The sequence below is a fragment of the Choloepus didactylus genome, chromosome 10 (assembly GCF_015220235.1).
Source record: "Choloepus didactylus isolate mChoDid1 chromosome 10, mChoDid1.pri, whole genome shotgun sequence".
NCBI lineage: Eukaryota > Metazoa > Chordata > Mammalia > Pilosa > Megalonychidae > Choloepus > Choloepus didactylus.
This window is the reverse complement of record NC_051316.1, coordinates 82,289,735-82,396,638: the sequence shown is the minus strand read 5'-3', so window position 1 is coordinate 82,396,638 and position 106,904 is coordinate 82,289,735. Positions and strand designations below refer to the sequence as shown.

The 106,904-nt window shown below is 45.4% G+C and overlaps 1 protein-coding gene, 1 long non-coding RNA gene and 4 pseudogenes across 2 annotated transcripts; 1 reads left to right on the top strand and 5 right to left on the bottom strand.

The window, feature by feature from the left end:
- Positions 1 to 6,399: 6,399 nt before the first annotated feature.
- LOC119545254 lies at positions 6,400 to 27,513 on the bottom strand (annotated as a pseudogene).
- A 13,594-nt stretch (positions 27,514 to 41,107) lies between these two features.
- LOC119504879 lies at positions 41,108 to 43,744 on the bottom strand. Its single transcript, XR_005210644.1, has 3 exons — positions 43,387 to 43,744; positions 42,656 to 43,233; positions 41,108 to 41,371 (listed from the first exon to the last, which is right to left on the bottom strand). It is a non-coding gene; the product is annotated as an uncharacterized LOC119504879 (long non-coding RNA).
- Positions 43,745 to 50,896: 7,152 nt separating this feature from the next.
- Positions 50,897 to 58,089, bottom strand: SPINK4 (serine peptidase inhibitor Kazal type 4). Its single transcript, XM_037798278.1, has 4 exons — positions 57,948 to 58,089; positions 54,012 to 54,052; positions 52,478 to 52,590; positions 50,897 to 51,029 (listed from the first exon to the last, which is right to left on the bottom strand). The coding sequence occupies exons 1-4, from the start codon at positions 58,006 to 58,008 to the stop codon at positions 50,984 to 50,986; spliced, it is 261 nt and encodes an 86-aa protein (XP_037654206.1). The 5' UTR covers positions 58,009 to 58,089; the 3' UTR covers positions 50,897 to 50,983.
- Positions 58,090 to 69,266: 11,177 nt separating this feature from the next.
- On the top strand, positions 69,267 to 69,764 carry LOC119545253 (annotated as a pseudogene).
- A 7,698-nt stretch (positions 69,765 to 77,462) lies between these two features.
- Positions 77,463 to 79,118, bottom strand: LOC119545252 (annotated as a pseudogene).
- A 438-nt stretch (positions 79,119 to 79,556) lies between these two features.
- On the bottom strand, positions 79,557 to 84,501 carry LOC119545251 (annotated as a pseudogene).
- Positions 84,502 to 106,904: the final 22,403 nt, after the last annotated feature.

The following is a 106,904-nucleotide window of genomic DNA, read 5'->3' as shown; positions in this document are numbered from 1 at the left end:
TCAAATGGGAGAGTTAACACGGGGACATGCCTGAGAGCTGGAGGAAACAATGCAGGCTGTGAACTGATTGACCTAAGACCAACTCTATTGCTACCAGATTCCTTTTTAATGGAGTTCCCCAAATCTTCCTATTTGACGGAGCTACTTTCATGGAGGGTTTCTGTTGCTTGCCCCTGTGAGTCTCCTGACCCACAAATCTGATTGTGCGTTGTTGTCACAATTTTTCATTTAGCACCGTTGACAGTTGTTTCCCACTTTGTGCTGCTGTGTTTGGGCATGAAAGCTTACGCTTTCTTGAAATACAAAATGAAAAGATCATGGCATATACTTGTTGATATCTCTCACGAGCTTATGCCGTCATCGTCAGATGCAGTCGAATGAGAGAAACTGGGAAGTGAAAGATGAGAATCACAAACTACATTCTTGATGTGCTGGATCAAGCAGAGGTGGGCAAATTACCACTCTCAGGTCCAATCTGCACTGCTGCTTGCTTTTCTAAATAATGTTTATTTTGGAACAACTATCACTCATTTTGTTTGTTTGTTTGTTTGTTTTTCATGCTCTATGGCTGCTTTTCTGCCACAATGACAGAACTGAGTCACCATGATAGAGACAGCATGGCCCAGAAAGTCTAAAATACTGCCTCTCTTGGGCTTTACAGGAAAAGTTTACAGATCCATGGCAGATGGTATATATACTGATATGCACACAGATGTGCAGAAATCCATAAATGTGTAAGGTAGAAAGCACTAGGAAATATGCAATAAAGCATGAAGTGGTCACTTGAAATCCATATGCAGCGTTACCACACTGCCCCTGTATTAACCCACATGAGCAAACTTGGTTCCTAGGGAAACCCATGGATTTCCACTTGGAATTAGGTTGAGTGCAAGGATGATTGAGCAATCCTTGGGTGCAGTCCTGTATTAACTGGACAAACCAGCAAGGGGCCCTGGAGGCCTTATAAAAGGCAAATATCTCTGTCTACCTGGTCATCAGAGATTCTGCTCCTTAGATGTCTGGACATGTGGCTCAGGTGGGAGAAAGACCTGAATGAAATGGAACGGCCCCCAAGCGGTGGATACCCCTGCCTTGAGAATTCATAGGGGCAAGTTTCCTCTTGTGGGGCTTATGCAGGCATTTGCTCCAAGGGAGACCAGCCTTTAGAAAGTGAAGGAGTGGAGCGTCCCCTCTAGTGAGGACAGAAAAAGAAGGGATCCTTGGCACACAGGAAGGCCATTACTGGAGACAAGTTAGGGTTCCTGATTTTCTTGGTGGGGGTGATGATTGGGAGGGGTCATGTAAGCTTGGGAAACACAGAGTTTGGGGTGGGGATGGGCAGAGCAGGACGTTCCAGAGGATGAAATGGACACACCACCAAGGGTGGTGGGGAAAATCCCAAGTTCAGGAGAGATTGTATGGGGTCAGTGGCTCTGCCAGCTGAGCCGTCCTCTGGGGGGAGGGGGGGACTTACAGGGGTATCTGTGGGAGCATGGCAGGAATCACAGGCCTATGAAGAGTAGTTCCAAGGGCCAGGACCTGGGGATCTGGGATTGGAGGCTGGGAGTCACTAGAGGAAATCAGGCACCTGGCAGTGGGGCCATGGTGTGCTGCTCCTCCATCTGGAGCCTGTGTGATCAACTCTCCACCAGACCTGCAGACCAGGGTTCTCTCTTCCTCTTCACCCATAGGCAGTAGCTCCAGGCAGATCCGGGTTTCCAAGGAGGCCAGGGACAAGCAGCAGAGAAGCCAGGATGGATCTCCTTGCAGTCTCCGCAGAGCAAATGGAGACCTTGGAGGGAAGCAGAAAGGAAGATCATGCCGAGTTAAAAGGAGAGGAGAGGACAAGACTGACCCCACCAGAGCAGGATGCCACTCCCGAGGAGACAGGTCTCTGGTCTGGATGCTACGGCTGCAACCGGGATCGGGTGCGGGAGGAGAGTGGCTCGCTAAGCACTCAGGTGCCGGACGGCAGTGCCAGGATGCAGGCGTTGGCCCTGGGGAGATGCCACAGAGGAAGAAGCATCCAGGGCTTGGCACAGGTTTTCACTGGAGCCAGGGAGTGGGCAGCAGAGTTACCCGGGATGAAGAGTTGGGGGTGTCGGGGGGCGAGGCGGGAGGGGAGGGGAGGGGTGGTGAAGTTGCAAAGGAAACCCGTGGGTCCTTGGGCTGTCCCAGTGACACCTGTAGCTACTTCTCCAGCCACAGGTTCTGAAGACACCACCCAGCGCCTCAGAGATCCGAGAACCAAGCCCAGAGCGTCGCTGAAGACCACCCGCAGGGGGCGCGACGCGCAGCCTGGGAAAGCCGGGCCCGCCGCCCCCAAGCGCGGCAGACCGGTGTCACCAGAATCCCGCGGGCCTTTCCCCACCTGGTCCCCGGGCTCTTCACCCGCCTGGGCGCGTGGACGTGACCCTGGGCAGGCTGCGGGCGCCGAGGGGCGCTTTCCTGCGAGTGTCCGCCAGAGGCGCCCAGGAGCCCTCCACGTCGCGGCGCGCCTGGCTCTCCTGGCACGTGTCGCCCGTGGGGTCGGGGGTGCCCGGGGCTGTGGCGGTGCTGGGTGCCCTGCTGGCTGCGCAGACCTGACGCGTGCCCCGCGCCCCCTCCCAGGCCTCCTGCTCCGGGCTCGCCCGTCTGACCTGGAGACAGACCGCGCTGGGCGCTCCCCAAGCCCAGTCAGGGCCGCGGGCAGCAGCTGCGGACAAGGCCCCGGGCCTCCCCCTGCAGGCCAGAAATCCGGGAGTCGGCGACATTGCCCCTCTGCGGACACGTGCGCTCCTTCTGTTTCAGCTCAGGACATCGGGGCTGTGTGTCCAGGAGACAAGCCCAAGGACGGGCATCCACAGGCGGATCCCTCCATTCTCTGGGGCTCGAGTTAGCCGGCACTTTGGTCGGTTGGATTCTCTTCACCTACGGATTTTTTTTCCTGTTTCATCTAAAAACAAACTTTATAGGTATCTTTCTTGCCTCCTCTTGCACTGCACAGAAAAGTTGTCATTTTCTGGAGGCTTTACTTCAGACTGTGGTTCCTCGAGGTGTAGGTTTAGAGACCTACCTGAGATGAAGCCTGGAAGTCATGGGTCTAAACTGTGTGCATTGGGTGTTGTCCTAGGTGTTCTGGTGATGAAATTAAAGAGGTACGTTCTTTGATTTATGGGCAACAGTAATTTCATTAAACTTTATCCTTTACTTCCATGACTTTATGAAGTTCCTTGCATACATTCAGATACATGGTACAATCTTTTGATTCATTTATTGACTTATTTCTGCTTTTTTTTAAGCCTACTTTTTCTATTTATGAGTTTTAGAGGCTACTTGATGTATAAACATTGCACACAATTGAAGTTTTGGCATGACTACAATCTCACAAATGTCTACTCACCCATGGAACCACCCACCCAGTCACCATATAGAGAATTTCCCTCATGCCCCTTTACAGTCAGTAATCCCAATCCATCCACAAACACGGAACACCCCTCATCATTCAAAGGACACCATTGCAGTGATAGTGAACTTTATAATCACATAGTCTCTAGTAGCTCTGCTTGGTAGTAAAGTTTTCTATTTCAATGCACGTGACTCTTTGTGTCTTTATTCAATAATACATGATAATAAATGAACTCTATAATGCCGCATTTTTTTCTCATGTCCAACTCTAATTTTAGCACAGACACATATTCTCTTCTTTACTTTCTAAACCTGCTTAAACACAGTCTTCCAGTGTTACCAATGGGAAGAGCTGATCTGAGAGGTTAACTGAGCGGCTAATGGTTATGGGAATAAGGGAAATGGAGTTTAATCAGGAATTGTTCAAGTCCAAAACATGTGCTTCTTCATTGTTGATTGAGTAACAAATTAATGAATGAACAGGAAAGCATTGATGGAGGGGATCACATGGTTCCTTCCACTTTGATGGTAGAGCCTCACACAAGGTCAGTTTGTAGGACATTTCCTAGAGTGTACTATAAGAAATTTCCACTGCAATTCCTAAGGTGCAGGATAAGTTAGGTGATACAGTTAGTAAATTAGGTACCTAGAACTGAATAGATGCTAAAGTCAACTTACGCCAGAGGAGGTAGTAGAGTTTATAAAAGCAGGGACAATTAGCCAGAGATTTCTTTGATATGAGAATTTTTTACTGATCTTTTGAAAATGTCTTAATCAAAATGTATTAAAAAACTCACAGGCAAATACACAAATCACACACTTTACAGTATTTACAAAATTGTTTCCAGTACAGGATTTTTTCTTTTTCTATTTCTCCTGAAATAGGAAATTAACTGACTGTCTTGTGGAGGAATGATGGGTCCTCTTTTTAGATTGAGTATCTCTTCATCACCATGTTATGTCCTATTCACACCAACCCCTTTTTCCCACTTCACTTACGCTTTTACACATGCATCTTCCTCATTTCCCTTCCTCCTCTTCAGTGGAGGGAATATCCACTCAGATCTTTCCGTGACTTCACACTTTTCCTCCCTGCCCCCCAATGCACCCCCCACCACAAATAACTATTGAAGGAAACTGATCACTTCTTAGAATGAAGGCTAGCTTGGAAACTCTTGGGATTTAGAACATTTTCTTTAGAAATATATTGAATTGTGTTTGGATTTGTGAGCGAATATTGGTTTTGTTAAAGAGAAGTGTGGAAAAACTGGCCTGCCTCTTCTCTCTCAGATCAAGCTGTGAGGAGACAGAGAGGTATTTTTTTTTTCACTTGGGATATTGGACTTGATTAAGACTGTATTTCCAGGAACAATCAGAGCCAGAAGTTTACCTGTGGAAGATGGGAAGGAATTGCTCACACCCAGACAGGTGAAGATCAAAGATGCTCTGTCAGGGACACAGGGTGGGAACAGTGTCCTGAGTAGCTGAAGAGGAAGCTCAATCCAGCAATTAACGTCCACCAAGTCCCTAATATTTGCGTTCGTTTTCTATCACTGTGTGAGAAATTACCACTAACTTTAAATCAACACACATTTATTGCCTCAGTTTCTGTGGTCAGAGTCCAGCAGAGGGTGGCCAGTTCTCTGCTCAGGGTCTCACAGAGCTGAAATCAACGTGCTGGCTGCCTGCGAGCTGATCTGGAGGCTTTACTAGGGAAACACCCACTTCCAAGCTCCTTCTCTAAGGCTATTGTCAGGGACATTTCTCTGTGATAATATGACTGAAATCCTCCTTGTCTTGCTAGTTGTCCACTAAAAACTGCTCTCAGCTCCTAGAGGTCACCCTCAGGTAATTACCACATGGTCCTCTCTATAGGACCTCTAATTTTTCAAATCTCTGACTTCAGGAAGGATCCAGTCCCCTTTACTGGCTCTCCTGATTAGGTCAAGCCCACCCCAGATAATCTCCAATTTGATGAACTCAGAGTCAATTGATTAGGCACCTACTCATGCTAGTGATATCCCATCCAATCACAGGTCCTCATGCACACATAGGTGGGGCACGAACAAGGATGAAACACCAGGGGATGGAAATCATGGGGTCATATTATTATTCTGCCCCTGAAAGTGTTTATAACAAAAACACCTTGCCAGGCCCAAAGGTGAATGCCAGAACAATCGGGAAAGAGTTTTGGGAATTAAGAATAAATAGGAAACACAGATGTTGGACAAACAAGTTGTTAGAAAAAAATCAATAATAAAATGAGGAGGCTAAGCAGAAAAATGTCCTGATGACAGACAGTCTGATGAGTCTTCCTTAGGAGTTCAGTGAAGAAGCACTGAGGGCTGTATTCAGACACATGACTGGGAGGGCAGGGACAGGATGCAACCAAGGCTGGCTGAGATCATTTGAGTTATTAGGCTAAGTGGAAGGTGCAAAGCCAGGTGTGCTTGACAGTGGAATGGGGAGCCACATATTTGGAATAACTTTATCACCTCTGCCCCCCTGTAAATTCCACCAGGGCAAGGCTGTGTGTGAGTCTCCACTCTCCCCAGGACCTGCCACAGCACAGTCTTTAGTCTGCACAGATTAAAGCCTCAGCAAGTAACTGTTAAATGAAAAATGGTATGTGCAATAGGGTACTGAGAAATTATTTCTGCTCCAGTTGCTTCATCCTTCGGCCAAAATATCACATCTAGACTCTCACAGAGGAGCGGTGTGTTACCTTAACACGTTTCTTCATTTTTCTCCTTGTTCTGTTAGCATAAATGAAAGGATGTATCATCTATTTGAAAGGTCAATGTCCTCTCCCTTTCCAACAATGGCATATGCCTAATCAGGCTTTCCTCCTTTCTTCCTCCAATCTCTCTTATTGTCCTGGCCCTCTTTAGTTCACTTGAAGCATAACGATTCCCATTCTCCGGGCAGCAGGCGGCCCTGAGCTATTGGGAAAAGCAATTCCAAGTCTTTTGGAGTCTTCAGGTGGATAAACCGTTCGTGCAGCGAGCGGCGTCAGGCACAGCGCCCTCTTGCGGTGAGTAACTGACCCTCGTTTCCGCTCGTCCCCGTCTCACCACTCAGGACCCTCCAAGTAGCTCCACCGTCGTGCCCGGCTCTGCCCCGTCCCGCCAGGCCGTCGCCCCCGCCATCTCTCCAGCTGGCTCCAGAGAACATCTTATCTCCACTGTACGGTGGAACCATTGTAAAGACGCCGCGCCCTTGGGAGCTTTGTGCAGGCGCAGCCATTGCAGCGGCCTGATCGCCTGAGGCCGCGCTCCGGGCAGCCGCCATATTGGCCTCCGGTGGCAACAGGATCCTGGACAGCGCCAGAGAACAGGCACCACAGTAGGATTCCGGGAACCCCAAAGAGGCTTCATGTTCTACCGAGATGGCTGTGCTCGAGCACGGGGGCAGCGCCAGGTGAGGGCCACACCGGGTCGGGGATGGTTTGGCGGACGGAGCTAGTCTAATAGGGGGTCGGGAATTGGGTTGCTGTGGTCTGTGAAAATCAGTGGTTTGGGAAACGGTGGGGTCGATGCTGGTGGATCTTTGGAAGCCTAGTGTTTGTGGAGTAATGTGGAGTAATGTTGGGGGAATCTGGGTGGTCAGTGAGCGCTACAGATTTAGGAAATCAGTATTTAGAGAGATCTGTAGAGAAAGCGATGGGAGGTTGTGACAGTCACTGAGAGGTCAGGATTTGGAAGAATGGGGGCTTTGCAGTTTGTCAGAGATTGGGGAAGTGTGTGGTGGTGGATGATTTGGGATGCCTGGGAGTCAGCGATTATGGGGGCCTGCAATGGTTGGAGGCTGGATTGTCAAGGATGGGCAGTGTTGAGGGCTCTGGGTTTGGTAATTGGAAGTATCTGTGGGGATCAGAGATGGAGGCCTGGAGGTCAGTGAAGGTGATGTTTGTGGAAGTCTGGCTAGCAGTGTTTTTGAGAGTAGTTAGTATACTATTGATATCAATCAAAAGTGGTGGGTTCTCTGCCTGATGTGCTCAAATGACCAATTCCTGAGACACTAGGGCTTTGAAGAGAGAAAGAGTTTACTGTTAGGTCAGCTGAGCATCAGCATAAAAACCTGTCTCCCCAAACTGTGGTAATTCTGATGGTTTTATAATATCAAAAGACGGACAGGTTTAGGCTAATGAGGACAATGGCTCGAGAGGACGAAGCTAGAGATGATTTGGAATTGGGGTGGGTTAGTCCTGGGTGGGCTGACTCAAGGCCTTTCCTTAATAAACATTAGGGTCTATCTTTAGTGATCATGAGGCTCTAAAGTTGAAAAACAGGGTAAGGGGGTGTAAGTAAGGGTCAGTCACAAGGTTTTTACAATCACAAGATAAATGCTATATAGTTATACAATAATTATAAAAGGTAAAGACAGCTGGATTATGATTCATTAATTTCAGGTATTTCCCTATGGCTATTCTTATATTCTAGAAATTAAAGAGAAATTTATATGTAATGATTCGGTAATAATAATAATTTTTTAAATCCTAACTTACTGGTTACACTATGATAGGTAATAGGGACATCTGGGTGTTAGTGTGGAGACGATGGTTGGTGGAGTTTGTGGGGAGTCAATGTCGAGCTATCCCTTCAGCTTACATACATTACTCTAAACTTCCCCTTTCCACCACACTCACATACCATTCAGCACTGTTAATTATTCTCACAATAATGTGCTACCATCACCTCTGTCCATTTCCAAAAGTTTAAGTTCACCCTAGTTAAACATTCCGCAGATGTTAAGTAACTGCTCCCCATTCTGTAGCCTCATTCTATATCCTCATAACCTATATTCTATATTTTATGTCTATGACTTTATATATTATAATTAGTTCATATCAATGAGATCATAAAATATTTGTCCTTTTGTGGCTGACTTCTTTCACTTAACATAATGTCCTCAAGGTGCATCCATGTTGTCACCTGCTTCAGGACTTCATTCCTTCTGACGACTGAATAATATTCCATCATATATATACCACATTTGGTTTATCCATTCATCTGCTGATGGACACTTGGGTTGTTTCCGTCTTTTTGCAATTATGAATATTGCTGCTATGAACATCAGTGTGCAAATGTCAGCCCACGTCTCTGCTTTCAGATCTTCCAGTTATATCCGGAGTAGTGGGATTGCGAGGTCATAAGGCACCTCTATACTTAGCTTCTCAGAAACCTCCAAATGTCCTCCACAGCAGCTGTACCATTTTACACCAGGAATGAATACGTGTTCCAATTTCTCCACATCCTCTCCAACACTTATAGTTGCTTGTTTGTTTAGTGGCCATTCTAGTGGGTGTGAGATGATACCTCATTGTGGTTTTGATTTGCATTTCCCTAATAGCTAGTGAACCTGAGCATCTTTTCATGTGCTTCTTAGCAGTCTGTATTTCCTCTTTTGGAATAATGCCTATTTATTTCCTTTGCCCATTTTTAAATTGTGTTGTTTTCCTTTTTATTGTTGAGTTGTAAGGTTTTTTTAATATATGCTGGATATCAAACCCTTATCAGATATGTGGGTTCCAAATATTTTCTCCCATTGAGTCTGTTGCCTTTTCACCCTTTTGACAAAGTCCTTTGAAGCACTGAAGTATTCAATTTTGAGGAGTTCCCATTTATCTATTTTTTCTTTCTTCCCTTGTATTTTGGGTGTCAAGTCTAAGAAATTTCCACCTATCACTAAATCTTGAAAATGTTCCCTATATTTTCTTCTAGCAGTTATATGGTTCTGGTTCTTATATTTACATCTTTGATCCATACTGAGTTAATTTTTGTATAGCGTGTGAGATAGGGGTCATCTTTCATTCTTTCGGTATTGGATATCTAGTTCTCCCAACACCATTTATTTAAGGACTGTTTTGTCCCAATTGAATGGGCTTCGGAGCCTTATCAATAAACAATTGACCAACGATCTGAAGGTCTATTTCTGAGGTCTCAATTCAATTCCATTGATCAATATGTCTATCTTTATGCCAGTACCATGCAGCTTTGACCACTGTGGCTTTGTAATATGCTTTAAAGCCAGGAAGCCTGAAACCTTGCTTAATTCTTATTTTTCAAGATGTTTTTAGACATTCGAAGCCCCATATCCTTCCAAATGAATTTGATAATTAGCTTCCCAATATCTGAAAAGTAGTCTGTTGGAATTTGGATTTGGTATTACATTGAACCTGTAGATCAATTTCTGTAGAACTGACGTCTTAATGACATTTAGCCTTCCAATACATGAACATGGAATATCTATCCATTTATTCAGGTCCTTTTTTTTTCTTTTAGCAATGTTTTGTAATTTTATGTGTACATGTCCTTTACATCCTTGGTTAGGTTTATTCATAGATATTTGATTCTTGTAGTTGGTTTCATAAATATTTTTTTATTACCTCCTCTGATAGCTCATTACTGGTATATAGAAACATCATTGATTTTTGCATGTTGATCTTGTATCTCACAAGTTTGCTGAACTCACTATTAGCTTGCGTAACTTTGCTGTCTTTTCTTTTATTTTTTGGATTTTCTAAATATAGGATCATATCATCTGCAAATGGCAACAGTTTTACTTCTTCCTTTCCAATTTGCATGCCTTTTATTTGTTTTTCTTACCTAATTGCTCTCGCTAGAACTTCTAGCACTATCTTGAATGCCAGCAGTGAGAGTTGGCATTCTTGTCTTGTTTCCAATCTTAGAAGGAAAGCTTTCAGGCTTTCACCATTGAGTATGATGTTAGTTTGGATTTCTCATACATGCCCTTTATCATGTTGAAGAGGCTTCCTTCTGTTCCTACCTTTGGAAGTGTTTTTATCATGAAAGGATGCTGAAGTTTCTCAAATGCCTTTTCTGCATGAATCGAGCTGATCATCTGTTTTTTCCCTTTGAATTTGTTAATGTGGTGTATTATGTTAATTGATTTTCTTGCATCGAACCACCCTTGCATACCTGGAATAAAGCCCACTTGGACATGGTGTATAATTCTATTAATATACTGTTGGATTCTATTTGCAAGTAATTTGGTGAGGAATTTTGCCTTCACTGCATCCCATAAGTTTTGATACGTTGTGTTGTTATTTTCAGTCATCTCAAGATATTTACTGATTTCTCTTGAAATTTCTTCTTTGACCAACTGATTGTTTAAAAGTGTTGTTTAACCTTCATATATTTGTGTATTTACCGGTTCTCCATTTGTTATTGATTTCTCACTTCATTCCATTATGATCAGAGAAAGTACTTTGTATACTTTCAGTCTTATAAAATTCATTGAGACCTGTTTTGTGCTCCAGCATATTGTCTATCTTTGAGAATGTTCCAAGAGCACTTGAGATGAATGCGTGTCCTGCTGTTTTGGGATGCAGTGTTCTATATAGTCTGTTATGTCTAGTTCATATATCATATTATTTAGTTTCTCTCTTTCTTTTTTCCATCCATGGTGGGAGCCCCAGGCCCAGGGCCTTCTCTAGGGGCCTTGAAGACTGTGCACAGAGCAGCTTGTGTGACCTAGGTCAGTTAAGCTTTGACCTACTCTCCTTGTAAAATCAGGCCTCCAGTGCTAAATGTCATCTATAGCTTACCTCCCTCCTGAAACCACCTCCTTCCCTGAAACTCCCTGAGATACTATTATCTACAAGATAACCTATAATTCTCCCCTCTTCCCTGTTGACTATAATCCGTCCCTCACTATGTTCACAAGACCTCAGCTCCCGCACTTATGCTCTCATACCCATTGGAATGTCTTGGTCCTAACCCTTATAAATCACTCCATGGCACCCCTGCTTTTGCGGAGTGTCTTCACGTTGATCTCGGAACCTGCCACCATTCAGAGCAGCTCCTGAATCCAGGGCAATGTGACTGACTTCCATTTCCTTCATAAGTAACCCTGAATAAAAGCTCATGTCTCAGAATGTACCTGGCATCTTCTTTAGTTCTTCAGCTTCCAAAGTCCCTTGGCGCCGTGACATCCACTGTTCAGTTGTTCTATCCATTGGAGAGAATGGTATGTTGAAGTGTCCCACTATTATGGTCAAGTCATCTATTACTCCCTTCAGTTTTACCACTATTTGCCTCATGTACTTTGGGGCATCTTGATTAAGAGCGTATGTGCCGGTTTGAATGTATTATGTCCCGTAGAAAAAGCCATATTCTTTGATGCGATCTTGTGGGGCAGACGTTTTAGTGCTGATTAGATTGGAATCCTTTGAGTATTTCTGTGGAGATGTGCCCCACCCAACTGTGGGTGATGACTGACTGGATAATTTCCATGGAGGTGTCACCCCACCCATTCAGAGTGGGTCTAAATTAAATCACTGGAGCCGTATAAATGAGCTGACAAACAGAAGGAACTCAGTGCAGCTGAGAGTGACATTCTGAAGAGAAGCTACAGCCAAGAGGGACACTTTGAAGAACACACAGGAACTGAGAAAGGAGCTGCAGATGAGACACAGTTTGAATACGGCTGTTGAAAGCAGACTTTTACTCTGGAGGAGCTAAGAGAGAAAAAATGCCCCAAGAGCAACTAAGAGTGACATTTTTGAGGAACTGCAGCCTAGAGAGGAACGTCCTGGGAGAAAGCCATTTTGAAACCAGAACTTGGAGCAGTCACCAGCCACGTGCCTTCCCAGCTAACAGAGGTTTTCTGGACACCTTTGGCCACCCTCCAGTGAAGGTACCCAATTTTTGACGTGTTACCTTGGACACTTGATGGCCTTAAGACTGTAACTGTGTAACCAAATAAACCCTTTTAAAAGCCGAACCATTTCTGGTGTTCTGCATGCCAGCAGCATTAGTAAACTAGAACAGCATAGATATTTATGGTTGTTATTATTTCTCCTTGAATTGCCCCTTTTGTTATTATATAGTGTCCTTCGTTATCTCTAAGAACATTTTTGCATTCAAAGTCTATTTTGTCTGATATTACTATAACTACCCCAGCTTTCTTTTGGCTACTACTTGCTTGGAATATCTTTTCCCTTCCTTTCACTTTCAACCTATTTGCATCTTTGGTTCTAAGATGACTGAGTCTCTTGTAAACAGCATATTGAGGGATCATATTTTTTAATCCATTTTGCCTCTCTGTGCCTTTTGATTGAGGAGCTTAATCCATTACCATTCAAACTTATTACTGTAAAGGCAGTTCTTCCTTCAACCGTCTTTCCTTGTGGTTTTTATTTGTCAGATCTATTTTTTTCTCTCTCTTGTTTTATTCTTTAATTACCCTCAATAATGTTCTTCAGTTCTGTACACTCCTCCATACCTCTCTCTTCTGTCTGTTCTTTTCATCTGGCAGCACTCTCTGTAGTAGTTGTCATAGGGCTAGTCTCTTATTAATGACCTCTCTCAGCTTCTGTTTATCTGTGAATATTTCAAATTCTCCCTCATTTTTGAAAAATGGCTTTGCTGGGTAGAGAATTCTTGACTGGCAGTTTTTTATCTTTCAATATGGTAAATATATTGTACCACTGCCTTCTGGCCTCCCTGATGTCAGCACTTATTCTTATTTTTCTTCCCTTGTGTATGGTGAATTGCCTTTCTCTTGCTGCTTTCAGAATTTTCTCCTTCTCTTTGGCATTTCACAGCCTAATTACTATGTGTTTTGGAGTGGGTCTATTTGGATTTATTCTGGTTGGATCTGCATATTTATATTATTTGTAAGGGTTGGGAAATATTCAGCCATTATTTCTTTGAATATACTTTCTGATGCTTTTCCTTCCCCTTCTCCTTCTGGGACACTCATGATGTGTATATTTGTGTGCTTTGTGAGTTTCCCTGAAACTCTGCACAAATTTTTCCATTTTTTTCTTCATTGATTCTTTTGTCTGTTTAAATTCTGGTAATCTGTCTTCTAGCCCACTGATTCTTTTTTCTGCTTCTTCAAATCTGCTGTTGTATGTCTCCAGTATATTTTAAATTCCGTCTGGAGTGTCTTTTATTTCCATGATGTCTGTTGTTTTCTATGTATTCTTTCAAATTCTTCTTTATGATCTTCTAGTGGCTTCTTAATGTCCTTTATCTCCATATACACATTTTTCTTCATTTCTTTGAATTGGTTTATATTTGTTTGCACATCTTTTATTAGTTGTTCCACATTGTGTATCTCCTCCATCTTCTCGATCCGTTACTTTGGGAAATTTCTTGTGGAATTTTAGCATGCCTTGTCATTTTTTGCTGATATCTGGTCACCTGATTGCCTCATGGGTCTATTCTGAAGGTCAATTTTTCTCTCTTGCCTAGGGTGTAGTTGTTGCCTGGGTTTGTTTCAGGGCACTACATTGACAGTTGTGTCGTCAATATTTTGCACCCAAAACAGGATGAGGTAACTGTGCAGAGAGTGTAGACCAACTCCAGTGGGCCTGGGGTAGGGCCTGGAGAGGCTCTGAAAAGCCCTACATTCATCTGCACTTCCCGGGCTGCCCAGCAGATGGTGATATTCAGTGACTTAATCATCCTCAGAAACTACTTCCTGGAGCCCCAGCAGCATCTGTTTGGGTGGGGCTGAAACTGTGGGGTTCCTGTGCTCTCACTTGGCTGGTCAAACTGGCTGAATGTGTGGCTGTGTCCCCTGCTTTACTTATGGTAGAGAATTCCCCCAGTTTTCCATTCTGTAGTCATCCTCTAGGCGAGGATTGGGCCTCCAGCTGCTGTTTTCCTTCAGGGTGGGTGATGGGCACCAGGACCCAGGGCTGGAATCACGGTCTCTGTCCATATTTTCTCAGGCTGTTCATCCCTCAGTGACCTGGGCCTTGAGATTTCTTCCTCTGTCCCCTGGTTCTGCAAACAGTTGATTTGGGTAGTTTATGCCTGGCTACTTGCTGCTTTTAGGGAAGATTTTGTGGTCCCCTCTCTGATCCTCCATTTTGGAAGCTTTTCCAGCTGCCCTTTTTTCTTCTGCCCTCCCCCACAGCTTAAGTCCTTCTTTGGGTCCCTGCGGGCTTGGGTCTCAGTGTCTGAGCATAGGTGGGGATCTGTCTCACTTCTGTGAGAGATTTTATCATTTGTGTCTCTGTTAGGTGATGGAAAGGATCCTGGCTGCTGCCTCTGGGACTGAGCTGTGTGTGAATGAGTGAAGGGGTGGGGAGAGGACCAGTTGGTCAGCGATGTGAGTTTTTTCACCTGATATTTTTCTTTTTCTTCAATTCAGTGTTTGTGGGACCCTTCTCCAGTCTATTTCTTCCTCCAGTTCTCAACAAGTGAGAATTGTCCTTTTTTTCACTGAATCGCTGGAGAGAGGTTTTTTCCTGTTTACGTCACCATCTTGATGATGTCACCCCAATTCATTAAGTTTTATTGCAGTGTTACTAACTGCAGTCTTTGGTATCAAACATCTGCCATCTCTGTAGACACATTGAGATTCTTGTAAAGGTGGCATTAGGAAGTTTATAGCTTTGCAGTGGTCTTTTAAAAAATCACCCAGGCCTCCCATGTCCTCTTGTAAAATTGCCAAGAAGGTACACTGCCCCACACCTTTGTAGGGAACCCATTGCTGGCTGGACAGTCTCACACTCCCCTGTGGGCCAGTGCTTTTGTGCTCAATGGTCGGTTGTGTGTCATCAAGGGAAAGCAAAAGTCGTGTCAAAATAGATCCATATGATAGTCTGTTTTAACCTAGTGTTATTTGTGATTTTCATTTATGAGAAAGAAAATACTCTTTATAAATAAATTTTAAACCCCAGATTTCCTAATTCTTTGCTTTCTCAAATATTTTGCATTTGGTTTATTTGAAGAGGATCTTTATTCTCCAAGGAGCACAGTTAAAAATTTTTGCAATTACGACCATGTGTTTCTATAGACCAAGAATTTTCTTAGAACTGACTGGATGGGCTTTTGTCCTACAAAATGTGTAATAATTAGGATGCTAAATTTGGTAGATTGCCGCAGTCATTCATAAACTCCATTGAAAATGTTTGCAGCATCAAAAGACTCATTGATCTCACTGACTGACTTTGTAATAAGTAGCTGCTATACACTTCCACTATAAAAATCAATTTCTACTTAAAAAGTGTCATTTTTTATGTGGTGGATTTCTGGATAAGATTTCCTGTTAAAAAGAGATACACTGCAAAAAAATTTTGAATACTAAAATATTGAAAGTGGCCAGTTCTGATGGAAAATAACAAACTCTTCAAAAGCAACATATATAGAAATAATCTGACTGATCAGTGTCTATCACTTATGACTTGGATAAGAAACATTGAAGTCCAGGTTTCTATCTGACATATCAGAAGAGAAAGCTAGCATTTGCAAGGAAATTTATTTGATCCTGAATCTCCCTCTAGAGAAATTGTATCACTGACACTGTTCTAGCCTTTGGAGCTGATCAAAGCACATCCACTCCTAATTACAGGAATAAACGTCTTCCTGAAGGCAGCATTTTCGTGAGTAAAGACCAGGGCCACCGTTGTGACACCACCTCCTTTCTCAGTTTCCCACTGGTGTGGACTTCAAGCTTTTAAAATTCAAGCTGCATGGATAAAACACAAAAATATCACACACCCCTCCTGAGATGCGATTATGTTCCCTACCCCTCAAGCTTCATTGCATTAGAAGACCTCTATATCCTCCTTTTAGGCCAGTTCCCTTTGGGGGACTCAGGACCCAGCTCTCAATGGATATACATGTCCCCATAACACAGGACCATACTTTTTGTGTTAACTTTGGATATTCTTTGCAAGTTTGTTGCTGTTGCTATGTGTAAAATATGATATTCTAAAGCTTTGAATAAAGATTGTAGATTCAATAAAATGTGTCATCCTGCCTGGGATAGGAAAGCAGTGTTTCTCCATGTGCTAAGACTGAAGGCGCCATGCTTCTGATGAAAGCTGAAGAAATCAGAGGGTCTAATGAGAAATGGTTTAGGAAAAGGGTAATGTTTAGTGTCGGGCTAGTAGAGGATGAAGAAAGTCATATATGGTCAAGCCTTTTATAATAACTCTTCTTGCGGGCAGTGGTTTCCTGAGCCATTCTTATCCTAAAGCCTTCCAAGGGTGTGGGATTGTTTTCTCCACCACTCCTAAGATCAGTTTAAATTGAGTCTTTGAGAGAGTGGATTTTTCTCAGGTTTACCATATGCATTGTCTACCTCCATCCTCCCATCCCCCGAGTCTGCTGCATGTCACCACTCTCTCCACTTAAGTTTCTGCTTTCCTTTGAGTTTTTTTTTTTTTGTTTTTTTTTGTTTTTTTTTGTTTTTTTTTGGTTCTCACCCCTCTGGTCATTGCTCTGCTTCCGTTGTTCCTTACACATGATTCTCTTTGAGTTCTCTCTTAGAGTCCTCTGAAGATGCTGTGTGTAGGTTTCCTGCCAGAGATTCAAACAGATAAGATTTCAGGGAGCAAGAGGGATGCTTCCTAGTTTCTTTCCTCTAGTGGTCCCTTTTCCTGGGGCTGTTAGATTCTGCTCTCTCCGTGGCTAAGGCAGAGTGAAGAGGTCTGCTTCTGCTTCCTCACTCTGGGGCGATGCAGTGAAGATCATGAAATGGTGTTGAGAGATCTTTTTTTTTTTTCCTGCATGTCTTTATGTTATTACTTATCCACCCATACACTGGATACAGGAGGTGCAGGCCCAAGACTTTTTTTCCTAAAGTTTTCTTAAAGTCACATTTGCACAAAGGCATTAAAATGTAAGATTTCTACAGATTCAGTTGTTACAATACTATTAATATGATAGTTTTTTGTGGGTTTTTTTTTTCAATTAAGAACAGGTTAATTTAGATGACTATACTCTTAAGATAAATAAGTTTGCAATTTAGGTAGATAAGATTTTAGAAGGCTCTTTATCTAAAAACAGAAAACTAAATTAAACAAAAAGAACAAAATAGTTATAGCACTGAAAGTGGTTCTTGGAATATATAATCATCCTAACACAAAATGAAGTGTATGTCTTTAGGACTGGTTTGTTGCTTTCTCATTTAACTAATTCTCATTCTCCCATTATCACAGAAGTACACTGAAAGGTGTTGGAGACCTGCTGCACTGCGATTAACATCCTGAACTGACATAATGAGCCACAGAAGAATGCAATGTAGAATTCTATCTAAAATATAAATAAATATCTTGGTTTTTGAATCATAATACAAATGCATATGTGCCTTTTCCTATCATAAGACCCTATATTTTATGGATATCATTATTTATTATTATTATTTTCATGCATGTCTTTATTTTATTACTCATGTATTCATACACTGGATAAAGGGGGTGTCGGTCCCAAGGAATTTACAATCACATGTTCACAAGATAAAAGCTTTATAGTTACACCATCATTATCAACAGTCAAGGCTACTGGATTACAGTTCAACATTATCAGGTATGTCCTTCTGGCTACTCTAATACATGAGAAGCTAAAAAGACAAATCTATATTAAGATTCAGTAGTCATAATCATTTGTGAAATCCTAACTTCTCCAGTACAACTCCTCTCTCTCATTTGGTCATTCTCTCAATCTTCAGGGATATCTGGGCAATGACCATTCTAACTTCTTTGTGCTGAAAAGGGGTGTCGACATTATGGGGTAGAGGAATGAAACTTGTTGATATTTTTGGAGAGACTGGTACCTCTGGGATTCAGGGCTTATCTGGCATAGGAACAATCTGGAGTCTTCAAGTTTCTGAAAAAATAAATTTAATAAGTAAAACTTTTACACTTTCAGGTTTTAAGTAAAACCTTAGAGTCTTAGATAGAGGCCACGGTATTCTTTAGGGTTTTCAGATATACTGTTGGTTGGGGCTTGGCATACTGTGGTAAACTGCAACATCTGGCTGAAGCTTGCATAAGGGAAACATCTAGAATGACCTCTCGACTCTATTTGAAATCTTTTAGCCACTGAAACTTTATTTTGTTACATTTCTTTTCCTCCTTTTTGTCAAGAAGGCACTTTGAATCCCACAATGCCAGGGCCGGGCTCATCCCTGGGAGTCATGTCCCATGGAGTGGGGGAGAGTATAGTGAGTTTATTTGCAGAGTTTGGCTTAGAGAAAGGCCACATTTGAGTAACAAAGGAGGTCAAGAGAGGTCTTTTAAAAGTTTTTTTTGACATATGCTTTTTCCCTCTAGGCACAGCTACATTGGCCTATATTTCTCAAATCCCTGTGGAACCAGGTCAGTAAAGGTTTCCATCTACAAACTGCATCAAGTTGAAACTGCCATTTCTGGAAACAACCGCTTTCTGATCCTTCTAACAAAAGAGTCGCTTGTACAAGGACAAATGATGAAGACCATGTTGGCTTCCTCACACAGGGGCCCCTGCCTGGAAAGAAAGACATCAGCAGCTTTACACTTTCCTCTACCTGGGGTGGACTCAATCCAAGGTTTGCTCTCCTTTTCTTCTGGAATTTCTACCCCTCCCTGGCCCCCATCTACCCTAAAGGTGGCATTCAAGAGATTTAAAAGAGGAAAGCATGTGCTAATGGGGTTTATTTCTAATTCTGAAAACTAATTCTTTAAATCCAGTGTCTTACTCTTTAGTGAATGATGGGATAATCTAACACCTTGCTCTTTGCTTTATCACGTAAGGGTCTCATGAATATGTTTTTTACTCATGAAATTAAGTTTTATTTAAAAAGGTAAAACTATACATCCTCTTAAAAATGAGAATTCAAGTCTTAACATTAAGCAATGCTAAGTAATGTGTTGTAATATTACGAAGATTTTACAGCAGTAATTAAATACCATTGTAAAAATGTCACAGAATTTAAATCACAACTTCGATCCTCAATGATTCAAGCATTTGATCCCACACAATGAGGACTGGTCAGCTTTAAAATTCCCCTGATGTGCCCTTGAATCCTTCATTATGACCATGCATCCTTCAGGTGGCTCGGTGGGATAGCTGGCTGATGCGGCAACTCCACAGTGGTTGTTCCACTCTCTGGCCATCTTTACATCGCCCTCCATGCCCCAGTTTTCACTCCAGCTGTCCTTGATGCAACAGTATTTACTGTAATCTAAATCTGCTCCTCCAAAGCCATAGTTGACCAGCAGAACACCATGATCCAGGTCTTTGCTGCTGCAGCCCAGCTCAAAATAAGTGCTGATGAGCAGAACTGGAAGCAGTCATGGCTTACGTCGATAGCAACAGAGCTGGGTCTACAGTTGCCACTGCCTTCATAGGTGCTTTCAACCGTGGGGGAATGTCCATGAAGCCAGTGTCATTGGCAGCAAAATATTCGGTCTTGTAGCATCAAGTCATGTCCTTTCCAATACATGGATAGGATTTCTCTAAATTGAGGCTTCTGTTATCCTGGACATACTGGGAAGCATTGTCCATTAGGCCACCATTGCAGCCTTTATTGCCCTCAGCCTGAGTGCTGTCCACCAGGTTCTGCTCACTGAGTGAAACCAGTTTTCCAGTTTTCTGGAACATCTGTCCTTCATGGGAACTGGTTGCACTGAAAGCCCATCAAGAACCTCACTGAACCTGATCCTTCAAAGGAGTCATGTAGCCTTTGTTACGCCAGTCCACAGATTTGGGGACCTCAGAGGGAGGCTCATAGAACATTTTCCCCTTCTTGTGTTCCTGGTTTTGAAATCCATTCATCACCTCTCTGAATTCTTCATTGGTCATGTCCACAAAGGCATTCATTCTATTGTGAAAGGATGTTGCCAGAGGCTGTGTTCCAGTTTGTTCAGTTCAATCATTTCATAGTATTCTGCTACACTGCTCTCCTCCAACCTTCCTCATTCATTCTATATATAGTCTCTGGTGCATTGCCCTCCATCGGTGCCATTGTGCTTATAAACTCTAATAAAGTTTTGGAGCAGCTGAGGCTATTCTGAAACAAGGGGGAATCAGAAAGAGCAGAAGGTTCAGGTTTCAAATCCTGCTGTGGCTGTGGTCGGCATAGGCACACTCCACGCACATGGGGTCAAGGTGTCTCTAAGGCCTGTAGTCTTTCTCATGAATTTTTTTTCAATTTTTAAAATATTTTTATTACTCCAGAAAAGAAAGAAAGACACAAAAAAGGAAATTCATATCCCTAACCACCCCCACTCCATGATTAATTCATAGTATTGGTATACTACATTTGTTACTGTTGATGGAAGAATGTTAAAATACTACTAACTGTAGTATATAGTTTGCAATAGATATATATTTTTCCTATATGCCTCTGTATTATTAACTTCTAGTTATCATGTCATGTGTTCATTCTAGTTCACGAGAGAGATTTCTAGTATATGTACAGTTAATCACAGACATTATCCACCATAAGATTCACTGTTTTATACATTCCCATCTTTTAAGTTCCAACTTTCCTTCTGGTGATATATGTGACTCTGAGCTTACCCTTTCCACCATCTTCACACATGATTCAGCACTGTTAGTTATTCTCACAACATGCTACCATCACCTCTGCCCATTTCCAAACATTTAAGTTCAACCTAGTTGAACATTGTGCTCATAATAAGCAACCCCTCCCCATTCTTTAGACTCATTCTACATCCCTGTAACTTATATTTCATGTCTATGAGTTTACATATTATGATTAGTTCATATCAGTGAGGCCCTGCAATATTAGTCCTTATGTGTCTGTCTTATCTCACTCAATATAGTGCCCTCAAGATTTCTTCATCAACCCATTTTTTAAAAGATGGTTTTGTTCACACACCATACATTCCATCCTAAGTAAACAAACCTTGGTTACCTGTATAGTCACATATTTGTGTATTCAGCACCATTGCCACTATCTATAGAAGGACATCTCTGTTTCTTCTACAAAGAAGGAGGAAGAGTCAAAGAAGGCAGAGAAACAAGAGAGAAAGGAAAAAGAAAGAGAGAGAGAAAAAAAAAGACAGCTAGAAAGCAACAAAAGGAAAGATAGCATTAACCTAAAGTAGAATAAAGAGTCAGACAACATCACCAATGCCAGGAGTCCCGTACCCTTCCCCTACCACCCCCCCCATATGCATTTAGCTTTGGTATATTGCCTTTCTTATATTAAAGGAAGCATAATAGAATGTTTCTGTTAATTATAGTCTCTAGTTTGCACTGATTGTATTTTCCCCACAATCCCACCCTATTTTTAACTGACATTCATTTGTTCTACTTCATGTAAAAACATATTTGTATGTTTTATCACAATTGTTGAACACCCTAGGTTTACCTGAGCTATAGACTCCCAGTATTTATCTTTCATCCTTTGTTCTGATGTCCCACATGGTCCTATCCTTCCTCTTTCAACCATACTCAGTCATCGTTGTTCAGTGTACTTACATTGCTGTGCTATTATCTCCCAAAGTTGTTTTCCAAACCTCTCACTCCTGTTTTTTCCTTTCTGTCTGCAGTGCTTCAATTAGTGTTTCCTGTAGAGCAGGTATCTTGTTCACAAACTCTGTCCTTGTTTGTCAGAGAATATTTTAAGCTCTCCCTCATATTTGAAGGACACTTTTGCCAGATACAGGATTCTTGGTTGGCGGTTTTTCTCTTTCAGTATCTTAAATATATCACCCTACTTCCTTCTTCCCTCCATGGTTTCAGCTGAGAAATCCACACATAGTCTTATCAAGCTTCCTTTGTATGTGATGGATCACTTTTCTCTTGCTGCTTTCAGGATTCTCTCTTTATCTTTGACATTTTGTAATCTGATTATTAAGTGTCCTTGTGTAGGCCCATTCAGATCTCTTTTGTTTGGGGTACACTGCACTTCTTGGATCCGTAATTTTATGTCTTTCATAAGAGATGGGAAATTTTCATTGATTATTTCCTCTATTATTGCTTCTGCCCCTTTTCCCTTCTCTTCCACTTCTGGGACATCAATGACATGTACATTCCTGCTTTTCATTTTGTCCTTAAGTTCCCGGAGATGTTGCTCATATTTTTCCATTCTTTTCTCTATCTGTTCTTTTTTGTGTAGGCTTTCAGGTGCCTGAGTGATATCTTCTGCCTCTTGAGATCTGCTGTTGTATATCTCCATTGTGTCTTTCAACTCTTGTGTTGTGCCCTTCTTTCTGTAGATTCTGCCAGTTGATTTTTCGAACTTTCAATTTCTACCTTATGTATGCCCAGTGTTTTCATTATATACTTCATCTCTTTTGCCATATCTTCCCTAAACTTTTTGAATTGATTTATTATTAGTTGTTTAAATTCCTGTATCTCAGTTGAAGTGTAAGTTTGTTCCTTTGGCTGGCCATAACTTCGTTTTTCTTAGTGTAGGTTGTAGTTTTCTGTTGTCTAGGCATCTGGTTTCCTTGGTTACCCCTATCAGGTTTTCCCTGACCAGAATGAACTCAGGTCCCAGAAGACATATTCAGTATCCGGTTTCCCTGAGTTTCTTAGAAGATTGGTACATTCTGTGAGGCCTCAAGTCACTATGCTTTTCTGCCCAGCAGGTGACTCCTGTCAGCCTGTAGGTCCAGACTGGTGTAAGGAGGTGTGGCCCGTGGCTGTTTTCCCCCAGGCTCTGGGGTCTGGTTCTGAATGGAAGGTGGATAGTAGAGCTGGGCACCACCTTTTTCCTCTTAGAGAAGATAGAGCCCCTAGAGAGATGTCATTAGCATTTGAATGGACTCTCTCTGCCTGTGCTATCTCCACCCTTGTCTGGCTCAGAGCGCCGGAAACTGAAAATGGCTGAGGCTTTCTCCACTGAGCCGAAACAGGGACTGAAAGCCCCTTTTAGAGTCAGTCCATGGCCACCCTCCAGCTCTCCAAGGTCAGTCGTCATCCAAAGCCTCTGTCTGCTTATTGGGGATTCATAGCTTGTATCGAGCAGTCCATGTTTGTTAATTAAAACCCCAGATGGAGCTTAGCTGAGCTGTATTCGCTTGCTCAGAGAGTGCTCCTCTCTAGCTCTGTGAGGCTTTGCAGCTTGGGCCATGGTGGGGGGTGGGAAGCGGGCTCCCAGCTTGGATCTGCAGTTTTTACTTACAGATTTTATGCTGCAATCTTGGGTATTCCACCCAATTCAGGTTGGTGTATGATGAGTGGATGGTCATGTTTGTCCCCCCGCAGTTATTCCAGATTATTTACTAGTTGTTCCTGGTTGTTTATTAGTTGTTCCAGGGGGACTAACTAGCTTCCACTCCTCTTCATGCCACCATCTTAGAGCCTCCTCCTCTCATGAATTTTAATAGACATAAATAGAAACTTCAGGTATAGCCTTCATAAGGGAATGATTTAGTAGAGCAGCATAACTGATTTTGTTCTCACTGTTCCACAGTGCCAGATTTTGGGATTATTCAGAGGGAGACAGAGGAATATCTAAGTGCATTTGTTACCTCACCATCTCAATGACATTGGGTTCATTCCTTCATATTAGCAAAAGTGACATAGTTATATATTATCTTGCATCTTTTTAATTGCTAGTGAAGATGTCATTTTTCTCACCTCTTTCTTGAAGGTCTACAACCTACATTTTATCTGAACATTTATATTTGCATAAACTCTGTGTATATTTGGGTAATAATCTCATATTAGCTGTTTTTCACAACTTTCCCCATTCTATTTTTTCAATATCTTATGCATTCTTTTATATTTTCTGTTCATAATATCACAGAATGATAGCTCCTAGCAGTGCAGTTGGCAAGTATTTATGGATTGAATATATGTTGAGTTAGAACTTGCAGGGAATTTGAGGCCACCTAGACCAGGAACCCAACAATCACACCTAGAAAATGAGGCTCAGAGCAGTTCAGTGGCTTATCGAAGGTCATAGCTGGTAAATCCAGACCATTCAACTGGAGCTCAGTATGTTCAGTCAAGTTCTGATCACTACATCAAACTGCCTCAAAGTGTAGAGCAGAGTTTCTCAACCTCAGCACTAATGACATTTTGGGCCAGAAAATTATTTGTTGTATGGGACTATCCTGTACATTATAGGATGTGCCTGTAACCTCCAAGGACCATAGCAAACCACTCCAGTTGTAACAACGAAAAATGTCTCCAGATATTGACCACTACTCCTCTCAGGCAGCTGGAGGACATGAACAAACCCACCAGTTATCCTATTCTATCTCTGCAGTGCCAGGATATGGTTGCCAAGAGCCCCCATCCCATCATGATATGTCTGAGTCAGCCCTTCTTCCACATGGCTGCCAGATGGGCTGGACAGGGAGGCAGGGAGGGTTCAGGGAAGAGGTGTTGGGAAGCTGGAGCGGTGGCTGCTGACAGAGCTCAGGAGTTGGGCTCACTTGCAGCCAAGGCTTCTGGCTGACATGGAGGGAACACTTCAGACCTCAGGAGAACAACACAGGGAGAGCAGAGCCTGCCTTCCCAAGATAACAGCCATTAAGCCCTGGTGAGAGAGATCAGCACCACAAACAGCTCCAAGGGTGATTCTCAGACTACAGATTGAAAATAGGAGTCCTTTCAAGGAGCCAAAATTTGGATCTCAATACCCTTTCTCCTGCTCATCCCCTCTACCAGGAATCATCTGCTCTTAATGTCAGTGTTTGATATACTTAATCCTAAAATAACCCCTACCAAAATATTATGAGACTACTATAATGATTCTAATGTTACACATCTGAGAGCATATTCAGAGGTTCCCTTGCCCAGTGTTACACAGCTAGAAAATTGCAGGATTCAGCATTGGGCTGAAGACACTGGCCTCAAAGTCCTTCTCTTCCCTCATTGCTTTGCTTAGGCAAAGTTTAAGTATCACCTCCTCTACAAAGAATTCCAGAGACTGGTTCTTCCCAAATAGAACTGGCCATTCCCTCATCTCCCCTGCCCCCACCATATCTCATACATTCTTCATACCGTCATAGCTTCTGTAATGCTTTATTGCATTTGTTTGCACATTTCCCCTCCTGTCCTGGAGAGTCCCTAGATGTTAGGTCATGTTAGTTATCCCTGGTTAGTAACATGGTGTCTGACATACATTAGGCACTTAATAAATGTTGAGTTGTTGTGATTCAGAGGAGCTACAATGATCAATAATGATGACAGAGTTCTGTGGCCAAATCCATTGTAGGTGGATCACTGAGAAAAGAGAGTTCTCAAATTCCTGATTCTGAACTATTTTCTTCAAACTTGAATATTAAAACCAAAATGAATCTATGGAAAACACAGGTTCCTGACTCTTAGTATTATTTTCTGGGTTGTTCACACTGCTGTTAGGACAACAAATGAAAATGAAAAAGTGAAAATTACTGGGAAATCTAACAGATTCAGTTTATTGAATTTTCTTAAGGAGAAAAAAATAAAGCCCCATAGGGCATATTACTCTCTGAGTATCTTTATAAGGCAGGAAGGTCAAACGCTGGGGAGTGTCTGACTCATCTTTGGGGTTGGATGCAATTCTCAAAGTCAGGTCAAGTTTCACTCTAGTCAAAGGAAAACAGAGTCTCCTGGTTCACAGAGAAACGGATGTTTTTCTTTACCAGGTTCTTGGCCCCTGTGTTGGCTTGTGCTCGGCTGTGTCATCCATACAAAGCCAGGTCTGTCTGAAGGAGTGCCTGTTTCTAAGCTTCATGAAGGCACTCAAAGGGCCAGCTGTAACCCTGCAGCCCTGATCAGCCTCTGCAGAATTTGGACGACAGTTTACTGTTCCAAGTGTGATGTGAATATAGGAATCCTTTCAGCAAGTAAATGCTTTTTAAGCAAATATCAATACTGAGATCTCAAGAATTTGGGGTTTGGTGTTGCAAGATCACACCAGGTGGAGAGAATGAGCTAAAAAGAGAAGTGAAGGTTAGGAAGGGAAAAGCCTGGTGAAATGAATCACTAAGCAGGGCTGGATATTTTTGCATAGAGCTTCCAAAGACTAAAAATGATTGACAGACACCAGTTCCATGTCCTAAAATCACAAAACACCAAACATTTGGATGGAGGACTGGACAGAAAAAATAAGTGGCTATTAGTATGCACATATGTGCAATGAAACAAATCAAATCTACAAACATTTCGGGTATAATTTCCCTAGCAAACAAAGGATGGAAAAGATAAAATTAATTTTAGTGAAGTTGATTCTTCCCAAATTAATTTAAATGTTTCTATTGAAATTTCAATGGGATTTTTGGAAACTTGCAAAAAAGACCCAAAAGTTCATCTAAAGAAGAGAGAATAAGAATTTTTGAAAAATAATTCTAAGGATGAATATGTAAATAAAAAACAAACTGTGCATATCATATATAGTTATATTATTGTCTTTTAACATCTCTAAATGGTGTTTGTAATATGCTAAATATTTTGACTAATTTTGTCTTTTTTATTTTGTATTTGTTTTTTGATTCATTTTTATTATTTTATATTTTTTGTTGTAAACTCTATTAATCTGTCTTATTTACTTTCTGGCTTACCTGTCACACATAGAAAGATATATCCAGTATAAGTTTAAAGAAATATTCACTTATATTTTCTTAAAGTATTGAGTCTTTGTTGATTCAATTATCATTTTATGCCTCCAAATATTTTATAATTTCCTTTGTAGGAGGCCCTAGACATTTCTTGTTAAGCCAACTCCTTGGGTTTTAAAAATTTTTAGTTGCTGTTCTGAAAGAAATTTTTCCTTCTGTTACATGCTTTTATATTTTCTTTTGTTAAATTACAGGAGAGCTATAGATTTGGGAATTTTTACTTTGTGTCTTGCCACTGTGCAAAACCTCTTACCGGGGTTTGCTGCAGAGGGGAGGAGGAAGGGCAGTGATTAGGGCTGAAGTGGGATGAGACGTGAGAACCTGCCTTGCCCAGTATTATTGGGAAGAGACTCCATCATTAGTGATGGCTTCTGATGCTGGAAGGAGCTTCCTGCCCCTTTCAAGCTGGGATTTCTGACATCTGGGCACTGGAGACGGGGATGGGGGAAATGAGCAGTTAGACTCTGAGAGGGCCTTGTGGCAAGCCTGTGAAGTGAGGAATATGGCACTACACTGAGAGAGTGATCATGAAGGGCATAGGTTCAACCAAATGAACCAAGTCCACTAATAAGACAATTTGATAATCCAGAGTAATCACCCAAGTGCTTTTTTTAAGTATGGTGTTATTGAGATATATTCACATACCCTACAATCATCCACAGTGTACAGTTATTCACAGTAGCATGATATAGTTATGCATTCATCACCAGAATCAACTTTTGAACACTTTCCTTATTCCAAGAGAAGTAAAAATAAAAGTAAAGAACACCTAAAACTTTCCATCCCCCCATATCACCCTATTTTTCAGTTAGGTTTTATCTCCGTTTTTCTACTCACCTGTCCATACACTGGATGAAAGGAGTCTGAGCTACAAGGTTTTCACAGTCACACCATGTAAGCTATGTAGTTATGCAATCACCTTCAAGAATCAAGGCTACTGAATTGCAGTTTGACAGTTTCAGGTATTTCTTCTAGCTATTCCAATACGCTAAGAACTGAAGACGGATGTCTATATAGCACATAAGAATGCCCTCCAGAGTGACCTCTCGACTCCATTTGAAATCTCTCAGCCACTGAAACTTTCTCTTGTTACATTTTGTCTCTCCCTTTTGTTCGAGAAGGCTTTCTCCATCCCACGATGCCAGGTCCAGGCTCATCCCAGGGAGTCATGTCCCATGTTGCCAGGGAGAATTCCACCCCTGGGCGTCATGTCCCACATAGTGGGGAGCACAGCGAGTTTACCTGCCAAGTTAGCTTAGAGAAAGAGGCCACATCTAAGCAACAAAAGAGGTTCTCTGGGGGTGACACTTAGGCACAATTATAAGTAGGCTTAGATTCTCCTTTTCAGCAAGAAGCTTCTTATAGGACAAGCCCCAAGATTGAGTACTCATCCTACTAAATTGTTAGCCCTCAGACTTGGTGAGAATATCAGTAATAACCCAGGTAGGGAAGTCCTGGGTTCTGCATTTTCCCCAGTTCTTTGGGGGGAACTGCAAATATAGTTTTATTCTCTGCCCAAATTACTCTGGGATGTATTGGGATTTCACACTAACCTGTACAAAACTACCAGCGTTCACTTTCTATTCAAAGTTCCATTTGATTATGGTGTTTGAATAAACTGACCATACCAGTTAAATTATTTAGTGTGCTGCAGAAAATATAGATTCTGGAGCAAATAAACATCTCTTCCCTTGGTCTCACATAGAAGTTGAAGTTTTAAAACACAGTATCATCCTTTGCCATTTGGCCTGATTTGCCTTAGTCACAACCAGATCCTCTTCATCCATAGTACCAGTTGAAGTCTGAATACTTTTTCCAGCTTTTTTTAAAAAGAGTTGTATGAGGCAATACTGACATTCATAGCTGCCGAGTTCTAGCTCTGAATTTCAGGTGTCACACAGATACCCAAAGTTCTAGAGACCAGCTTATACACAAAGAGCTCAGTATCTCAGAATTTGGAGATAATCATTAAACTCAGAAATAGATGTGACTGCTATATGAGCTTACAATCTAGGGACCATTACAATAAGCATTCTCCTGATAAGCCATGCTCTAAGATTCATCTCAGCATTTCAACATTGTAGTTAGTCCATATTAGTGAGACATTATTATGTTTATCTTTTAGTTTCTGGCAAACTTCACTCAAATGCTGTCCTCAAAATCCATTCATCTAGTTGCATGTCTCACAGCTTTATTCCTTCTTGGAGCTGCTGACTATTGTGTTTATGCATACATGAAACTTCACCATTCTGTTCATCAGACAATGTATCCTTTGGCCACCTCCATCCATTGCAAATCATGAAAACTGCTGCCATAAACACCTGTGTGGCAATGTCCATTCATGTCCCTGATTTCAGATCCTCCAAGTATATAGCACATAATAAGGTTGCAGAACCTTTTGGCACCCACATGCTTAGCTTCTTGTGGAATCACCACACTGTCCTCCAGATAGGCTATACCATTCTACTTCCCCACCAACAGTAAATTGGTCCATCCCTCTCTCCATGTTTTCTCCAGCACTTGTATCCCTGTTTGTATTTCCCCCTGAAATTCTATAGAGATATACCCACACAGCATATAATCATCCACAGTGTACACCCAATTGTTCACAGTATCATTTAATTGTGCATTCATCACCACAATCACCACAATCACCACAATCAGCACTTGAACATAATTATTACTCCAAAAACTTTTTATGAAAAGAAAAGATTAAAAAAATTAAGATACCATACAAAACAATATAATAATATGAGACAACACCACCACTACCAAGAAAGCCATACCCCTCCCTTATATCTCCCTCACATAGACATTTAGCTTTGGTGTATTGACTTTGTTATATTTAATGAAAGCATACTACGATGTTTCTATTAACCATAGATTCCAGTTTGCTTTGATTATATTTTTCTCCAATACCATACCTTTTACAATACCTTGCAAGGTTGACATTCATTTGTTCTCCCAGATGTAAAAAAACATTTTTATATTTGTACATTTAGTCACAATCCTTGACCACTCTAGGTTTCACTAAGTTATACAGTCCCAGTCTTTATCACCTATCTTTCCTTCTGGTATCATACATGCCCCCAGCCCTCCTCTTTCAGCTTTACTCACAGGCATCTTTGTTCAATGTACTTAAAATATTGTGCTACCATCACACAATATTATGCTATTTCTGGATCTATATTATCAATGCTGTTGAATTTTCTATAGTCCCTCAGCATCAAATGCCCTATCTCTATGATCTTTCTATCTCCTGATAACATGTGTTCTCAGCTTTTTACTCTCAATATTTGCTCATTAATGTTAGTTCATATTAGTGAGACCATACAGTATTTGTCCTTTTGTTTCTGGCTAACTTTGCTCAACATGACATCCTCAAGGTTCATCCACATTATTGTATGTTCCATGACTGTTCTGCTTACAGATGCATAATATTCCATACCAAAGTTTGTTTAGCCACTTGTCCATTGATGGACATTTGGGCTGTTTCCATTCCTTGGCAATCATGAATAATGCCGCTGTAAACATCGGTTTACAAATGTCCATTCATGTCTTAGCTTTCAGCTCCTCTGAGTATATACCTAGTAATGGAATTGCTGGATCATATAGCAATTCTATACTTAGCTTCCTGAGGAACTGCCACAGTGTCTTCCAGAGTGGTTGCACCATTCTACATTCCCACCAACAGTAACTAAGTGTGCCTCTTTCTCCACATCCTCTGTAGCACTTGTAGTTTTCTGTTCTTTTTTGTTTGTTGGTTGCTTGGTTGGTTTGCTTGTTTGTTTTGATAATGGCCATTCTAGTAGGTGTGAGATGATATCTTGTGGTTTTGGTTTGCATTTCCCTAATAGCCAGTGAAGTTGAACATCTTTTCATATGTTTTTAGGCCATTTGTATTTCCTCTTCAGAGAAGTGCCCATGTCTTTTGCCCATTGTTTAATTGGGTTGTTTGTCTTTCTGTTGTTGAGTTGTAGGATCACTTTGTTTTCTGGATATTAAACACTTATCTGATATGTGGTTTCCAAATATTGTCTCCCATTGTGTAGGCTGCCTTTTTACTTTTCTGACAAAGCCCTTTGATGTTTTGAAGTGTTTGATTTTGAGGAGATCCCATTTATCTATTTCTTTGATTGCTCACACTTTGGGTGTAAGGTGTAGGAAACCACCTCCTATCATAAGATCCTTAAGATATATCCCTAATTTTCATCTAAAAGTCTTATGGTCTTACACTAATGTTTAGGTCTTTGATCCATTTCAAGTTAATTTTTGTATAAGGTGTTAGATAGGAGTCCTCTTTTATTCTTTTGCATATGGATATCCAGTTCTCCAAATACCATTTATTGAAGAGGCTGCTCTGTCCCAGTTGCTTTGGCTTGACTGCCTTATCAAAGATCAATTGTTTATAGATGAGAGGGTCTGTTTCTGAACACTCAATTCAATTCTGTCAGTTAATATATCTATCTCTATGCCAATACCATGATGTTTTGACCACTATAGCTTTGTAGTATGCTTCAAAGTCAAGTAGTGTGAGACCTCCCATTTTGTTCCTATTTTTCAAGATATTTTTGGCTATTTGGGGCACCTTGCCCTTCCAAATAAATTTGGTTATTGGTTTTTCTATTTCTTCAAGGTAAGTTGTTGGGATTTTAATTGGTATTGCATTGACTCTATAAATCAGTTTAGGGAGAACTGACATCTTAACTATATTTAGTCTTCCAATCCATGAACAGAATATATTCCTCCATTTTTCTGAAGTCCTGTTCAATTTCTTTTAGCAGTTTCTTGTAGTTTTCTCGGTATAGGTCTTTTGTGGCTTTGGTTAAGTTTATTCATATATACTTGATTCTTTTGGTTGCTCTTGTAAATTAAATTTTTTTCTCAATTTCCTCATCCGGTTGCTCATTACTTGTGTATAGGAACACTACTGATTTTTGCATGTTGATCTTGTAGCCTGCTACTTTGCTGTATTCATTGATTAGCTCTAGTAGCTTTGCTGTAGATTTTTCTGGATTTTCTACCTATAGAATCATGTCATCTGCAAACAGTGAAAGTTTTACTTCTTCCTCTCCAATTTGGATGCCTTTTGTTTCTTTTCCTTGCCTAACTGATCTAGCTAGAACTTCCAGCACGATGTTGAATAACACTGGTGACAGTGGGCATGCCTGTCTTGTTCCTGATCTTAGAGGGAAAGTTTTCAGTCTTTCTCATTGAGTATGATGTTAGCTGTGAATTTTTCATATATTGCCTTTATCATATTGAGAAAGTTTCCTTCTATTCCTATCCTTTGAAGTGTTTTCATCAAGAAACGATGTTGAATTTTGTCAAATGCCTTTTCTGCATCGATCAAGATCATCATGTGGCTCTTCCACTTTAATTTATTGATGTGATGTGTTACATTAATTGATTTTCTTGTGTTGTAACAGCCTTGCATACCTGGAATAAATCCCACTTGGTCGTGGTATATAATTCTTTTAATGTTCTGCTAGTTGGTTTCGATTTGTGAGTATTTTGTTGAGGATTTTTTTAAATATTTCTGTCTTTTATTATGAATATATATGTTAATGCAATTTTAATGAGATATATTCCCATACCATAAAATCATCCAAAGTGTACAATAGTTGTCACAGTATAATCATATAGTTGTGCATTCATTACCATAATCAATTTTTGAACATTTTTATTACTCCAAAAAATAAAAAAAAAGGATAAAAATTAAAATAAAAGTGAAAAAAAAAAAAACCCAAACCATCTCATACCACTTCTCCCCCATGTTATTCATTTGTTTTTGTCCCCACTTTTCTACTTATCTGTCCATATACTGGATGAAGGGAGTGTGAGCCACAAGTTTTCACAATCACACAGTCACACTGTATAAGCTATATGGTTATATGATCATCTTCAATAATTAAGGATACTGATTGCAGTTCAACAGTTTCAGGCATTTCCTTCTAGGTATTCTAATACACTAAAAACTTAAAAAGGATATCTATACAATGCAATAAGAATAACCTCCAGAATGACCTCTTGATTCCATTTGAAATCTCTCAGCCACTGAGACTTTATTTTGCTTCATTTGTCTTCCCCATTTTTGTCAAGAAGTCCTTCTGAATCCCACGATGCTTGGTTCAGTTTCATCCCTGGATGTCATGTCTGGCATTGCCAGGGAGATTTACACCCCTGGGAGTCGTGTCCCATGTAGGGGGGAGGGCAGTGAGTTCACCTGTAGTGTTGGCTTAGAGAGAGAGGACATATATGAGCATCAAAAGAGGTTCCCTGGGGGTGACTCTTAATCACAATTATAAATAGGCTTAGCCTCTGCTTTGCACTAACAACCTTAATGAATATATTTTCATGTGTCTCTATCTGTCATCTTAGATTCCTTCCTTCTCTTATCCCCTTATTCATATAACATGTGTTGTATTAAATTTGTCCTAATATCTAAGTTCCAGGATATCTAGGATAAGAATGAATATCATCCAAGGACTTGCATCTTTTTCTGGGTTTTGGGTTGCCTGCAGGACAGATATATCTTTATTTTGAGATTAGGTATGGTGTAAAGAGTTGTGTATGTGTGCCAATGGTGACCTACAAGTGTTAATTTTATGTTTCTACTTGGCTACATTTGAGTGTCCAATTGGTTGATCAAACAGTAGCCTATTTGTTCCTCTATTAGTATTGTGTAAGTGGGATTTATGTGTACAGTCAGTTGATAGCATCTATCATCAACAAAGAAATTGCTCTCTGAAATGTGGGAAGTCTCCTCATCCAATCATCTGGAGGTCTTGAAAGCAAGAACTCAGGATTTCAGGAGTCAGAAGAGTGTCTTCCTAAAGCATCAACATTGACTCTTGCTGGTATTTCCAGACAGCCACATGCCCATGGGAAATTTGTACTAAGATCTACAATATTATCTTTATTGGCGTTTATAGCCTAAGACTTGTCCTACAGACTTCAAATTTGCCAAACCCCATGGTCACATGAGGCAATTTTCTGTCAAACCCTGACCATATAACAGCTCTTCTTATGCCCCCAAACCTCTACAGGACTTGATGGCTCATAAAATATTCAGTGAAGGGATTTTGGGGGAAATAAAGTTGCTCCCTCTGATATCTTATTGAAGTTGTAGGTATAACCAGTTTCTATGGTAATTGTCATCAGCACCAACATTAATGCTTTTCATAATTTATATACATGATAGAATTGTAAAAATAAATTCCATCTATAGAATTGTTATTAACAAAATGTATTGTCTGGACAGATGACAATTTTTTTTCTAAAACAGAAGCAGGATTAAGTTAAATCTTTGAATTTGAAATCCAGTAGAAGGAAAAGAAAATAAAGATTGCAGTACATATGACTCTGTGCTTGGTTATTTATGTATATTTGCTATTTTATTCCTTATCATCATTTTGCTGTTTATTCTTCATTTACCCATTTAACATGTCAGGTGAAAGGAAATTCAGAAAGCTTTAGTAATATGACAAATTTTCATAGCTAGAAAATGTCATAGCTAGAATTTGAACCTGGCTCTCTGCCTGTCTTCTAAACTCAAATTCCTAAACATGCTCATAGTGAAAGGTGCACATCACATCTAGGTTATGCCTGGGTATCTTACCTTTCAGATCAGTCATCTGGACCCCCTATGGACCCTCCCCTCCTTGCAGCACATTATACATTTACTCCATATATACAGGTTCACCTACCACACAGGAACCCCTAATGTACTGACCCAGTTTAGACCCCAATTATTCATTTCAACATATACATTCTAAGATGAAAATCATGTCTTTTGACATTTCACCACATCTGGTGGTCAAGAACCCAATCCCCAGGGACTCCAAATACCTGCCTATCCCATGACTTCATTTGACACAGCACATGACTACGATTTTAATCCTGGTCAATGTACAGTCATAAAAACCCAGTGACTTCTTCATACACCAGGAATTCTACTCTACCTTGGTAAATAAACCATTATTTCATGTTCCATATACATGTCAAGCCCTTGTTGATGTTTTTTGAACCCATAGTCATTAAAGAGATTAGTCTATGGTTTTCTATTTTTGTAGTGTCTTTGTCTGACTTTGGAATTAAGGTGATGTTGGCTTCATAGAATGAGTTTGGAACCTTTCCCTGCTCTTTAATTTTTTTGAAGAGTTTGAGGAGAATTGGTACTCATTCTTTCTTGAATGCTTGATAGAATTCACATGTGAAGCCATCTGGTCCTAAGCTTTGCTTTTCTGGGAGCTTTTTGATGACTGACTCAATCTGTTTACTTGTGATTGGTTTGTTGAGGTTGTCTATTTCTTCTAGAGTCAGTGTTGGTTGTTCCTGTTTTTCTAGGAAGTTGTCCATTTTGTCTTAGTTGTCTACATTATTATCATACAGTTGCTCATAGTATCCTCTCATTATCTCCTTTATTTCTTCACAGTCAGTAGTTATGTCCCCTTTCCTCTTTCTGATTGTGCGCTCTCTCTCTCTCTCTCTCTCTCTCTCTCTCTCTCTCTCTCTCTCTCTCTCTCTCTCTCTCTCTCATTAGCCTAGCTAAGGGTCCATCCGTATTACTGATTTTCACAAAGAACCAGCTTCTGGTTTTGTTGATCCTCTCTATTGTTTTCCTGTACTTAATTTCATTTATTTCTGCTTTAACTTTTGTTTTTCTTTCCTTCTGTTTGCTTTGGAGTTAGTTTGCTGTTCTTTCTCTAGTTCCTCCAGGTGAATAGTTAATTCCTCAATTTTTGCTATTTCTTCTCTTTTAATATAGGCTTGCTTTGTGGCCCAACATGTGGTCTATCCTAGAGAATGATACATAAGCCCTGTAGAAAATGTGTATCCTGCTGTTGTGTAGTGTTCTGTAAATGTCTGTCAAGTCTAGTTCATTTATCATATAATTCAACATCTCTGTTTTGTTATTGTTCTGCTGTCTAGATGTTCTATCCATCGATGAGAGCAGTATATTGAAATGTCAAACTATTATTGCAGAGTAACCTACTTCTCCCTTCAGCATTGTCAGTGTTTGCCCCTATGTTTTGGGGGGCACTCTGGCTTGGTGCATGAATATTTATGATTGTCATGTTTTCTTGATGAGTTGTCCCTTTTATTAATACATAGTGTCCTTCTTTGTCTCTGTTAGTTGTTTTCCATTTGAAGTCTAATTTGTCTGATATTAATATAGCTACTCCTGCTTTTTTTCTGGTTGTTTTTGCATGAAATATCATTTCCAACCTTTCACTTTCAGCCTATTTTTGTCCTTGTGTCTAAAGTGGGTTTCTTCTAGACAGCATATAGATGGGTCTTGTTTTTTTAATCCTTTATGCCAGTCTATGTCTTTTTATTGGGGAGTTTAATCCATTATCATTTAGTGTTATTATTGTAAGGGCAGTACTTTCTTCTACCACTTTCTCTTTTGGACTTTATATGTCACATCTTATTCTTTCTCTTTCTCTCCTTTTACTCTTCCTGGTAGTCTTAATTTCTACACTCTTCAAAACTCCCTACCCTGTCTTTTCCTATCAGCCTGTAGCAGTCCCTTTAGTATTTCTTGAAGCACGGGTCTCTTATTCACAAACTCTCTCAGTGTCTGTTTGTCTGAAAATATTTTAATTTCTCCCTCATTTTTGAAAGACAGTTCTGCCAGATGTAGAATTCTTTGTGGCACTTTTTCTCTATCAGTCTTAAATATATCATACCACTGCCTTTTGCCTCCATTGTTTCCATGGAGAAATCTGTACATAGTGTTAGTGAGCTTCCCTTGTACGTGATGGATCACTTTTCTCTTGCTTCTTTCAGAATTCTCTCTTTGTCTTTGACATTGGACAATCTGATCAGTAAGTGTCTTGGAGTAGGTCTATTGGGATCTATTCTGTTTAGGGTATGCTGCACTTCTTGAATCTGTAATTTTATGTCTTTCATAAGAGTTACAAAATTTTCAATGATTATTTCTTCTATTATTCTTTCTGCTCCTTTTCCCTTCTCTTCTCCTTATGGGACACCCATAACACATATATTCATGTGTTTCATGTTGTCATTCAGTTCCTAGGGGTGGCTTGGGGGGGATGTCCAATCAGAGAGAGGCAGTGGGAGGAGTGGCCAGGTACAGAGTCCAAGCCGGGAGCCCTCAGCCCTGCCCTGACAGGATTGTGTCTGAGCTTTTGCAAGTATAGTCGAAGTATCAGCATGACATATGAGCATTTGTGAACACTGAAGTGTTTACAATTTTGAAGGCAACATTTTAATAAAAGCTATACAAAATTACACATACAAAGTTCTTAACCCCCTGCAATGGGGGATCCTGTAACTGAAGTTTCATGTCCTCTGTGGTCAATGCCCCCCTTCCCACATCTGAGGGTCCAACATCATCCCACAAACTCCAGGGCCTGGCCCAGCACACCTCTGCTCATGGGGCCCACCTGTCAGGCACACACTTTCCACCACACATGCCCCACCACCTTGGGAAATTCCCCATGACTCACTTCTGGCTTCACCTCCTGCAGGAAGCCTGCCTTGATTGATGCACTGACCTCAACCCTGCGCCATCATTTCCCAAGTTGTCATACCGATCTCTACCACTTCCACAGCTCTAAATGCCAAGAAGGCATGGTGGGTGCCTGACAGGTCTCCCCAGGTGATGGGCACCAAGGGGTCACTCTCTAAATCTTTGTTGAATGGCTGTCTCAATAGGAGGTTGTAATTTCCCAGGTTAGTGTTCAGTCCCAGCACCACCCTGAGCATGGGTGGGTGGTGGGTGGCAGGGAGCAGGTCACTGCACCCCTCTGAGCCCCAGGACTGAGGAGTCAAGGACATTCGGGCTGGAAGCCCTCCCTGGGCCCCAGCCATTCCTGAACAGCTTCTTGACGAGTTGTCAGCTCTGGGCCTTCCAGTCAGCGTGCCCACCCTGGGAGGAGGAGACGGCTGCCAGAACACCCCCACTGAACAAAGGAGGACACTGAGGCAGGCTGCTCAGGGACCTTGTTTGGACGGGGGTGGACAAGGTGCCCACCATGGGAGGCCTTTGCTCTGAGGAGACATCCTGCTGGACCCTGTCCCCTGACTTCTCCGGCCGCGAGGGCAGGAGTCACCCCAGCCTCCCCCAGCATGGAGGGAACAGCCCTCAGCCCCAGCGGGAAGGGCTCCGGGCTCCGACCTGCGTGACCCTGAGCAGCCACTTGACCTCTGTTTTCTCCTCTCGTGAGTGGGGCTGATTTGTGAGGGCTCCCTGGGAAATTGCCCCTCACGCAGTCTCCCAACGTGGGCAGGGGCTCTCCTCACACAGCTACCACACTGACTCCAAGTCACTGACATTTCACATAGGTCCTGAGCTTCAAACTCTCCTTGTCAAGTTCAGAACCTTTGTGTGCTGGAGGCTCTCAGGTCCCATCTCAGGACATGAATCACTGAGGGCTTGGAGTTCCGGTCTGAGCGCCCATCCCCAACTGTCCTGATGCTTCACGGTGCTGCCACTAATCGCCTCTCCATCTCTGAGAGCACCCCATCCCGCCCCCGTGTGACAGGCACTCAGCCCCGAGCACAGGAGCCACCTGCCGCCACCAAGGCAGACACACCTGAGGAGCTAGGGGAGCCCCTGGGGCCCACCTTCCAGAAGGCGACTTGTCCTATATCAGCACCTCCCTGAGCATGTGCTGTGCCTTCCCCACAACCCCACAGGGCCTGGACCTGCAGTTACAAAGGTGAGCTGCCCTCCCCACACCCAAGCCCGCAGGGCACAGTGGGGACTTTGCAGCCACTAGCTGTGGGTCTTGGAAGTGTCACCCCACCTTCTAGTCTCAGTTTGCTCCCCTGAACAGAGAGGTGGCAGGAGGAACAACCTCATAAACTTATCCTAGGGACTAAATCGGAGTAGCCATGGAAAGTTCTTCCCCATGCCTGACTCCACAGGATGGGCTGCTGGAGGGCAGTGACTATATTTTATAGGATTTTCTTCTTCCCCATGAAGCTCTCACCACTAGCCCTGACAGACCCCTTAACCTTGCTTTTCACGTTGTAAAGGGTGTTTGAGATCCCATCTAGGGAGCCCTGTCATTGCTTCAGCCATGCAGGAAGCATAGGAGGTAGCAGAAGGGAACCAGGCCCAATCAGGAACCAGGGGAGGTGCAGATTAGGGGTCATTCACTAAAAATAGAAAAAAGAATTACACGTAGTGTCTACTGTAGGCCAGCCATCTTCAAGGCCTGAACCTAATTCAATGAACAAAGCAGAGAAATCCCACCCCCTCCTGGGTCTCTCGCAGTAGTTGGGGAGTCCAACAGTGACAGTGGACATCAGCAGCAGGTGACACATCCAGCACGATAGCTGGGACCGCATCAGATACCCCCCAAAGAGATTTAAACCACCATATCATTGAAGGGGGTGGTGGATATCAGGACCAAGTGAAAAAGTGGGTGAATTTGTGTCAAGAGATTGGGGCTACTCTTACCACAGACCCCAGTGAGGACAGGGATGTTGTGGCGGGGGGGGGGGGGCTGGGCAGCACCCTGGGTTCCCCATCCTCTCACCCCAGCTAGGGGGCTACTGTTAGGTGGTGCCTTCCCTAGTTGAAGGAAAGCAGTCCAAGAGAGCTGTGCATGAGTTCTCGGGGCCCTGAGGGACTCCTTGAGGATGGGGGAGCCCCTGTATGGGCTGGGCCCAGCCGGGGTCTGAGCTTCCAGGGGTCAGGCCAAGGGGTCAATCAGGTCTCCAGATGCAACCTGTCCTCACCCTACACAGGTCAGCCCTTGCCTCCTGGTGCCACCGTGCCTGGACAGACTGCATTAGACATGACCTCCTCTGACTCAGGAAGGACACCCTCTGACCCCCTGGGAAAGCCTGGCTCGTGTGAATGTGGGGAGGAGAGGGTCCAGCAACCACAAACACTTTGTGATTTCCTAAAAAACCACTGTGTGGAGGTGACTAGCAGGGATATTGGGGTCCATGGGGCTGGGAGGGGAATTTGGTGGGACTTGGCTAAGAGTCCGAGATGAGAGGTGAGAGGTCTGGGTGGGGGGTTGCAGTCTGAGACTGAGGAGTTTTCGGGGCAGGGGACGTGGGTGGTCCCAGAGAGCTTGGCCTCCTAATCACCACCTGAGGCCCCCAGCTGTCACCCAGGCCATCATTCCCCACTTAGGGATGCACCTCTCAGAGCTCACGAACTTCAAAATATCTCCCCTGGACACTTGGGAAGTGAGTGGGCCTGGAAGCCGGGGCACTGGGGTGTCAGGACCCTGAGGTGGGCACCTGAGAGCTGCTGCTCACCACCCCCCCACAAACACACCTGATGCCACAGGTTGTTGTCCAGGGCCCTGTTCCCTACCTGGGACATTCCTAACAGAACTGGTGATGCTGGACACAGTTCTTCAGGATTATTTAGAGGTGAGGGGGCCTGGGGGCCAGGGACCCTGAGGCCTGGGGGAGAGAGCCCCTCCCGGAGCCCCAAGCTCTCAGCACTGGGCATGCCTCTTCTCATGGGAGTCTCACTGCACCGTGGGATCCAGGGCTGCAATTGTAATGTTCACCTCCCAGATGAGTAAGCACAGAGTGGGCAGAAGCCACAGCCCATGTCCCCTTCCCACATCCCCTCTGAGGTCACAACTGCATAAGGCAGGGGCTGAGCTGGGCACGGCCTCTCCCTCAGGCATGGCCCAGGGGGAGAATGAAGTGGGTCTCCCCAAGGTCGGGCAGCGTGGGAGAGGCCGAGCAGTCCCTTCCCGCCCGACCCCACAGTCTCTCCATCCGTCATCAGAGAGGGTTGGGCTGGGAGGTCCCTTAGCCTTGGCCCCACGTGCCCCTATTCTGGTGACCTCAGCCCAGCCAGAGCCTAAGGCCCGGCATGTGCGCTGCCCTGTCCCCTAGTGGGCACTTCCAGTAGTGCAGACTGAGGAGCTTGGGGAGGGGAGGCTGGTAATGGCCTAGGGTCTCTCCAACGGACACTTACTGCCCTCGGTTTCAGGGAGACTGATCCACTTTGAAGAGAGGAGGAAGGTGAGCAGCAGTGGCACTCACTGTGGGAGGGGAGGGAAGGCAGCGACCCACCTGACAGAACACTCCCTGGCACCATCCCCTTCCTCCTGATCCTCGGAGAATGTGACACACAGGAGACCTGTCCAGGGGAGAGAGAGGGGAGGGGGCTGGGGTCAGGTTCGACTTCCTGGAGGAGATGCTGTCTGAACCCTGCTCTGAGAACAGATAGGCGACTGGGCAGGAGAGGAGGCGAGGAGAGGCTCTGACAGGAGCCCAGACCCAGACACTGGTCCCTGGATGCCCAGCATCCCCTCCCAGGCCTCCTCAGAATCCTGTCCGTCCCTCTGTCGCAGGAAAACAAGGTCATGGTGCAGACCACCCTGCTCCCGTCGACCTGCAGAAATCTCAGCCTCGCACCAGAGGAGCAATTTGAGGCCTGATCCGGGTCCTTGGAGGGGCTCAGTGAGGTGGAGAGGTGAGGCCAGGGCAGCAGGTGGATGGTGGCAGGGGCACCCTCTCCCTGGTGGCTGGGCCCAGGGAGACTGCATCCATGGCTCCTTGTTCAGCATCAGGCTTATGGCCTGGGGACAGATGGGGACCCCAGACTCCAACTTCTGTGTTGACCCTGGGAGGGTACCTGGGGTGAGACTCCTGGTGGCACCATAATGGCTGCCCTGCCATGCAGCAAACCCTCTCTTGGGAGCTAGATCCTCTGCTTCCATCAGCCAACAACACCTTCATGTCCTGGGAGAAAAAAAGCCAGGTTAAAACGATGGTGAGGGTCCCGGCCTGCAGCAGGAAGGGGTGGGCTGCTTGAGGGCTCAGTGAAGCCTGGGGCTCCACAGGGTCCATGGAACTCAGACAGCCTGTACTGGGATTTCCACTCCATGCCTGTTCAACCTATGACGGGCAAGTTGCCTCCTCTCCAGGACTCAGTTTCCATCTTTGGGAAATGGGGTGATAGTCAGTGATCTTGCAGACAGCTGGAGCCTGTGGGGTCCTACTGACTGAACATTTACTGGGGGCGCAGTATACAAACTATGGTTCAGTCACTGGGAGGCTGTCCAGGTCCTGGGAGAGGCCCCCCACTGTAAGCCTTCCATCCAGCGGCCAGACCCCTAATGAAGCACCAAGTACCAGGTCCAGCTGCAATGCCCCTGACCAGCTCCAGTCTGGCTTGTTGAGGACACAGCCCACAAGCTCAGCGCGCACCTGACTGTGTCCTCCAGCTCTCATGGGGATAAGATCAACATCAGCCCTGCCCCAGGATGTCCTGAGGCCAGGAGAAAAGGTGACTTTCTGTCCCTCTCCCTGACAGCCCTTCTCTGGTCCTTCATGTCTTGGTGCCTGTGTTCTATTCTCTGAACCTGAAAATTGGCAAATAGCCCCCAACTTCAGAATAAGACTTCTAGAAGCCCCTTGGAGCTGGACACAAGATCCATGGCTTCTGCAGACCAAGCTGTCCCCACAGTTCAGGGAGTTGCCCTCGTGCAGTCTGACGACCTCAGGCCGCAGCTCAGCCCCTAGTTGAACCTTCTCTTCGCCGGTGTCTCCCTACTTTTCCCATTAGGATCCTCCCACCCACAGATGCTGCGTTTTAGGGGGCTCTGAGCTCAACTCATCGCTGTCCCTCTACACCCAGCAGGAAGTGACTGCAGCATCTGCGCCATCCACCTGGACATGAAAAAACAGCAACAGGTGACAGGCCATCCAGTAACTCAGGGGACATGGTGTCCTCTTGGTGCCCCACTCAGCTCTCCCTGGTTACTGACCCCTCCTGCACGAGTGCTTTAACACATAGCAAGATCCGGGCCTCCGGCCACAATGCCACCCCTTCTTCCCCAGCACGAAGCAGGCAGCCACCACAGCACCCAGTACAAAAGGAGAACCGGGGGGGGGGGCCTTCGGTGCTGGCTGAGGCTCAGGAATCCAGGCTTAGGTGGGAGGGGACCATGTACCCACTAAGCTCCCTGCAGCCCGGGGAACTGGAGGCTCTCAAAAGGCCCCTGAGTCATGTCCCCTGCTCACCTGCCAACCTGCAGGGGCCCTGAGTCCTTTTCAAGCCTTCACAGCCCTGTGCAGTGTGCTCCGGACGCCTTCTCCAGTCTGCTCTGCTGACTCCCATCCAGCTTCACATGCGTTTTCTTCACCGAGGGAGCAGGCCACGTCCCTGCCCACCACAGAAGCCCCCCTGCTGCCTTGCTGCTCCCAGTCACCCACCCATCCTCTCAAGGATGAGGTCAGAGGGCACTGTTATGGGCACTGGGGCAGTGCACAGCACTTGGGGTTAAATGGACCTTGAAACAAACCAACACTGGGCCTCGAATTGCCCTGTTCAGACAAGGTAATATGGTCTCTTGTCAGAGCCTCGGCTCCTTGAATGAAAGTGGGGTCTTGGATTCAACCTCTTGAGGGTTTTGGGAGATTGGAGCAGGGGACGTGAAGGCACCTGAAGAGCGTGGACCTTTGGAGATCTGCCTGGCCCCAGGGGCATTCAACCCGATGGAGGCCTCTGATGAGCAGAAGGAGGAACAGGAAGGGGTGAGAGCCGAGGCCTGAGTCCCACCTTCCGGGCTGGGACCTTGGTGCTGGTGCCTCCTGCTCACCTGTAAAACGGGAGAAAGCCACTGAGCGCCCAGGGGGGGCTGCCTAACAGCAGTCGCTGTCCCCAACACCCACTCAGACTGGCGGTTGGACCCTGGTCTCCTGCTCCCTCCAGCTCACCCCTACCCCGGGGACAGCCTCTGCACCCACTGGACCTTGGCTTCTGGGATCCTGTCAGGAAGGAGGAGGGAGGGTCCGTAGAGGAAGAGCGGGAGGCTGCCTAGCCGTCTCTTCTGCAGGGGCTGCTGCCGGCCTCCAGGTCACCCTGACCGTCACCCTCTGCCTGGCCGGGCTCTGGGTGGTATCTGGGGACCTTGGCAGCGGGGGAGGGGACGGGATATTTCGGTGTCCCCGCGTCTGCAAACTCTCCACCACCACCACCAGGTCCAGCTCTAGCTGGGTCTTGCCTGGTGACCTGGGATTGGGCCAAAACCCCAAGAGACACCGGGGGCACAGAGAAGAGTGTGGCAAGGGACACGGACATCCCTCCTAACGGTTCCCGCGCACAGAGCCCTTGGGGCAGTAAACGGCCATTAGGGAGGGCTGGGCGCGCATGCGCTTCCCGGAGCCCGCCCCTCCCGCCTGCTGGTTGGCCTTGAGGGTAATTCGGAGGAGCCGAGGGGCGGGCCTGGGCGGGACCTAAGGCAGGACCTCGGCGCCGTTTGGGCGGGGTCGGGGCGGGGCTGCGAGGGATGCGGGGCGGGGCGGAGGATCTCCCCGCCCACTGCGAGGCGGAGCATCTGCTCCCAGTTTGAAGCCAACAGCGGGTCAGGACCCCCAGCAGCTGGCGGGGCACAGACCCTGGGAGCGGCGCTGCCTGCAGGAGGACGGGAGGACGCGATGGGGGACCATGGACCCAGGGCCCGTCGGGGCAGAGGCCAGGCGTGGAGCCCAGCAGCCTGTCACCGCCGTGCGCTGTCCTGGTCCAGGGTGGACAGCCGTTGACAGCCCCAGGCTGAGGATGATGCTCGAGTCCAGGTGATGCCCAGTTCGGGCCGTCTTCCCCTGTCAGGGGTGGTAGGACCGCCACATGCCACGGGCCCACACCCCATCAGTATGGAGAGGACTGGCAGCCTCTCCTCTCCGGGCAGGCACTTACTCAGCTCCATAGCCAACCCGTCAGTATAAAACTGGAAACTGAGGTCCTGAGAAAAGTAGGGATTGAGCCAAGACCCAGGAATGCACAGAGAACAGAGGGTAGGACAAGGATAGAGCCTCCTAGGCTAGGGATCAACTCCCCGCCATTGGGATTGCTTTGAGAATGAGAGCCCCGAAGCTTCTGGAGAACCCTGCTGCCCCCTCCCCAACCTGGCCATTGACCAGGCCACCTACATCCTCAGCTGTCACCGACTGTTCCCACACCCAAGCCTGGGCCCCGTGGTGACCTGCCTGCCTGACAAGGAGAATCCGGTAGTGAACAGGGCAGGAGGGTTCAGGAAGGAGCGGTGGAGGAGACCAGCAGGGGACAACTGCGAGGAGCCGGGACTCTCTCCCCGACCTGAGCTATGTTTTTTCTCCTTCTTCAGTGTTGAAGAGGCAGGGAGCTGGGCTCAGGCTTGCTGGGAGGGTGCTTCCGGGAAATGTTTCAGGGTCTTTAGGGGATCAGCACAGCCTTGTCCCTAAAGTCCAATTCCTGGGGTCACCCAAGACACTGGTCGTCTCTGTGGCCTGTGGTGCTGAGGAGCAGGAGCTGCTCCAGCTCCATCCACACTGGACCTCCCATCCCAGTGGGCACCTCTCCCAGCCCTCAGGTTAGGGGTTAGGGGTCACACCCAGGGCAGGGCCATGTGGCCCAGATGGAGGGTCCAAATGACCAGGGTGTGAAATCTCACCTGTGATGGGAATCGGCTCTCTCCAGGCTCATGGCCTAAGGGGAGAATCTATAGTTTGACTTGAGAAGTTGGGGTGCTCAGCTCAGATGGGACACCCTCTGCATGAGCCCTTCCTTGGGCCTGAGTATGTGGTGCTGTGAAACAGGATGTGCGACATCAGCTGGGTTCAAACTCTGCTCCGGGTGCCTGGAACCTGAAGAGCCTGAAGTGCCCCCTGCATTCATGTTTTGCCTTGAAAGCTGCTGGGCTGGCTCCACCCCCTCCCACACCCCAACCCTGCCCTGGTTCAGGATGACTCTCCCTCTCCTGAATACAGCCCTCCAGCAGGTATCCGGAGCCTCCCTCACACAGGTTTCCCATGTGCTTTTCCTCCTCAGTGTTTGTTGGAGCTGCTGGGGGCCGTGGGTGAGACAGGCGTTACATCAGGTCCTGATCCCTGGGTGGTTTCATATGCCCGGTGCTGTGCTGAGCTGCTGTGTGTCTTCTTCACCCCACGGTCATCTTGCTGGACAGTTGGCTGTTGTCCCCATTGCTCAGAGTTGCTCCCTCAGGCTAAGGCATCCGGACAGCACAGAGCCCAGGGGCAGATATCTCCCTCCGAGTCGGAGCTGCGGGTTCTGGTGGGCTTGGGGAGGAGTTTAGAAATTCCTGCCATGACACTGTACCCACTGATTATATGTCCCTCATTTGTCCCACCCCAGTGTGAATACAAGTGTTCCAGAACTGGAAAGACACTTGCACAGCGAATCTCGCCAAGGCAGGCAGACAAGAGAGGCTTCAGGAGCACTGGGGGCCTCCCATCCAGGACAGTGACTTTTTCCTATATCAATATCTTCCTGGGCACTTACAGAGCTTCACCTGACAGGTGCCGGACCTGCTGTTCAACAGGTGGGCTCTCCTCTCCCCATGGCCCAGTAATGACTCTGCAACACACTAGGTCGTTTCTGGGGAAGGTCACTGCAGTTGCTAGCCTCAGTTTCACTCCTCTGAAAAGTGGGATGGTAGGAGGACTGACTTCCTGGTGATTGTCACATTGCAATAAGAGATGGCATCTGTGGTGTCTGGCTGTGCTAAAGGAAGGGCAGAGGAGCAGGCGAGGTCCATTGTAGCATTTTCCTCTTCCCCATGAAGAAGATCTGCCTCACACCTCACTGAGCTCTTGATATTTGGCAAAATTCTGTTCCCACAGAACTGAGAATGGAGGGTTGAGAATCCATTTAGGGTGACACCTTATTGGGTGTAGCCAGAACAAGGCTTGCTGGGGCCTGGCAGGGGGCCCAAAGCCACTCAGATATCTAGGAAGGGGCAGGTCTCAGATAATTCATTCATCAAATATCTGAGATGTCCACTCTGTGCCAACATGCTTTTAGTCCCTTAGCTGAATTCAGGGAAATTAGCAGATAGAACTTCTGCCATATGGGCTTCCATTCTAGTCAGTGAATCCAAAGTAACACTAGACATCATCTCCAGGTCGTGCACCCAGTAAATGAGATGTGACACTGTCATGGACTTCTCTACATGTGGACATAGCTTCCCTCATTGTGACCTGCCAGGTGGATACCAGGAGCATCCCAGAATGCCAGGGACCCAGGGTGAGGAGAGAGGAGTGCTTCTTACCCCCAACCAATATGGGGAGTATGGGGGTTGTGGCAGGAGGGGCTTGGCAAAGACCTGGGCCCCTGACACCTATGATGCCCACTGGAGGGCAGGCATCAAAGGGAGCTGTGTCTGGTGTTCTGGGGCACCGAGGCCAGAGTGGACCCTAGGGACTCATAGCCAGTCCCCAGAATAACTAGTCCCAACAATGGCCTCATCCATCTCTGCTTCTTCCACATCGCTGGCTGAAGAACCTGATCAGGATAGGTGGTGAGCAACTGACCAAACATGAGATTTGAACCTATATGTTCATGCCCACCTGTTGGGGGGCTGGGGTAGGCTGCACCCCTGACCTTCCGGACGACAGGGGCAGTGGGAAGAAGAGACCCACACATGGTACAAGGAGAATGAGGTAGCACCTTGGGCCATGAGCTACTGTTTGAGGGTCCACGTGGGCTGAGGCAGGACGGCAGACACAGTTCCCTCTTGGGCCAGATATTTATGAAGCTCCTAGTATGTGTTAGCAATGAGCCATCAACAGCAACCCAACCGTCCCTGCCTTCATGCAGTTCCAGTGGGAGGCTGCCAACAGGGAGATACAGAGAAGTATGCCAGATTTTGCTGAAGAAGGGGAGAGTTGGTCAGATTATAGACAGAGAAATCATATGATTGAGGCTCTGTTCTAGCTCCCTACTACTAGGGGCTAGCTGTGACACTGACAGGACAGGCCGAGTGGGGACAGGGGGACAGGAGATGGTGTCTAATGGACAGGCAGGGGCAGACACAGGAGCCTCTGAGAGGGTTTTGCTTGGACGGCTGTGTGCATGCACAGGCCAATCCTCTCACTGTATAGCAACCCACCCACACCCAGTGCCATCACCCCCTTCCTGGACATCTAGCTGGACAAGAACACCAGGGTTGGCTCGGACCTGGAGTGCCATGCCCACCTTCTTCTTGCTCAGCTGAAGCCCCAGGAGCCTCCGGAGTTGAGGACCGAGTGTGAGGATGACACGTGTTGGGAGATGACTCCCCTCCCTTGCACTGATACATCTGACACATACCAAGCCTTTTCCATGGGGAAAAGGAAACGAAGAGAATTAGGAATTTTTCCATTTGGTCTGTGGCTTAATCTGCAGGCATAAAGATTTGATGGTTTGTTTCATTGTGTCATGTTGTCTTAATCAAGTACTTGGACACTTAGGTCCATTGCACTAGCTCAACTTTGCTCTCATCACTAAGGAAGAAAACAGGGTCTGGGCTTGGGTTTCAGGATCCACAAAAGAAGCAGTAAGCAAAGGTGGCAGTGGATGGAGGAGAATTCAAGCGATGAGGATCAGGTCAGAAATTTGCATAACGAAATGCATCAATCTTACAAGGACAAGTCAATGTTTTGTATTCTCTGAAGTATCAGTCATTAGGAAGTTACTGCATTTGTGATTATAATGTAAAATTATTTATATATATATTATTATATATAAAAATATAATTATATATGTATTTATATATATTATTTATAAAAAATTATTTATAAAAAATTTAAAAAATTTTTAAAATGTATAAAAAATTTTTGTAGCACCCCTTTGCAATGGGTTCGCTGCATCTCAAACTTCATGACATTTCTGTATATTCAATTGTCTCCCTCCCATCTTTTGTGTTCCAGCATCATCACATGACCTGTAAGACCTGATGCAGAACATGCTTTCTACTCTGCACACCCATCGGGCATGCTCTTCCCTCACTCTCTGCACAGGAGGCCTTTCTGTGTCCTCAGAAGAGCTCCTCCTCATCCCTATGTCAGGATTTGCCGTGTTGATACACCATGTCTACTTCCGCACAGCCGTAAGTTCCAAGAAATCATGGATGATGCCCCAAGTTGTCTCCATGTTGCTGGGCTAACAGAAAGTGTTCTGAAAGTTTTATTTGAATGACTGTGTGAATGTGAGTCACTGAAAGGAAAGAGGCCTAAATGTCATTCCCAGAGTCACCTTTGAGCTGTTGGACATTTGGCAGTTTACTCCATCCAACTCAACCCAGGTGTGAAGATTACATGACATTAGGGCTGCGAGGCCCGTCTGAGTCCAGCGTTTTCTGAGCAGCTACACTGACAGGTAGTCGTCTCCGGGACTTCTGGCCAGCATTCCCAGACAGCCGCCACAGCACCCACAGTGTGCAAGGGAAGACACTGAGGCGTGCCTCCTCACCCATGCCTGGCCATGGAGGAATCCAGGTTGGGGTGGGGTGGCCTGTGCTCACTAGGCTTCCTCCAGCTCTGAGTTGCTGGACACCAGGACCGTGTCCCCGAGATCATTCTCTTCACCTCCAGCCTGCAGTGTCCCAACCCCTCCACACAACATTCTGTGTATTCTTCTCAGTAAAGGCTCCCCAGTCTGCTGCCTCCCCACTGTGTTGCAGCCTCACTGGAAACTTCTTCACCCTGACAACAGGCCATGTTTTGGCCCATCTCAAAGCCATGCCCTTCCCAGCCTGCATTGCTCTTCCCCTCACCCACCCATCCACATTGGGATCATCTTTGAGACTGTGCCCAGAGAACATGATGACATGGTTGAGGAGGATGGGACCTGAGGGGACCTGAGGGGTCTTGCTGTTGAGAGGTGTCAGTTAAGGGGACCCAAGGATGTGACCTCACTTCCTTGGAGGTAGAGCCAGTGGAACTTGGAACCCTGGTAACCAGGCACCCAGATTCCACAGACTGGCCCTGCCCAGCTCACTTAACAGGAGACGCTCGAGAGAGCAACATGTCCTGTTGTTTTGGTAAGTCCCGAGGTTCTCACCTCAAGACACTGGAGAATGAGACCTGTTTCCAGCGGTGCAGACATTGGCTCAGCCCTTCTCCACGAAGCCGCTGTCCATTGGCCAGGAGGTTTTCAAAGGTAAGTCAGGCTGTAGTTGGAGCAGCCGTCTTGGACCTTGGGGTGGAAGCTGTAGGATGTCAGTATAATGCTGTATAAGGAAACGAGTTGTCTTGCCAGCCTCAGTGACCATGAAGTTGTCACACTTCATAGGTCTGTGCATGAGAGAAATTAACTTCTATCTGTTTAAGCCACTATTATTTTGGGATTTCTGTCTCTCACAGCCAAATTTAATCCTAAATCATTCAAATGCATGTGAGAAATGGAAGTTTCTGTTGTCAGTAGCTGTAGGAGGGCCTGTAGACAACCTCCCAGTTCCTGCCACCCATGAATCTGTGAGCAACAATTCCTGCCCAGTGTTCCCATTTTAGTGGTTCAGGGAATGTCGGTTCTGGCTTCCCAGCCCCCACTTTCATCTTTGCATGTGTGTGCGCCCATGTGTATTTCCCACAGAGCATTCCCTGCTCTTTCTGCCCACCTCAGAGCAGGAATCTTAGTCCATGTGAAGCTGATCCCACCTGACCAGGCCCCTCTCCACACCCCTTTACCCTGCCACCATTATCAAGAGGCTCCTCCTGCAGGCTTTGACCAAAGAAGCAAATGGGTATTTGACATAGAGAGTGGGGTCTCTGTATTGGGATTTCTGAATGCTATGTGTCCCTTTGGGTCATTGCAGAGGTGCATGTGTGCTGTGTGTATCTGGGACTGTGAAGATATTTAACAACCGGTCATGGCAAAAATAGCAGGATCTCAGAGTCATCCTGCAATGCCAAAAATTAACCTTACTAGACACTGAGTCTGAGGAGATCCAGGGTTTCCCGGGGAGGACCCAGCAGCCAGCGTGCAGGGGAAACCTCGAAGGACTTGGGGCAACATCTGTTTATCAATTGCTACAGATCTGGTTCAATATTTTAACAAGCAGTTCAGCTGTACCATGTTTACTGCCTGGATATCATTTAAGTGTGTGTGCATGTGTGTGTGCACCTTGGCATGCTGGTACAGCCCAGAGAGGAAGCCTTGAGTGATGTGGGACCCTCACAAAGACTGTCTGAGGCTGGGCCACAAGTCCTGGCAGGGGTCCCAGCAGAGGCTGTGGGTGCAGATCTCACCTAGACTCTTGGTCTGAGCGACAGGCCAGGCTAGGGCAGACAGGAACACTTGGCAGCTTCCAGTGTCAGGGGCTGGTCTCTTGGAACCCCGACCTCTACCAGCAAGCAGAAGATACCTGGGACCTCTAAGGGGACATCTGGGGTTGAAGAGCACTGGAGCTTGTAAAAGTTAACTTCAGATTCAGAGTAAAGAGGACAGTGCGAGGACCCCCTCCCCCAACATCCCCCAGAGGTCCCAAAGACACTGGCCCATTTAGCTGGGTTGTGCTGGCTTTTTTATTTCATGTCATATCTTCCCTACCCCACCACTGTTCTTCAGCCTAAATGGCTTGAGGAGCTCCTGGGTCAGCATTTGCCATCCTTCACAATCTCGATGTCCTTCTTGGTTTTCCTGTGATCGCAGGAGACAGGGATGTAGCCACCTCCTTAGGAGCTGTAACGAACCCCTGGGGACTCTGGCCCAATCCATCCAGACACCCTGCTGAGCACCCCACCCCCAGTGTATGGATACAGGGCAGATCCCAGGGGTCTGTGGGCACATTCTTCTGAGCTTTTCCCTCTTGCATTTCCTTCTCCTGGGAAATTTCAGCTTCCTGGGGTGTCAACCACCACTACATGCTAATTAATGGCTACCAAATCCATCTCCAGTTTGGACTTCTGAACTCTAGGTCTGTTTATGCAACTGCCCCTTGCACATCTCCACTGAGATGATTCAGAGGCTCAACTGTCCACAAGATATTCATCATTGCCCCCCACCCTGTACTGCTCCACCTCCATGAGCCCTATCTTGGCACATGACAGCAATAGCCAACCGCCCAAGCCCTTCTGCTTCCTCCCTCCCCTTGCCCCCTCACATCCAATAGCACACGAAGCCTGTCACTTCTACCCCCATTGTATCTCCTAACCAAGATTCTTCAGTTACCCTGACCTTTTTCTAAGTTAAGACAATGTCTTGCTGCTTTCCTGCCTAGAGCTTTGCAATTTCCAAGGACTTTCTTCTCTTCTGTGATCTCGTTGAATGTTTAGGCTGGCTTCAGGCATTTTAGTGGAGAAGAAACTCTGACCAAATAGGTGATCTGACATACCAAGTTCATGTTCTCGCCCTGCTCACCTTTCTAGACTCATTTCTTACCTGTTCGCTATCCTCCCTTGAACTTTACACTTTGGCATGCCCAACTTTGTATAGATCCTCAATTACAAACTTTTTCCCCTTCCTTGACCTTTCCAAATTCTACTTTCCTGTACTTGGAATTACCTACCCTTGTTCCTTTTCCTGGCTAATTTCTATCTGAACTTTAGGGTTAAGCTCAAGTTTCAGCTTCTCCAGTAAGTCTTCCCTGCCATGGCCCCTTCCCAGCTCTCACTGCACTGTGTGCACCATCTGAGCCTTTAATTTTCTATGCTGTAATGATCTGGCCATCAGTCTGCCTTTCCTATACTGACCAGAAGCTCCAGGAGCCCAGTGACGCTGTCTTGCTTATTATGCCCTGTTGTATCCCCAGTGCCTAGCATATTGTAGGTGCTCAAAAAATAATTGTTGGCTGGAGGAATAAATGAACAGAAGAGTTGCCTGTTTAACAGGGGTGGAACAAGGAAAAGAACCCAGGGGTTCTACTGCTGCTCCCATTGCCCACAGCTTGTGGCTTTTTGCTTGGAACCATGTGTCTTTTTTGAATTATGTTTATGCTCTTTCTGTTAGGGGCAAATGTCGGAGGATTCTTCAGACTAAGTGGGTGTGAAGGGAGAAGCTGGTCAAGTCTTGCTTCCTCCAGGCCTGTATACACCAAAGATAGGGCCCACCCAAGCAGGCTGAGGTTGGGGGTAGAGGGTACGACTTACATCCGGGCCAAGCAGAGGTGACATTCACTGTTGTATGTGACCCCATCAGTGCCGCAGACCAGGCTGTATGACTGGGAGCAAGCTGGAGACTCCCCCATGTGCTCACAGATAGGCTGTGGGGCAGAAGCAGGGAGGGAGGGGACTTAGGGATTTGGAGGCAGGGGTAGGGACCCGGAGGCTCTGCTTAGAGCCAGAAGGGCCCCAGAGAAGAAGTCAGAATCCAGGAGGCCCTTAAAACCAACCACTCAAGGCCCATTGATGTGTTTGCATGTGTGTGTGTGAGTACATGACTGTGTGTGTGCCTGAGTGTGTACCCATGTCTCTGAGCCAGGGCATGCAGGCATCCAAGTGTGTGCTTGTGTTTATATCTATGTGTGTGGAGTGAGCTTGTGCCTCAAGCTACTGGGGACTGGTTCACACACTCCTTAGGGGATCTAACTGGAACCTCTGCTGCTGGTCCCATCAAGGACCCCAGGAGACAGAAGCACCCATCATTTCCAGGAGGTCCCTCTCTCCCCTGGGGCTCCTGAACTTGCCCCGGCCTCCTGGAGCCTTTATAGTGTAAAGAGCCCTAGCAAAACAGAGCTGGGTGTGGGGCTGAACTTGGCTCAGTCTGAAAGGGTTTCAGGCCAGGCCTGAGGTCAGGGTTGGAGCAGAGTGAAGGAGGCAGTGTGGTGTGGAGTGAAGACCCCAGGCCCCAGACCCGAGTTCCACCACTGACAAGCTGTGCAACCTTGGATGAGCTATTTCTGCTCTCTGGGCTTCAGTTTCCACATCTGTAAAATTATAAATAATAATAGTGTTCCTCTCACATAGGGTTAATTAAACTAATGTTTGTAAAGTATTTAGCTCTGAGTAGTAAGTGGGGCTGGGTCCTGATGGGGCTGATGGGGAAGATGCTGAGGCTGCTGGATCGGAAGGTGGGCTTTGAGCCTCTTCACTCATCTATGTGAAGGGGGAAGTTGAAGGTCTTGAGGAGGCTAGCATGGTGTCGTGGGGTTGCTGGGGACATCAGGCTCTAGGCCAAATGGAATCAGCTTTCAGGACCACTTGGTATTGGATGTACAGAGTAAGGGGGTGGATGATGAGATGTGGTTGTGGGGGACAGGGCTGGCATACATTGCAAGGCCTTCACTGTGCCCAGGTTATGTCTTTAACCTGAACTCCACGGCCTGTCTGTCTGTCTGTACTACGTGAAGCAGAGAGTGTGCGTTGTCCTGCTGAGCCTGGGGGTGGTGGTGGTGGTGTGATCTCACTCCTGGAAGGATCCCTGAAGACCAGGATGGGGCAGATTCTTAAGGTCAGGCTGAGGGCTTTGATGAGAGTGCTGTGCTTACTTCAGCCTGGAGGGGCTAACCTGGGGAACACGGAGACTCAGGAGCCTACCCAGGCCCCTTTGGGACCATCTGAGGGGTTTGAGCAGGGGCATGGAAAAGAAAACCCCGGTTTCCCAGCATGAATGAGAGGCATCCTCTCTGCAGAGGGAAGACCAGAGCCACAGGCCCAGGGCCAGAACTGCCGGCGGCTGCCTTACCGCTCTTGAGAAAACGAGCTTTTCTGCTGACACTGGCACTTCTGAAAGACAAAGAAGCAAGAATTAAGTGATGTTGGCTCTAGGTCCCAGGTCCCGGGGTCTGAGGACAGCTTCCCCCTGGGGTGGGGGGAAGTGGCCCGGCCACTACTCCATCTGAAATTCCTCTAGAAAAGGTAGTGAGTCACCAGACGATGGGACTGCCAGAAAGTTCACATGGCCTTGGGTTACATGAACAGAGACAGGATGTTCCTCATTGGTCAAACCCATTGGGAGTGTTGCCTTCTAGATAATAATAAAAATACCACTTAATTCAGCGGTCACTCTGTGCCAGTCATTGAAAATAAACTATCTTAACTCTTCCCACGGCTCTCATTGCTATGTGACAGAGGAAGGACGGGGGCAGCCGTGGATGCTGGGGTCTGCTGCCCAGGCCCTGCCTGCAGGGCTGAGGAACCAATTTCCTGGCTGCCAGGCACACGGACACCTCACAGTTGAGCCCTCCCTAGGGCTTCTCCTTATATCCCCCGGGACCAGCCCACAGCTGATGGCTCCAGAGCTCGGCCTGGAATTGTCTGAGGCCCTTGCTTTTCTGCATCAACATCCCTCACCCCTTGGGGCATTACTCCCCAAAGCACTCCTCCTGTAGATGGCACACAGATCCTAAAGTCTGCTTCCTGGGGAACCTGACCTACGAAAGAGGCTCGAAGAGGTAAAGTGACCTAGTTTGTTAGGACAGAGCTAGGATTCACACTGGGTGTGTCAAACTCCAGAGCCTGGGCTCTCTCTGCACGCACAGTTACACCACACGGCCTCTTGAGTTCTGGCTGAAGTGCTTATAGGTCGTGAGCAAATGTGATAGATCTGGCAAGTGTGACGGGTAGATGAAGGAACTGGAGCCATATCTAATGCCACAGGTCCTAGGAAGAGCATCTGTGTAAATTAGAGAAGGCCACAGTGCTTCCAGGAGGCTCTGCAGGGCTGCCCTGGGGCTGAGGCAAAGGCAGGCTTCTCTCCCTCACAGAGCAGAGGCAGTCTGTGGGAGAAGGCTCTGGTTCCCACACGAAGCAGAATTTTCTCTCAGTGGGACTAGGCTGCTGTGAAGGAAGCCGTACCAGGAGCAGAGGGCACCCCATCGCTGGAGGTATGCAAGACACATAGCTTTCCCTGGGAATGCTCGGGGATGCTCCCAAGGCGAGGAGGGTTACAGGAACGGAGACAAAGTGACCTCTGACATGCTGTTTAAGGCCAGCATTGGGGTATCAAAATGCAAATCTAGCCTTGTCACCGCACAGCTCAAAACCCTTCCAGAGGTGATGCTGGCAGCACAACATGGTAAAAGTAAGTAATGCCATGGAATTGTACACATAAAAATGGTTAAAATGTCAAATTTTGTGTTATATATATGTTACTACAAAAAGGAAACAAAACTTCCACGTCACAACTGCCCAAAACTGGAAATGACCTAAATGTTCTTCAACAAGAGAATGGATAAATAAACTGTGATACAGCCATTCAGTGGGATACTAGTCAGCGATAAAAACAAACAACCGATACATGAAACAGCATGGCTGAATTTCAAAAACATGCTGAGCAAAAGAAGCCAGACACAAAAGACTACATACTGTACGCTTCTATTTATGTGAAATTCTGAAACAGGCTAAACCATTCTATGAAGGAAAAAAAAGTCAGAACGGAGGTTGTCTCTGGGGGTGGGGTGAGAACAGGGATTGATTGGCACGAGGGAACTTTCCGGAGTAATGGAAATATTCTGTATCTTGATAGGGGTTTGGGTTACATAGACATATACATTTGTCAAAATTCATTGACTGAGGCATTTAAGATTTATACGTCTCATGGTGTATAACTGTTAGGGAACAAAAGCATTAAAAATATATAAAGCCCCTCCATGTCTCTGCATCACAATCACTAAGCTCCTTAGTCTTTGGGACACTATGGGGGCTGATCCCCACCTTCCTCTCTGGGCTCACTTCCTACTGCACCTCCCCATGTCCCCTAAGCCCCAGCTATTCCTCGCTGCTCACTGTTCCCTGAACAGGCCCTACTTTGCCTCTTGCTGTCCCCCCTGCCTGGAATGTCCTTGCTGCCATCTTCTCCCATTGGATCATATTTTCCTTTCAATGCTCAGATACCACCTCTAGGCAAAGCCTTCCTGATGTCCCCCAGAGCTCCCTGAGTGTGCCTGGATTTAGCCTTCTTCCATAGCACCACGTGCTCTCCCACTCTCTGGGTGGCCTCTGCTCCCCATGGCCCTGAACTTGGGGCTCCTTCATCTCTGCCCCATGTGACACCCTGCTCAATGTCTGCCACACACTGAGTGTTCAGGAACTGATCACTAAAGTGCATTGTGGTGAGGGGGGGTTAGGGGACCCTGTGGTGTCAAAGTTTCTTCCTGGGGGTTGTGGGAAGAAGTTGCATTTATTCCCAGGCTGACAACTAACTGATCACTGCCCTTGACCTTGGCCTAAGGTGCACCCTCCCCACTCAAACCAGACAGGAGTCTGAAAGGGGCATAAGGACCCTCTTTGATCCTTCCTAGGGTTCCTGATAGAAGTGCTCAGTGAATAGGTTCCAGGCTAGGAGTAAGTGAGCTGTGCTGGGCCAGAACTGCCTGACTCATTCCTCACTGTCCCCACCCCTAGATCTATGCCCCCAGCTGGGGAAATGGGTGCAGGGCTGGCCATGAGGTCAGTGGCCCTGGGGTCCTGCCAGGCCTTGCCCTGTAACATCATGGCTTTTGCCCAGGTAGGTCCTAACTGGTCTCCCTGCTTCCTCCTTCAGTTTGTTCTCAACACAGCAACCAGAGAGATCCATTTAACACAAAACCCTGCTCAAAACCCTGCAGTGCCTCCCATTTCACTTAGAGGAAAAGCCAAGTTCTTACATTGGCCTACAAGTCCTTACCCAATATGGTTCTCCATTGCCTCTCTCATCTCCTCTCCTACTACCATGCACCCCGGTCCTCACTCCCCTCCAGCCATACTGGTGTCCTGGCTGTACCTCAAACACTCCAGGCATGCTCCTACCTCAGGACCTTTGCACTGGCTATTCCCTCTGCTTGGAACCCTCTTCTCCCACATGGCTCACTTCCTCACCTCCTTCAAGCTTTACTCAAACATCAGCTTCTCAGAGACACCTCCCCTGATAACTGTTTAAAATTGCACCCTCTTCCCAATTCTCTTTACTTTGCCGAATAATTTTCCTTAATCTTTATTACTTTCTAACATGCTGTTTAACATTTCTTGCTTATTGTCTCCCCCTCCCTCCTGCATTGGATTTAAACTCCCTGAGAGCAGTAATTTTCTTCTGTTTTGTTCACTGAAGTCTTAAGAGCCCAGAACAGTGCCTGACACAAGTAGTTGTGAGATTGCAGAAATGCCCCAATCCCACTCCAGCCACATGTGTCCAACCCCGGGCAAGATCTCCCAGGGTGAGGATGCCCCTGTGCTCCCGTGGCTGCTCTCAGTACCCAGGCACAGCCTGTCAGAGCAGAACATGAGCTCAGAGGAGCCACCAGGTCGGACCTCCCTCAGCACCCACCAGCCTGCCGCTGACATAATTTCCTGTCTCCCCAAGTACTGGGAACTGACCTCCCCGCTTCTGCCTCCCAGACTTCCAGCCCAGAAGTTCTCTGTGCAGCTTTGAGCTAGAATATCCTCCCACTTTGCAACTGGAGAAACTGAGGGCCCAAGAGGGGAGGGAACTTTGGCAATCCTGGGCCAGAGTCATAATCTAAACCCAGGAGTCTTTTCTCCTAGCCCGGGGCTTTCCCCACTATTGTGGAGGATGGGGGTACAGAATGAAGGGGAGTATAGAAAGCTGAGGCCTCATGGGGTGCCCCAAGCCCTGCCTCTGCCCCCACCCCCCAGCTCACCTACCAGCACCAAGCCACAGAGAACCCCGGCTCTGCCCACTCACCCCTGTCCACAACGAGGAGGACAGCCAAGGCCGAGGCAACCAGCCACAGGCGGAAGGCCATGCTGGTCTTGGGCTCGCGTGGCCTGAACTGCTGGGGCCCAGGCCGGGAGAAGGAAGGAAGCCTGTTTATAGTGCTGCTCCCCACCCTATCTTATCGGGGACCAGCTGGAGAGGCTGGGAGTGTCTTCCAGAGTTCATCTTGGCACCGTGGCATCCGGAAAGGGCTTGCTCCAGGCAGACGCACTGAGCACATGGTGACGTGGGTGTGGGGCTGTGGCTGCAGGGCTGTCCATCTTTGCCTGGGAAGGCAGGTTTCAGGAGTGAGGAAAAGTTGGGAACACTTGCAAAACTGACTCCAGTCTGAGGACTGGAGCAAGGGGACAAAGAGGGAAAGGGAGAGAACAGAAAGAAAAGAAAATGCAGCAACTGGAACGAGACAGGAGGCAAAGTCAAGGGGTTGAAGTCAGGGGTTCCTTTGCCCATACCTCTACCAAATAATTTTGTGACTGTAGAAAATCCACTTTAAACTGAGCCTCAGTTTACCCATCTGTAAAATGGGGAGTCTGGCTCTGCCTCCTTCCTGGGGCTGCTGTGTGGATGAGGCAGTAGGGAGGAGAATAGCAGATGGGAAAACATTTTGCAGAGTATGAAAAGAGGTATAAATGTAAATAGAAGCAGTTCTTTGTATTTTATTTTTTGTTTTGTTTTGTTGCACCATGAAGTGGGCACAACTGATAGATGCACACATAAATAAAAAGACAAAATGAAACATTTTAAGAGGAAGATGCCTTTATGCTATGCAAGTATTATGTATGTTCATTTGCCATTTAATGGGTTAAATATAGACAAGAGTCTTTTAAAAAATCAGTCTCTATGAAATAGTAACACATCCCAGAGTAATTTGGGCAGATAATAAAAACTATATTTACAGCCTCCCCCTCCCCAGCCCCGAGGATCTGGGGGAAAGTGCGGATGGGACTTGCCCTTATGAAGCTCATTACCACAAAGGAGAGTCTAAACTTGCTTGTAGTGGTGCCTAAGAGTCTCCCCCTGAGTACCTCTTTGTTGCTCAGATGTGGCCCTCTCTCTCTCTAACTGAGCCATCTCGACAGGTGAACTCGCTGCCCTCCCCCCTACGTGGGACCTGACTCCCAGGGGTGTAAATCTCCCTGGCAATGCAGAATATGACTCCCGGGGATGAATGTGGACCTGGCATCGTGGGACTAAGAGTATCTTCTTTACCAAAAGGGGGATGCAAAATGAGACAAAATAGTTTCAGTGGCTGAGAGATTTCAAATGGAGTCGAGAGGTCACTCTGGTGGACATTCTTATGCACTATATAGATAACACCTCTTAGGTTTTAATGTATTGGAATAGCTAGAAGTAAATACCTGAAACTACCAAACTCCAACCCAGCAGTCTGGACTCCTGAAGACAATTATATAATAATGTAGATTACAAGGGGTGACAGTGTGATTGTGAAGACCTTGTGGATCACACCCCCTTTATCTAGTGTATGGATGAGTGGAGGAATGGGGATAAAAACTAAAGGACAAATGGGGTGGGATGGGGGGATGATTTGGGTGTTCTTTTTTCACTTTTATTTTTTATTCTTGTTCTGGTTCTTTCTGATGCAAGGAAAATGTTCAGAGATAGATTGTGGTGATGAATGCATAACTATGTTATCATACTGTGGACAGTGGATTGTATACCATGGATGATTGTATGGTGTGTGAATGTATTTCAATAAAACTGAATTGAATAAAAAAAAATGGGTATTAAAAAAAAAAAAAAACTAAGGCAGAACTTTCTGAAGGTCAGTGTGGTGGTTACACAAAAAGTTAAGTATGTGGGGACCATAAGGTCCTGCAACCTCATTACGGGGTATGTCACGTGAAGATCTGAGAGCAGAGACATGAATGGACATTTGCAAACTGTTGTTCATGGACAAAGTAATCATGATTTGCAATGGGTAGAGGTGACCTTAGGGTACATAGACTGAGGAACAGAATGGCGAACTGTGGTGTATGCATACAATGGAATATTGAGAAACTACAAGAAGGAGTGAAGCTGTGAGACACTCAGTGAGGTGAACGGATCCTGTACACATTATCTGAGTGAAGTATGCCAGAAATAAAGGCAAACACTATAATGCCTCACCAATATGGACTAACTACAATGTGTAAACTCAGAATTGAATCTTAGAACATAGCCTAACGTGGACATAATTATTGTAATGGTCCCTAGATTGTAAACTTTTACAGCAGTCAACTCTATTCCTGAATTGTAATGCCTATCTCTAAACTTTGAGATGCTGGAAAAAAAAAAAAAAAAATCAGTCTCTAAAACTCCCCTACACTTATACAATGAGTATTTTTGTTGTCTGTTTTCAAAGATTTTCTGGTTTATAAAAAGAATAACAAAATTGTTTTACCTCTGCATTTCTCTAATTGATTTTTCAATTCTATCTATAGATTAAATTCCCTTGAGGAGAATTAAAAAAAAAAGATGTGAAAAAAAAAGATACTGGACCTCACTCAAAATACTCGAATAAAAATCTCAGCGTTGCTTTTTTTTTTTCCCACTATTTATTTTGAAAGATCTCAAACCTAAGGAAAAGCTGCAGGAATGGTACAATGAGTTAATGGGAGGGATTCTTGTCCAAGAACAGCCCCGTTGGGTTACTGGGCAACCAGACAGAGTCACCTCTACAGACCAAGAGAAATTCCAAACCTGTGGCCTGAGTTCAGCCTGAGGCCCCCAGTGGTCATCAACTTGGCATCAAGATCCCCCTGCCCCTCCCCGGAACCTGCACAGCCCACGGATGCCTTTGAGGCAGGTAGCATCTGTCCTCCCCTTGCTTAGCCAAGCAGAACAAATATTTAACAACGGTTTCCTGTCCTAAAACAAGAACACCGTCTCATAAAAGGAGGGGAACTTAAAGGTCATTTAGGTCCTGTTTCTATCTCCCTCCTTCCCACAGAGGCCCCATCAGGAAATCATTTATCTTCCAGTTATAGGGATCTCGCCACCTATGACTTCACTGTTGCGGTCCATTCTTCCTCACACAAGACATCTGCTTCCCTGAGACTTCTTGGTGGTGGTGGTGGGGGTCCCAGCCCTGTCCCCAGCCTCCTGTACCTGCATAATCTGAGGTGAGCCCCTCCAGGCTGAGCAGGTGCTGCTGCCTTGCCCACCTTCCATCCTTGAACATGATGAAGTGCCAGGACTTCTTTCTGTCTCTCATCTGACCCCCAGGTCTGTCCATCAGTGTCCCAGGTTAGATTGAAGGGACAGAGGTGAGCAAAGGAGTTTGTCACCTCCCTTGTTGTGGACCTTAAAACTCTATCCATGTTGCAGGAATGCCTGTGATTGCTCCAGCTGCTGCCAGGGACCAGGAAGACTGAATGCAGCATCCTTCAAAGTCCAAGATAAAATCAGGGACAGCCTTCTCAGGTGCCGAGACCCCTGCCACCCCACCCTGCCCAAGGTCTCTTTTTTCAGAGAAACACCTCCTAGAGTTACTTATAGTAACAAACTTCCTAATCTGTCATCCCATCAAAGTGTGAGCCTGACTCTTATTGGACAGGTCCATTATGGACATCAACACATCCAAATAAACCTTGTTCATTAATTCGCAATTCATCCATTCACTCAAAAAGAGCTGAATGAGCTGTTAAGTGCTAAGCTCCATTCCAGTGCTTGGATATGACAGTGAATGCGTCAGACACAGTTCCTGCCCTCAAAGAGCTTGTGTTTAAGTGACTGGCACTGGTACAAGTTCAGGTTCTGGTGACGGGTACTGAACAGCAGCTGAAGAGTTTCATCACCATTGGGATAAGCCCCATGAGTGAGATATACTCAGTGTTATGAGAGGATTCAGGGCTGATCTATGGATCAGGGAGGTCAGAGAAGGCCAAAGGGCAAGTGGGTGTGGGCAGGCTACAGCCGAGTGGAGCAGTGTGGCAGGCAGAGGAAATAGAGTGTGAGAGTCCTGAGGCAAAAGCTTGGCACATTTGAGATCACAGAGACCAGGGCAACTAAGGTGAATCTGTGAGTGGGCAAGGGGCATGAGATGAGCCTGGAATGGTCAGTGGGGGCCAGATCATCCTCAAACTCTGCTCCCCCACCCCATGTCCCGTCACCTTCCGGGGGTGGAATCCCAGGAGCTGATCGGTCAGCCTTGCTTGCCCTTCCACTTGGGTGTATAGGTTCTGCTACCTAAATAGCTCTTGAATCCACCCCTGCCCCTCCACACCCACTGCCATGTCCTAATCCCAGACACCATTATCTCTCAACTGGCTTCTGCAATAGACTCCTAACTCATATCCTTGCCCCTGGACCTGCCACTCCAAACCACTTTGCACACAGCAACCAGGGCGAGCTTTCTAAAGTGCAATCCTGACCAAGTCACCCCTGCCCAAACTCTGTTGTGGTGCCCCCTTAGCCTGGTGTTCGAGGCCCTTCTGCAACTCAGACCGACCTGCCTTTTCAGCTTCCCCTTTCCCGCCTCACCCCAGGCCTGCCCTTCTTCAGCTCTAAGGAATACTTTGCATGGTTTATCTTCTCTGTTTGCAATGCTAAGTCTTCCTTCTCCATCCTGCATCTGCCCCCACCTCCCCATTCTACAAAAACCAGCTCAAATATCCCCTTCTTCTGAAGCCTTTCTGAAGCCTTTCCTAATTGCGCTTCCCAGCCTGGGCATGGTCCTTGCTGCTCACCCCAAATGCCCATTGCTCCTTCTGCTTTCTCTATCAGAGGCTTTACCTACACTCTGGTGGGGCTTGCTTGTCTGCCTTGCTGTCTAAGCATAAGTTTTCTCGGGATGGGAACAATGTCTCATTTATCTCTTTCTCCCCCTTGCCTATCCTGGCATACAGTAGGTGCTCAATAGATGTTGAGTGACAGATCCAAGAGGGGGCAGAGGACAGTGGGTCCAAGCACAGAGACCGGGCCAGCATCGAGGAAAGCACTCTGCTGTCCCCAATGACCCCTCCATGCTCCTGAGGTGCCATGAGAGCCCACGAGAGCCCCCTGACACACACCAGACCCCAGGTGGCGTGGCTGGGGTCAGAGCGCCTGGTGTGCCTCTGGCAAAAGAGTGGGGCTGAGTCCTTCCAGCCTGAGCCAGCCCCTGTTCCATTCTCCTGGACCTATGGCTTTTTTGAGATGCAGAAATGTATAGGGGGAGTGCTTTGGACCAGGACTGAGAAGCTCTGGGTCGGTTACTTTATTCAACAAATACCTATTACAGGTACACTTGGGATAGATTGTATGGTGTGTGAATAAAACTTTAAAATAATAATAAAAATGGGGGGATAGAGGGTACAGGTTGTTTTGGGATTTCATTTTTATTGTTATTTCTTTTTCTGGAGTAATGAAAATGTTCTAAGATTGATTGTGGTGATGAATGCACAACTATGTAATGATATTGTGAGCCATTGATTGTGTACTTTGGAATATATCTCAATAAAATTAAATTAAAATTAAAATTAAAAATTAAAATTAAAATTAAAATCAAAAATGCATCTTACGTGTCTACAACATTCCATGAAGTGTTCTAGTCACTGGGGATTATAGCTGTGACTAAGACAGAAAGTCCCTGTCCTGATGGAACTTGCATTCTAGTAAAATGACTGACAACAAAAAATACAAAAATAAACACATATTATGTAGAAGAGAAATTGAGCAGCCTACCAAGAAAGAGTGACAAATGGGGGAGGAAAGGCAGCTCTTTTAGATAGAGACACGTGAGCTGAGAAAGAGCGAGTCCTGCAGGGATCTGGGGGTAGAGCCTGCCAAGCACAGGAACTGCAAGTGCAAAGGCTCTGAGGTGGGAACAAGCTTGGCATGGTCCAGAAATAAATACCAACAAGTCCACTGTGGCTAGAATAGAATGAACAAGGAAGCGGGTGGCAGGAGGTGAGGGCCAGGTCATGCTCAGCTTCTGGCCCAGCTGCCAATTGTCGGGTGAACTTGGGTCTGTGCATGTTCTCCCATCTGAGATGGGTCTGTGGATACACAAGGCCACTCACTCACCTGGCTCCAAGGGCAGCTGCAGGTGCCCTAAAGAGTGGAGTGTGAGTTGAGATGTGTGTGTGGGACCACCTGATACCAAGAGAGTGCCTTGAGTAGAGATTCCTGGAAGCTTCTGGTACAGGGAGCACAAACACAACACTGGACACCTACTCAAGGGCTGAGACTCAAGGGCTGGATGATCCCTTCCTCTTCTGACCCACGTCAGAGTAAAGGCCTGGGACCCACACCTCGGCTGGACTGACGCATATCAGCCTCACCCAGCAGCCTCCATGCCACCTGCTGAGATTGGTCTGGTGCCCAGCCCCATCCAGAACACAGCCACTCCTTGGTGAGGGCAACACTGAACCCATTAGGTCTGAGTCACAAGCCCTGTTGATGGGTGGAGAAAACAGCAGCCTTGTTTGATTTAAGGTGGGTGAGTTGAGCTCAAGCAGGTTGCAGGCCTGCCAGATGGTACAGCCAATACAGCCAGCTTGCTCCCAGACCATCCTTCCTGGCCTGCCAGCCCACATCCTGCTCCACCCTTCCTTCAGCCTTAGTGTCCCCATCTGCCCATCCACCTTCTGTGAGCAGCCCAGGCAAAGGCATCTACCCCAGGGAGGGCTGGGCTTGACACAGCTAGGCCCACAGCCTGTCCTGTCCTGGGCTCCTCAGCCACCCCGTTCCATGTCTCAGGTCTGGCCATTTCCCATTCTGCCTGGTCCAGAGCTGTAGGGCCCCCTCATGAGTGGCAGTGGGAAGAAAAGTTCCCTCCCCCTTCACTCTAAGGAGGGATCAGCAATGGGAATGGACTCAAGTAAACCCTTCCTGGGAGCATTTATCCTTCCATTTAACTGTCACTGATGGGCGTCTGTTTTTAAGTGCCAGTTCTGGGACTACAGAGATGGAGGAGACTTGAATCCCTGTGCTCAAAGAACTTGCAATTCACAAGTAGTGGGGGCGTGGGGGGTAGAATGGACACTTGAGTGGGTATTTTATAAAGCTCTGTGGTCAGGGCAGTGATAAAGTTACACTTCTACTCTGGTACCCTATGGACCCTCACTCAACACATCCAAAAGTCAAGGTACCATCTTCTCTCCACCCAGAGCTGCCCTCCTCCCATATCCTCCATTCAGGTGGATGGCACCACCATCAACCAGGTGCCCTGGGTGGACATGTACGTCATCCTGGACTTTTCCTTCACCTCAACATCCAGGAAATCAGGTCCTACTGATCTCACCTTCTCACCATCTCTCATACCCATTGCCTCCTTTACACTTCCTATATCACTGCTCTAGTTCAGGCCACATTACCTCTTGCCTTTATTACTCACATTGTCTCCCTGCCCTCAGTCTCACCTCCTTCCAGTTCATCCTCCATTCTGCTTCCATAGGAATCATTCTGAAATGCAAAAATGACTGCATTATAGGTATATACCCCAAAGAATTGATTGAAAGCAGGTACTTGAACACCAATATTCATGCAGCATGATTCACAAAAACCATAAGGCAGAAGCAACCCAAGTGCCCATTGATGGATGAAAGGGTAAACAAAATGTGGTATCTACACACAATGGATTACTATTCAGCCATAAAAAGGAATGAAATTCTGATGCATGCCACCATTTGAGTGACCCTTGAAAACACCGTAATGTGAAATAAGCCAGACCCAAAAAAACAAATAATGTATGGTTTCACTTAAATAAAATAACTGGAATATGCAAATTCAGGGAAACAGAAAATATATTACAAGTTATGGCAGTACAGGTGTATGAGGTGGGGAATGGGGAGTTGATGTTTAATGGGTACAAAGTTTTTGTTTGGGGTGACAGAAAAGTTTTAGTAATGGATGGTGGTGATGGTTGCACAACACTGTGAATGTAATTCATATTACTGAATTGTCTATTTGAAAGTGGCTAAAATGGGAAATTTTATGCTCCATGCATGTTACTACAATACATTTTTTTAAATGGAAAATAAATGAGTACTTTTATATTATGTCATTTTCACCTCAATTTTAAAAATGCAAAAAAGAAAACCCTAAAAAAATGAGCACATCATCCCTCTGCTTAATGTTATTCATTAGTTCCCTACTGACATAAGGCTGAAAGCTCTTACATGCCATGCCAAGGTATGCCAAGTTTCTCCAAGACTTGGACTCTGCCGGGCTTTCTACTTCCTCTCCGGCCACTTGCCCTTCACTACATCAGACAGAACCACCTGCCAGGCTTTCATGCCTCCAAGCCTCTGCTTGTGCTGTTCCCTCGGCCTGGCACATTCTTCTACCACCTCCCCTGGGATTTCCTCGAGCGCTTCAGCCCTCCCCATTGTGTGCCCCACATCTGTACACACGTCCATCCCAGCAGAACTGTAATGCTCCACGGCCTTTCTTGCTTATGTGACTACTTCCCTCACTTCCTTATAGAGAGGGGCGGGGGCTTCTGATTCACTTCATCTCCCCCATATCTTGCACAGGGCCTGACACATGTGTGTTGACTATATGAATACGTCCAGAGCTGAATGAAACCACAGGAACCCAACTCCAGATTCTTGATCTGCTGGACTCCGGGGCTTCAGGGAGCTCTGAGGACCAGTCTGGGCTCCAGTGGGCCCAGGGGGCCCAGCCACTGCTGCCCCATGCTGTGTCCACCAAGGTGGGAAGAGGAGGAGGTCCTCTATTACAGCAACCACACTTTCTACTAGTTCTTGGCCCACCTGGCTATGCATCCAAGAACCCAGAATCTCTCTCAGGACCTAGATGTGAGGCTTCATCTCCAAAATCCCCCCAAACCCATCCTAGCAGCTTTGTTACCTGCCTTCTCTCCCTTGGTGTATGGACTCCTATCTTGATCACCACCAACTAGGAGAAATTTTCAGACCAGTCCTCTCTCCAGGAGTGGGAGTGTACAAGAGACTTGGTGTTGGAGCCATGTGCCATCCATGTATGTCCACTCATAGGCATAGATAGAGGCCCAAGCCCTCTGAACATACACAAGAAAGAGCTTAAAACAAACGCTCATGAGATCCTCTTCCCCTTCCAGAACTCTGATGATTTTTAAAAGAAGATCAGAAATTATCACAGCCAGGAGCAATGTGATATAATCCCAGGCCACTATTAATTCTGATACAGTTCTTGGGTTGTAAACAACAGAAACAGACTCTTGTCATCTTAAGCAGAATAAAAATTTTCCAGAAGGATGTGGGTTGTTGTTCTAGTTTCTGCTGCTGCCAGGATGCAAAACACCAGAAATGGATAGGCTTTTTATAAAGGGGGTTTATTTGGTTACAAAGTTTCAGTCTTAAGGCCATAAAGTGTCCAAGGTAAGTCATCAACAATTGGGTACCTTCACTGGAGGATGGCCAATGTTGTCCAGAAAACCTGTTAGTTGGGAAGGCACGTGGCTGGCGTCTGCTCCAAAGTTCTGGTTTCAAAATGGCTTTCTCCCAGGATGTTTCTCTCTAGGCTGCTGTTCCTCAAAAATGTCACTCTTAGTTGCCCTTGGGGTGTTTGCCCTCTCTTAGTTTCTCTGGAGCAAGAGTCTGCTTTCAATGGCCGTCTTCAACGGTGTTGTCTCTCATCTGCAGCTACCCTCTCAGGTTCTGTGCATTCTTCAAAGTGTCCCTCTTAGCTGTAGCAAGCTCGCTCCTTCTGTCTGAGCTCTTATAGTGCTCCAGTGAGCTAATCAAGGCCCACACTGAATGGGCAGGGCCACACCTCCATGGAAATTATCCAATGAAATATCTTGCTTACAGTTGAGTGATCACAACTCCAAAGAAACATCCAATCAAAAGTCTCCAACCCAATCAACACCAATACGTTTCCTGCCCACACAAGACTGCATCAAAGATGATGGCGTTTGGAGGGACGTAATATATCGAAACCAGCACATTTGTCTTAGGTTGCACTCACCCAAGAGCAGAACTTGAGAAAAAGATATTAGGTTCCAAGCAGTTTTTTGGGAGGTGATCCCAGAAAGCACTGGTAGGGGAGTAGGAATAATTAAAACAGGGAAGGAAAGGAAGACAACAAAGTGTGCATTCTTGAGCCATTACCACTGGGGGAAACTGGGCCTTGGCCTCATCAGGGATGACTGGGACACTGTGTGTAGCTCATCTCATAGTTGGTCTATGGAGGAAGCTGGGTATATATCCAAAACCCCCATTAGTCCCTGATTGAGGACGGTTGAGGGGAGGTCCTCAATTCCCTGGCACCACTGATCTGCCCTCTTGTGTCTCTAGGCATCCAGAGAAGGCCCTAGAACAAAGGATTCCAGGTGTTGCAGATGGTAGTCGCAGATGTGCACAGGAATGGTGAGTGCCAAGGGAATGTGAGTGTGTCATGACAGTGCCTGCTACCAGAACTGCACAAAAAATTGGATGAAAATCTGAAGAATCAGGCCCAAGAAGTTACTGGACCCCATAAAAACCTAGCTAAAGTCTTCAGTCCACTTTTTGACCAGAGAAGATGAGATGTTTTGATGGACAGTCCCACAAAGATTGTATCCAATGAGGTAGAACAGCTTCCCAAAGCAGACTTGGGATTCTGTTACCAGGAGAATGTTGATGGTCAGACAAAAGCCAGCGATGTCACTAAACCTTCCCCATATGCTAATCTCTCACCTTTAGGATGAATTTGCTCATAGGAGCCCAGGATTTCATAAGGCTGGACCAACAAGGGACCTACAATGTCACCTGATATAGGGGTGCAACACAGTGTAACAGCTCCCAGATGCACATGGGCCAATTAGAGTGCTGCCTCCCCTCTGGCCTGTGCAATGCCTCAGGGGTGAGCTGGGAGGTAGTGGTGCCACGAGAACCTGGGCTCTATAATCTGCAGGCCTTAGGCAAGTCATCTCACCCTGATCCTCAGTTCCTTATCTGTAAGCAGGACTACTAACATATGGTTGTGTGGAGTGTGCGCTGTGCATCACCAGGGGGTGCTGTTCACATCATAGCCCACGGGCACCGTAATGTGCACTGAACTGGAGTGGAGGCAGGTAAGGGGTCCAGCATCCTTGGCAGCAACCTCCCTTGTCCATGCAACAAGCCCAAAGGATTCTGAGGTCTTCTGGGGAGCATCAGAGCTTTGTTCCCAACCTCCTATCCCCATGCTTCTCTTTGAGGACAGTTATCACGCTCCCCTGCTATAGACAGGCTCAGTCCACGCTGTCAGGGGCCGGGAGTATGGCTGGACTGTAGCAAGCTTACATCATCTCAACTTTGTAGACTAAAAAAATCTAAGGAGGGTTCCTTCCTCTCCCCACAGCCTTCATCAGTATATAAAACCCAAGGGAAGGCCAAGATGGTTCATGTGGGGAAGGCAGCAGTGGAGACTGTGAGCACCTTAGGACTTTTTTCCAGACCCCAAACTCCAGTTCCAAGAATAAGAACTTTTCTGTGTCACAGTCCTCGCATTAAGTGGCAGGTGCTGTATGGAATCTGGGTCGACTCAATCATGTAGCCAGAGAAGTGCCAGATTTGGAAAAGGCCATGGTATGTTACAAGAATGTTCTAGGGGCCCAGGTAAGCAAAGCAGTCCCTTTTCCTGAGCATGGAGTATTTGTCAACTTGGGAAATACTAAGTTGGGGCTGTTTCATCCCTTGGGAAATAACAGTGCAATTGCAGGTTTTCTTGCAGAAAAACAAGGTTGGAGGAATGCATCACGTCTGCACTGAGGTGGAGCATATACATGCAGCCAATCATATGCTAAGTGAAGAGGTCAGAATAGGAGCACATGGAAAACCAGGGCTCTTTCTACATCCTAAAGAGTGTGATAGAGTCCTCATGGAAATGGAGTAAATTCGACTTATAATTGACCAAAACTAAATTAATGGATCTGAAAAATCCTTAAAAAGTACCATCAAAATAAACTATGGCATTGAGTCCTGGACTGCTGCCATCACTTAAAAGTTCAAAACTAAAAGTGAATGACAGAAAGAGGTTAAAATATTAATGAATAAATAAATATAAGTATGTATGTGTATAACACACACCGTTTCTTAATTACTTTGGATTTTTCCTCTGATTTGGAGAAAACTTGATTGCTAAGTACTTAGGGGACATTATTTTTTAAATTATATTTATAGAAATAAATTATTCCTGTTCTGAAAAAAAAAACAAACAAACAAGGGAAGATTCTGATTGGACAAGATGAATCATGTGCTCATCTCTTGGACCAATCACTTTGACCTGAAGGTTGGGCTGTCATGATTGGCCAGGCTGGGATCACATGCACCCATTTGTTGCTAAAAGAGCAAGATAAAGCCATTAGCAATTGCTGGACCTGACAAAAGATAGGACTTAAGACCCAAGGAGTCCTGGAAATTCATTTCTTCCCACAACCCTCCCCTTGGATCCCCAATGTCCCCTTAGTGGTGGTACAGACCCTCTGGAGGCAGTGCCCTCCCTTCCAGCTGGCTGAGAGGGCACAGCAACCCATGGGGCTTAGACAGGTAAGGGAGGGATCCAATTCTCATGCTCCAAGGAACTCAATAAATATTAAATATTTGCTGTGCACCATGGTGTTGACAGGCCTCAGGGCTTGTTAGCCCCTCCCTGGTGATTGTCTCCTGCCCAACTGTGGAGCCACCCACCCAGGGACCACTGCTGCCCTCCGTCTGTGGTGGGTGTGGTCCTGGTGTGGCCACCTGCCCACCTCCTCCTCCCCAGCCTTGAGGAAGTGTCCTCAGACCCTCACTGGGAGCTCCTCCTCTTGAAACTGTCCTGCCACCACTGTCCCTTCTTTCTGGGATTCCAAGGCCCTACAAGGACTTGTGGCCCCTCTGGAGATGGGAGAGGCTGAAGACAGGCACTGGCAGAATGGAAAAAGCAGAGGCCCCGGAGCAGGCAGACACGGCTTTGATCACGGCTCTGCCGCTTGGTAGCTGTGTGACCCTGAGCACTTCCTTAATCTCTCTGAGCGCCATTTCCTTATTTATAAAGGGGGGATAACAACAGCTACTGGACAGAATTAATGGGGTCATTTTGGTGAAGTGCTGTAACCAAGCTTCCAGCACAGAAGAGTGTTTTCCTCGTGGCGGCCATGGGTGGTTACTGTGATCTGTGGACCTTGTCGGGGGGGTAACTTCAAGGTTCCTAATCTCCCCTCCAAGGTTTGCTTCACAGAAGCCACAACTCCAGCCTCCCCGCCCTCTGCTGCGCCGCCTCCTGGCCATGTTCTGGCTAAGGCCCAGAGCGCCCAGCACGTTAATGGGGCCGCTGCAGGAGATGAATCCAGGGCTCCAGGCGGAAGGTGAAAGGGTCTGCCACACCTGCTCTGCAGCACTGACAGGTGAAAAAGACCCCCACGGCCCCAGTTTGGCATCTTCCCAGACAACTGCAACAGCTATGGCCAGAGTAAAGGCAAACTCTGAAGACCCCAGAGGCTAAAGTTTCCTGGACACCCTGTGCCCCAGCCCCAACATTTACATACCACTAATGATGTGCAAGGCACTGCTCTAAGCACTTTCCATGTGTTAACCATTTAATTCTCATGACTACCCTATGAAATAGGTACAATTATCACCCCCATTTTACAGAAGAGACAATTGAGGTACTGAGAGGCGAAGTATCCTGATGATGTCACATAACTGGGATTAGAAGCTGGGAGGCTGTCGCCAGAGGATACGGGCTTCCTTCAGCAGCCTTGGGGAGTTTGCCCGAGTGCCCGAGCAGAGGTAGGGAGAGTTGCTTCTGGTGCTCTGTGCCTTGGTGTGGTGACAGCTGAGGCCACATGAGCTGTACTGCCCTCTCACCGGTGACTTCTCCTGCCCTCCCTCTGTGGTGGGTGTGGAGTCTCCCGTTTTGGGGACGCTTGAACCCTCCCCAGAGGGTCCTCACCCTCCTCTTTATGTGTCCAGCCCTGGGGTCCTCTGCCATCCCCCCCTCTCTGGGGTCCTGTGCTTGTTGAAGACTCAGGGCTGCTCTGGGGAGGGGAGGGTGGAAGGAGGGTACAGCGTGGCTTGGAGAGAGACCACAATAGAGGCATAAGACAGAATGGGTTTGGACACTTGCTTGGCCACTCATCAGCTGTTATAGGCAAAATAATCCACCCCACCGAGATTCTACAACCTAATCCCCCAAACCTACTCTAATAGGGAGGCAGGAGAGTCCAAGTGAGAGAAGGAGACGTGATGAAGCAGAGGCTGGAATGAGGTGGGATAATAAACTAGAAAAAAGCTGAAAACAGCAAGGAAAAGATTCTCTCCTAGAGCCTCGGGGAGGAACACAGCCCTGCTGACCCATTTTAGACTTCTCACCTCCAGAGATGTCTGGTAATAAATTTATGTTGTTTCAGGCCTCTGAGTTTGCAGCAATAGAAAATGAACACATCAACTGTGTGACCTTGGACAAGTTCCTCAACTCTGAGAGCCCAAATTTCCTTTTCTGTGAAGTGGGAAAAATACTTCATCTTGCATGGTTGTTATATTATAAAAAGTATGTAGCAGAATGGTGGAGTAAGAAGTTATTAAAGCCTGGTTCATGATAAAACTTAATAAATGGTGTGTTATGAAAAGGAGGAGGGGAAAGAGGAGGGGGCGAAGGAGCAGAAGGAGGAAGAGGGGAAGAGAGAAGCTGGGTGTAGAAGCTACAGCAGATTCACATTCCGGACAGTTCCGGGTGGCACACTGGTCCATGAAAATCTGCTCAGCACTACCGCAGACTGTTCCTCCAGCTTTAATTTGTTTTGCCTTTGGGATACTCTTATCTCCCTTAGAAGGGTCAGGGGCAGCCTCTATTAATATACCCTTACAAAAGCTTTGCCTCCTGAGGTAAATAACAGGTAGGAGGGCCTGCCCCAATACACAGCTCTGCCTTCCCACAGAGTCCCCCCCCAAGCGATGGAAAACATCAGGTTTGTCTTTTGATCTCTCAATTTTCTGGCCTTTCAACTGCAGTCTATGTGGGAATGTGCAGATCTCACAGATCTCCTTCTGTAAAGGAATTGAGCTATTGGCCTGAGAGCTGTTGTCAATCACCAGTGTGTGTGATTGTGTGTGTGTGTGTGTGTGTGTGTGTGTGTTAGATATCCAGGTGCCTCCAGTTTCTCCACATCCCCAACATCTACTTTTAACTGTTCTAGTGTATGTGAAATGATTCACCACTGTGATTTTAATTTGTATTTCCCTAAGGACTAATGATGTTCTGCACTTTTTCATGTGCTTTTTTGGCTACTTGCATATCTTTGAGTGTCCAAGTTTTTTTGGCCATCTAAATAAATTGGGCCATTAATCTTTTTATTGTCAATGAAAACTCATTGCTGGTGCCCATGTAAAAGGCTTCTTTGGAGAATTGTTTTGGCAGTTTCTTTAAAAATTAATCATACATCTTTACTATGATCCAGCAATTCCACCCAAGGTAAATAAAAACATATGCCTATGCAAAGGCTTATATATGCATATTCGTAGCAGCTTTATTTGTAATAGCCCCAAAGCTGGAAACAACCCAAATGTCCATCAACTGGTGAACAGATAAACTAACTGCAAGGACATCCATACAATGGGATACTACTCGATAAGAAAAATGAATGAACTATTGACACATGCTACAGCATGGATAAGTCTCAAAGACATTATGAGTTATGAAAAAAGGAAAATACAAAAGAGTACACACTCCATGATTCCATATGCATGAAGTTCTAAAGTAGGCAAGGCTAATTAATAGTGACAGAAACAGATTAGTGATTGCTTTGAGGGTGGGAGTTTGGGAGGATTTACTGAAACTGGCAGGAGGGAAATTTCTGGGGTGATAGAAATGTTCTATATATTGTTTATGGTGGTGTTTACACTGGTGTATACAATAGTCAAAAGTCATCAAATTAAATATCTAAGATCTGTGCATTTCTCATGAAAAGATGCTCAACATCACTAACTATTAGGGAAATTCAAATCAAAACCACAATGAGATATCATTTCACTCCTACTAGAATGGCCACTATTAAACAAACAGAAAACTACAAGTGTTGAAGAGGATGTGGACAAAAAGGGGAAGTATTGCTCACTGCTGACGGGAATGTAAAATGGTACAGCTGTTGTGAAAGATGATGTGGTGGTTCCTCAGGAAGCTAATTATAGAACTGCCATATGATCCAGCTATTCTGCTACTAGGTATATGCCCAGAAGAACTGAAAGCAGGGATGTGAACAGACATTTGCACACTGATTTTCACAGCAGCATTGTTCACAGTGGTCAAAAGATGGAAACAACCCAAGTGTCCATAAACTGATGAATGAATAAACAAAATGTGGTATATACATGCAATGGAATATTATTCAGCTGTAAAAAGGAATGAAGTCCTGATGAACCTGGAGGACATTTTGTTGAGTGAAATAAGTCAGGTACAAAATGACAAATATATTATGGTCCCACTAACGTAAACTAATTATAATGAGCAAACTCTTAGAGTTAAAATCTAAAGTATAGTCATCCAGAGATAGAATGAGGGTAAAGAATGGGGAGCTGATGCTTAATTTGTACAGAATTTTTAATAAGTTTGATTGTAAATGTTTGGAAATGGATAGATGTGAGGTACACTTATATTGCTGTTAAGTGTAATTAGCATTGAATTATGGGTGTGATTATGGTCAAAAGGGGAGGTTTTAGGTCATGTATGTTACTAGAAGAAAAGCTAGAGGATGAAACATTGTGAAGCCTATTGTGGATGATGAAGTTGGCTAATAGCACAAAAATAAGAATGTTCTCCCATGAACTAGAACAAATGTATGTCACTATTTCAATGTGTTAATAATAAGGTGGTATATGGAAAAAATACACCTAATGCAGACTATACAGACTATAGTTAACAGTAACATTTTAATATCCTTCCATCAACTATAACAAAGGTACAAAGCCAATACTGTGTCAATAATAGGGGGTTTAAGGGGTATGGGGTTTTTCTTTTTGGAGCAATGAAAATGTTCTAAAATTGGTTGTGATGGTAAAAGCACAATTCTCTGATTATACTGAGAGCCATTGATTGTGCACATTGGATGGATTTTATGGTGTGTGAATAAAACTGCTTTAAAAAAAACTAGCCAAAGACTGGAAGATAATATATCAGATAAAGGACAGACCACCACCACCACAACAAAAGATCTGTGCATTTTTATAGTATGTAAATTGTATCTGGTTTAAAAAAAAAAAGAAACTGGTCTCAATTTTGAAATGCTACCACCAGGTGGCAGTGGTACCTAATTCCCAAGAGTCCAAACCACAAGGTTTGAGCTATGACTAAGGTTTGTGAATCGTTCTATTTGCCAGAGTTTTTGGAAAACATGCAGCATTGTTTTGTGGGCATGTAATTTTAATTTCAATCCCATTCTTTTCTTTACTCTTTTTTTAAAAATCCCATACAGTTTTATGTTTTTTAAGCTCTATTTATGTTACTAGGTGTATGTCTAGTTCATTGCTTCTTACGGTGGTAGAATATTCTTATATACTCTTCACGTGTTCCTTATATCCATTCCTCCAGTGATGGACACCTCACTGCATCCAACTCTGCAACCATTACAAATATCTCTGTATTAAAATATCTTCTTATACATCTTTTTATGGACCTGTGTGAGAATTTCTCTTAATTTTCCAGCCAGGAGTGGGATCCTAACTCCTCCTTATAATATTTATTTGTATCCTTTCTTCCCTTCTACTTAATGAATTTCTCCCCAATTCTTGGTGGTAAACCATCAGAGTTTAAGCAGCATCCTAAACTTTTGAATTAAAGGATATATTTACAGTGAATCCTTTTATTTCCACGTCTCTTTCTAAAACATGTAGTGTTGTTTTATGGCGTGGTTTTAATCTACAAAATAGTATTGCTAACTAAAATTTGGACCTCTAATTTTATAATCATGAATTTTCTTCTACTTAATAAATTCCCCCAATTCCTGTTTTGGTAAAACAGCTGAACTTAAGCAACATCCTGAACTTTTAAATTAAAGATGATGTTTTAGAACAACCTTGAAGACAAGGTGTTCCAGTTTGCTAATGCTGCCATTATGCAAAATACCAGAAATGGATTGGCTTTTATAAAGGGGGTTTATTTGATTACAAATTTACAGTTCTACAGCTGTAAAAATGTCCAAACCAAGGCATAAACATGAGTATACCTTCACTGGAAAAAGGCCATTGGCGTACGGAAAACTTCTGTTAGCTCGGAAGGCAAACAGCTGGCGTCTGCTTGCTCCCAGGTTGCGTTTGAAAATGGTGTTCTCCAATATATCTCTGCATCAGCTTCTCAGGGCAAACTCTGGGCTAGTATCTCCAAAGCATCAGCAGAAGTCTGCTTTCAACGGCCATCTCCAAAATGTCTCTCTAAGCTGCAGCACTGAGCTCCTTCTGTCTGAGCTCTTATAGGGCTCCAGTAACTAATCAAGACCCACACTGAATGGGCAGGCTCCATACCTCCATGGAAATAATTTAATCAAACATTTCACCCACAGTTGATTGAGTCACATCTCCATGGAAATGCTCAATCAAAGGATTCCAACTCTAATACATTGGCCCCCACAAGATTGCATTAAAAAATATGGCTTTTGGCAGGACATAATATATCCAAACTAGCACACAAGGCTTCTCAACAGTGGCTGGTACTACTGAAATTTGGGGCCTGATAATCCTTTGTTGAGGGGACTGGACGCATTGCAGGATGTTAAGCAGAATCCCTGGGCTCTATCTTCTAGATGCCAGAAGCACCCCCTTCTCCAGTTATGGAAGCCAGAAATGTCTCCTGATGTTATCAAATGTCCCCTGGGGGTCAAAATTGCCTTTGGTTGAGACCAACAGCTTTAAGGGAAATAAGGTTTAGAATCATTTGGAGCTTTTCCCCCAACTTATCTATCAGTTTATTTCAACTTGAACCTCAACGACAGACTTGCATCACGTGGTCCTTTTTCAAACGTCCTCCCCTGCTTTCCAGCTGGAGTAAAATTCTGCCTAGAGATACATAAGGGTGTCAGTCTTTTAGTGGACCAAACGGCAAGCAATTCTCCTCTCCATAGGTTTTCCAGCCTCCCTCTCCCGGCCACTGCAGTGGTTCAGAGGCGGAAGGAGACAGAATCCTTAAGATCCCCTTCCAGAGGAATCCAGAAGAGGGAGCTCACCAGAGCAGCTCTATAAGAGCTGAAAGTCTGAAAGTCAGCCTGAAATGGGCACATTTCACCCTTTTCTTTTTCAGTTATCAAGTCCTCTCCCCTCATCAGGTAGCTACTCTCTCTCTCGAACTCCTTTGTAACTTAATTTTTTTTTTTTTTTTTCAGGTGAAACAATTTTATTTCAGTTGAGTTTAAAACCACAAAGACACCAGGTTCTTCATATAAAAACAGTAGTACAGATACCCTATACTTTGTAGAAAATTATTATATAGCCTCTCTCAAAGAAAAAAAGCACCCCATTATATGCAAGTCTTTACCAACAACTCCAATGGAAACATTCTTTGAAGTTAGGTCCTGCTCTGTGGGAAGTGTCTCTGTTAAGGCACACAGACCCTGTTTAACCAGTTCATTCACATTGCGCTCCATAAACTCAGACATTTGTCTCTCCAAGTAAGTATGAGCTGACTGAGAACAGGCTCCAATGGACACAGCTCTACAGTCAATATAGTTAGCAGATGGACAGGTTTGGAAAATACGAGGGCCCATATCATCATAACCAGCAATGAGCAGCCTCACACCACGTGGTCTTTGGCCACATCATTGAGTGGGTATCTGGGTCTTGCTTCCAATTAGCAATACGAGACAAGACACAGGGAAGAGGTCTGTCAAATACAAATCTGGAATCCAAACACTCCTGGTGCGTGAAATTATGTAACAGTCTAGTAACAGCAGTCAGCCTTGCAACTGAGATTCCAATATGGTTGCCAACGTGGAGAATTTTTTTTGATGGGCTGCACGCTCTGATGGTGCCCTCTTCAATGGAACCAACATTGCATGGGTTTTCAGTTTCAGCCCAACTGTGACTGAACCTTGCTTGACAGCTTCCATTGCATAAAAATCAATTTGATGAATACTGCCCTGAGGTCTCCAAATACTGACATCATTGTCATCCTGGTTGTGAAACTTGGTTCCAGCTCGGGACTGGCTGTGACCCCCTGCAAAGCTGCGGGTCAAGGAGCGACACTGATATAACTTAATTTTTAACTACAATACTTTAATGAATACCCACCTAGAGCTATGACTGTCCCCTGTATTTCTCAGCCCAATAGCCCCATAAGATGCTTATCAAGAAAGGCTCTCTGTAGTCAGATAAGTGAGTGGTGACGCTGCCTACTGGATCTCTCTTGGACACCAGCAATGACCATTCATTTGTTAAAGACTTTGAGAAGCTCCTCATATGTCTATTTTTTTTTCAAAGTTAAAAGTACATCAAACAAGCCTAACCTTTATTATTTTAATCATGAACCTCTACACACCACTCCCCATTATATCCACCTTGGAGTCTGGCCCCAAACTGACAACTTGGGGTGTTTGTGGTAGGAAGGGTCAGAATTGGGGGGGGGGGTTCTCTTGATAACTCTGAAAGTGAGGATGGGGGGATTCCCTCAAATGGAGAACTGGGTGGGGATGACCTAGCTTCTGAGTTGAGGCTCAATTTTAAAAAATCAGATAAAGAAATAGGGGGAGTAAATATGCTTTTGCATCCCTCCCTCCAAGCCTCTGCCTTGGTGGAGGAGTGGACTCCACATTTTCCTCGGCCAGGGAAAAACCAGGAATGGCCCCTTCCTTTGTCTTGTTCCTCTACACACTGAAAAATGGTAGTGGGGTACAGGATCTGGGAACCTGGATTCTCTCCTTCTAGTCCTCATCACCCCACAAAACCGCCCCCGTGGAAGGAGGCAGAGCTCTTCCCAGTCCTCAGGATCTCAAGACCTGCCCCTTCCCCAAGGGCAAGGCTCCTGGGTTAGGTCAGGTTGGTCCCAGGTTAAGGTCGGGGAGCCCAAGCACCACCCCTCCCCGCAGTGTGGGATGCTTGGATGGGATGTTGCTAAGGGACAAGGGCAGGGCTGTGAGTTCCACATGGGGTGACTGATCTTACTTCCATGCCTGAAACACCTGCGCTAGGCTGTTCTACAGGGAAGGGGCCTGACTCCTCCATCCCTAGAACACCTGGCCCGAGTTCCCAGGGGAAGGCGCAGGGTCTCACCTTCACACTTCACTTCCATACCTGGGCAGAGTGGGGTTCCAGGGGAAGGGGCAGGGCTTAAACCCCCAACATTTTGATGCTTCTTCCTTCCAGGGTAGACCAGACTGACGGTTCCAAGAGAAGGGGTGAAGCATCCTGACACCTCCTCTGCCCAGCAGGCCTGGCTAGGACAGTCCCTAGGGGACAGGGGTGGGACCTCACCCTGTCCCCTTCCCTCCTTCCCTGGACAAGGCTGTGATCTCCAGGGGACAGAGCCTGATCTCCCTGCCTCCTCCCTGTCAGAAATACCTGTGCCGGGCTGACTACAGGGGTGGGCCTGTTCACAGCTCCTCTTCCCCCGGAACACCTGGGCAGGGCAGTGTCATGGGTTGGGGGGTGATGGGGTGAAGGCGGGGCCTCAGCCTGCCTACTCCTTCTTTCCTGAGTGGGGAAGCCCCAGGGGAGGGGTGAAGCCCGATCAGGACTCCTCCATGCTGAAGCTGCTGTGATGGCCACTGGCCTTGGAGAGGGCTGGGGTTGCTGAAGAGAGCAGAGGGTCGCAGGTGGCCTGCAGTGGGGACAGGGCGCCCCCCGACAGCCACTGCCCCCCCCATCAGAATGTCCTTTAGCCGCAAGTGGAAGGGCTCCCCAAGGGGGTCGCTGGGAAAGTGCAGGTCCAGAAGGGCATGAGAGGGAGGTGCCGGGGCTGCTGGTGGGGAGTGTTCCGGGCAGGACCCCTCCTACATGCAATGTTGCTGCCCTTGGCCTGTCATCTGCTTCAACGTCCAGCTGCTCTGGCAGATACGGAAATCGTGGCCAGGGAAAGCAGCCCTGGGATGGGAGTTACCATCAGACCATGGATCTGGGCCTGCAGTTCTAGCTCCTGAATTCGGAGCTGCAGGCTGTGGTTGGCCTGCTCCAGGGATCCCTGCTGACTCTCCAAGTCTTTGGAGCACTGTTACTCCTGCAAATGGCAGATACAATCCACAGAGGCCTTCAGGATGGTGCTCTTCTTCCAGCGCATCTCCGGGTCACTGGACTTGGGATGAGGGTGCCCAGCAACTTGATCCTGTCGTTAATGTTGAATCTCCTGCGAAGCTCAATTAGATTGTGATTGTCTTTTTTCTGCTGTTCCTTCCAAAGGGCCTTTGTCTCTTTGTATTTTATTTTATTTTGAAATAAATTCAGAGTTATAGGAACAGTTGCAAAAACAATACAAACCCCATGCACAGAAGTCCAGCATACTGTGACCCCCCTCCCCCAAAACCCCAATCCACAAATTTTAACATGCTGTCACACCACTATTTCTTTCCCTCCCTCCCTCCCTCCCTGTCTATCATCCATCATCTATTGCTCTGTCTTCTGAACATATGAGAGCAAGCTGCACACATCCTTGAACAAACACTATAATTCACATATACAATTCCCATGAACAAGAACATTCTTTTATGCAATCCCATTAAACACAGCTAAGAAGTACAAGAGATACAACATTGATACAAAGCTTACATTCTATATTTCCTTTTTTTTTTTTTCCCCTTATGTCTCAACTGTATCCCTTTGAGCCTCCTGTCCTCCATCCTCAGATCCCATCCAGGGCCATCCTTGGCATTCAACTGTCATCTATTTAGACTGTCTTTTTTTTTTTTTCCTCAATTGTGGAAACATATATACAGCCTAAATCTTCCCATTCCACCCCCTCCCTAGCATTCCATTAGTGGGATTAATCACGTTTAGAATGTTGTAATGCTATCTCTTTCCCACCATCCATTACTAGAAATTTCCCTTCACCTCAAACAGCAACCCTACACTCATTTCTTAACTCCCCATTGCCTCTTCCCCCATTTCTCTTAACCCAAATTCTACTTTTCATCTCTATAGTCATATTCTCTGATAATTTCTTTGTGTTTACTGTGGTCCATCTTAAAGAGATTTCCCGTTTGATGTTGGGCAGCTCAGCCGGGTAAGAGTTGCTGACAGTGAATGCTGGCGTGGCCACACCCTGGCTACTGTACACATCAGGCAGATTTCCTGACACGGGCAGCATGCTGGGGAGCTGCAGTCCTGCAATGCCTGCAGGCAGATAACTGAGCATTTCCTCATTGTAACTGGACTCCAGGCTGATGATCTCATCAATGACATCACTGGTCTCCTTCTCTGAGCTGGATCCGGGAGTGAGCAGCACCATGGGGCTGTTGGGACTGCTGCCTGTGGGGCCGGTAGTGTGGGCAGCTTCAGGGTGGGGAGAGGCTGGGCACTAGCAGGCCCGGGTGGTGGGGTGAGGGCCTTGATAGCCAGCTTGGGCCCAAGTATGGTAGACAGGAGCTGTTTCACCTGCTGCCGGCAGTTCTGCTGCAGGTGGTAGAGTGTAGGGTTCTCCAGTGGGTCTGCACTTTGAGCACCTCTCTGGGCTCCTGAGGTGTGGCACAGCCCAATGTGTGGCCCCCAGCAGAGATGCCAACCAGAGAGGTGGCAGGAGAGGTGGACGCAGGGCTGGGGAAGGGAGCAGCTGCAGCCTGCTCCTGACGCTCTCACCTCTGCTGCTTCTGGGCTTGGACTCGGCATTAGCCACTGTCCAGCAAGACCTGTGATGAGGAAGCTGATGTGACATGGCAGGGGTCCTGGAACCCCCTGCAGAAGATGATGCAGAGAGTGTAGCTGGGGTGGCCTGCGGTGATATTGGGAGGCTTGAGTGTTGGGGTAGGGGGTGGCTTTTGAGCTCATAAAACCTGTCAGGATCAAGGAGGTTTTCTAATTTGATGTCAGCAACAATCCTGGATTCCAGAAGCAAAGAGTTCAGGCTGAGCAGCTGAGCAGAGCTGGCCAGTCTGTGCTTCCCCAACAGCACAAACACAGCTCGAGGGCCCCATGTGCCATCTCTATGCCATCACTAGCTGGCTTGCTGTATGAGACAAGACACCTAGACCCAGGTGAGCCCTGCTTGTTGGGTCTCGGCCCAGTCTCCCTAGCAAAATAAGAGTCCCCTCCCTGCACTTGCCACCACCTCTTCCTCCGCTAAGCCATGGAGCGAGCTCTGTGCAGGTGAGCGGCGTCGGGGAGGCGTATGGGCCGGAGTCCTCCCTGTCCCTGGATGGACTGACCTCCCCCTCCCAAACCTAACCCTGGATGACGGCCTTCCTCCCCCCTCATCCTCTTCCCCCTTCTCCCTGGTTTCTATATGTCTATTTTTAATCCATTATTTCCCAGATTAAATGACTACAGAATTTCCCCCCTCCTCCACCCCCATTTAACAAATATCTGTTAACATCCCTCAGAACTGGTATCATAAGGAACACAGTTTGGGAAATGTTGTCTCAGCTTGTAAATCATCTTCAAAAGACTTTAATCTGTTCATTCATTTTCTCAACAAACTTTTGTACCTCAAGCATGCTAGGTATTAGGGCTACGAAGATTACTTATTTCAGGAGCTCCCAGACTAGTGGGAGGACAAATGTGGGCAGACCCAGATGAGTCAGGTGGGGCCAGCAGATATGACAAGATCTGAGCCAGGTGTTTTTGAAACAATGGGACTGAGTGATTAACTCTGACGCTGGGGCTGCAGTCATCTTCATAGACTGGCCATAACTCAGCTGAGCCTAAAATGTGAGCCTGGGTCCCACATATCCTTGCAGTTTCCAGAGCTTGTTAGAAATGCAGGATCTCAGGCTCCACCCTAGAACTATCAAATCAGAAGCCACACTTGAACAAGATCCCCAGGCGATCCTCGTGCGCATTATGGTTTGAGAAGTACCGCCTTAACCGGGCATGCATTCTGACAGAAATGAAAACAGAACCAAATTCCCATATTCCTGTATGGTGTCTTGGCCAAAGGCTGACCTAGTGGCCTCCAAGCCAGGCCAAGCCAACAGAAATAGAGAGGTGAGACAAGGGAGGACTGCTGAAGGCACAAGTGTGTTTTCTCCTCTCCTCACCCTGGCCTGGCAGTGACTGTGAGTCACCAGTTTAGGCTGCAGGTATGTCCTCAGGGAGCAAGGACAGGCATTGAGGTCACACCTGTGATCCTCGCTGCCCCGACATCTGCCGCGACGGGTGAAGGTCATGAGCATGACTGGGAGGAAGAGAATGAGCAGGGTTCGGAGGGGAAAGGGATGCTTCCCCATCACCCTCACCCAGAGACACCATCTCTGCCCTGAACTAGGCAACTGATCAGCCCCAGGGCCACAGAGCCCAGGGTTCTGGAAGGAGAGTTTCATCTTCTGCCTCTTGATCCTAAACCCTGGTCATGGGAAGAGCAGAGACAGTTCCTAGCAGCTCGATCCCTCAGTTCACAGAGACATTCAGGGCTAGTGCACCTAGAGGAGGAGCAGGTGGTCGGGGGTGGTGACCTCTTCCCCTCTCATCAGCCCATGCTCCTGCCCAGGCCCGGACCCAGGCTCTGGTGAGATGAACTCTGCGGAGAGAATGCAGGCAGGGTGGACCTCACCTAGGGGCCCAGGTAAGAACCCAAGGAAGGCTCTTCTCACAGACTTGGGCTCGTGACAGGTGGAGGGTGACTAGCTGGGGTGGGAGGTAACTCAGGGGGAAGGAAACTGAAAACCACAACACAACAAAACAAAATACCAAAAAAAACCCCACAACCCAATACCCACCTTTCAGCATCTTTCCCAGTGGTCCCTGAACCCAGAGGAGGGTGTCTGTGTGATGCGCCCCCCAGCATGGGGCTCCTGTGCATTCCTTCCACAAAGCCAGTACAGATAAGGCCAGCCCCCAATGCCCAGAATCCACCAAGATGCAGCCTTCTTGCTCTTCTACTAAATACTTAGCAGGTGAGTCAGGCAGGATTCTGGTAGACCAAAACGGAATAGGGGAGATGGCATTACAACTGGAGAGAGAGGCCCAAGCAAAGGCTCAAAGGCAGGACCACACTTTTTGGGAAGAGGGGCATCAACTTAGACCTCTCCTTCTTGGAGATTCAACAAGAATCCTCCTCCCCTCCTTGCCCTGATTAAGCTAGTTCTACTGTGAGTCCCACTCTTCAAGGACCCCAGGCAGACCTTGTGCCTATCACTGGTGATAGCCCCTTGTTTGTTTCCCAAGGACAGGGCCAGGTCTGACTCAGCTTGTCTCCCAGCAGGGAGGCACACTCTGCAGGGTGGCCAAACCTAGCTCAGACTAGATGACCACTGTCCCTCGGGTGCTCTATCTCAGTCTGATGGGGGGAGCCCCCCATACTCCACCTCTGTGGCTGAGAGCCAAACCTTGTTAGAGAGGGTGTAGCTGTGGTTTACTGGGTGATATGCAAGTTGCTGTAGTTTTGCACTGGAAAACCTCTGGGATGCTGGGGAGGTGTCTCAACAAGTGTTGCTTCCTTGCAAAACCACCTGAGGAGGGTAGTCAGGGGGAGCTGCTGGCTTTTGGATGATGTCGGCCATTGTGCACTGGACGTTGGAGAAGCTGTCCATGCTGCCGGAGCCAAATACTGCCCACTGCAGAGTGCTCCAGAACCAGGGAGGAAAATCCCTCCCTCCTTCAATGTCCTTCCAGTGCCTTCCATTGACAAAGCTTAACATCTGCCAACTGGCAAAGGAAAAATATTTCATTGGTCCAGTGACATTTTCCCAGAGCAAGCAGTGAAGTTGAATTTGGAGCTAAGAAGCAATAAAGTGGTAACTAGCACAATCCCAATTCCATATGATACCCTTGTGTCAGTCAGCCACCTGTGGTAAGAACGGGAGTGCATCAGTAAAAAGAGAAGCAGTGGGCATGGAAAAGCAGGTGCAGGAAGGCAAACTGCTCACCAAGCAGCCTCCAGAGGCTAGAGCACTGGGCCAGGAGAAACAAGCATTTCAGTTACCAGAGAAATCGTCTCTGCCCTGGATCAGGGACGTTTCATCAGTCCTCACCATGGTTTTAAGAAACACCCCTCAGGACTACCCATTTCCTTTTACCCAAACACCCTGCTCACCAGGCAAACTTCTGATTTTAGCTCCCATCTTCCCTAATACCAGCCTGGGTACAGAATTTGGGCAGAGGTTACACAGATTCCAATGTCTGGAAAGGAATGTCATCCACTGTGAACTTATACATTGGTCTTTGATGGAGTAAGTCTCTCCCTGAGTCTGCTCTTGTCTGGATGCACTAAGAAAAGCCAGTCTCTGACCCCAAGTTGCTGAGAGACTTACTTGAGGGGCTCTCTTGAAGGACCTGCCAGCAACCAGCCTGCACCCTGGACAAACTTGCTGCCAACCCATTCCCCAGGAAGGACCTTCAGAACACACAATTGGGCGTGGATAAATACTATTCTGTAAATGTCTAATAGCAGCCATGCTCTAGTTGCTGGACTTTTTGGCTGCTTCCAGTTTTACACGGTTACGTACAACCGGGGATGAACAATCTTTGCGATTAGTGTTCTTTTTGCTGCTGTTGTTTTGTTTGTTTGTTTTTGTATTTCAGATGAATCTTAGGATAAATTATCAGAATTGGGAATAAATTGATGTCAAACAGTATAAATTTCCACCCTCCTCTTTTTGGGGGGAGGGGGGAAGGTGGGGGATGGAAGAGCCCAATATCTACTGCTCAATGATTTTCAGAACTGTGGTTCCAATTATAGAGGACAAAAGGACTCACATAAAAAATTATGGCTATATATGTGTACATACATATACATACATACAGCTATATGTAATCTTGTTTTATTTGCATTTCTTTAGGTACTATTGGGTTAGCTATTCATCCCCAAGTTTGTTAACTTCTTACCCTCTTTTGAGAATCCAGGTCCTTTGCAGTTGAGAAGTATTTTATTTTAATCTCTGGAGAATTTCATGTCCCAGATTCTTCATTCTGCCCTCTTTTGGATGGGGAGAGGCTCTGTTCCCACCACCAACTTTGTTGGAAAGTCCCTTCTAAATTTAAGTTCCTTTGGTGTAAGAGGACTGGGCTTGGATGACTAGGAGCATGGATGAGACTGGAAAAAAGTGTTTGGGACTCTCAAGGATACAAGGCCATTTGAGCTTTCATCCTCAGTGGAGATTCTTTAAAGGGACAAGCTTGGTCTGTATATTGTTTTCTTGTCCATTCCTATTTTAAACACCCCAGAGAAATCCTGGTTGTTCTTCTTTCTCTTTATTGTGACCCATACTGGGGTCTAAATAAACTCTGCTTCTCTTAGGAGTCTAAGAGACATATTCAGAAGAAATGTGCCATTTAAAGTGCTTTTATGATGTCACATGCTGAACAATGAGAGTTGCAATCTCCTCATCAACTGCTCAACTCTGTGCTTCCTTTTGCTCAGGGGTAAGAGAAAAATGTTCTCTTCTTCCTTCCTCTACCCACAAAGCCTTCCAAGACTGATTGATACAAGAGAGCAAAGCTTGTTCTGAGAAACTTGTACACAGATAGTTGGAGGGGAAAAGATGTAAGACGGTTGTGTGTGCTGAACTAAGTAGGTTGTGGCATGTGTGGGAGTGCAAAAGGTGACAGCAATTTATTCATGTGTGGAGGTGGGTCTTAGTAATGGCAATAAAGGGGCTTCTTGTAGGACAGGCCATCGGAAGCCACCTTGAACAATAGACAGGGTTTGGAAAGACAATTCAGTTTCTACCAGTCTCTACCCTTGTTTCATTGGTATCACCAGGAATCCTGGTTTGCTGGGTTGTCACCCATTCATCCATCCATCCATCAATTCATTCATCCACGCATGCATTCATCATCCATTTAACATTTCATCCATTCATTTTTGCATTTCTTCATTCTTCCAATGATCCCTCCAGCTTTCCATCCATTCTTACATCATCTATCAAGATCCTATTTTGTGCAGCACAAATTTTAACCAGACAAGAATCCAGCTTTCAAGGAGCACACAGCCAGTGGGTGTATTAGTTAAGGTTCTCTAGGGAAACAGAATCAATGAGAGGTGTCTGTGACTATAAAATTAATAAAAGTGACTCACACAACTGTGGGTACACACAAGTCCAAATTCTGTAGAGCGGTCAGCAAACTGTCAACTCCAAGGAAGATGTCTGATGAGCTCCTCAGGAAATGAACTGGCAACTTCGACGAACTCTTTGGGAAACGCTTCCTGGGCAGCAGAAGAAGAGAAGATCCTCTATCTGCCTTGCTTATAAGTCTTCAACTGATTAATCGGATTAAATCCAGCCAATTGCATCCTCTCATTGTGGAAGATGCCCTTTGGTGAGTCATCAGTCACAGCTGCAGTCAGTTGACTGATGATTTAATAAACCAGCCTGTTGGTTTATTAACCAGCCACAAACGTCCTTGCAGCAATTGTTAGACCAGTGTTTGCTTGACCAGACAGCTGGGTACTAACACCTGGCCAGGTTGACACATGAACCTAACCATCACAGTCCACCCCTTGTCAACTTGGCAGTTATACACATCACCTAAAACCATACTTTATCTCTAAGCAGATGACAATAACAGGCATATATTTTGCCTAACAATACTCCAATGTGCAGCATACAACTAGAAATGCACTAAATCTCTCCAGAATAGAGTGCAAGTCCTTGGGTGACATTAGCTCTTAAAATTGATTTCCTTAAGCTTAAACAGCAAAATGAACAGTATGGCTTATGCCATATGATAAGGGGGTAAGACAGAGACGAAAGCAAAGATATTTGCTCTACAGACAAATACAAACATACTCATAACAAAACAAGGAGGAAATATTCATGCCATCATAGTCCTCGTTTCTGTAACTGGTCACGTGGCCATAGTTCATATTTATCACGATCTTCTTCCACTACCCATTCCATGTTCCCTTTACCCTCAGCAAGCACTTCAGCTGGCCATGGTTCTTTGCCTGGTGGGGTGACCCAAACCTTCATTCCTGAAGTTTCTTGGCCATTGGTAGTCCTGCCTGGATTGGGTTGTTGCAGTTTTCCATTGACTTTAATCACAGGGCATGGTAGTACTAAGAGACACCCTAGGGGATCTCCTTTTTCCAGGAAAACTCTTCTTTACCTCCATTGTGTAGTTGCAGTGCTATTTCCCCTTGATGGTCAGGATCAATCACCCTAGCCAGTACAGTAATCCCCTTCCTTGCCTGTTGATTCAGAGGCATAAGAAGACCGAAGTGGCCAGGTGGCAGTCTTAACTTCCAGTTCAATGGGATTATTGTTGTGTTTCCTGGTGGAAGCACTCCTCCTTTTGGAACCAAGACCTGTAGACCAGCAGAGCTTAAGCTTGCAGAGACAGGAAGCAAAAATTTACCTAGCGGATCACTAGGAGTGATAGTGAGTGGTGCCACTCTTGTTTCCACCCTTTGATTCCTGGACCCATGAATCCTGGCTATGGGAGAAACAGCACCATAGAGTGGACACTGATTCAGAGCATACACAGCCTCCTAGAGAACACTGCCCCAGCCCTGCAAGATATTGCCACCTAGTTGGCACTGTAATTGAGTCTTCAACAGGCCATTCCACCGTTCTATCAACCCCGCTGCCTCTGGATGATGGGGAACATGGTAAGACCAGAGAATTCCATGAGCATGTGCCCACTCCCTCACTTCATTTGCTGTGAAGTGGGTTCCTTGATCTGAAGCAATGCTGTGTGGAATACCATGACAGTGGATAAGGCATTCTGTAAGTCCACAGATGGTAGTTTTGGCAGAAGCATGTCGTGCAGGGAAGGCAAACCCATATCCGGAGTATGTGTCAATTCCAGTGAGAACAAATCACTGCCCCTTCCATGATGAAAGTGCTCCAATGTAATCAACCTGCCACCAGGCAGCAGGCTGATCACCTAGGAGAATGGTGCCATATCGGGGACTGAGTGTGGGTCTCTGCTGCTGGCAAATTGGACACTCAGCAGTGGCTGTGGCCAGGTCAGCCTTGGTGAATGGAAGTCCATGTTGCTGAGCCCATGCATAACCTCCATCCCTACCACCATGACCACTTTGTTCATGAGTCCATTGGGCAATGACAAGAGTTGCTGGGGAAAGAAGCCGATTGGTATGCACCAAATGGGTCATTTTATCCACTTGATTATTAAAATCTTCTTCTACTGAAGTCACCCTCTGGTGAACAGTCACATGGGACACAAATAGCTTCATGTTGTTTGCCCACTCAGAAAGGTCTATCCACATACCCTTTCCCCAGACTTCTTTGTCACCAATCTTCCAATCATGTTCCTTCCAAGTTCCTGACCATCCAGCCAAACCATTAGCAACAGCCCAGGAATCAGTATGCAAACACACATCTGGCCAGTTCTCCTTCCAAGCAAAGTGAACAACCAGGTGCACTGCTCGAAGTTCTGCCCACTGGGAGGATTTCCCCTCACCACTGTCCTTCAGGGACATCCCAGAAAGGGGCTGCAGTGCTGCAGCTGTCCACTTTCAGGTGGAGTGAGGGCTATTATGGTAGGAAAGGCCAAGTGAAAGCCACTAGAACTGTCCCTGCCTAGCAAAATAGTAAACCAGAAGCAATATCAGATTCCTGGAGTGATTGCAGAGATTAATGCCACTCTTAAGGACTTGAAAAGGAAGCAGGGATGGTGATTCCCACCACATCCTTATTCAACTCTCCTATTTGGACTGTGCAGAAAACAGATGGGTCTTGGAGGATGATGGTGGATTATCAGAAGCTTAACTAGGTGGTGACTCCAATTGCAGCTGCTGTTCCAGATGTAGTATCATTGCTTGAGCAAATCAATGCATTCCTGGTAGCTGGTATACAGCTATTGATCTGGAAAATGCTTTCATCTCAATAGCTGTTAGTAAGGACCACCAGAAACAGTTTGCATTCAGCTGGCAAGGCTAGCAGTATACATTCACTTTGCTATTTCAGGGGTATATCAACTCTCCAGCCTTATGTTATAATATTGTCTGCAGGAATCTTGATCGTTTCTCCCTCCCACAAGACATCACACTGCTCCATTATATTGATGATATCATGTTGATTGGACCTAGTGAGCAAGAAGTAACAACTACTCTAGATTTGTTGGTAAGGTATTTGAGTGTCAGAGGATGGGAGATAAATCCAACAAAAATACAGGGGTCTTCTACCTCAGTAAAATTTCTAAGTGTCCAGTGGTGTGGGGCATGTCAAGATATCCCTTCTAAGGTGAAGGATAAGTTGTTGCATCTGGCCCCTTCTATGACCAAAAAACAGGCACAATGCTCAGTTGGACTCTTTGGATTTTGGACACAACATATTCCTCATTTGGGTGTGCTACTCTGACCCATTTACCGAGTGACCAGAAAATCTTCTAGTTTTGAGTGGAAACCAGAACAAGATGAGGCTCTGTGATAGATCCAGCCTGCTGTGCCAGCTGCTCTGCCACTTGGACCATATGATCCAGCTTATCCAATGGTGCTGGAAGTGTCAGTGGCAAATAGAGATGCTGTTTGGAGCCTTTGGCAGGCTCCTATAGGAGAATCACAACACAGGCCCTTAGGATTTTAGAGTAAAGCCTTACCATCCTCTGCAGATAACTACTTTCCATTTGAGAAACAGCTTTTGTTTGGGCCTTAGTAGAGACAGAAAGCTTAACCATGGGCCACCAAGTTACCATGAGACCTGAGTTACCTATCATGAGCTGGGTGTTGTCTGATGTGCCAATCTATAAAGTTGGGCATGCACCGCAGCACTCCATCATAAAATGGAAATGGTATATACGAGATAGAGCTTGAGTGGGTCCTGAAGACACAGGTAAGTTACACGAGGGAGTGGCCCAAATGCCCATGGCCCCCACTCCTTCCACCTTACCTTCTTTTCCCCAGCCCATACTATGGCATCTTGGGGAGTTCCTTATAATCAGGTGACTAAGAGAAAACTCAGGCCTGGTTTACAGATGGTTCTGCATGATATGAAGCACCACCTGAAAGTGGACAGCTGCAGCACTGCAGCCCCTTTCTGGGATGTCCCTGAAGGACAGTGGTGAGGGGAAATCCTCCTGGTGGGCAGAACTTCGAGCAGTGAACCTGGTTCACTTTGCTTGGAAGGAGAACTGGCCAGAGGTGCATTTGTATACTGATTCCTGGGCTATTGCTAATGGTTTGGCTGGATGGTCAGGGACTTGGAAGGGACATGATTGGAAAACTGGTGACAAAGAAGTCTGGGGAAAGGGTATGTGGATAGACCTTTCTGAGTGGGCAAACAACATGAAGCTATTTGTATCCCATGTGAATGCTACCAGAAGGTGACTTCAGCAGAAGATTTTGACAATCAAGTGGATAAGATGACCCGTTTGATGGAACCCAATCAGCCTCTTTCCCCAGCAACTCCTGTCATTGCCCAATGGACCCATGAACAAAGTGGTAATGGTGGTAGGGATGGAGGTTATGCATGGGCTCAGCAACATGGACTTCCACTCACCAAGACCGGCCTGACCACAGCCACTGCTAAGTGCCCAATCTGCCAGCAGCAGAGACCCACACTCAGTCCCCAATATGGCACCATTCCCCAAGGTGATCAGCCTGCTACCTGGTGGCAGGTTGATTACATTGGAGCACTTTCATCATGGAAGGGGCGGTGATTTGTTCTCACTGGAATCGACACATACTCTGGATATGGGTTTGCTTTCCTTGCACGACATGCTTCTGCCAAAACTACCATCTGTGGACTTATGGAATGCCTTAAACACCATCATGGGATTCCATACAGCATTGCTTCAGACCAAGGAACCCACTTCACAGCAAATGAAGTGAGGGAGTGGGCACATGCTCATGGAATTCTCTGGTCTTACCATGTTCCCCATCATCCAGAGGCAGCGGGGTTGATAGAACGGTGGAATGGCCTATTGAAGACTCAACTACAGTGCCAAGTAGGTGGCAATACCTTGCAGGGCTGGGGCAGTGTTCTCTGGGGGGCTGTGTATGCTCTGAATCAGCTTCCACCCTATGGTGCTGTTTCTCCCATAGCCAGGATTCATGGGTCCAAGAATCAAGGCGTGGAAACAGGAATGGCACCACTCACTATCACTCCTAGTGATCCACTAGGAAAATTTTTGCTTCCTGTCCCTGCAAGCATAAGCTCTGCCTGGCTACAAGTCTTAGTTCCAAAAGAAGGAGTGCTTTTACCAGAAAACACAACAATAATCCCATTGAACTGGAAGTTAAGACTGCCACCTGGCCACTTTGGTCTTCTTATGCCTCTGAATCAACAGGCAAGGAAGGGGATTACTGTACTGGCTAGGGTGATTGATCCTGACTATCAAGGGGAAATAGCACTGCAACTACACAATGGAGGTAAAGAAGAGTTTTCCTGGAAAAAGGAGATCCCCTAGGGCGTCTCTTAGTACTACCATGCCCTGTGATTAAAGTCAATGGAAAACTGCAACAACCCAATCCAGGCAGGACTACCAATGGCCAAGAAACTTCAGGAATGAAGGTTTGGGTCACCCCACCAGGCAAAGAACCATGGCCAGCTGAAGTGCTTGCTGAGGGTAAAGGGAATATGGAATGGGTAGTGGAAGAAGGTCATGATAAATATGAACTATGGGAGGGGCAAGATGGCGGACTGGTGAGCTGCATGTTTTAGTTACTCCTCCAGGAAGGTAGGCAAAAAGCCAGGAACTGCGTGGACTGGACACCACAGAGCAATCTGACTTTGGGCATACTTCACACAACACTCATGAAAACGTCGAACTGCTGAAATCAGCGAAATCTGTGAGTTTTTGCGGCCGGGGGACCCGGGCCCCTCCCTGCCAGGCTCAGTCCCGTGGGAGGAGGGGCTGTCAGCTCCGGGAAGGAGAAGGGAGAACTGCAGTGGCAGCCCTTATCGGAAACTCATTCTACTGATCCAAACTCCAACCATAGATAGACTGAGACCAGACACCAGAGAATCTGAGAACAGCCAGCCCAGCAGAGAGGAGACAGGCATAGAAAAAAAACAACAAGAAAAACTCCAAAATAAAAGCGGAGGATTTTTGGAGTTCTGGTGAACATAGAAAGGGGAAGGGCAGAGCTCAGGCTCCGAGGTGCATATGCAAATCCCGAAGAAAAGCTGATCTCTCTGCCCTGTGGACCTTTCCTTAATGGCCCTGGTTGCTTTGTCTCTTAGCATTTCAATAACCCATTAGATCTCTGAGGAGGGCCCTTTTTTTTTTTTTTTTTTTTTTTTTAATCCTTTTTTCTTTTTCTAAAACAATTACTCTAAGAAGCCCAATACAGAAAGCTTCAAAGACTTGTAATTTGGGCAGGTCAACTCAAGTGCAGAACTAAGAGAGCTCTGAGACAAAAGGCAATAATCCAGTGGCTGAGAAAATTCACTAAACACCACAACTTCCCAAGAAAAGGGGGGTGTCTGCTCACAGCCATCATCCTGGTGGACAGGAAACACTCCTGCCCATCGCCAGCCCCATAGCCCAGAGCTGCCCCAGACAACCCAGTGTGACGGAAGTGCTTCAAATAACAGGCACATACCACAAAACCGGGTGTGGACATTAGCCTTCCCTGCAACCTCAGCTGATTGCCCCAGAGTTGGGAAGGTGGAGCAGTGTGAATTAACAAAGCCCCATTCAGCCATCATTTCAGCAGACTGGGAGCCTCCCTACACAGCCCAGCAGCCCAGAACTGCCCTGGGGGGACAGCACTCACCTGTGACATAGCACAGTCATCCCTTAACAGAGGACCCGGGGTGCACAGCCTGGAAGAGGGGCCCACTTGTAAGTCTCAGGAGCCATACGCCAATACCAAGGACTTGTGGATCATTGGCAGAGACAAACTGTGGCAGGACTGAACTGAAGGATTAGACTATTGCAGCAGCTTTAAAACTCTAGGATCACCAGGGAGATTTGATTGTTAGGGCCACCCCCCCTCCATGACTGCCCAGAAACACGCCCCATATACAGGGCAGGCAACACCAACTACACACGCAAGCTTGGTACACCAATTGGACCCCACAAGACTCACTCCCCCACTCACCAAAAGGGCTGAGCAGGGGAGGACTGGCTTGTGGAGAGCGGGTGGCTCGTGGACGCCACCTGCTGGTTGGTTGGAGAAAGTGTACTCCACGAAGCTATAGATCTGATAAATTAGAGATAAGGACTTCAATTGGTCTACAAATCCTAAAAGAACCCTATCAAGTTCAGCAAATGCCACGAGGCCAAAAACAACAGAAAATTATACAGCATATGAAAAAACCAGACGATATGGATAACCCAAGCCCAAGCACCCAAATCAAAAGATCCGAAGAGACACAGCACCTAGAGCAGCTACTCAAAGAACTAAAGATGAACAATGAGACCATAGTACGGGAGACAAAGGAAATCAAGAAGACCCTAGAAGAGCATAAAGAAGACATTGCAAGACTAAATAAAAAAATGGATGATCTTATGGAAATTAAAGAAACTGTTGACCAAATTAAAAAGATTCTGGACACTCATAGTACAAGACTAGAGGAAGTTGAACAACGAATCAGTGACCTGGAAGATGACGGAATGGAAAATGAAAGCATAAAAGAAAGAATGAGGAAAAAATTTGAAAAAGTCGAAATGGACCTCAGGGATATGATAGATAATATGAAACGTCCAAATATAAGACTCATTGGTGTCCCAGAAGGGGAAGAAAGGGGTAAAGGTCTAGGAAGAGTATTCAAAGAAATTGTTGGGGAAAACTTCCCAAATCTTCTAAACAACATAAATACACAAATTATAAATGCTCAGCGAACTCCAAATAGAATAAATCCAAATAAACCCACTCCGAGACATATACTGATCACACTGTCAAACACAGAAGAGAAGGAGCAAGTTCTGAAAGCAGCAAGAGAAAAGCAATTCACCACATACAAAGGAAACAGCATAAGACTAAGTAGTGACTACTCAGCAGCCACCATGGAGGCGAGAAGGCAGTGGCACGATATATTTAAAATTCTGAGTGAGAAAAATTTCCAGCCAAGAATACTTTATCCAGCAAAGCTCTCCTTCAAATTTGAGGGAGAGCTTAAATTTTTCACAGACAAACAAATGCTGAGAGAATTTGCTAACAAGAGACCTGCCCTACTGGAGATACTCAAGGGAGCCCTACAGACAGAGAAACAAAGAAAGGACAGAGAGACTTGGAGAAAGGTTCAGTACTAAAGAGATTCGGTATTGGTACAATAGAGGATATTAATAGAGAGAGGGAAAAATATGACAAACATAAACCAAAGGATAAGATGGCTGATTCACGAAATGCCTTCACGGTTATAACGTTGAATGTAAATGGATTAAACTCCCCAATTAAAAGATATAGATTCGCAGAATGGATCAAAAAAAATGAACCATCAATATGTTGCATACAAGAGACTCATCTTAGACACAGGGACACAAAGAAACTGAAAGTGAAAGGATGGAAAAAAATATTTCATGCAAGCTACAGCCAAAAGAAAGCAGGTGTAGCAATATTAATCTCAGATAAAATAGACTTCAAATGCAGGGATGTTTTGAGAGACAAAGAAGGCCACTACATACTAATAAAAGGGGCAATTCAGCAAGAAGAAATAACAATTGTAAATGTCTATGCACCCAATCAAGGTGCCACAAAATACATGAGAGAAACACTGGCAAAACTAAAGGAAGCAATTGATGTTTCCACAATAATTGTGGGAGACTTCAACACATCACTCTCTCCTATAGATAGATCAACCAGACAGAAGACCAATAAGGAAATTGAAAACCTAAACAATCTGATAAATGAATTAGATTTAACAGACATATACAGGACATTACATCCCAAATCACCAGGATACACATACTTTTCTAGTGCTCACGGAACTTTCTCCAGAATAGATCATATGCTGGGACATAAAACAAGCCTCAATAAATTTAAAAAGATTGAAATTATTCAAAGCACATTCTCTGACCACAATGGAATACAATTAGAAATCAATAACCATCAGAGACTTAGAAAATTCACAAATACCTGGAGGTTAAACAACACACTCCTAAACAATCAGTGGGTTAAAGAATAAATACCAAGAGAAATTGCTAAATATATAGAGACGAATGAAAATGAGAACGCAACATACCAAAACCTATGGGATGCAGCAAAAGCAGTGCTAAGGGGGAAATTTATAGCACTAAACACATACATTAAAAAGGAAGAAAGAGCCAAAATCAAAGAACTAATGGATCAACTGAAGAAGCTAGAAAATGAACAGCAAACCAATCCTAAACCAAGTAGAAGAAAAGAAATAACAAGGATTAAAGCAGAAATAAATGACATAGAGAACAAAAAAACAATAGAGAGGATAAATATCACCAAAAGTTGGTTCTTTGAGAAGATCAACAAGATTGACAAGCCCCTAGCTAGACTGACAAAATCAAAAAGAGAGAAGACCCATATCAACAAAATAATGAATGAAAAAGGTGACATAACTGCAGATCCTGAAGAAATTAAAAAAATTATAAGAGGATATTATGAACAACTGTATGGCAACAAACTGGATAATGTAGAAGAAATGGACAATTTCCTGGAAACATATGAACAACCTAGACTGACCAGAGAAGAAATAGAAGACCTCAATCAACCCATCACAAGCAAAGAGATCCAATCAGTCATCAAAAATCTTCCCACAAATAAATGCCCAGGGCCAGATGGCTTCACAGGGGAATTCTACCAAACTTTCCAGAAAGAACTGACACCAATCTTACTCAAACTCTTTCAAAACATTGAAGAAAACGGAACACTACCTAACTCATTTTATGAAGCTAACATAAATCTAATACCAAAACCAGGCAAAGATGCTACAAAAAAGGAAAACTAACGGCCAATCTCCCTAATGAATATAGATGCAAAAATCCTCAACAAAATACTTGCAAATCGAATCCAAAGACACATTAAAAAAATCATACACCATGACCAAGTGGGGTTTATTCCAGGCATGCAAGGATGGTTCAACATAAGAAAATCAATCAATGTATTACAACACATTGACAAGTCAAAAGGGAAAAATCAATTGATCATCTCAATAGATGCTGAAAAAGCATTTGACAAAATCCAACATCTGTTTTTGATAAAAACACTTCAAAAGGTAGGAATTGAAGGAAACTTCCTCAACATGATAAAGAGCGTATATGAAAAACCCACAGCCAGCATAGTACTCAATGGTGAGAGACTGAAAGCCTTCCCTCTAAGATCAGGAACAAGACAAGGATGCCCGCTGTCACCACTGTTATTCAACATTGTGCTGGAAGTGCTAGCCAGGGCAATCCGGCAAGACAAAAAATAAAAGGCATCCAAATTGGAAAAGAAGAAGTAAAACTGTCATTGTTTGCAGATGATATGATCTTATATCTAGAAAACCCTGAGAAATCGACGATACAGCTACTAGAGCTAATAAACAAATTTAGAAAAGTAGCGGGATACAAGATTAATGCACATAAGTCAGTAATGTTTCTATATGCTAGAAATGAACAAACTGAAGAGACACTCAAGAAAAAGATACCATTTTCAATAGCAACTAAAAAAATCAGTACCTAGGAATCAACTTAACCAAAGATGTAAAAGACCTATACAAAGAAAACTACATAACTCTACTAAAAGAAATAGAAGGGGACCTTAAAAGATGGAAAAATATTCCATGTTCGTGGATAGGAAGGCTAAATGTCATTAAGACGTCAATTCTACCCAAACTCATGTACAGATTCAATGCAATCCCAATCAAAATTCCAACAACCTACTTTGCAGACTTGGAAAAGCTAGTTATCAAAATTATTTGGAAAGGGAAGATGCCTCGAATTGCTAAAGACACTCTAAAAAAGAAAAACCAAGTGGGAGGACTTACACTCCCTGACTTTGAAGCTTATTATAAAGCCACAGTTGCCAAAACAGCATGGTACTGGCACAAAGATAGACATATAGATCAATGGAATCGAATTGAGAATTCAGAGATAGACCCTCAGATCTATGGCCTACTGATCTTTGATAAGGCCCCCAAAGTCACTGAACTGAGTCATAATGGTCTTTTCAACAAATTGGGCTGGGAGAGTTGGATATCCGTATCCAAAAGAATGAAAGAGGACCCCTACCTCACCCCCTACACAAAAATTAACTCAAAATGGACCAAAGATCTCAATATAAAAGAAAGTACCATAAAACTCCTAGAAGATAATGTAGGAAAACATCTTCAAGACCTTGTATTAGGCGGCCACTTCCTAGACTTTACACCCAAAGCACAAGCAACAAGAGAAAATAGATAAATGGGAACTCCTCAAGCTTAGAGGTTTCTGCACCTCAAAGGAATTTCTCAAAAAGGTAAAGAGGCAGCCAACTCAATGGGAAAAAAATTTTGGAAACCATGTATCTGACAAAAGACTGATATCTTGCATATATAAAGAAATCCTACAACTCAATGACAATAGTACAGACAGCCCAATTATAAAATGGGCAAAAGATATGAAAAGACAGTTCTCTGAAGAGGAAATACAAATGGCCAAGAAACACATGAAAAAATGTTCAGCTTCACTAGCTATTAGAGAGATGCAAATTAAGACCACAATGAGATACCATCTAACACCGGTTAGAATGGCTGCCATTAAACAAACAGGAAACTACAAATGCTGGAGGGGATGTGGAGAAATTGGAACTCTTATTCATTGTTGGTGGGACTGTATAATGGTTCAGCCACTCTGGAAGTCAGTCTGGCAGTTGCTTAGAAAACTAGATATAGAGCTACCATTCGATCCAGCGATTGCACTTCTCGCTATATACCCGGAAGATCGGAAAGCAGTGACACGAACAGATATCTGCACGCCAATGTTCATAGCAGCATTATTCACAATTGCCAAGAGATGGAAACAACCCAAATGTCCTTCAACAGATGAGTGGATAAATAAAATGTGGTATATACACACGATGGAATACTACGCGGCAGTAAGAAGGAACGATCTCGTGAAACATATGACAACATGGATGAACCTTGAAGACATAATGCTGAGTGAAATAAGCCAGGCACAAAAAGAGAAATATTATATGCTACCACTAATGTGAACTTTGAAAAATGTAAAACAAATGGTTTATAACTTAGAATGTAGGGGAACTAGCAATAGAGAGCAGTTAAGGAAGGGGGAACAATAATCCAAGAAGAACAGATAAGCTATTTAACGTTCTGGGGATGCCCAGCAATGACTATGGTCTGTTAATTTCTGATGGATATAGTAGGAACAAGTTCACAGATATGTTGCTATATTATGTAACTTTCTTGGGGTAAAGTAGGAACATGTTGGAAGTTAAGCAGTTATCTTAGGTTAGTTGTCTTTTTCTTACTCCCTTGTTATGGTCTCTTTGAAATGTCCTTTTATTGTATGTTTGTTTTCTTTTTAACATTTTTTTTCATACAGTTGATTTAAAAAAGAAGGGAAAGTTAAAAAAAAAAAAAAAAAAAGAAAAACAAGGAAAAAAAAAGATGTAGTCCCCCCTTGAGGAGCCTGTGGAGAATGCAAGGGTATTCACCTACCCCACCTCCATGGTTGCTAACATGACCACAGACATAGGGGACTGGTGGTTTGATGGGTTGAGCCCTCTACCATAAGTTTTACCCTTGGGAAGACGGTTGCTGCAAAGGAGAGGCTAGGCCTCCCTATGGTTGTGCCTAAGAGCCTCCTCCCGAATGCCTCTTTGTTGCTCAGATGTGGCCCTCTCTCTCTGGCTAAGCCAACTTGAAAGGTGAAATCACTGCCTTCCCCCCTACGTGGGATCAGACACACAGGGGAGTGAATCTCCCTGGCAACGTGGAATATGACTCCCGGGGAGGAATGTAGACCCAGCATCGTGGGACGGAGAACATCTTCTTGACCAAAAGGGGGATGTGAAAGGAAATGAAATAAGCTTCAGTGGCAGAGAGATTCCAAAAGGAGCCGAGAGGTCACTCTGGTGGGCACTCTTATGCACACTTTAGACAACACTTTTCAGGTTCTAAAGAATTGGGGTAGATGGTGGTGGATACCTGAAACTATCAAACTACAACCCAGAACCCATGAATCTCGAAGACAGTTGTATAAAAATGTAGCTTATGAGGGGTGACAATGGGATTGGGAAAGCCATAAGGACCACACTCCACTTTGTCTAGTTTATGGATGGATGAGTAGAAAAACAGAGGAAGGAAACAAACAGACAAAGGTACCCAGTGTTCTTTTTTACTTCAATTGCTCTTTTTCACTCTAATTATTATTCTTGTTATTTTTGTGTGTGTGCTAATGAAGGTGTCAGGGATTGATTTAGGTGATGAATGTACAACTATGTAATGGTACTGTAAACAATCGAAAGTACGATTTGTTTTGTATGACTGCGTGGTATGTGAATATATGTCAATAAAATGAAGATTAAAAAAATATATATGAACTATGATCATGTGACCAGTTACAGAAATGAGGACTATGATGGCATGAATATTTCCTCCTTGTTTTGTTGTGTATTTGTCCCCAAAGCAAATATCTTTGTTTTCTTCTCTATCTTATCCCCTTTTCATATGACATAAGCTGTATGGTTCATTTTGCAGCATTTAAGTTAAAGGAAATCAATTTTAAGAGTCAATGTCACCCAAGGACTTGCACCCTATTCTGGAGAGATTTAATGTGTTTCTGGTTGTACACAGGAAGCTGAGTATTGTTAGGAGAAATATATGTCTGTTATTGTTCTCTACTTATAGATAAAGTATGGTTTTAGGTGATGTGTATAACTGCCAAATTGGCAAGGGGTGGACTGTGATGGTTAGGTTCATGTGTCAGCTTGACCAGGTGATGGTGTCCAGGTGTCTGGTTAAGCAAGCACTGGCCTAACCATTACTGCAAGGACATTTGTGGCTGGTTAATAAACCATAAGGCTGACTCATTAAATCATCAGTCAATTGTCTGCCACTGTGACTGATTATATCAAAGAAGGGTGTGTCTCCACAATGAGAGAATTCAATCAGCTGGATTTAATCCAATCAGTTGAAGACTTTTAAGGAAGAGAGGGAGAGGACCTTCACTTCTTCTTCAGCTAGCCAGCAAAGCATTTCCTGAGGAGTTCATTGAACACTGTTCTGGTTTGCTAATGCTGCTGGAAGGCAAAACACCAGAAATGGATTGGCTTTTATAAAAAGGGGTTTATTTGGTTACACAGTTAAGGTCTTAAGGCCATAAAGTGTCCAAGGTAATTTTCAACAATCATGTACCTTCAGTGGAGGATGGCCAATGATGCCTGGAAAACCTCTGTTAGCTGGGAAGGCACATGGCTGGTGTCTGCTCCAAGTTCTGGTTTCAAAATGGCTTTCTCCCAGGATGTTCCTCTCTAGGCTTCAGCTCCTCAAAAATGTCACTCTTGGTTGCTGTTGGGGCATTTGCCCTCTCTTAGCTTCTCTGGAGTAAAAGTCTGCTTTCAAAGGCCATCTCCAAAATGTCTCTGTAAGCTGAAGCTCCTCTTGCAGCTTCAGTGCGTTCTTCAAAGTGTCCCTCTTGGCTGTAGCTCCTCTTCAAAATGTCACTCTCAGCTGCACTGAGTTCCTTCTGTTTGTCAGTGCGTTTATATGGCTCCACTGATCATGGCCCACCCTGAATGAGTGGGGCCATGCCTCCATGGAAATTATCTCATCAGAATTATCACCTACAGTTGGGTGGGGAGCATTTCCATGCAAACAACCTAATCCAAATGTTCCAACTTAATCCCCACTAATATGTCTGCCCCACAAGATTGCATCAAAGAATATGGCTTTTTCTGGGGGTTATAATACAGTCAAACCAGCACAAACACCTTCATTGGAGCTGCCAGTTTGCTGCCTGCGCTAAGGGATTTGGACTTGTGCATACCCACAACTGTGTGAGACACTTTTATAAAATCTTATATTTATAGATATCTCTTGTTGATTCTGTTTCCCTAGAGATCCGTAGCTAATACAGACTTGAATAAACATTTCTCCAAAGAAGAGATACAAGTGGCCAATAATGAAAGGATGCTCAACATCATTAGCCACTAGGGAAATACAAATAAAAGCCACAATTGAGATACTATTTCACAACCACTAGAATGGTTATTATTATTAACAAATGAAAAATACCAAGTGTTGGCAAGGATGTGGAGAAATAGGAGCTCTCTCATACATTGTTGGTGGGAATGCAACATGGTACAGCAATCCCACTTCCAGGTATATACCCAAAAACAAGGACTCGAACAGATATTTGCACACCAATGTTCATAGCAGTATTATTCACAATAGCCAAAAGGTGGAAGCAAGCCAGTTGTCCATCAGCAGATGAATGGATAAACAAAATGTCATACACACACACAAAGAAATTTTATTCAACTGTAAAAAGGAAAAAGAATGAAGTTCTACTACATGCCACAGTATGAATGAATCTTGAAGACATCATGTTAAGTGAAATAAGGCAGACACAAAGGGACAGATATTGTATGATTTCACTTTAATGAAATAACTAGAATATGCAAATTCATGGCATCAGAAGAAAGAGTACATGTTACCAGGGGCTGTGGTGGGGATGGGGAATGAGGAGCTAATGCCTAATATGTGCAGAATTTCCCATTGGGGTGATGGAGGTGTTTTGGAAATGGACTGTGGTAACACAAAATTGTGAATGAAACACCACTGAATTGTATACTTAAAAGTGGTTAAATTGGAAATGTTATGTTGATTATATGTTACAACAATAAAAGTTAAAAACAAAACAAAAGCAAAAAAACAAAAAACAAAAACAAACAACTCTCAAAATGGATCACAGCAAGTGTTTTAACACGCCTTCCAGGTGACTCTGATGCACACTAAAACTTGAGAACCTTTGGACTAAATTAATAGGTGGCCGTTCTAGTCTACCTTAGGCACACAGATTTTAGCCCAGAGGATAGAGTAAGTGTGAGTGAATTGAAGGTTTGATGGAGAGAGTGGTGTCTTTAAGGATACTTCTGGCTAGATGAGCCTGGCAAAGGCACATAAGACTGGATTAGCTTGGTCTTTGGAGGATCTATAAATAATTCTGTGGGAGGGTCCCGTGCATGGCAGGGAATGACGTGAGATGAGGAGAGAGAGGTAGGCAGGGGTCTGGACTCCATCCCTTAGGGAGGGTACCCTCTGAGAGGTTTCAAGCAGAGAGGCAATGTAATATCCCAACCCTCCTTTTGACTGTGGTTTCCTGGCTGCTGCCAGGCCTGAATCACAGTTCCCGGAGCTCCTTTCCCGGCCGCTGCCTGCCCTCCTGTTTCCTTCCCTTGGGAGTGAAACCGGCTGGGTTGCCAGGCCAACCCCACCCCTCCCCTGCCGGCATGCGGCTGACAGGCTGACATCAGTTCTGCCTGGGAGTGCCTGGTTTGCAGCTTTGCAGCCAGGCCTGGCGGGGCCTTCCCGGCTTTTGTGGGAAAGGCCAGGATGCTGGTGATCTGCCCTGTGCAGGCTCAGGGTGCACCTAGTGGAGTTCATCGGAGGATTCCAGGGCTCAGGAGAGAGAGTCCCTTCCTCTGGAGATTTCCTAGTCCAGGGGAGGAGGCTGCGGTATCAGGGCTGGGGTTTCTTGGGACCCAGGCTTGCTTCACTCCGTGCCACCTCCCCCAGACCGTGCCCTCTGCTTTCCAGCACACCTGTGACTCACCCCAGGAGCTGGGTGATAAGGAGTGACAACTGCCTTAATAACAATAGGTACTATTTATTAAGTAATTAATGTGCAGACACTGTGAGTCGCCTACACCCGTTCTTCTCAACTTTATCTGACCCAGTGCCTTTTTCTTATAAAAATTAGTTTACAAGCCACCTTTGGCATACATAGACAACACAACCAACTTACATCATAGTTTCATAACATTAAACCATGAAATACCCCTCAATTAATGCAAAGGGGGAAATAAAAGGCATTTATAATACAGGAATGTATATTTCAATATGCAAATGCTTGGCGCAATCCCACTAGAAGATATGAAGCAGTCACATACTTGCATCTTAGGCAGAATCCTGTGAATGTGCAACAGCTACACATGCAGACTAATAAAGGTGTATCACATTATTGACAAATACAACCAATGCGATTGCCTTCTGGGGTATGGTTTTCTGCGATGGTGAAGTTTACTGCTAAAATTCCAAATAAAACAGAATACCCATTGTTCCTTGATTTACATGCTGTGCTGGCTGTCTTCCTTTTGGTATTCCAGAAGCACTCTCCCTTTTCTCCACCCAACTCTTGGCCTGGAATCCTGACCCAATAAACATGCTTCCTGTTGGGTTTGGCCAGTGGGCACCCTGGCAGGAGTTGGAGTGGGGAAGGAAAGTGAGTTTGGGGCATTTATTCCTCTGGCTCGCTCCCAGGCTGCAGTCCTCAACCTAAGGTAACTGCTGCTCTCAGGGTTGCTGTGGCCCCCAAAAGATATGCTTACCTCCTAACCCCCAGAAACTGTGAAAGTGGCCTTTTTTGGGAAAAGAATCTTTGCCGATGTAATTACAGTCAGGATCTTTAGATGAGATCATCCTGGATGATCCGGGTGGGTCCTAAATCCAATGACAAGTGTCCTTATAAGAGACAGAAGAGAAGACATGGAGAAGGGGAGAAGGCCCTGTGAGCACAGGGGCAGAGATTGGAGACATGCCACCGCAAGCCAAGGAGTGTCTGGAGCTACCAGAAGCTCCCCACGGGCCCTGGGAGTAAGTGTGGACCTACTGACATCTTGACTTTGAACTTCTGGCCTCTGGAGAGAATAAATTTCTGTTGTTTTAAGCCACCCGGTTTGTGGTAATTTGTTATGGCAGCTCTAGGAAATGAGCACACAGGCTTACTCTACAGTGCTCTCTTTCCTTCCAGGTTCCCATAACTGTTCCCTCCCCTCACCCCTTGGGCAAAGGCGGGTGTTGGTTTTCTGCTGCTGGACCCAGGTTCCTGCCTTATCCCGTCTGGCTACCCCACTCCTGTCCATACCTTTGTAATTAGTAATTAGTCCCTTTGTAAATATACCCTCTTGAATGATCCTAGCTTGAGTGTACCGGTTCTTGTTGGAGCCCTGACAAATACACATGGTAATTACATTCCTAGAAAATTCAATGTAGATATTAAAACCATGCAAAATGAAAAATAGGGTGGTATGGGGGATGATTTGGGTGTTCTTTTTTACTTTTAGTTTTTATTCTTATTCTGATTCTTTCTGATATAAGGAAAATGTTCAAAAATCGATTGAGGTGATGAATGCATAACTATATGATGGTACTATGAACAGTTGATTGTACACCATAGATAATTGTATGGTATGTGAATATATTTCAATAAAACTGAATTTAATTTAAAAACAAAAAACAAAAAAAAACTGTGCAAAAATACTTTGTGATTATTTTTAAAGCAGAATTGGTTTCTAGGGTCACATACTTGTAATGTTGGATAAATGAATGACCGATGGAGTGTAGGAAAGTTGTGGGGGAGGGGAGCAAGGAACAACTTGTCATTGTGTGGGAGTGTCCTGAGCATCACAGGAATTTAGCATACCTAGCCAGAAGGGCCTTACAATGGTAACAACCAAAAACAGTCCTACAAATTTCCAACCCTCTTCTCAAGGGGAGGCATTAGCCTCTTGAGAGCCGCTGTTTACATAAAATCTTATTTAATCCTTACAACTACCTTTATTTTACAGATGTGGAAACTGAGGCTCAAAGATGTTAAGAAACCTGCTTAGGTCCCTCTGTGGTAGACCTGGGGTTCACACTCAGATCTAAATGTAAGTCCTGTGTTCAATAATCACACAACTGTACTACCCCTATGCCATTTGGAAAGGACTGGGGCAGAGAGAGTGCCGGAGGAGGTAAAGTCTAACTCTTCATAGAGAAGAAGGTCTTGATCAGATATGTACTAGTCTGGGAATGCTAGGCTAGCTAGAGCAACATATAACCTCAAAATTTCAGTGGCTTAACATGGTAAAGCTTTATTTCTTGCTCTAGCAAAGCCCAATGCCGATCTTATTGGTAGGATGGTCTCTCCAAGCAGTGAAATCAGAGGTTTGGACTTCTTTCATTTAAGGTTCTACCATCTCAGAGACTTTTGCTTCCATCCTCACAGTTGGAGGAGAGAGGATGCAGAACATGACATGGGATATTTTATGGCCAGAGGTCGAAGTGGCATGCGTCTCTTCCACCCTCCTTCCATTGGCTGTACTCATCTCATGGTCTATACCTAAATGCAAGGGGATATGGGAAATGTAATCTAAGTTTGATGAACTCACAGCATTGGCTCTGCAGAAGAGGTTTCAAGCTCTTCCAGTCCCTATAGCTGGAGCATAAAGATGGAACAATAAGTTCAAGTCTTTGCTATTGATTTGCTGAATGACCACTTTCACGTTCTGTCCTCATTTAGGGCCTCAATTTCCTCATGTGTTGGATGGTTCTGGAAGTTCATCCCTCATAGCTGCATGATGGCCAGATGTAAGAGGAGGAAGAGAATGTTGGTTAGGGTTGGGGAGGGTGTCATGGAGAGAGCCATACCTGCCTGAGGTCTCATCCTTGCCCATCACTTCTCCTGTCTCTATTTTCCACCTTCTGTAACCAGGAGAGCCCAGCAGTATCTCCCGGTTAATGAGAAAGCTAGGCCACCAGCACCTTCCTGTGAGGTTTCAGGAGCCCATGGTATCTCTGAACACTGGCATTATTGGGGAAGAAAGTTTCTTGAGAAATGAATACAGTTTTGAAATCTGGATAATGAAATCTACCAGAGGGCTCTGCAAGGGCCCTGGAGACCCAGTGGTGGGCAGAGGAGATCCAGGTATCAATCTAAGGAGACCTGCTAGAGCTGTGGCAAAGGAGCTGGGGCTGGGCATAGAGCCAATGATCACTCCAATGGACACCCATTGTTTGGTCTGCCCGAAACCTCTTTTCTGAAAATCTTCTCTCCCATACCCTAACCACAAGGTTGAAGTGGAAGCTGCCATGTTTCTACAATATGATCTTGGCCCCTGGTTATTTGATTGGCCCAAGGCCAGGAA

Coding starts and splice junctions, on each gene's coding strand:
- SPINK4 (XM_037798278.1), bottom strand. CDS start 58,008: ATGGCCTTCCGCCTGTGGCTGGTTGCCTCGGCCTTGGCTGTCCTCCTC. Junction 54,053..57,947: donor CCTCCTCGTTGTGGACAGGG/GTGAGTGGGCAG, acceptor TTTGTCTTTCAG/AAGTGCCAGTGTCAGCAGAA. Junction 51,030..52,477: donor CACCTCTGCTTGGCCCGGAT/GTAAGTCGTACC, acceptor CTGCGATCACAG/GAAAACCAAGAAGGACATCG.